Source organism: Plecotus auritus, assembly GCF_963455305.1.
Source record: "Plecotus auritus genome assembly, chromosome: 11".
Lineage (NCBI taxonomy): Eukaryota > Metazoa > Chordata > Mammalia > Chiroptera > Vespertilionidae > Plecotus > Plecotus auritus.
This window is the reverse complement of record NC_137777.1, coordinates 42,263,522-42,407,700: the sequence shown is the minus strand read 5'-3', so window position 1 is coordinate 42,407,700 and position 144,179 is coordinate 42,263,522. Positions and strand designations below refer to the sequence as shown.

The 144,179-nt window shown below is 44.8% G+C and overlaps 3 protein-coding genes and 1 pseudogene across 6 annotated transcripts in view; 2 read left to right on the top strand and 2 right to left on the bottom strand.

Moving 5' to 3' along the window:
* The first annotated feature begins 46,286 nt into the window (after positions 1-46,286).
* Positions 46,287-71,011, top strand: SBSPON (somatomedin B and thrombospondin type 1 domain containing). The gene is made up of 5 exons (XM_080646139.1): positions 46,287-46,556; positions 57,606-57,800; positions 65,734-65,824; positions 67,506-67,682; positions 69,301-71,011. The coding sequence occupies exons 1-5, from the start codon at positions 46,343-46,345 to the stop codon at positions 69,416-69,418; spliced, it is 795 nt and encodes a 264-aa protein (XP_080502265.1). The 5' UTR covers positions 46,287-46,342; the 3' UTR covers positions 69,419-71,011.
* Positions 71,012-76,865: 5,854 nt separating this feature from the next.
* TERF1 (telomeric repeat binding factor 1) lies at positions 76,866-105,020 on the bottom strand. Of its 2 annotated transcripts, XM_080646137.1 has the most exons (10): positions 104,684-105,020; positions 101,112-101,207; positions 98,767-98,888; positions 94,920-95,006; positions 92,084-92,233; positions 91,382-91,494; positions 86,654-86,713; positions 84,849-84,937; positions 82,193-82,299; positions 76,866-77,296 (listed from the first exon to the last, which is right to left on the bottom strand). In XM_080646137.1, exons 1-10 carry the CDS (start codon positions 104,988-104,990, stop codon positions 77,120-77,122), a joined length of 1,308 nt encoding a protein of 435 aa, XP_080502263.1. In that variant the 5' UTR covers positions 104,991-105,020; the 3' UTR covers positions 76,866-77,119. The 2 variants fall into 2 exon arrangements, with proteins under 2 accessions (XP_080502263.1, XP_080502264.1); XM_080646138.1 differs by lacking the exon at positions 94,920-95,006.
* Positions 96,941-97,846, top strand: LOC308236454 (glyceraldehyde-3-phosphate dehydrogenase-like; annotated as a pseudogene). Its single transcript has one exon. The product of its transcript is annotated as a glyceraldehyde-3-phosphate dehydrogenase-like (transcript).
* A 23,055-nt stretch (positions 105,021-128,075) lies between the features above and the next one.
* KCNB2 (potassium voltage-gated channel subfamily B member 2) overlaps positions 128,076-144,179 on the bottom strand; it is a 378,957-nt gene continuing 362,853 nt past the window's right edge. For both annotated transcript variants that reach the window (XM_080647135.1, XM_080647134.1), the window contains one exon: positions 128,076-130,703. In XM_080647135.1, coding sequence (XP_080503261.1) covers positions 128,547-130,703 — 2,157 coding nt within the window. In that variant the 3' untranslated portion in view covers positions 128,076-128,546. The remainder of the gene's footprint in view (positions 130,704-144,179) is intronic.

Genomic DNA, 144,179 nt, shown 5'->3' with positions numbered 1-144,179 from the left:
CCGGCTCTGCCCCCCTCAGCTATTTCTGAAACTATTTACAAGACCGAGCTTAGCTGTTCTCTCAAGCTTCCAGGATTCTAGCTCACATCAGTGCTTTGGAAAAAGAATAATTTGAGTTTGTCTGTAAACTGTATAGGGACGACATGCTCTGTTGCATCAGCCACTTGGAAAATGAGACAAGAAGGAACAAGACTGTTTCGGTGTCAAAGGTCTAAGCCAACAGTGAAGGCTGCTTTTGCTCCGAGTGGCCAGATTTGCAAAATGGGTAACTGGCTTGCGTGTGTGGCAGTATTAGACGACGCCACTCTGAGCTGTGTTTCTCATTTTAGGGTTTGCTCTTGGCACTCCTGTGGCATGAGTCACAGGACAGTGGGTCCCTGTCCCCATCACTAGGGACTGTGGTCCCAGACACGCCACCCAATGCTCAGAGTTACAGTTCCCTCTCTGGGACACGAGGCCGTAGAACAGACGGAGCGTCTTAGATGGCAGGCAGTTTGTGATTGAACGTCACATCTTCACCCCACGTGTGCTTTTTACAATAATATTTCCCTTCACATTAACTCCTTTTTAATTATATACATGTATTTAGAAGGTGGTTTTATATCTTACCGTACAGGGAAAGCTGCCCCGCTTACCACAAATGAAAAGTAAATGTGAAAGTAAGGACAATGAAAAGAAAACGACATTATTAAAACCTAGCGAGAGCTGCGCTTGCCAAAGTCAGCCTGAGGCTTGCTCTCTCTTTATTGAAAAGGGAGATTAGCAAGTGTGAGAAACGTGTTAAAGATATATTAGCCCCAAACCCATACTTTCTCTTTGACATCATCATGGGGCTTGAAAGAAACTTGAAAGACTGGCTTACTCTTTTGTAAGAAAAGTTTTTATTTGGAAATATAATTTCAAACTTACAGAGAAGGTGTGCCAATAGTTCAAAAGAACGCAGTTGCCTTTTATCCAGATTCACTAGTTTTGAACATGGACTTGGTCATTTTTTTCTATATATATATATATATTTACAACTTTTTTCTGAACCACTGAGTAGGTGGTTCACCCCATGCCCTGAGTACCCCAGAAAGTCTTTCCTAAGAATAAGGGGAGTCTCTTTTCTCACCACAGTGTAATGGTCACAGTCATGAAATTTAACATTGATGCAATACTTCTCACTGTAGGCTATAACTCAATTTTGTTAGCATCCTCCCCAGCCCCCACCCCCAGGACAGGAATCAGTTCAGCTGATGTATTGCATTTCCGCGGTCATGTCTCTAGTTTTATTTAATCTGGAACGTTTTTCAGCTTTTCTTTGTATTTCATGACTTTGGCATTTTTTGAAGAATGCAGGCTAGTTAGTGCACAGACTGACCTTCAGTTTCTGGAATGTGGAGTAGATGCTGGAAAGACTGACGGACTTCTGACTCAGTGTTACTTATTGCCACATCCATGTTCCTATGAAGTCCTCTCTTGTGTAACAGTGACAGCTGCCCACCCATGACGGACTCAGAGAGATTAACTCCCTGGTTCCTTTTAGCACCTTTTAGTTCTCAGTTCTGAAGAAATCCAGGCACCGGTATTAACCAGCCCACATGATCTGTAATCAGTCACATGGTTGGCAGTATTTAACGTCGTGGCTGGTGCCACCAGATACTGCATAGACAGCCTAGAAATGAAAGAGAAGCTTCCTTCTTACACCTCTCTGTCGCTGACAAGGGTTGATAACGCCTTTCACTAGTATCCGAGAGTCCAGCACGGCCAGACAGAGAGGGTGAAGAGGAAGAAGGATGCATGAGTGGTGCACAGAGTTGTAGCAGGAATTCCTCTCTCTGTGACCTCCATTAGGAACAGAAATGGCGGGTAAGCCACGGGAGAGAGATGACGGAGCCATCTGGGTCAGAATGGAAGTCTCCACAAGCAGTGACGGGGCAAGAAGTATGACTCAAGTCTACCTTTAACTGCGGTTTTTCTCCTGCTTTCTGAATTGGGGACCCCACACTTTGAATTTTCATTAGGTCCCACAAATTATGTAGCTGGTCCTGGTTTTAATGCCTATACTTTAGGTGCAAAGGAATCTGGGAAATGTAGTTTTGGGGTTCTACCCTGGGAAGAAGGGCTTCATAATGCAAGAAACCAGCTGGTCAGGAGTAACAGAATATCAGCAAGCCACCCACCTCGGCGGCTGCCAGGCCACCAACCCTAGTTATTTCTCTCTTGGATCAGGTGGGCCCAGCAGAGTCTGAAAGAGGATGAGATGCCCTAATCCCTTGGTTTTAAGGAAGACTCAGAGAATTCAAAAGGCGGGGAGGATACATCAAAGTGAAACCAGCTTCCCCAGCTCCGTGAGGGGTGACGTCCCTGACTGAGCATGCTCCTAGACTCCAGCTCAGCTCTCCAAGGCCTCTGGGCACCTGCCTGCGTCCCAGCAGCTGTCACTGTTCTTTGGTGCTTTCCAAGCTCTGTTTACGTCACAGAATGGATCAGACTGCAAACATCTACCTTTCTCAAAGTGAGGCCCAGGAAACTTCCTGGTTTGACAAGATTCGACATGTAATCCCATGCTATTTCTGTGCTCATTGAATGACTGTGAGTCACCCTAGGATTCTCCGCTGCACATGTCCTGAAAGGAGAGGAAGAAGAACCAGTTCTCCTGAATTGAGCAATGATGTAACCTGTCAATCAGAGAGCTCCCCTGCGAGACTTGGCAGAGATACCTGCGCCATCCGTGTCCAGGTCTTTCTTTTTTTATGCCCCAAAGAAAACCAGGGTCACGTGTGTGTGGATGGCCAGTTTCCTAGACTCCATCTCCTATGTCTCATTCCTGCCCGAAGGTAGACCAGCAAGCCCCCTGGGAAAGCGTGGGGCCACAAAAGGAATGACCAGTCTTGCATCACTGAAAAGGGCCCATCGAGACGTCATGTGTTCATGTTTGGGGATTGCTGAGACCAAGTCCTGCAGTTTAGAGATAAGAACCTGTGCCCAGGAGGCTGCCTTGTTGGCTGGAGGTAGAGTTGGGGTCCCTGAGTCCCGACCCAGGGCTCACCGGCTTCTCCTCCACTCTGCTCCACCACAGCCAAAACCAAAGAGACGGGAGTCCAAGAGCAGCCATCGAATGGGCTTAGAACGCCTTCCTCCCAGGACCTGGTGGCTTTGTGGCCTGGAGCTGTCAGAGCAGGGAACATTGGAAGAAAAAGACCAGACTGGTTAGATTTGCACCTGAAATGTTGGGATCAGGTGAAACAGAGGCAGGGGCCAGAAAATTGCTTCAGGCCAGGACTGGGAAGGTGAGTTGAGTTTTTACACCATTCTTGTGAAGAGAAGAAAAGAAAAGGCATCTGACTTTAGCATCCCAAGAAATCAGTATATGTGCGTGAGAGAGAGAGAGAGAGAGAGAGAGAGAGAGAGAGAGAGAGAGAGACAGTGCGAGCCACAGTTGTGCGATTACTAGCGTGCTGCTGGGCTCCAGTCCCAGCCTCACCCCTTAGAGGTGTACACTGTGGGCAAATGAAGTCCTGTCACATCTATAGGCCCATCGCTCAGTTATGAAGCAGGGAGAGTTTTAGTGGTAACTTCATTGTGGAGAGTCAGTGAGGTTTTCTATGCAAAGCACTTGGATCCGTGCCTGGCTGTTGGTAAGTGCCCGTTAATGTGTGTTGTTATCTCATCAGACAACATCTACAGCCCATGCTTTCCGGGCTGTTTTCCGGGACTCCTGCCCACCAGGTATGCTCCTCACCTGCTGTGCACAGAGCTAACACCCTCCCATCCAGATTGCATGCCAACACGATTGTGCTTAGAAGGGACAAGCTCACCTAACACACCCACTCCTCTGTGGGGAGTGCCCGGTCCCCTCGCCCGGTCCCCTCGCCCGGTCCCCTCACCCCCACCTCAAATCTGCCTCTGGCAGGGCATGGCTTGCTCAGAGGACTACCCACACAGCTTCTACCAGCCGTGGGCAAACTACGGCCCGCGGGCCGGATCCGGCTGTTCTATCTGGTTCTCTTGCTCTCCCCTCCGCTCCTTTACTTTGAATTTATATTAGTTCACACAAATACTCCATCCATGCTTTTGTTCCGGCCCTCTGGTCCAGTTTAAGAACCCATTGTGGCCCTCGAGTCATAAAGTTTGCCCACCGCTGATCTAGCCTCATCCCTAAATGAATACAGTCTCTTTCTCTCTGTAAGGACTCTCATGTCTGAATTTCCCTATGAAATGTGTACACACAGAACTAATTCCTCATAGTAGATTCTTTAAATAAAATGTACTCTTTCGAGTAAAACAAAATCACCGCATTGAACAGAAGATTTTTATTCATCCGCAGTTTAAGGAACCCAACCTTGCTCCTTGTTTCTGCATTGCAACGACCTCACAGGCCTCCCGGATTTCCTGGTGTTCACGCTTTGGTGAACTGTCTTTCTTCATCTAGGCTGTTCTGAACTGACTGGGACCCAGCGTCTGGCCCTTCGGAGGCTCCAGGGGAGGTAGAACCCCAGAGAGTCAGAGGACCTGGGGCGCTGGGGCTTCAGGAAAGATTCCAGCCCAAGGCAAGATTGAGCTGTCAGTAAACAAAAACCCCAGAGGGGGCAGAGGGCCACATTGAAGAATGGGAGAGGACTCCGTGGTCAGAGAAGCCGTTCTCTCATCAGGAGCCGAGCAGCAGGCCACCACCCAGGTGCGGTTCACAGTGAGGACCTGCGCCCACAGCCTCCGCCTGGACTGCGGCGATGGAGGCATCCAGTGGGGACCTACATTCAGGAATTTCCCGAGGGTCCACACGTCTGGTCCCAAAGGACTGTTAACTCCCGCTGACCATTGCTCTTGGCAGGGCAACCCTGCTGGGTGGACTGCATGCCCTCACTGAGCTCTGGGCTCAAGGTAAGTTTTCTAGGTCCAGATCAGTGGGTGGTGTAGGGTTTGAGGTAACCATGGTGGCTAGGGCTATCCTCTGAGGTGACTTGCCAGGTCCCAGACTAAGGAACCTTGACTAAAGTTGTGACATTTTGTAACATTGTCGCCAACTTCTTAGCATTTCACTCCTCTATTCACTCCCTGGCCTGCACACTCATTCCAACTCCTGGTGAACATCTACCAGGAACCAGGCCTATGCTTTTCAACACAGAGGTGGAGAGAGGCAGAGCCTCTGCCTTCAAACAGTTAGGCCTAGCCCAGCCAGTGTGGCGCAGTGGTTGAGCGTCGACCTATGAACCAGGAAGTCATGGTTCGATTCCCAGTCAGAGCACATACCTGGGTTGTGGGTTCAATCCCCAGTGACGGTTGTGCAGGAGGCAGATAATCAATGATTCTCTCTCATCATTAATGTTTCTGTCTCCCTCTCCTTCTTTCTTCCTCTCTGAAATCAACAAAAAATATATTTTTTAAAAATAAATTTTTATTGATTTCAGAGAGGAAAGAAGAGGGAGAGAGAGAGAGAAACACCAATGATGAGAGAGAATCATTGAACGGCTGCCTCCTGCACGCCCCCTACTGGGGATTGAGCCTGCAACCTGGGCATGTGCCCTTGACCAGAATCAAACCTGGGACCTTTCAGTCCACAGGCCAACACTTTATCCACCGAGCCAAACCAGCTAGGGCAATAAAAATATAGTTTTTAAAAAACAACAATTAAGTCTATTGGTAAGAAATCTTAAGTGTTTGGGGAATTGTGATGATTAATTTTATGTGTCAACTGGCTAGGCTACAGTATCCAAATATTGAGTAAACATTTTAGATGTTTCTTTGAAGGTATTTTTTAGATAAGATTAACATGTATATCAGTAGACTTTGAGTAAAGCAGATTAACCTTCATAATGTGGGTGGGCCTCATCCAATCTGTTGACAGCCTTAATAGAAAAGGGACTGACCTCTAAATAATTAGACAGAATTCTTCCAGTAAATTGCCATTGGACTCGAACTGGAATTGGGTCTCCAACTTGCTGGCTTACCCTACAGAGTTCAGATTTGCCTGCTTCAGTTGCCACATTTGCAGGGGGCAATTCCTTAAAACAATCTCTCATTCTCTCTCTCTCTCTCTCTCTCTCTCTCTCTCTCTCTCACACACACACACACACACACACACAGACACACACATACACACTTCTGTTTCTCTGGAGAACCCTTTCTAATAAAAGAATCCAGTCTCTGTTTTATTGCCCTCTTGATAACTTTGGCATTTTAGTAAACAATTTATTTTCCAGAATATCAAATACACACTGTGGAAAACAGAAAAAATAAACAAATAGTACCAAGATGGTCACTGTAAGCATTTGCTGAAAGCCCTACTTTTTCCTGTGCACATATTGGCATGTATACCCCACAGAACTGGAATCACGAGTCTTTATCCTGTGTTGTGTTTTGTTTTGTTTTTAATAAAAAAAAATAACATTAATTGTAAGAATTTTTAAAGTGTCATTAAAATATATGGGGAGAAGTTTGGGGCCTGCCCACTGGTCTGTTTTTGTTGGAAATTTCGGTTGTTTCCTACTTTCTGTTATTATAAATAGCTCTGCAAGGAAAGTTTTTGTACATAAATCTATGTCTGCCTCTGATTATTTCCTTAGGGAAGATTCCTGGAAGGGGAATTACGGAGAACTCCGGCCTCATAAATGAGAGAATTATGAAAAATGGAAGGGGAAAATGCAATAAATTAAATGAATTGGGTTGCTTGACTCGCTTTAACTGAGAAAATAAGAAACACCTGACCTCCTCCAGGGCCGACCTCGTGGTCACGGACGTTACTTCGGGAGGCCGGGAGGCCGGGAGGCCGGGAAGAATGAGCACGGGATTAGGAGCTGGAGCTTGGGTCTGGACCCAGTTCATTTCTCTTTCCAGCCAGCAGCTCCTGGGCCAGGCCCTGACACGTCCCCTCCCAGTTCTTCCTTAAAGTGGAGATTTAGTAAGTGCCCCACCTACTACACAAGAGGTCTTGGAGAGCCTTCGATGGTGTGTGTGTGTATGTGTGTGGCCTCCTCCCCCACCTGGCCTTCCTCCTCCTGTGAAGTCTGTGTTAACTCGCCAAGGACAAATCATAGCCTCCCCTCACTTTCTCCACGCACCTTTCTAGCACATCTAGTGCTGAACTGTAATGATTTGTGCACACTTCCGTTCTTTCCAGCTGGCCTGTGCGTCTCATCCATCTTTTCTCCCCACTGGTGCTAACCAGAGAGCAAGGCATGCAGAAGGTGCCCAATTAATGCTGGCTGATGAAACTGGAAAGTGCTAAATGAGCATGATACCTTCCACGAGCATCACTAAGCACCAAGGATATGTCTTTGAACTCAAGGCGCTCACACTACAGTAGAACCAGTATTAAAGAGATTCAAGGCAGCATTTGCTAAGTCCCTGATTGGTTGTACAGACGCAAAGCACCATGGGAGCTTGGAGCCGAGCAGGGAGCTTGGAGCCGAGCAGGGAGCCAGGGCTGAGGGCTGTGCTGGCCAGGGGAGCCTCCCGGGACCAGAGCTGGGCCTCTGAGACATGTTGGCCTTAGACAAGGGGAGAAGAAAGAGGTTACCCCAGAAAGGGGAACTGAGTCAGCAAAGTGATTGGGGTGTGACCGTATTCTCTGGTATCCAGCAGGGACATTTGCTGAGTGAGTGACAGGCCTGGATGGCTGAGCGGGCCTTCCCACAGGGACTGACGATGTTGTCAGTGCAGAAATACCACGTGACCCAATAAATGTTAATGCTGCGCTAATCAGCTCCTCATTTTGCAAATACAGGTGTGAACACAGTTCAGCGGGATTTCCGTGGTGCTGCGCTTCCAGTTACAGGCCTGTGCTCCACGCCTGCCTCCACGTGCCCACCCTAGACCTTCAGCAGACCCGTGATGGGGGATGTGGCTTTGCTCTGTTAGATCAGCTTCCACGAGCAAGTGACACCCAACTCGAAGGTGTCCTTCTGCTTAATTCACTGTCCCCTCTGATGTTTTAAAAGCCACTCTGTCCATTCTGATGTGGCGACACTTGTGCAGAAGTCACACTGTTGGCCAAAGACAGAATCAGGAGTTGAAGGGTTTATCCCAAAACCATCAGAAAACCGCCAAGCGATAATGTCAGACAATATATTTTGCCTCTCAGCCTCTTACTTTAGGTAAGAGATTCAAACTTGTCTTTGAAATTGATGGGTCATAGAATTAATTTTTAAAAAATATATTTTTATTGATTTCAGAGAGGAAGGGAGAGGGATAGAGAGAAACATCAATGATGAGAAAGAATCATCGATCTGCTGCCTCTTGCACGTCCCACACTGGGGATTGAGCCCACAACCCCAGGCATGTGCCCTGACTGGGAATGGAACCATGACCTCCTGGTTCATATGTCGGCACTCAACCACTGAGCCACGCCAGACGGGCTAGAATATTTTTCAGTTAAAACTAGATTCAGCTGTGAACGAAGAGCTGCATTTAAACAAGACAGTAGTGTGGTTCTTTGCCCACGTGAAAAGTCCGGAGCAATGTCGACCAGAGTTTGTAGGCTGACTCCATCGTCACCAGAGATACAAAGCCCTTCTCGTCTCACCCTCGTCCTTCCCTCCGGGAGGCCGGTTCCCGCTCCAGACACCGGCTGCAGCTTCAGCACGTGCCCGCCACCCCAGAGCCCCTGTGCTCTCCCACGGCTGCCTCTGCCTCGCAGGGGCTGCTGCAATCCCGCGGCATTTGGCTCAGGCAGAAAGAGGTGAGTGTGACTTTGTGAAAACTTATTGGTAAGTGAAACTGAATGGGAAGGAGTAGTAGTCGCTGTAGATATTTAAACATAAGCTACACTGAGAGCTTGGAGTAGATGCAGCATGAATTTACTTGAAATAAACAGTGTCTGCTAAGAGGAATGTGCCAAACCGCTCTCCTAGGTTTAAGATTTTACTATAAATGAAATAAAGGGAGGGAGAAAGGACACATCTTTGGCAACCCTTTCCCCTTGTCACTATTTTTGGTTCCCTGTCTAAAGAAAGTTTTAAAGATTTCCTTGTAAGGACAAGAGAAAAAAATCATGTCGCAGCCTCACGACCTCAGTGGAAGCAGCCATGGGTGACTATGCCTCGTCTCCAGCACTTGGAAAGAACTGGTAGCAGACTGTGAAATCTGCCCCCCTGCCCCCTGCAAATGGCGCACGCTGATGCAATCAGTTCAAAGAGTGGTCCCTGAGCATCATGAACCCCTGCGTTTCAGATAAGGAATGCCCCCCAGACTTGAATAGAGGGTGCCTCCCCCCCACCCCCCCAGGAGGCAGCCTTTTCTTCCTTAAGCAGGCATTGGAGCAGAGCCCTTAGGAGCTGTTTGGTGAGATGTATTTGATTCTCACAAACTCTTCTTTCGCGTCTGGAATTTCTCCTGGGTGGTGGAAAGGAGAAGCGATAGAGACTGTCTCGCCCCCATGTGTTTGGAGACGGTGATAACTGTGTAAACAAGTTGCTGAGCAATAAGGGATCAAGAATAATTTTTCTCTCGCAAAAAAATGTTGAGCTCACCCTGCTCATACGTGTATTAAACACACACTTAAATGATGTTTATTGCATGCCTTGTAGGGACTTTAGAAATACAAACTCTTTTAATACTCTTAACAACCGGCTGAGGGAGGTACTGTTTTACTAGTGAGGAAACTGAGGCACACGGGCTTAATGAACTGGCCCAAGGTCAAAGAGCTTGTCAGTGCATCCAGGGCCCATGCCTGAACCTCCACGCATGCTCCCACCTTCCTGAATCCCGAAGTCTGGGGAGAAGGTCTATTCGAAGAGCACAGGTTGTAATAGGGCATTTAATACACTGTAGGCAGCGGGAACCGCACCAGGTGTCTGGCTGGTGGGGTCGGACCAACCCTGGGTTGAGCAACCTCGGTACTTGGCTTCTCGCTTAGGAAAGAATTCAGTGTAAGACGCAAACTGTAAGAGAACATTTATTTGGTAAATTACAGAGACAGACGAAGTAATTCCTAGGAGAAATGGGCTTGGGAAACAAGCTATGGAGATAAAGGGCCAGCCCTTGGAGCTCGGGAGCGAGGAAGCTCAAGGTAACGTGGCTGGGGGTGGCGGAGGAAGGGAAGGGAAGGGAACGGCAGGGCAGGCGCGCTCCTGGGAGGGAGAGCACCCTGTGTCCTCCATCCTAAAGCTTTTAAGGGCGGAGATTTTAGGGGAGGTCCCAGGGCAAGATCTTACTTAAGAGAATAGCCAGCAGTTTTCCAGGTGTGTCCTTTCAGGGTTGTGGCCTGCACTGATGGGTTGGCCGGCACCAGGGTCATTATTCCATGCAGCTGGTCCTGATGTCAGCCTGGCTGGTTTGGTGCTTATCTGGGCCTGGAGCTGAAATACAGCCAAGGCCCAGATGTTATCTCTGGGGAGGAAAGGTCAGGGGGTCCAAACCTCGCGGCCAGCCATACGCTAGGGGACGAAAGGTCACCCTGGGGGCGAGGTCCCACCCCACCACTGGTTGTCCGTTGCTAGGCACCTGTGGCCTTCCACCCTGGTGACCTTCTGTACCTGGCCCTTCACCCTTGCTCTGCTCGGGTCTGTCTAACGGCCTGCAGCAATTCGATCCAGTGCCTCGTACCAACACTAAAAAGAAAATGCCATTTCCCTCTCTCCTACTGCTACTGCTTCTGACACCTAGCACGGGGTTTTCCCACACCAACCGCAGGGCAAGATATGGGGAAGCTCAGCGCTTCCCTGCCCGCTCTGGGCGCACCACCTGCCCAGCACCTCCGTTTGGTGCCTCCCTCCCCAAGCTCTCTGACCCTGCAGTTGGGGTCTTTAATGGAGGCTTTTGTTACGTAGACATGATTAAATCATCCGTCATTCCAGATTAATTCAAGCCCTGGGGTGGGGAGGGTGTGCTGGAAGTTCTAACCCTCTGATCACAAGTTTAATTCCCCGGCAAACAGTCCCCATCCTTCCGGCTTCCTAAAGTCATCTCATTAACATAAACTCAGGTGTGGTTGAAAGGGGCTTGTAATAAATAACAAAAGACACTCCTTTATTGCTCTGAAGCCATTTCAGGAGCCAGATATGAAGACAAAAATATGTATTTCTTTTAAACAAAATATTTTGATTGATTTCAGAGAGGAAGGGAGAGGGAGAGAGAGAAACATCAATGTTGACAGAGAATCATTGATTGGCTGCCTCCTACACTGGGAATGGAGCCCACAACCCGGGTATGTGCCCTGACCGGGAACCGAATCCTGACCTTCTGGTTCATAGGTCAACATAGGTCGATGCTCAACTGAGCCACACCAGTTGGGCTATATTTCTTATATGACAACTAGAGGCCTAGTGCTTGTGCACTGAGGTGGGGCGGGGGAGAGTGGAGGGGATGCTCGGGGTGGGCGGGTCCCTCAGCCTGGCCTGTGCCCTTTTGCAGTCCGGGAGCCCTCGGGGGATGTCCAACTGATGGCTTAGGCCCGCTCCCTGCTGGGAGTTGGACATCCTTAGCGCTCCCCGCACCACCACTGCACTCGCCAGCCACCAGCCTGGCTTCTGGCTGAGCAGCGCTCCCCTTGTGGGAATGCACTGATCACCAAGGGGCAGTTCCTGCATTGAGCGTCTGCCCCCTGGCGGTCAGTGAGTGTCATAGCGACTGGTCATTCGCTGTTCGGTCGATTTGCATATTACCCTTTTATTATATAGGACTAGAGGCCCATTGCACGAAGAGATTTGTGCAATAGGCCTCCCTTCCCCTGGCTGCCAGCACCGGTTTTCCTCCGGCACCCAGGACCCAGGCCTTCCCTCTGGCCGCCGCCTTCAGTCTTTGCTCGGGGCGGAGCACCGCTCCTGTAGCTCCCTCTGCCCCCGCCCTCCGCCCCTCCCCCTCCTAGTAGGTGTCCTGCTCCACCTGGCCACTCCGTGCGTGCTGCCCAGAGGCCCGGAGCAGCTGGGGGGCAGGGCTGCTGCCATCTTTGTTGGGTTAATTTGCATACCCACTCTTGATTGGCTGGTCGGCGTAGCGAAGTGATGGTCAATTTGCATGTTTTTCTTTTATTAGTGTAGATATCACAGTGGCAGAGTACTCAATGGTTTTCTGAAGGAAAGGATGTGGGAAGCAAGGAAAGAAGGAAGGAAAGGATGGGGGAGGGAGGGAAGGAGAAGGAGGGACGGTGTCAAGGTCATTCCACATCAGGAAGGAAATACTGGTTTGGCATTTTCTCAAAAGGAAAGTGCTGCTGAGGATGAGGCTCTGTTTGACCCTCAGTTTCCTCATCTTTCATGGGGATTTGTTGTTTATAAATACTGTATATATCAAATCAGATAATGTATGCTGACGTACTTTATAAAACAAACTGACGTGTACATGAAATACTTTTGTAATTGTTGTGAACAAGCCAACTCACTTGTTTCTGTTTTCAATTTTCCTTATTCAACCCTTCATTTAACTTTGGGGTGAAAAACAAGAAGGCTCAAAAAACTCTCATATTCTCCAGAAGTCATTAAAACCAGCTACTAATCTTTTTCCCTTTGGCAGGACATTCCAAATATTATACCGCTCCCCCAAATGCAAAACATTCATTATTATAATGACACCTTCATAAAGGAAACACTTTCTGAATGGCATTCATCCAAAATCCCCAAGTACACTAATCTTCAAGGCTTGACAATGTTTTATTGGCTTGCAAACCTTCAGACCTCCTGTTTATCACAGGAATAAGTGTGATACACCCTATGATTATCTATTATCTGTGGAGCTTTACTCACACGAAGCTTCATTCTGTTAGGCCCCTTCTGTACTACTCAGTTCTTACTTAATCACAGAGCAGGGACTCCTCCCCTTTGGGTGTCTACTGTGTCCTCTCTTCCTGGAAGTCTGAACTGTAGACTAGGCCTGGGGGAGGGTCTCCCTGGATCTAGGAAAGAACACAGGCTTTCTATGGAGCCTATGTACAAAGTCAAATGTAACTTTTGGGGGCTTATCTCTTTTTGTTTGTTTCACCCACATTTCTGCCCTGTTCCCTCAGCTTGGGTAATGAAGATGCAACCCCATTTTAAATCCCTCTCCATCCCTTCATTCCTCACCCTGTTCCACCCAAGATGCCACCCATCACTTCAATAAAACTGCTCTCAGTTGCCCAGGTCAATGGACACACTTCAGATTCTGGGAAAACAGAGACAAACAACCAGCGCCTGACCCTGAAGATCTCGTTGACCCCTGGGGGAGAGACCCAAGTACGTCAGCCTCACTGGTTTTGTTGTTTATCTGGGCCTGGAGCTGAAACACAACATAAGGCATGGATGTTATCTCCAGGGAGGAAAGGTCAGGGGGTCCAAACCTCAGGGCCAGCGATGTGCCTGGGGAAGGAAAGGTCACCCTGGGGGCGAGGTCCCACCCTAGAGCTGATTGTCCATTGCTAGGCACTTGGGGCTTTCCACCCTGGTGACCTTCTGCGCCTCCCGCATCGTCCTTGCTCTGCTCTTGTCTGTCTAACTGCCGACAGCAGAACCGCCCCAGAAAAAAACAAACGGAAAAACCCAAAACCATGAAGTGGGGTAAAAACCTCAGACCTTCACTGTTCCTGACTTATCAGTGACCTAATCCAGTTTGCCTTTTCAAAAGGTTTCGTGATAAGGAGACTGGGGTGATTTGCTCTAGGGGGGCTGGGCCAAGGCTCTCAGTTGGGCTTCCAACACTAGAGGGGTTTTCAACACTTTTCAGTGCGTCTCCCAGGAAACCATCCTCTACATTCTCCTCTGAATTCTCCAGGGCCGTTACCATGTAGTTTCTGGTTCTCGATCATCCCAGCAGCTTCGGAAGGAACCCTACGCTCAGAAGCTGATGCGAGAAACAGCCCAAGGGAAGAAACACAGAAATTCAGAATTTACCATAGACTTTGTGAAAAAATGAGATTTCAGAGAGGAAGGGAGAGGGAGAGAGAGAGAGAGAGAGAGAGAGAAAGAGAGGAAGGGAGAGGGAGAGAGAGAGAGAGAAACATCAATGATGAGAGAGAATCATTGATGGGCCACCTCTTGTATGCTTCATACTGGGGATCGAGCCCGAAACCTGGGCATGTGCCCTGACCAGGAATTGAACCATGGCCTCCTGGTTCATAGGTCAATGCTCAACCACTGAGCCACGCCAGCAGGGCTATTGTAGGATTCTTTTAAAAAAAGAGTTTGAAGCCTGATGGATTCCTATTTGAATCGTGTTCATTGATAAAAGACTTCCTGTAGAGAGGCCCTCAAATTTTGTGAAACAGCCTCTGAGATGCAGTGAGGTACCACCCCCCCAGCCCCCGTCCCAGCCTGTCCCGCGTGGGTGCCTCCAGCCCACGCATGTGCAGTGCTGTGGAGCCGCAGGCGGGCACTGTGCTCAGTGGGTGAGGGAGGCTGTGTCCCCTTGGTGCCACCTGGAGAGCTGTCACAAGGTAAGACTCTCAGAGGTCTTTTTGTTTCTTTGTTGAGACTGCGTATTGATCACAAAGCAAGTGACCCCCTTGGTTGAACTTAAAATTCCCAGTCCCCACTGAACATCTGCTTCCCAGTAAAAAAAAAAAAAAATACTGTCTGGATCCCAAATCAAATGCAGACCAAACAAAATCCGAAGTGAGGGAATCAGGTATTTTCTTTTGTCTTTTCTCTCTTTTTTTAAATATATTTTTATTGATTTCAGAGAAGTGGGGAGAGGAAGAGAGAGAGAGAAACATCAATGATGAAAGAGAATTATTGATTGTCTGCCTCCTGCACACCCCCAACTGGGGATGGAGCCCACAACCCAAGTATGTGCTCTGACTGAGAATTGAACCCGGGACCCTTCCTGCAGACAGACGCTCTATCCACTGAGCCAAACCGGTTAGGGCTGTCTTTCCTAATGTTCCCCTTTTCTCCTTCCTCGATCTTTAAAGTCTCCTGTAATCTCGGGGATTACGGTGACTATGTCCATGTTGGACTCACATTTTCAAAGGAATCTGTTGGTTCTAGATTGGCTCAGTATTCTGCTGCGGCTTCCGCCTCCCTCAGAACCGGGCCGACTCCTAAGAGCGCATCACTTCAATCCATTACAGTTTTCTCTGGGGGCTCTCACCTTCTGTATGAAACATCTTGCTAATCGCTGGATGAAAGGGCCTTGTTCCTATCACCGTAGAAGCAAAAATACTACCTTTTCCAAAACAAACACCTTTCTGCATCGACGTGCACTGTCAGTGGCTTCGAGCCTTTAGGAGAATTCTGCTCCCCTCTCGGCTCCTTACCTGGCTTCACGGCCCTCACTCTCTTTCCTTTTCAAACACCTGGTCTGGCTCCACTCCCATGATCCTCCTGGACAACCACCCCTGGAGTCGGAATGGGACTTCCAGGAGCCAGGTGTACCGCCCAGGTTCCCACCAGCTGGGCCGTCCAGTGCAGTTCCTATAGCCTCTGGCATAAGTTGGCACTGAAAGCCCACTGAGAAAAGCTGGGGGTCAGGAATGGGTTTAAACGCTTCCGGCTCAGCAGGCTTTGGGTGGGCTTGAGGATTTGCATTTCTCCCAAGTTCCCAGGCCTTGCTGATGCTGGACAGGGACTGTAGCGCCCCGTTCTGTGTAGTCTCCTGTCCTTTGTATCGTTAGCTTGAGAATTCTAGACATGAGAGAGGACTTGAATGGATGGGTGTAAGGAAGCAATGGGCACTTAAGCATGCCCAAAAGTAAAAGGCACTTTTATCCCCTGCCCCCCGAGTTTGGGCCAGACCCATGTCAGAGATCAGCGGGGTCCATTGGAGGATGTAACTAGAGATAAGGACACCCAACTGGTTATGCTTTTCAGGGGCTGGGCCGGGCCGGTGGCCCTCGCTCAGCGTGGCAGTGACCATTGGCATGGAGTGACATGGGACAGTGATTTCAGAGGACAACACTGATCTGGATCTTAAGCCCAGCTGGGGAATGAGTGTTCTGGATCTCTCTACATGTCTGGTATGGCACACATTCTTCAGGGGTTCCTGCTCTGAGTGGGACTTTTAAAACTCAGTAGAGTTCTATGTGCTGAATAGAGTCTTTGACCAACGCCAGGCACAACCACGGGTGACTGATGTTGGGCGTCCTTGGCCTGTCGCTGAGAGCGGAAGCTGGGGAAGAATGGAGTTGTACTCTGTTCTGTCAAAGCACATTCATGTCTTTCATCTCATCCTGTCGGTCACAGACAGGAACGGCAAAGCGGGGAAGACAGCTCAGGTTTCCTGAACCTTTCCCCACGCTCTGTCCTCCTCATGCTTTTATCTGCAAGACTTTTATCTCGGTCCCAGGTCTCTTCCACCCACAGGGGAGATGGGGCGAGGGAGCGGGAAAGAACAGGAGAGAGAAAGAACAGAAGAGAGAGGGAGGGGGAGAACAGGACACACAGAGAGACAGACAAAGAGAACAGGAGAGAGAGAGAACAGGAGATGGAGGAGGGGAAGGAAACAGAAAGCCGGGAAGGTTAAGGAAAGGAAGAAAAGAGAAAGCAGAGCCTGGCTGGTGTGGCTCAATGGTTGAGCGTCAACCTATGAACCAGGAGGTCACAGGGTTTGATTCCCAGGGCACTGCCCAGTTGTGGGCTTAATCCCTAGTAGGGGGCATGCAGGAGGCAGACGATCAATGATTCTCTCTTATCATTGACTAGAAGCCCAGTGCACAAAATTTGTGCACTGAGGGGGAGGTCCTTCAGCCTGGCCTGTGCCCTCTTGCAGTCCGGGAGCCTTCAGGAGATGTCCATCAGTCAGACATCCTTAGCCCTGCTACGGAGGCAGGAGAGACTCCCGCCACCACCACCAGTGTGCTCGCCAGCCCTGAGTCCGGCTTCTGGCTGAGTGGCGCTCCCCCTGTAGGAGCACACTGACCACCAGGGGGCAGCACCTGCATTGAGCGTCTGCCCCCTGATGGTCAGTGCACATCATAGTGGCCAGTCATTCTGCCGTTCAGTCAATTTGCATATTAACCTTTTATTATATAGGATGTTTCTATCTCTCTCTTCCTCTCTCTGAAATCAATTAAAATATCCTTATATATAAAAACCCTGGGTCCATGACATCCGCAATGACCGGACACTCAACCTTTCACTCAGGCTGCGTGCGCAGCAGTCTTGGTGGGTGGGGACTTGTGGCAGCGAAGACGGGGACGGGGGAGGTGGAGCTGGCAGTCACACTCACAACCGCACACATGCACAGACACACACAGTGCCCACCAGCTCACAGCCTTTTCTCCCTTTCTTTCCCTCTCTCCCAGCTTGCTCTCAGAGCCTCTCTCAGAATGAGGAAACAAAACAGACTGGGCCTGAAGAAGCCTGGCTGGGAGGATGGGTGGTTAGGGGCAATCAGGCAGGGAGGCAGGTGAGTGGTTAGGAGCCAGCAGACCCAGATTGTGAGAGGGATGTCCAACTGCTGATTTAGGCCCAATCCCACAGGGCGGTCAGACATCCCCCAAGGAGTCCCTGATTGGAGAGGGTGCAGGCTGGGCTGAGGGAACCCCCCCACCCCTGTGCACGAATTTCATGCACCAGGACACTAGTATTTTTTTAAAAAAGAAGAAGAAAGCAGAAAGGAAATAGCCCCTGTAGGACAGCTGGGAGCCATCACCTTCCATGTCAGGGAACAGGATTAATAGTCTTGTCCCCTGGAGACAATATCATATCTTCCCAGGCCTGAGAGAAGTGGGGCTGTCCCAGGTGGTCAGCATTGCGGAGCACGGTTGTCTTGTCCTTCCTCTTCTTTGAGTGACAGCAGTTGGAGTGTCTCCTGCCCCCTCTTTGTCTCCCTGGCTGACAGGGTCTGAGACAGCCATGTCTGCAGGTTCCCTTGTCGTGTTCACAGCCCATTCACATGGCTACACTGCGGGGGAGGAAAGTACACGGACACGCTGACCATCACCTGGCTCTCAGGAGTCCCACAAAGTCTGCAGAATTATTGTTGGTAAGACCAGGTGGAGACCCGAGAGACCAGAAACTGGGGAAGCAGCCCATCTTTTTCAGGGTCAGCTTAACTATTATAGGATTTAGACTATGACCCCTCTCTACAGGGAACGTGGCTCATGTAACACTACCTGAACGATGAAATGTGATTTTCGGGACATAAAATAAGACCAGTTATGTAAGAATTCTGTAACAACTGTTAGTGTGGGGAAGTGGGATACTGGTCACATGTTTTGTTTCCACTCTTAACACCCAGAATCATCTCACTTTGTCCAAGGATCTCTCAAACCTCTTCTGTACCCCTCCTGTCCTCTGTACCCACCAAGGTGTCTCTCAAGGTCATCGGCTCCTAGAGGGCAGCCAGCACACTGCAGGTGCCCGGCCAGTGAGTAGGGAATGCCTGGGACAGGGGGCTCTGGTCCTGGAAGCGCTGGGCAGAGGCTGCTTGGCCCTTTATTTGGTGGGACGTGGGAGCCGTGGAGAAGATGGATGGTTAGAGTGTCTGATTGGCCAACACCTATGCTGCACACCTGAAACTAATACGGAATCATACTGCATGTCAACTAGAACTGGGAAAAAAGATGGATGGTTAGACTCCATGACTTTAAGATGCCGTGGAACTCTGAAATTCTATCATTCTTACATATTTAGAAAACTTCAGAAATTATTAGACTTATAGTAAATTTGTTTGTCAGAGGCTTATACATAGCACTGTTATTTTTAGTTTTAATTTTCTTAGTTACTTAAGTTCTTTTTCAGTAACACCAATGAAAAGCATTATTTCTGATGACTCTTGCTATTGTCATAACTTATTTCACAAAATTGAAAAGGCACGTTTTTAGACTTCCAAAAGAAGTTAACTACCTAAAATGGAGCAAAAACAAAACAAAACAAAAAAAAACCCGCCGTAACCGGTGTGGCTCAGTGGATAGAGCGTCGTGTCGGCCTGCGGACTGAAGGGTCCCAGGTTCAATTCCGGTCAAGGGCATGTACCTTGGTTGCGGGCACATCCCCAGTAGGGGGTGTTCAGGAAGCAGCTAATCGATGTTTCTCTCTCATCCATGTTTCTAACTCTCTCTCCCTCTCCCTTCCTCTCTGTAAAAAATCAATAAAATATATTAGAAAAAAAAAACCTACTAAAAATACCAGCAAAATAGAAATTGTCTAGGCCTGAGGTGTGTAGTAAAAATAATCTAAACTGGGGCCCAGCCGGCATGGCTCAGTGGTTGAGTGTCGACTTATGAACCAGGAGGTCATGGTTCGATTCCCAGCCAGGGTTCAGTTCCTGGGCAGGGCTCATGGCCGGGTTGGGGGCTGGGTCCCCAGTGTGATTCTCTCTCATCATTGATGTGTCTATCTCTCTCTCTCCCTCTCCCTTCCTCTCTGAAATCAACAAAAATGTATTAAAAAAATAAAATAATCTAAACTCGGGCCTTTCCAATCTTTCTACAATATCATCTATGAATCTGTGCACCCCGGGAGCAGAGCTCACAGAATACATAGTTTCCCATAGTGATAATGATTAGCTGCTTACAAGGAAAAAAATAGGCTGAAGTTCTAAAGACAAGGGAAAGAGAAAGATGAAAAAGGGCAAATACCACAACTATGAAATAAAAAGGAAACCAGAAAAAGATTGGACTGCTGACAATGATCATTGCTTTTTGGAAAACAAAAACCAAACTTCCAGTGTCACCAATCTTTGCAAGATTTGCCAGGTTCTGTGATCTTGAGGAGGAGCACGAGGGGCCTGTGTGGCATGCCCCGGAGATTTAATTCTCACCAAAGCAAAAGCTCCCAGGCTCCTCTGGGCATTCCCATCTCTGTTGTAGTTCTTGGAGGGCTGGAGGCTGGAATTGGTGCAGAAATATTACATGTGTTTGGAAGGGAAGTTAACAGAAATGACATTCCACATGAGAAGTTACATCAAGTCAAGCAGAGGGAGCCTTGTTTGATAGTTGATAGCACTCTGTAGCAACCTGCGGACTGTTTGCTGATTATACGTGGGGAAGGGTATCTTTACGAGGAGGGATGACATTGTCACCACTGAACGCATTCATCAATTTGCATCTCACATGGTGCCTCCAATGTCATGTGCTATGAACGCATTGCATCATGACCAAGTATTCTTACCAAGAAGCATCAACCCAAATTCAGTCAAGCCCTTAGATCTCACTTCCAGTTCATAGGAATTACGAGGGAGAGACCAGAAGGAAGCCAGTGGGAAAATCCAGAATGTAGGACCTTCTACAGCAAACCTGATCCATCTTTTCAACAAGTCAACGGCATGGGAAAAAATGGTGTGTGTGTGTGTGTCCATGGGGAAGAAACTGTTGAAGATTATAAGAGACTAAATCAGGATGCAGAGCAAATAAATGCAGTGTGTAAGCCTTTTTTGGATCCTAATCAAACCAACCAATTGTAAATAAATATTGGGAGATGATTAGGGGAATTAGAATATTAATTGATATTAAGGAATTACTGTTACATTTTCCTAAGTGTGATATTCCCGTAGTTGTTATAGGAACCTGAGCTTACTTTTTAGGAAGATATGCTAAACCAGTGGTCGGCAAACTGCGGCTCGCGAGCCACATGCGGCTCTTTGGCCCCTTGAGTGTGGCTCTTCCACAAAATACCACGTGCGGGCACACACGTACAGTGCGATTGAAACTTCGTGGCCCATGCGTAGAAGTCAGTTTTCGGCTCTCCAAAGAAATTTCAATCGTTGTACTGTTGATATTTGGCTCTGTTGACTAATGAGTTTGCCGACCACTGTGCTAAACTATTTAGGGCTAGAATAGCCTTTACAATGATTGAACAGGCTTTCATGCGGACACAGTATCAATAAATTCCTTTTGCGAGGAAGGCAGTTTGAACTGAGCTTTCTTAGCGGTGTGCTGAGTGCTGACACTAGTTGGCTAGTGGGGAGGGAAAAGCAGATGGACCAGGAGAGAGAGGGGGGGCGGGGGGGGGTAGTTGCGGGCGCGCTGGCCCTGGGTAGGCAACAAGAGTTGTGCTTGCTGCTCAGTGAGTGACCCCTGACCCAACACCAGCCCAACAAGTGTTGGTTACAGATCCCTGCCAGGAGAAGTCCAGAAGGTGAGAGAACACGTTTTGAAACCTTAATAACAATTTGACCGAGTCATTTTATGCCCATTGAATCTAATGATTTAAATGAAGCTTATGAAAAATGTGAGTTTCTGGGGTTTTTTATTGTTTTATTTTTGTGTGTGTGGTGTGTTTTTTTCCTATTATTTTTAACAAGATTCCTAAGTGACACGGTATTCATTATTTCACCATCGCTGTTGCCAGGGCTTCTTAACTGGGGTCTGCAGACCCCTTGCCCAGTGCGCCCAGTGGAAGTGTACACGGGTATACAGACACACATGAACACATTCATACACATGTCATACATATACCACACGCATCTGTCAATAGCTTTCATCAGGTTTTTGGAGAGCTCTGTGACCCCACCAAATGTTGAAGAACCCCAGGCCCAGCGTAGCCTTGGAGTAATCCTCACCACTTTGCTTAGAGTTTGCTTAAATGCTAATTCCCAGCTCTCCATGTAGCCCCATCCCTGTAGTCATCTAAATACAAATGCCTTTGGTTGTTCTCATCATTCTGCCAAGAGGGAGGTCTTAAAACGAACAGGACAAGGAAACCACGCTGCCTCCAAGACAGACAGGCTCCCTGGCACCCAATGGGCTGAGGGGCAGGGTGTGGGGAGCCGTCTGAAGCCACGGTTCTTGCCCATCTCAGTTCCACCACGTTGGCAGCTCCATTTAACAATCCTTTTCGTCTTCAACACTCACCACACGATTAACTGTTTAAACACATTCCAGCGAGCACATCCATTATTACTAATGAATTCCAAACCAGGTCATCCAGAACTACAAAGCGCTGCCAGATGTTTTGCCAGGAGAAAAGGGGTGGGGCCAAGGGCGAGGGCGGATTCTTCCCCCACCGCCCTATTAGCTTGGTCTGAAAGCTCTAATCTATCAGGCAGCGACACAAAGAGGCATCGCGTACATTTAAAAGTTTTTCTTGGAGATTGTTCGCGCATCAATTTCATTGCGGAATATTATTTGCATTGACAGCATACCTAGCAAACCCTCTTTGGACCTCCTTTTCGCATAGATCTTATTTTACCCGAGTGTATCTGAGTGGGGAAGCAAACGTGACTGTTTCCCATTCTTCCAGGTGAGTAAATTAAGGCAAACTGGAACACATAGGGTTTTTTTGTGTGTTTTTTTTTTTAAAGAAAACTATGTTTAGTACCAGATGTTCTGAGATTATTGTTGGACACTCAGTGAGCTAATAGACTTTTTAAAATAAAAACTTTGCAAGAAATAAAGTCACCGGGGCCCATATGAAGGCCACGCGAGGTGTTTTTGTTGTTGTTGTTAATTTTCACCTGAGGATACTTTTCCTTTGATTTTTAGAGAGTGGAAGGAAGTGGGGGAGAGAGAAACACCGATGAGAGAGACACATCCATTGGTTGCCTCTCACACCAGCCCCGACCAGGGCTGGGGATCTAGCCTGCAACCAGGGCTGGGGATCTAGCCTGCAACCGAGGTACGTTTCCTTGACTGGAACCTAACTGGGACCCTTTAGTCCTTGGGTGATGCTCTATCCACTGACCCAAACCGGTTGGGGCCACACAAGGTGTTTTAAGGTGTCTGGATGAGATAAACCAGGGCAGGGAAATAAACCTGCAGCCGTGAGCCTAAGGGTCAAGGTGAAAATGTGGGTGGCCATGGGCAGTTGAAGGTCCCCTTGGATGGGGTCCCGGGTAGGGTACAAGGACCACAGGATCTTTAGGCATCAGGATGTTATCAGCAAAGACACGGGAAAGGTTTGCCATCATGTTTCTAGTGTCCGATCATCAGTGGGCATGTGCGGCAGAGCTGGCCCCTCTGAGCAGCTCGATTTCCCCTGGGAGCTGGTCCCTTTATCCTGCCACCTTAAGGATTCCCACTGTGAGATCACTTATATGTGGAATCTAAAAACAAAATAAATGAACAAAAAAAATTGAAACAGAGTTATAGATATGAAGAACAAACTGATGGAGGCCAGAGGGGAAGGGTGATGGGGGACTTGATGAAAAAGGTGAAGGTATTAAGAAGTACAAATTGGTAGTCATAAAATAGGCATGAGAATGTGCTGGGACTGACCAGCAGACCCTGAGCGACGGATGAATAGATTACTCTGACACACGTTTCTGTGAAAGAGAGGCTAAGGGGCTGGTTGGCAGGAGGCACCAAAATAGCCTTGATTTCCTGCCTCCTTAGGCTTTTATTATAACAACAGCTTGAACTCAAATTAACCTCTAGATACAATCAGCAGGGTAAGTATCCTTGAGAAAGCACATGCTTCTTCAAGGTCGTGTCTTTAAAGACTAAACATAGAGATTCCAGCAAAACACCCAGGGGCTCAGACTTGTTTGGAAAAGTCAAGGCAGGGCTGCCACCTTCGGCAAGGTCCCCCTAGAGGTCCCCGACCTTTCGGAGAATCCTCCTTACAGACATTCCAACCAAGTCCCGTGCTTCCCCACAAGAATGTAAAGCACAGCATAGGGAATAGAGTCAAAATACCTGTGTGTAGTGTCAGGTGGGTACTTGAATTATTGGGGGGACACTTTGTGACCTATATGAATGTCCATCCATGGTGCTGTACACCTGAAACCAATGCAAAATAGTGTTGAATGCGAGCTGTAATTAAAAAATAAAACAATTTTAAAAAAGATTCCCATTGGAGACTCATCTCTAAAACAAAATCCCTCTAAAGGGCTGAAGGATCAGTGTTATGTAAAATATGGACAACTTAAGAGGTGGTTAGTAGGCCTGGGAGAGAGAAAAAAGGGAATTGTGTCATGTGAGACCAGCAAGGGACCCAAGAAAACAGGGCTCACCTAGTTCATCTCTCAGGTGAGGGAACTGGGGCACAGAGAGGGCAAGCAGTTCCCCAAGGGTGAGCACACACTTTCTTTATGGATCTGGAGGTGATCCTATGTTGTTGTTGTTTTTAATTTAAATTCTTTATTGTTGAAAGTATTACATATGTCTCCTTTTCCCCCCATTGACCTCTCCCCGGCTGCTCCCTCCCCCAGCACATGCCCTCACCCCCCTATTGTCTGTGTCCATTGGTTATGCTTATATGCATGCATACAAGTCCTTTGGTTGATCTCTTAAACAATTCTCCCCCTCTTCCCTCTGAGGTTTGACGGTCTTTTCGATGCTTCTATGTCTCTAGATCTATTTATGTTGTTCGTTATATTCCACAAATGAGTGAGATAATGTGATATTTACTTTCTTCAACTGGCTTATTTCAATGATCCTATGTTAATGAATAGTGTTTTTCTGCTTATTCTTACATGTATGCTCATTTTAATTACTTGTATGTTTCCAATGGGCTTTAAATATTTAAAACTTGCAATGAATAAGAATTGTGTTGGTTTTTGTCTCTCCTGCTATATATTTGTTCAAATAACTGAATTTTCACCTGGCTAGTGCGGCTCAATGGTTGAGTGTTGTTTCATGCACCAGGAAGTCATGAGTTTGATTCCCAGTCAGGGCGCATGCTCAGGTTTCGAGCTCAATCCCCAGTAGGGGGTGTGCAGGAGGCAGCTGACCAAACATTGGGGGGAGCTGACCAATGTTTCTATCTCCCTCTCCCTTCCTGTCTCTCTAAAACCACTAAAAACATATTTTTTAAAAATAATCAATTTTTCTTTGTAGGTAGAGTTCTAATTTTTTTTAAAAAAGTAATCACACATTAAATATCTCAAAAAGGGTCCAACTTTAGAGCCTCATATACAGAAAAGTCTTAGTTTCTGCTGTGTAAGGACTGCTGAATAAGGCCGACTTTTTGTTGGAGTGCATTTCATCGTGCATTCCATCCCTACAATACATTTGATTTATAAACTCTAAAAATAAGACATACTTTAGACAGAGACGTGGGCTTGGTCAGAGTAAAAGTCATGGAATAAACAATCTCTTGCAATCACTAACATTCCAAATCATTTTTCAGGGTGATTATCTAGCCAAGAATTACAAAAACCACTTTCTGTACTTTGCACTGTATGAATCAATCCAGAGAGAGAGAGAGAGAGAGGGTGAGAGAGAGAGAGAGAGGCCGTACCTATGGACTCAAGGTTCAATGTTCCTTTAGAGATAATGAGGTGTCATATAGTTAGAATGACACCTTGCTTCTTTCTCTTCTCTTCTTTATTTAAATTAACTTTTATTTTAAAATTATAATACATAAACATGCACAAACATTACAATAAAATTCTAATACATGTAATGCACTTACAGAAACATTAAAAAAGTTAAGTTGTTGACCTTTAGGTTATTATTTTGAACTTTAAGAATTAAAAAAAAATAGAAGCATGTCAATATGCAGAGAAAACTGCATCTCCATCCATTTCTCTTCTGACAAATGCCATGACTCTCTTCATCTGTGTTGGCACCAGTGGCAAGTCCCATGCATGAAATAACCAAAACCTGGTGTTTCTGTAGAGTCACGGCATGGAAGGATTGTGCCAACACTCTTAAGAAACAAAGCGTTGCGTGAAACCAACCACGCCTCCTGAATCATCCAAACCTTGTGTTCGAGGCCTACTTTCCCGCAAACCATTAGTGAGTGTCAGCCCTGCTCCAGGAACTGGATGTCAAAGATGAGAAAGACACAGTCCCCGCCTTACATGAGGCCCCTGACCCGCACAGGAGGAAGATGAGTGAACAGTGTACTCTCACACTCACGCGCTGGACAGAATCACGGCTAACGTTTGTGAGATGCTTGCCGAGGGCATGGCATTGGGCCAATAATGTCCCTGGTGCTAAGAGGGCATAGAGAAGGGCCCTGGGTACCTAGGAAGAGAGGACACCTTGCTAGATATTAAGCAGAAGCGAAAGGGCGATCTGTGACAGAAGAAACGGTGTGTGTGGTACCAGAGAGAGCCAGCCTGGATGGTGTGGCTCAATGGTTGAGCATCGACCAATGAACCAGAGGGTCACGATTTGATTCCCAGTTAGGGCCAGTAGGGGGCGTGCAGGAGGCAGCCCCTCAATGATTCTCTCTCGTCATTGATGTTTCTATCTCTCCTTCTCTGAAATCAATGAAAATTTTATTTTTGAAAAATAGAGAGAGCCAAAGTCAGATGGACTTAATACTACTTTTTTTTTGTTACCTCATCAAACCTAGCACGACAGGTATTTCTCAGCCTCTGGAACAGACCAAAATGCCAGTGAAACAACACAGCTGGGAGTTTAAGGCCTTTTTCTCCACAGCAAAATGTTCCAGATTGTAATGACTCTGGTGCCGCCATGGACGTGGAAGCAGGCCATCCAACAAACATGGCTTTAGGGTCTGTGGAATGGGGGTCTAAACCCTGGCTGGGCCTCCCAAGGGGCCGGCAGTGTGACCCGGATACATTTTCTAATTGAGTCTCAGTTTCTTCCTTTGTGAACCGGAGCTGAGAAGACCTCACTAGCGGGGCTGCTGTAGGGATGCAATGAGAGGCGGACGCACTCGCCTGGGTGCTGTGGCATGGGCAGCTGTAATTCAGTCACTCTCTAGCCTCCAGGTGATAGCTCAACACCTTGACACCTGGACCCAGACCCGGGTACGTGAATTCACTGTGTGGGCGCCTGCATGTGTGCACAGGGGATCCGTCCACAGAGTGTGGTCAGCGGATCCCTGTCCTCTCCCCATTGGGTGCCAGTAGCAGCATCCTTAGCCTGAAATTGTTCCCAGACATGGCCACAGGGCCCTGGGAATGGGGGTAAAATCACCCCAGGTGGAACCCTGCTCTGTGGAGGGTCTTTCATTCCTGTTGTCATGAGTCAGCCCGGGGGAAGGCAGGCACTTAGCCTGTGTAGACCCACTTTGTACTACACTGTCCTAACCACAGGCTTCCAACACCTGCTGAATCCCAACAGAAACCTGCCGCAAAGGAGGACCTTGCCAGTGTGGTCTGCAAGCTTCCACTCCACTCTTCGTACCACAATGCTCTTGGGTTTTTGAGGCCAAAATGCTGCTTCCGGAACAATCTCACTCTCCGGGCTTTCTGACCCGGCCACAACTCCCTTTCCTCCCCACCCGCTCCGCTCTCTGCATCTGTGCACAGTGACAGTCACCTCCTTGGGCTCCTTTTCTCATTTGTCCCAAGCAGGCGCTCTTGACCTCTTCTCATTCCCCAGGATGTGTCTGTTGTCCGCCCCCACCCCAGCTGAGAGAGCCTCCCACATCCTTCCTGCCCGATCGCCCGGCCTGTCTCTTCCTTACAGATCCTTTTCCAAACCCTGCTCCGCAGGGACACCGCTCCCAACTCCCTGTCTAGCGATCTCTCGGCAGCTTTCCCAGGGTCATTATCTGTCCGGCCCTGGAGGAAATGGATTCATTGAAAAGAGCATCATTGGATAACATGCCTACTGGAGTCACACACGATGTTATCCAAGGCAGCAAACTCGCTGCCCTCGGTCCTGTCCTCTGAGCTGCATTTACACAGCTGTTGTGGAGGACTTCATAGCTATCACTAATAGTTATCGTGGTCAAACATCCGCTTGTTCCAGGCTGACCGATATTTCAGAAATTCATGTCTAGGCATTAGATGAGGGGGTCTCCACAACGCCCATTTCACAACCAGACAGGAGCCACAGAATCACGCCCTTTGGCAGCTTGCTCTCAGACTGGTCTTCTCCACTTTTGCTCTCTGCTTTGGTCCAGATGAATTTTGTTTCCCAAAGTCCTCCCTTTTTTCCTGGTATGTAGCTCTTTAGTTTATAACATTTTCCTATAGACCTCTATTCTTGCTATAAAGTCATAAGTACTGTTTTGTTTTGTTTTTTAATGAGAGAAAAGGGCGTAAAAGAAAGGGATAGGAAGTAAAGGGGTGGCAGTGGGTGGGAGAGGAAGGCTTTGAGGGACTGGGGTGCAGCTCATGTTCATGACTCAGGTTAAAACATATTCATGTTTTTAGGTTTATTAATGCATTTCACTGAGGCAATAACATCTTCAAAGCCTTCTGAGCATACTTTCAGGAAGACGTTTGGGCACATCCTGTGCTTAACGAGTCCACTTACAGAATAGCCTGACTCAGCGTAATTAGCCTGGCCGTTTCTTCTGTGTTAAACATAGAACAGAACGCTGAGGTTTTGTTTTTTTTTAATTCCCTGGTGAACCAATTTTGGTCTCCTGGTTTTCATTAAGGTTACACCTGATGATGTGTCTTATGAGCCACCCAGCAGGTCCAACCCATTTTCCTGATGTCAGTGAAGGGAATGGACAGCCAGGGCTCACTTCATTGACTTCTTGGTCTTGGCACTTTGAAGCTGAACTCTCATCCCTCCTGTCCTCCATCATGGATCCTATTTGTTAGTGGAAATTCATACTGGTTTTCAGGGAGATTTGCCCATTTTAACGCTAGGGAGTGCTTATCTTTTGTCAATGCCTTTCTACTTGCATAGGTCAATTCTTAAGACTCTCAGCATGCTCCCTACTCTCCAGAGAACATTCTAGTTCTGCACAGAGCAGCTCATTTTCCTGTGCTAATAGCTCACTAGAGCTCTGGAGTATAAACTGACCTGAGAACCACCTTTTAGACCAGCCGTGGGCAAACTACAGCCCGCGGGCCGGATCCGGCTGTTCTATCCGGTTCTCTTGCTCTCCCCTCCACTCCTTTACTTTGAATTTATATTAGTTCACACAAACACTCCATCCATGCTTTTGTTCCAGCCCATCAGTCCAGTTTTTAAGAACCCATTGTGGCCCTCGAGTCAAAAAGTTTGCCCACCCCTGTTTTAGACACTAGTAACAGGGCAAAGAATTGGGCTGAGGACTACCGCACGCTAATCTCGTCTCACCTCTACTGACGTCCACCTGGTTGGGTTTAACTGCCAGCTCCACCATTGTCTAGCTGTGATTTGGAGCAAGCTGCTTCCTGCCCTTGTGCCTCCATGAAACCTATTTCACAGGATTTCCGTACCTAAATTAGAGACGACCTGTATTGTTTCATTGAAAGTTTTTCTCTCCCACCAAGTATTTGGTTAAGATGAGCAACTTTCCCTGCCCCCCACCCCACCCTTGGGTGAGACTAACAGGTGCTCTAATTCAGTGGTTTTCAAAACATTTGTATGTCCCTCCAAACAATGTTGAAAAACCTTGTAACCCTCGTGCTTAAAAAAATTTAACCTCTAAAATATTTTGCCCGTGGTATAATTTTTTTTAAAGATATATTTTATTGATTTTTTACAGAGAGGAAGGGAGAGGGATAGAGAGTTAGAAACATCGATGAGAGAGAAACATCGATCAGCTGCCTCCTGCACACCTACTGGGGATGTGCCCGCAACCAAGGTACATGCCCCTGACCGGAATCGAACCTGGGACCTTCCAGTCCGCAGGCCGACACTCTATCCACTGAGCCAAACCAGTTAGGGCCCGTGGTATAATTTGATGCAAAGATTGCAGCTTTGCCCTAGTTGGTTTTGTTCACTGGCTAGAGCATCGGCCTGCGGACTGAAGGGTCCTGGGTTCAATTCCAGTCGAGGGCATGTACCTTGATTGCAGGCTCCTCCCCAGCCTGGTCCTGGTCAGGGTGCGTGCAGGAGGCAACCAATCGATGTGTTTCTCTCACATTCACATTTCTCTCTGTCTTTCCCTCTCTCTCCTACACTCTCTAAAAATCAATGGAAAATATCCTTGGGTGAGGATTTAAAAAAACCACACACACTCAAAAAACAAAACAAACAAACAAAAAAACCCCACAAAGAATGCAGCTTCAATTGTATAAATATTGGTACTTGAAAATAATATTATCCTATGACGTTTTTACATATGTTCACTACAAATACCACAGTTATTTTATAACCACTGCCATCCACCTGTAATACATGGAAACACTTTTTTCTAATGGTGGGAAAGTTTACAAGGTTCCTTTGTTTTCTTGAACTTGTATTTCCATCTCACTTCTCCCATGGAATTCTATCCTATTGTCTTACTATGCTTGACAGTTTTATAACCACCGTATCATCATGTTTTCCAACAAAAATATGCATATAAATTTAAATGTTTAAATGTCTTAGGTCTTTGAGACTGCAAATGTTGCAAATTTATTCTGGAGTGAGTGATCAAATATTAGGGTTCACTTGCTCAAAACAACATATGCATAAGAAAATTTAAAAAAATAATTCTTGAACATAAAACACACTATTTTATGGGGAAGGTATTTCAAAGGGCCTCCAACTTCTCCCGGAGCACATCCTAACCCGGCAGCTGATGGGCAGCCAAGATAGTTCCGGAAGGGGCATCTTCTCTTTGGGATGGAGCTGAGTGGCAGTGGGCGGGGAAGAGTGTGGACTGCACCTCGGTCCTGCCCGCAGGCCACTTCACTTCCCTTCATCTCTGCTTCCCGGGAGCCTTTCCAAACTGGAGATAATACAACACGTGCCCGTTTCCTGCCCAGAGTAGCAGAGAGGTTCCCCTAAGATCATGTAAAAATGCTTTGTGTGCATTGAAATCAGAACACAATCGTCAATTATTGTTATTCGTTAAGGAGGGGAATGCAGGTGGGAAACATTGGCCTCTGAGACCTGGCATTTAACCTGCAGTTTGATCATGACAATGCTTGTTTAGGCTGACCTGCCTGGGGTTATTGGTATCCAACCTATTAAAAGAAATATATTTTCCTAAAGAGAGAGATAAGGGTCCTGTAGGGATCCTTGAGATAATCTTAACAATAAAATGGGAAGGATCCCTGTAAGCCTAAGTCAGTGGTCAGCAAACCGCGGCTCACGAGCCACATGCGGCTCTTTGGCCCCTTGAGTGTGGCTCTTCCACAAAATACCACGTGCGGGCGCGCACATACAGTGCGATTGAAACTTCGTGGCCCGTGCGCAGAAGTCGGTTTTCGGCTCTCAAAAGAAATTTCCATCGTTGTACTGTTGATAATTGGCTCTGTTGACTAATGAGTTTGCCGACCACTGGCCTAAGTGATTTAATGTTTCCTCTCGTGGGGAGTTTGCTCTCGAGGCGCCCCCAGCGAGGGCCTGGAACCCCGGGAGGGCAACTCACCCACTTGTCACCGGGGAATGGACTTGTGAGTCACAGAATCACAGCCTGTGTGCACACAGCTGAACAGCTTCTGGTTTAGGGACTTCCATCCTCAGATCCTGGATAAAAAGAGGGGGAATCCAGAGCGTGATCTCTGAGGAGTAAGTAAGGAAACGAGCAGGTGGGGGAAGAGGAAAAGAAGAAGACAGCAGCGCAGCCCGTTTGAAGTCTGCCCATCTTGACTCCATCAGCGGAGTCCCCGGAGGACGCGCAGAGTGCGCTGGGCGGCTCCGCATCCCGTCCCACCGGCGGGGAGGGTCTGGCGAGGAGGTGGAGGTGAGGAGGGGCGTGCTCTGCACCGCGGATCCCACGGATCCACGTCTCAGCCAGGCTTTGAAGTTGACCTGCCGGGGCCTTTCATCGAGCTCTCTATGTCGCTGCGGCTATAATTTAAACTTGAAACAGGAACAAAGTGTTTTTGCTATTGAGTAAATCCTCTGTTTAGAAGAACAGATTCTCCCCGTGCAGATGGCTTCTCTCTTTTCTTCTGGGCTTGGTGGCGCATGTAGCCACCACCTTTCACGCTCAAGGTTTGGAAAACCATCACTCCGTACAGCACGTCCACAAAACACCCCCGGCACTGACCGTGGGGTCTCAGCAATCATAGCATTTCTGAAGTTGCCCTTCCTCCCCCTCTCCCTCCCTCCCTTCCTCCCTCCCTTCTTCCCTTCCTCCCCCGCTTTCTTCCCTTCCCTTCTTGTTTCTTTTCTTTTTTAAAATATATTTTTATCGATTTCAGAGAGGAAGGGAGAGGGAGAAAGAGATAGAAACATCAATGGTGAGAGACAATCATTGATCGGCTGCCTCCTGCATGCCCCCTACTGGGGATCAAGCCTGCAACCCGGGCATGTGCCCTTGACCGGAATTGAACCTGGGACGCTTCAGTCCACAGGCTGACCCTCTATCCACTGAGCCACACCGGTTAGGGCAGTTTCTTTTTTTTTTAATTAAATGTATTGGGGTGACATCGGTTAATAAGATTATATAGGTTTCAGATGCACATTTCTCTGATACGTGGTTTTATATTGCATTGTGTGTCCACCACCCAAAGTCTCATCATCTTCCATCAGCATATATTTGACTCCCCTCTACCCTTTACTACCCCCTTTATTCACAGATATATGCATCCTTATGTTCATTGCAGCTTCTTTTTTTTATTTTAGAAAAATTATGTTTCATGCTTTGGTTTTCTTACAGTACTAATGCAATAGTATTGCAAATGTAATGCTCATTACAAAACATTAAGAAAAATACAGATAAGCAAACACAAACATCAAAATAAAAATGTATGGATCACTTCTTCCAAAACTAATCTCAGTTAACATTCTGGTGGAAATTCTTCCAGATTACCCATCCACCTGACTCTCTCTCACTTAGCGTGATGCTTGGATCAAAACTGGGTGTCCTATTTCCCTCAATTTGACCCAGTTCTGAATAGAATCTTCTACTTGTCTACTTTAGTTTTATTGACAAGGAGCTAACTCTTAGACTAAGTAAGTCAATGAGATTTTTCAGGTCAGAGTTATCTGTGAAAATCAGTTTTAAAGTTCGTGTTCGTGAGTGTGATTGGGGGTTAAAATTCAAAGGGTCTGAGTAAATGCTGAAACCAGAGCTTTCTGAGCAGACTTGTCCAATCTTGACCCACATGGTGTGATTGAAAGTGTGAACATGTCATCCCCAACATGTCCATCATGAGTAGCCTCTGCCCCAGCTCTCTCTGTCCCTACACTTTCCATGACCCATTCATTCTTCTTTGTGCTACAAGAATTCAGGCGAGATTCTCCAATGGAAATGTGCCTGCTTATAGATATCACACTACTGTTATCACGCATTTAATAACTCCCCAGCTTGTAATAGGTCATCAATTTCTAGTAGGGGAGGAAGGCCTTGATAAGGGTATGGGCTGAGGTGAAGGAAATTAGGGAGAATAGAGAGTTGTGGGCAAGGAAAGTTAGGAAAGATTTTGAGGATAGGGATTACGTCCCACACATTTGATGTTTCAATAGTAAGAACTAGAAACCCACTGAACACACACACACACACACACACACACACACACACACACACACACACACACGGGAGGGGCGGAGGAAGGAATATTGTAAAGACCCAATATCCTTAGACTTATGAGGACATGAGATGAAGTATACCAGGTCTTGGGCAGTTGGAAATTCAGGAACGGGGTCCCTCTCTTCCTTCTCTGCCTCTCTTGTTCCTCTACCCCTCAAGCAACATCTTTTAATCACTCACTTGGCATTTGGCCCCAAATGGTCTCAGGCCCTAACATCACAGCAGTTCTGGTCCAGTATTCACACAGTATTCTGTGTCTCTTAATTCACATTCCTTAGAGTATCGGCTCCCAAATCAGGCTGGTGGTTGAAATCGCCTTGGGGTTTTATAAAACATGCAGACTCCTAGGGTCCCATCCCAGGCGGCTCAATGAGAGTCTCTGGATAGAGAGTCGTAGACTCATCTGTCTCTATTTGGGCAGCCTGCGTCAAAGCTGCTGATTGGTTGCCCAGGAGAAAGGACACTGAGCTGTGGCCAGGGTATGTGGCTTCAAGAGGCACATGGGGTCACCTCAGGTTGTGATGGTGGGAAACACCATGAAACATTTATCACAGGGCTCTTTCCAATTCATTCTCTACTTGCCTTGAGGGAGTTTTATACATATATTATATATACACATATATACACACATATATATATATATAAAATCAGGTCATGCTCACTCCAGTTTAAAATCCTTTCACTGATCTTTTTAGTTAAAGATCAAAATGTTTAGCATGGAGAGAGAGGTGAGGGCTGAAACAGATTTTTGAAATATGGGAAACACTAATAGTAAAACTGAGTATCCGGGAACCTGGTTTCTGGTTTGGGTTCTGCATAATCTTGTCAGTCTTGTAACTTCTCTGGCATTCAGTTACCTCACTGTACAACTATGTGGTTGGAATATGATCTCTAACTCTCTGAGCTGTAACCTTCAGAGGTTTCTTAGGCCTGCACCACTAGTTTGGGGACAAGAAATCATTCCAGGGTCTGGGGTAAGATTTGTGTGGAGCAACTTGGGTCATGAATACATTCACCTCATATTAATAGATGAGAATTAAGGTGAGAAATCAGTGGTCATAAAGGACCTCTGTGGCAAGACCTTGGCCAAATCTCAGTGCCACAGACAGCAGATACAACAAATGTGATCCTTCTGGTTTATGTTGACACAGTTGGATCATCCTAGCGACTGCTCTTTCCAAAGAACAATTCTAAAGCCTGCCCAGGTGTTAGCTCGGTGAGTGTGTGGCCAGTGCTGAAATTATTCAGTCCCAAACAAACGTGAGGACTGGTCCAAGTGGAAGTGATGCAAAACGAAGTACCATGAGAAAATCACACGTTTCCACGGGTGACTGGTCACACCGCAGCTCATGAGAGTCCTCTGTGGGGAGATGAAACAGTGTGTCAACAATTCACTGGTTGGATGATTATTATGGCTCTTGTAAGTGCATGAAGAGGCTTGAATTGCCATTTTAAAATCAAATTTAGCAATGCGTCATTCATTTCCACTGGGCCATGTGGTGTCGCTGAGGTCAAAGGTGGCCTCCATCCCTTGAACATAACTGAGCCTTTATCAAATTCAAGCTAATCCGTAGCCGTAGATGGAGGCCAGTGGCTGGATGGAAGACTGCTCAAAGGCTCTTCCATCTGATATCCCGCTCAAAACTTCCCTCTGCGTCCCAGTTTGCCCACAATGTAACAGAATGCCCTTCTCTTCCGGAGGCCAGCCTTTCTCTCCCATCACTCAACCGGCTCAGAAAACGTACCTTTACCAGGAATGCTATCCTTTCTTCCTCCTGGATGAATAGTGGCTGAGGACTTCTGATTCCTAAGGCTTCAGTAATCACCCCATCTTCTGTGCAGCCACACCATCTTGTAAACACCGCTCTTACAGGACTAGAGTGTTAGTGATGTCTGTCTGCCCCCTCGATTGTATGTTTCTTCTTAGCGAACATCGTGACTCACTTGTGTTTGTATCTTGCATCCACCACAGCACCAGCACACAACTGTTACTTGATAAATACTTAGAGAACAAAAACAGAAAGAAAGAAAGAAAGAAAGAAAGAAAGAAAGAAAGAAAGAAAGAAAGAGAAAGAAAGAAAGAAAGAGAGAGGGGGGGGGGAGGGAGGGAGGGAGGGAAGGAAGGAAGGAAGGAAGGAAGGAAGGAAGGAAGGAAGGAAGGAAGGAAGGAAGGAAGGAAGGGATCACATCGATGACTGAGGTGGGGGTTGGTTATCATCTCATAAGGGCTTTTACTCCAATTTATTTCATAGCAGTTAAAATACTCCATATTGACAATGAAAATATAGCAGTACACAGCATGGTTTGAATATTAGTAATTGAAACAAAAGAGTGCCATGTAGGAAATATTTATTTTGAATGAAGGTGCTTAAGGAAAGGCCAACAAACTAGTTTAAATAAAGGAGGATGAGGAAGTGAGGACCTTCTGAAGAGAGATCCCGAGTGATTTTAGGGGTTGCTCACATCTCTATCCCAATCAGGGTACACATCAAAGCACGTGGCCTTCTTTTCCCTACGCGTGTCCATTCTTATGTGTTTCCATCATACGCGGGGTAAGTCACAGGCTGGCAGGGCTGGGAGGAGGAGGGGCAGGGGTGGGAGAGACAATGAGGATGAAGGATTGCCTGGAGGAATCTGAGCAACTAGGAAGGAGTTGCTATGGGTCGAATTGTGTCTTCCCCAATGTTCATGTCGAAGTCCTAATCCCAGAACCTCAGAACGTGCCCTTATTCGGAAATAAGTTAAGTATGGGGCCTGATCCTCATAAAAAAGGGAAACTTGGACTGAGAGACACGCATGCAGGAAGCACACCGTGAACTTGAAGCCAGCCATCTATAAGCCAAGGAGAGCCGCCTGGGACAGGTCCTTCCCCCACAGTCCTCAGAAGGAAGTAACCCACTGACATATTTTTTTAAAAAACATGTTTTTATTGATTTTAGAGAGAAAGGAAGGGAGAGGGAGAGAGAGGGAGACAATTGATGGGTTGCCTCCTGCACGCCCCCTACTGGGGATCCAGCCTGCAACCTGGACATGTGCCCTGACCAGGAATCCAAGCGGCGACCTCCTGGTGCACAGGCTGATGCTCAGCCACCAGCCCGGGCACCCTCTGACATCTTGATTTCAGAATTTTGGCCTCCAGAACCGTGAGACAAAAAATTTCTGTTGTTTAAGTCACCTGCTTTGTGGTACTTTGTTACGGCACCCTAGCAAATTAATTGAGGGATGAAAGAGAATGTGTGTGTCTACATACTAGTATACAATAATGATTTGCTCAGTCGGAATGAGCTGAAATGAGAGCTGTGAGCTATCAGGGATGAGAACCGCTGGTGGAAGGCAGTTCCCGGACCCAGCCAGCAGATGGCGTCGTTGATTGGAGCCGCTTCCTGGGCGGGAGGAGGAACAAGGCGGGGCGGGAGGGGGCGTTCCTGCAATCTGCCAGATTCTTGCAAGTGGAGCGGCCGGGACCTGGCAATTGCTGGACTTGAACACGACTGCTAACTGTGTCCAGCATCCTCTATGGTTCGTGGTCTGCAAGCATGGGCTTGTGGGAAATATTTTTGTCTGTTATAACTTAGGCAGGTGTGCAGTGTGGTACGTGGGCATGGGATTTAAACTTCTGCTATATCTGATTAAAATGCAAACTCTTAGAGAGTTTGTGACTGTGGCTGCGCCTTTCTCTTTGCATAGCATCCTACACAAAGTTAGAAAATAGTTGTTCTCTGTGATAACAATTTTATCCTTTTAAGCTTACTAAAAAGACTTCTTTTCCTTAAAATTACATTTTTTAAATCAATGGTATATACAAAGCCTGTGTTTACACCTACTTAAATCTTTCAGACATGCTCTTGTTTACTTCTTAGAATATTAACACACACACACACACACACACACACACACACACACGACCAACAGTGACCAAGAAATAATGTGTTTACAAAGCACTTTTGTACCAGAGGCCTGTGGTGTAATCAAGGTAGATCTTACTGTCCCTGTCATATAGATGAGGAAAACAGACTCACAGAGTTTAAACACAAGTAGGGAGTAGCAAAACAAAAAACAACCCTTCCCCCAAAACACCAAGAAAACCTAAAACCCAGTTCTTCTACCCCCAATTCAATATTCTCTATCATTAATTTCATGTTTAAGAATTGAAGGAACTGTTTGAAATGCAAATCAAAACCACAATGAGCCCTGGCCGGTGGGGCTCAGTTGATTGAGTGTCACCCTGTGCACCAAGAGGTCATTGGTTCCATTCCTGGTCAGAGCACAGGCCCGAGTTTCGGGCTTGATCCCTGGTAGGGGGCGTGCAGGAGGCACCTGGTGGATGTTCTACTGCCTCGTCAATGTTTCTCTCTCTCTCCCTTCTTTTCTCTAAAAAAAAATCAATAAAAACATAATTTAAACACACACACACACACACACAATGAGATATCACCTGGCAGAATGGCTATAATCAAAAAGACAAGAAATTGCAAGCACTGGCGAGGATGTGGAGAAAAGCGAACCCTCGTGAACCCTTGGCGGGAAGATACATTTGTGCAGCCACTATGGACATCATAATGGAAGTGCCTCAGGAAATTAAAAATAGAATGACCATCTAATCCAGCAACTTCACATCTTGGTCTTTATCCAAAGGAAACAAAAAAACACTAACACGGAAAGATATATGTACTCCCATGTTCATTGTACCATTATGTAGTCAAGACATGGAAACAACCTAAGTGTCCGTCAGTGGATGAATGGATAAAGAAAATGTGATGTATACACAATGGGCTATTATTCAGCCATAAAAAAGGAGGAAATCTTCCCATTTGTAACGATATGGATGGACTGAGGAACTGTGCTAAGGGAAATAAATCAGCAGAGAAAGACAAATACTGCATGGTCTCGCTTACATGTAGAATCTAAAAACAAAACCAAAACAATGATGTCAGATGGGCACTAGACTTATTGGGGTGATTGTTTCATAAAGTACATGAATGCCCAATTAATGTGTGACATACACTTGTATGCCAACTGTAATTGAAAAATAAAAATCTAATAGATGGATGAGGACACATATGTAATACTTTAATCAATAAAGAATTTAAAAAAATAAAAATAATAAAAACTGAGTTCATAGATACAAAAAACAGATTGAAGGAAGGTGAATGCAATGGGTAAATGGTCAAAATTTCCAACTTCCAGTTATAAAATAAATTATGTAAATAAGGAACTGAACATACACCATAGTGATTAGGGTTAATAGTAATGTGTTGTATATTTTAAAGTTGCTAATAAAATAAATCTTTAACGTTATCACCATAAAAAAAATTGTAACTAAAAAAAAGAATTTAAGGAACTGATACCAGAACATGATCACACATGGTTTAATGTCTTTGTTTTTTAATGGTCTAACTCTGCTATTTGTCAAGATATTTATCATAAAGAGCCTATAAAGTTTTAATAGAAATCCGGTTGTTGATTATATACTTAGTTCTCTGAGTAGAAAAAAATTATAGACACTTGAAATGGCACAGAATGGGTTTGAATATCTCTAGTTTGGGCAAGTTATTTAATGTCATCACGCTTCAATTTCCTTAACAGTCAAGAATAAATAGTCCTACTTGTCTCATAACCTACAACAAAATAAGATACAACATATTTAATATAGTTCCTGAGCCCTAGCAGGTTTGGCTCAATGGATAGAGTGTTGGCCCAGGGACTGAGGGGCCCCAGGTTTGATTCCAGTCAAGGGCATGTACCTGGGTTGCAGGCTCCATTCCCAGACCCAGTCATGGCAGGAGTGGGAGGCAACCAATCGATGTGTCTCTCTCACATCCATGTTTCTCTCTCTGTCTCCCCCGTCCCTTCCACTCTGTCCAAAAACCCTCGGGTGAGGATTAACAAACAAACAAACTTTGTTTAATGTGTATTAACAAACAATATAGTTCCTGGTATCAAATAGGCCTCAGACATGGTAGCTCCATTATGTTCTGTAAGTAAGCGAGTATCTGGAGGCTTAGCGTGCAAAGAGCGTGTTTTCTCTCCAGCAAATGTCTGAGATCAAGGTCAAAGTCATAATATGCAGCCGTGGACGGCCTTCCCACCCACACAGGCTGCCAGGCACGTCAGCGGGCGCCCTCCTTCCCACTTACTGCTTGGAACTAAATGCGGCAGGAACATTCCTGGGCCTCGGAGCGGCTCCTGTCTCCCCGGCTTGCTGTGTGGCAGGCGCTTCCGAGGGCTTTGTGCTCTCCGCGGATTTAGTGGGAGTTTGCGTGTAGGAAGAAAGAACAATTTGCTATAAAGATCCCTGCTGTGGAGCAGAGAAGGTTATTTTACCGTAAAAGGAGCAAATTACGCGACTCCTTTAATGTCATCCAGATGATTTTCTCCCCTTCGCTTTTTAAGCTCTGCTTCCAGTCCCGCAGTCTTTCCTGGCGGCGGAGGCTGAACTGGACACGAGCCACAGCTCCCACCGTCACACACACGGTTTGCAGCGCCTGGGTGTGCGGGCTGTGCCTTCTTTAACTTCAGAATTCCACGTGACATGAGCCCCTTCCAGGCGGGTGAATGCTATGCCGTTTACAAAGTGTTTAATGTGTATTAGTTCATACAGCATTAGGGCTGGGTGCATCGACCAGGGCTCAGCCAGGCATTTCCTATGAAGGGCCAGGTAGTAAATATCTTGGGCTTTGCAGGCTGTATAGTTTTTATCTGTTGCAAGTACTCAGCTCCGTGCTTGTAGAGTGAAAACAGCCAATGGGCATGGCTGTGTCCCAGTGAACCTTGATTTAGGGACACTGAAGTGCGAAAATCATTTAATTTCCACATGATACAAAATAATCTTTAAAAAAAATTCCCCCTTAGCTCACAGGCTGTACAAAAATACGTGTAGCCTGGCCGGGGTGGCTCAGTGGTTGAGTATTGACCTATGAACCAAGAGGTCACGGTTTGTTCGATTCCCCATCAGGGCACATGCCCAGGTTGTGGGCTCGATCCCCAGTAGCGGGTGTGCAGGAGGCAGCCGATCAATGATTCTCTCTCACTAATGTTTCTATCACTCTCTCCCTCTCCCTTCCCCTCTGAAATCAACAAAAATATATTTTTAGCCCTGGCTGGTTTGGCTCTGTGGCTAGCATCGGCCTGGGGACTGAAGGGTCCCAGTTTCGATTCAGGTCAAGGGCACGTGCCCGGGTGGAGGGCTCAATCCCCAGTAGGGGGCGTGCAGGAGGCAGCCAATCAATGATTCTCATCACTGATGTTTCTCTCTCTCTCTCCCTTCCTCTCTGAAATCAATAAAAATATATTTAATATATGTATATTTTAAAAATAGGCATAGCCCTAACCGGTTTGGCTCAGTGGATAGAGCGTCGGCCTGCGGACTGAAGGGTCCCAGGTTCGATTCCGGTCAAAGGCATGTACCTGGGTTGTGAGCACATCCCCAGTAGGGGGCGTGCAGGAGGCAGCTGATCAATGTCTCTCATCGATGTTTCTAACTCTCTATCCCTCTCTCTTCCTCTCTGTAAAAAAAATCAATAAAATATATTTTTAAAAAATTAAAAATAAAAATAGGCATAATTTTTCTATCATCTATCCCTGAACTAGAAGGTTATGAGCAATGTGTTGAATCTGCTTCTCAAGGCTCTCCACTTTATAGCTGAGATTCTGGAGCACAGCGAGATTGAAGTAAGTTCCTCCAACTCATACAGCTCGTGAGTTATAGAGACCAAACCTTATTCCTGTCTCCGGACTCCGAAATCAGGTTTTTTAAAAACATGTCATTCTTCAACCATCACCATGATCGATACACGTCCATGCAGACATTAGGATGAGCTTGTAATCGATCTGCGGACACAAATGTCTGTCTCCGACTTGGCTCTTCTGGTCTCAACTTGGAGGGACCTGGACTCGGCAAAATGACTCTCTCCCCTGGACCCTTCCAGGAGCCATTGGGGCCAAAAAAAGCATGCGGCCTCCCTCCTGACTCCTGCTGACCACAGTATTAAGCTATTTGGGCTAAAAGGGTCCGTAGAGATTTTTCTTGGCTCACACCTTCAAATTACGCGGGAGAAACTGAGGTTCGGAGCGTCTAAATGAACTGCCCAAGATCAACCTTTGGCAGCATCTAGAAGCCAGATCTCTAGAGCCCCAGCCCAGAGCTGTTTTAATTGTACCACGAAGCCTGGCCCCACAGTTCACGAGAAGGAATTCTATTAGTCAAAAGTAAAGCGTGCTTTTGTGTAACGTCCAGGGAACATACGCTAATTACCATCAATTACCAAGTCATTCTTCTATATCAGGAACTATACTGGACACCCTAACATTAGTTAATCCTTTCTTTTTTATCTCCATTTTACAGATCAGGAAACTGGCTGGGAGAGTTTACAATAAGTATTTTATGTTTCATAGCTGGTAAGTAATAGAGCCACAGTTCAAAACGACTTACCTCTTTAAACCAGAGCGCTCCCCTTCCCAGGTCGCCTCTGTTGGGTGCTCTTGTTTTAAGCCACAGAAACTGCCACAAACTGGTGCAAATTACAAGCATTTATTGGGGCAGGGGGTTGAAGGGGGGCAGTGTGACTTCAAGTGTCAGCCCCACTCGGCCTTCCCTGGCTTGTTGGAAAGACCTCAGGCTGGCTTCAGCCCCCGAGTCACATCCGCCCTCCCTGCTATTTGTTATAGCAGCCAGATCGCACTACGACAGTCCTGCGATGGTTTATCTTCGTATTTCGTATTTCAGTCACATCCAGGGAGGGCGGATGTGAAACGGAATCACCTGTCCAACAACATCCGGATCCCGGGCTCTCCTTGGACCAGTCTCTGCACTGGCCTCTGGGCTGAAGGCGGAGTTAATCCTCAGAACCCACCACTGGAGCTGGGAGTGAGGTTAAGGCACTCAAAATGAATGCTTGTCACATAAAGGAGAGAAGGGTGCTCCCTCTGGAAAGGAAAACCGGAGGGGAGAGGGTGGTGGGGGGAAGCTGTTAGAAAAAGAGCGGAAGAACGACTATTTTGCAGGCAATCAATGCACGTGCTTGACCGCCTCTGTATCCACTTTACGTTGACCGTCCTAACGGATAGGGTGAGAGATGTGCGAGGGCAGCATACACCTCGGTGGTGGTGTCGCTGACTGCTTGCTCTAAGGTTGTAGGGGAAGGATTGCTCAAGGTCCATCATGCACAGCAGCCTTAAGCAAGCACCTCTGGGTTCTTGCCTGCACGCTAGGCATTCCTAAGTGAGTAGGGAGCAGCCGATCAAGGCAGGACCTTCCCAAAAGGCATGCCAGCTGTTCCTTGGGGGCAAAACTGCACTTCCCAGGGAAAAGGGCAAGGGACTAATGGTGACCCAGTCCTAGTCTTTCTAACCCACACTCAGTCCTCTCTTGTTGTCCCAGCCGGTGTCTGACTGTCAGACTCCCCACCGCCCATCACAGCACTCCGGTGGCTGTTCCATGTCTGCCATCTCCATGCGACCTCCGTCTCCGTAGGGAAGGGCTGTTTTCTACCCGCTTTGGTCCTCAGCCTGGACAGGGCGGGGCTCAAGCCCTTGGAATACTTCAGCGGTCACTGAGCTCCTCTGAGCCTCCCCTTCCATCAAATGAGATCCTTTCTTGTTTGTGTTGCAACCCCCACCCCCAAATTCGTTTGTGGAAACCTAATGCCCAAGATGATGGGATTTTGGCGGGGGGGGGGGGGGGGCCTTTAAGGGGCCGTCTTAGGTCAGGGGACTGGAGGCCCCGTGAACACTCTTATAAAAGGAACCCAGGGCACGCCCAGGCCTTCGCCACAGGAAGTGACAGTTAGAAGGCACCGTCTATGAGCCAGGAGCCAGGCCTTCTCCATGCACCCAATCTGCCGGCACCTTGATCTTGGACTTGCCAGCCCCAGACCTGTGAGGAAAACTTTCCCGTTGTTTATGAACCACCGGTTTACGGTAATTTGTTATAGCAGCCTGATCGCACTACGACAGTCCTGCGATGGTTTATCTTCGTATTTCGTAAAATAACGGTGAAGCTTACCATCAAAGGTGTCTGATAGTCAAAAAATAGGATGTCATCAATATCCAGGCAGTACCCTGCCTTTGACAAATGCCCGAAAAACCTGCCTAAGAACCACCTATCCCATTTGTCAGCCTCAAGAGATTCCCTTTACATTCCCGACAGCATCCTGGATGACTTCTGTCACTCCCCATCCCTCTTATACTTTAAATGTAGCCAACGGGCTCTCAAAATTATTGTTATTTTCATTTCCATGTACACTAGTTCCAGTATTCCATGCAGTGCCCAATCTGACTTGTCTCTGCTTCCCATTACCAGCTCACACCACCACCGAGCGTGAAGTCATGGGAAGAACTCTGCACTGTTTTGGAAAGAATAATTTTCATTCTAGCCCGGTTTTGCCACTAATTAGCTACGTGTCTAATCTGTCGTCATCTACAAAATGGGGCGTGGGGGGGGGTGATGTGCGAGGTCCAATGAGATCATACTGCGGACATCCTCCACAATCACCTCATTCTGGAGTCGGGAGGACGAAAGGCCCTCGCTCCCCGCGGTAACGCGCCCCGTCCTGGGCAGCTTCCCACGGCAGCACTGGGGAAGAAAGGGGTGTCTATGCAAGTGCGATGATGATTTCCTCTAGGCACCCACACCACCACTGGGATGCTTTCTGTTCTGGAAACAGCTACGAGACGTGCGAAACAAAGTGGCTAATTGTTTCATGTGACGGCACCCAGTTTCCAGTAGGAATGTGAACTCGGTTGCTTTAAATGTCAGTGTCCCCCCGACTGCGGGGTTCGGGCAGGAACTGCTAGCTTTGCAAGGGCCACCAGGGGCGCCTTATCTTGAGGTTTCCAAGGCAGAGCGAGCCTGGACTTGAGACTGTTTCTTTCAGTGTGACTTTCCAGGGACAAGCTCCCTTCTATGTTTGGCATTAAAGTAGTAATATTTATTGGGGGGTGTTTTTTTCCCCCTCTTTTTAACTCTCGGCTTCCCCCTGCTTTGCACACTGTTTAAAACTCAGCTTGTCTTGTACTTGGCTGTGGGCTTAGGTTATGGAGTGGGAGCCTGGGGTGGGGGGGGAGCGGGACATTAGGGCACTAGTAGTTACTTAGCGTCCGTCTGGGCTCGGTTCACACACATGGCCTCCCTTCCCTGGCACCTCACAGTGACCCGAAAAGGCTGAGTGTCTTGAGTCCTAGATGAAGACACGGAGGCGATTTGTCAGAAGTCATGACATCTGAACTGACCTCAAACCTCCTGAACATGGAACCGCCAACCTTTTGTTTTTTGTTTCTGATGTTTGGTTTTGGTTTTGTCCGGGGATAAGAAAGAGGAAGTGAAGTCCTGGCTGGTGTTGCTCAGTGGTTGGAGTGTCAGCCCCCTGGAACTGAAGAGTCTCGGGTTTGATTCCTGGTCAAGGGCAGGAAACTGGGTTGCAGGTTCTATCCCTCCCCCATGCCCTCCCCCCCCACCCCCACCCCCCCCCACCCCCCTGTTGGGGCAGGTTCAGGAGGCAACCAATCCATGTGTCTCTCTCATATCAATGTTCCTCTCTCTCTCCTCCTCTCTCCCTCCCTCCTTTCCACTCTCTCTAAAACTCAATGGAAAAAAATATCCTCAGGTGAGGATTAATAAAAGCAACAACAAAAAGTGAAAAAAATAATATTTGAGGAAGCATTTGGCACTCTATGGTCAATTCTCTTCAACTGGAGATCATCTTCCACTCTCTGTACGTCTTTCTTTCATGTTTTATTCCTGAAAATGAACTTGTGAGTGAGTCATTTTCCTTTTTACTTTTTTTCCGGAACAATCCCAGATTCTTACGGTGTTACAGAATAAGTGGAGCTCAAGGCATTCTATACAGCAGGCAGCCTTAGGGAAGCAGTGAAGGATGAATTACGGGAATGAGTTAGTACAAACTGCTAATAAAACCTACAATACAGGTGAAAGGCAGAGGGTACAATTTGCTGACAAAGCTGTTTAGTACCAACTACCAAGAACTAGAAATATAGAAGATACAGAAGTATAAAATATTTATTTAAACTGCAAAAAGTAACAGAGGCTTAACGTAAAGAGGAAAACAGGAATGAATTTCCAGCCCCAACATTTACTTATGTAAATAGTCACAAAGAAAGAATTTCTTTTTTTTTTTTTTTGATGTAGGACTGCATTTTCCTTAGACAAATAGAAAAAAAACAACAACATTTTACTTTGGTCAAACTTGATCTGTGACTGGAGTTCCTAAAACACAATTCTTATAATGTATTAAATCTTTTCCATTTCACAACTTTTTTGCTTGTTTTTAATGTTTGATTAATGTTAAATGTTTAATGTTTGATTACTGTATTGTGTTACTACTTTTGTAGTAAAGTTTGTTTCCTACGTGTGTTACTTTTCTCTCTAAAGACAAAAAAAAAATTCCTCTCTGAGAAGTCTTTGTATAAGAAAGGAAAAAAATAGTCTGTAAACCCATCAGATTTCTTAGATTCATAGATACAATTTCATGGTTTCTCACAAAAACCTTCATAGTCTAAATGATTTAGGAACATAAATCGAAATGAAACTTGTAGGATAATTTTTGGTTAACCAGAAAAGATGCAGAAAATATATTTGGAAGGAAAGGTGGGAGAAAACGTGTATGTAAGGCCAGGCCGGCGCTGTGTGACCGTGGCGTTGTTTGTGAGGTCATTAACAGGGTTCTGGGGAAATCTGCTTGAACAGAGAGCAGAGCACCGTTCGGATTTGGCTTCTCCTTCCCAGCACATTCATGCGTCGCCTCCTCGGTGAAGCCAAGTGGCATTTTCCTGGCAGGAAAACATGATCACATGCTGCAGCAAGAAAGGATGCTCCTCTGGTCATATCTCGATCTGGAGGGCCTCTGAGGCCGCAGGGGCCAGTGTCCCGGAATGAGTACAGCGAGGGCGTCCCTGGGCCAAGTCAGGGTGACCCGCGCGCGCTGCCGAGACCCACTCGCTGCACACGGAGCGCACTGCGTCCCCTGCCCGGACAGGGACAGTGCCGCGCGCTACCGTGTCCCCACGTCTGGAAGCCGAGTTTGGGGCCAGGAGAGGTGGGCCGGGCTGCTGGGCGCTGGGATCCCAAGCACCTGCTTCTCCGCGCGCTCCCAGGCGCTCCCCGCGGGCTGGGGCCGGCGCTGCGAGTCCATCGCGGGGCACTCGGGAGTACACGCCGCACCTGGGCCCGGAGGCCGCGGCCCCCGCCCCGCGGGGAGGGGCGGTGCGGGGGGCGGGGGCCGCGCGGGGCAGGGCCGGGCGGGTGCGCGTCGCCCGCCGCTCGCGCTGCTTGGGGCCGCCGCGCTCGGAGGCCGGCACTTGCTCCGAGGTCCGCGCGCCGCGGAGCGCTGGCCATGAGGTCCCTGTGGCTGGCGCTGTGCGCGCTGGCGCGGCTGTGGCCCGGGGCCCTGGCCGGCTGCGCCGAGGCGGGGCGCTGCTGCCCCGGCCGGGACCCTGCCTGCTTCGCCCGCGGCTGGAGGCTCGACCGGGTCTACGGAACTTGCTTCTGCGACCAAGCCTGCCGCCTCACCGGGGACTGCTGCTTCGACTACGACAGGGCGTGCCCAGGTGGGTGGCGGGGCCGCGGTGGGGCGCCGGCCACTCGCCCGCAGCCCAGGGGCACGGGGTCCCATAGCAAGGACCGCAGCCCCCAGCCCCTTCCATCCAGGCGGGTCCAGTCCCTCTACCCCGGCCAGCCCAGGCCCTCTCCATCCACGTGCGCCCAGCTCCTTCCACCCCGCTCCACCAGCTCCACCCTGGAGTCCTCCACCCGGCCCCTGCATCCGAGCACACCCAGCTCCATCCGTCCAGGGCGCACAGCCCTCCATCTGTGTGCACCCCGGGTCCCTCCAGCTCCGGGCATCTCATACCGCCCCCAACACCCCTCCCGCCAGATCTGGATGGAAGGTGCGGGCGCCCTCTACTCTTGAAGGGGCAGGGCCACCTCCCGCCCGGAGAGATGGCACTGGCAGGTCGGGGGGCGGGGCGGGGGGTGCCCCTGGGCCCGGGTTCCTCCGCTTTCATTCTGAGACGCCTCCGGGACCGGAGGGGCGGGTGAGGGTGGTGAGGGAAGGAATGTGGAATGGTCCCACTGGCCAAGGGCTGGCGCTGGGAACGAGTTCTTGGCGGAGCACAGCTGTGCTCACTGGGTGTCGCCTACAGGCCTCTCGCAGGAGGGGCCCCATCCGCTCCCTGAACGCCCTGTCACCTAGGTAGCTCGATAAAGAGTCCTCGGGGTTCCCATTTTGTTTCCATCTTGCTGGTTTTCCTTCGGGGCCAGTCTTGTTCATCCTTACATTCCCCACAGCAGCGCAGCCCCGGGTGGGCTCCGTGCGTGTTGAAGTAATGAAATGCAGAGGTAAAGGGGGGCTGGGGGTGCGGTCCTGGAGAACAAGGCGCACCTGAGAGCAGCGGCTCTGGGAAGGAAAGGAGCCCTGCCCCGCTGAGCACACCACCCAGCAGCCACACAGACCGTAGGGTTTGCCTCCGGGACCGGTGTTGTGGGGTCCTCGCACCGCCCTGGGGAAGGAGCTGCAGGGCGGTGGTTCCCTGGAGAGCCGGCCTGGTGGGGTCGCACCCTCTGCCCCTCTCCGCAGGGAGAGCAGCAGCCACGCGGATGGTCACCCACGCCGCTGCGGAAAGAACACAGTTGAAAAACATTAAGATTGTTTGACCCTGATGGGAAGCTAATGATTTACCGACCAACGTCTATCTTTTTGATGAGCTTCTTTCCCTCTCCTGCTCCAAGGCCAGGCTATTTTACTAATGGAAGGAGAAGAGTGGGCTGTCCTGTCCCAGCCCCTCCTCGCAGCCCCACCCGCCCCAAGCCTGCTTCCTGGGTCCCCCGGTCTCCAGGGGGCCTGGCCCCTGCGCAGCCCCTCGCACCAAGCCTCTCCCTCAGCGGCTTTGCCTGCATTTCATTCTTGTTTTTTTGTTGTTTTTAATCCTCAGTCGAGGATATCCCCCCCCCCCCCCACACACACACACACTGAGTTTTAGAGTAGAAGGGAGAGGGGGAGACACAGAGAAACACCGATGTGAGAGAGACACATCGATTGATTGCCTCCTGAATGCCCCTGACCAGGGCCGGGAGCCTGCAACCCAGGTACATGCCTCTGACCAGAATCGAACCTGGGATCCTTTAGTCTCCAGGCCAACGGTCTGTCCACTTAGCCACACCAGCTAGGGCCTTTGCCTGCATTTTAAAGCTAAATACAGAACTCCTGTAATTCAGGTCATGTGACCCGGACTGCAGTAAGCCCGGGACACAAATATGATGAAGGCACAGGTTCTGCCCCCTAAACATTCAGAGTCAAGCAGGCAAACACACATGGAAAAGCGTGTGCAACATGCTTGGTGCCAGAATAAAGGACCTAGAGCAGTGGTTCTCAACCTTTCTAATGCCGCGACCCTTTAATACAGTTCCTCGTGTTGTAGTGACCCCCAACCATAAAATTATTTTTGTTGCTACTTCATAACTGTAATTTTGCTACAGTTATGAATTGTAATGTAAATATCTGTTTTCCGATGGTCTTAGCCAGCCGTGGGCAAACTACGGCTCGCCGGCCGGATCCGGCCCGCGGAGCCGAAAGAGCGGAGGGTTCTCTTGCTCTCCCCTCCGCTCCTTTACTTTGAATTTATATTAGTTCACACAAACACTCCATCCATGCTTTTGTTCCGGCCCTCCGGTCCAGTTTAAGAACCCATTGTGGCCCTCGAGTCAAAAAGTTTGCCCACCCCTGTCTTAGGCTCTACAGCAGCAGTTCTCAACCTGTGGGCCGCCTAAGACCATCGGAAAACACAGATATTTACATTACGATTCATTAACAGTAGCAAAATTACAGTTATGAAGTAGCAACGAAAATAATTTTATGGTTGGGGGTCACCACAACATGAGGAACTGTATTAAAGGGTCGCGGCATTAGGAAGGTTGAGAACCACTGACCTAGAGGCTAGTGAAGGAAAACTCGAAGGACCAGAGGAATTCAAGGAAGGCTTCCCAGAGGAAGTGGCAGGCAAGCCGAGTCCTGGAGGGTGAGCGAGAGGTTTCTACAGGGGAAAGGAATTCTGGGAGCATTCCAGCAGTTCCCTGTGGGTGTCGGCCTTTTGTGCCAGGCCCTGGCAAGGCCCTGCGGCCACCCTGGCAAACAGGACAGGCCCGGAGAACAGTTAGCTGTGGAGATTCGGGCACAGAGAGGGATGGAGAAAGACAAGGCCAGTGTCCTGAGGAGACCTGGCTTCCTGTGAGGACTAACACTGCTGTGAGCAGTTGCAGAATCCTCAGAGTCTTTATTTGGTCAAAAATAAATCCCTTGCTTTCAGTACAGCAAGTAAAAGTGTTTTTTACAAAGCCTGTCATTTTAGAGTGGGGACTTATGAGTCAGGAATACCAGGTGACCATTCCATCTCTGGAAAGACTCACAAAGCCATCCAGCCTAGTAGGAAAAGGCTGGGGACCAAAAAGACTCCTCGTTGGTAAATTCTCTGCACCTGCAGTTTTTTTGGGGAAGAGAGGAGAAAATAGAAACAATTGGAAGTTGGCCACTTGGCGAGACCGAGCCTGCTGACCCCTCAGAGCTGAGGGTGAGAGGAAGGGTACCACAGAGCTGACTGGGGGTCTGGAGAAGGTAGGGGGGCTGCATTCGGATTCACAAAGTCACAGACTGTAGGGGCCTCTCCGGTCACTGAGGTCCAGGAGGGGGTGGCGGAAGGAGAGCTGCACCCAGCCCGCCTGAGGTCAGGCTGCCACCAGCCGGGTGTGTGGGCCAGTGCATGGCGATGCTTCATTCCCAGACAAATCCAGGCTCAGCAGGGCAGAGCCCCCGCTTCTGTGCCCACGGGGGAGCCTTCTGCCTCTTAGAGTCTCTTCTTACTCGGTGCTGCGTGCAGGCGGAAGCCTCTTTGACTGACGGAATGGCGTTAAATGTGAACAGAACACGGGACTGTGTCAGAACCCAGCGTGCCTTCTGCTCCTTCTGACTTGTCCATTCTGATAAACACATTGTGGGGTGTGTGTTTTTGTTTTTTGTTTTGTTTTTGTTTTTTTGGTGTGGCTAAAAGATGAAATATTGGAATGTCTCTTTCTAAACAGAAATAAGTTATTGGATCTATAGAATTACTAAGCTGTGCCCTCCCCACCCCCCCAAAATACGTTCTGAAATGGTCTCAGAAATTCTCATGATGATGATGGCAAGGGTTTTAATACCAAGGATGTCTTTTCACCCCTCACTCCCCCCCCAAAGATAAGAAGTTCTCCTTTGGCTTGATCAGGGGTGGGGAGAGGAGGCAGGCGGAGGAGGGGGCAGATCTATGTTCCCTGTCTGGACAAACTCCTGGGAAGGCTTGCCTCTCAGGCTCAGCACAGCCAGTCTCTTCACCAGCTGGGTTGCTAGTGCCTCATCCTAAGATCATAGAAGCAGCGGCCGCATTCGATCTTGGATGCGCCACTTCAGGAAGGAGGAAGAATTAGCCCACGTGGAGGGGGACAAGAGCTGAGTAGCTCTCTGGCTGAGACTGTAGAGGATGCAGGAAATCAACTGGCCAGATCTGCTGACGTCGTATCTGGAGGAAGATGGGGCAACGTACTTGAAAATATGGGCTCTGGAACTCACCCCAAGGAGGGGTATCACAGTCCTGGGTGGTTTAGAAAGCTGAGGCTTTACCGGAGCCAGAGTGGCTGAGGGACCCAGTGCAGCTTTCCCTGCTTTGTCTCTGTGGGGCCTGGCACCGGTATTCAGCTTGCAGGACGTGGCTGCAGCCCTGGGAGTGCCCTCAGGAGGGCCAAGTTGTCGAGGCTTAGCCAGCATTTACTCTGTGCCAGGCCCTCTTGCGGGCACTGACTTAGGGCTCACACCGCCGAGGTTACAGGCATACCTCGGAGATATTGTGGGTTGGTTCCAGACCACTGCAATAAAGCGAGTCCTGATATTTTTGCTGGTGGATGGTCTTGCCTTCAGTTAAACAAACAAAGCCAACGGCTATGAAGCGCAATGAAGTGAAATGCAGTACAACAAGGTGTGCCCGTATTCCTCATGTTGGTCTCTTTCACGGGCAAGGTATTCAGGGAACCGGGAGGCCCGAGGGTAGGCAGTTTGTCCACAGTCACACCACTGGTAAGCCAAGGGGATCACACCCAGGGACTCTGGGTCCAGAGCCCGCTCCTTGAAGCATCATGTTTCTGGGCCTCAGAGAAATGAGGCTTCACGAGGAGCCGGCTGCTCGCAGTAGGCCCTGCAGGGGCTGGCGGGGGAGTGAGCCTCTCTCCGTCCACGTGGGTTCCTCCAGGGCACAGAGCGTGTCCTGCTCCTCCTGCAGCTCCCTGATGGCTATCTCGGGGCTTTGGTAACATTTGTCAAAACATGCGAGCCGCCATTCCACAGGTTTTGACGTAACCTGTGGCTTCCCAGGCACTGCCGGTGGGGGATCCACATGCCCTTTTAAAAACAACAGTTTTCTTCCTTGACTACAAAATATATGTTGCACAAAATTTGGAAAATATAGAAATGCGCCAAATAAGAAAACAACTCACCCAGAAACAGCATCGTTGTCTTTTTAATTGGCACCCCCCTTTTTTTTTCTGGGTTTACATGCTGCCTACAATCCCATCTTTCTAATGAGGTAGCCCATTTCATTGTCTTGCTAGCATTTCAGGCACTTGTCCGGTCAGTGTGTCGAAAGGAAAAACCCCAACCCTACAAGGGCTGGGGAACGTGGTTTCTGCAGGAGAAAGCCATATTGGTCGTTTTATTGGAGCTTTTTCGAGGGGTACATAGTCAGTTGGGCAGTGTGGTCTCATTTGACTGTCAGAGCAATTCTGATGAGGTTCCACAGAAAAGGATATACAAATGGAGAATGGAGACAGATAAAGGCAGATAACAACCATTTAAAGTTGTGTCACCCTGGGGCAGTGGTCGGCAAACTGCGGCTCGCGAGCCACATGCGGCTCTTTGGCCCCTTGAGTGTGGCTCTTCCACAAAATACCACGGCCTGGGCGAGTCTATTTTGAAGAAGTGGCGTTAGAAGAAGTTTAAGTTTAAAAAATTTGGCTCTCAAAAGAAATTTCAATCGTTGTACTGTTGATACTTGGCTCTGTTGACTAATGGGTTTGCCGACCACCGCCCTGGGGGTGTGTGTATCAAGGGGCTCTCATTTTCTTCCACAGAATGTCAGCAAGCAAAAGCCACGCTGTGGGCAAAGTGTAAAAAGAACACTTCCTTAGGAATGAGTGGGACTGTCTGCACTTAACAATACGAGGGAGAAGGCACTTGATCGTGGGTGGCCTTCAACTTCGAGGTTGGCAGAGAGCCATGCAGGCAGGGCCAGATTACAGAGGGGAATGTCTGAGTGTCGGTGACGGACCGCGGAGACACAGCTCCATGAGAATACAAGCAAGGCCTTCCATTAAAAACATAATCCAAATCCAAACGTATTTATGATATGAAGGGATGCTGACTGTCAGCTCAGGTTGTGTGTGTGTGTGTGTGTGTGTGTGTGTGTGTGTGTGTATTTGGCATCATCAAGAAAAGCATTAGAGCCGGGCTGGTGTAGCTCAGTGGTTGAGCGTCGACCTATGAATCAGGAGGTCACGGTTCAGTTCTCGGTCAGGGCACCTGCCAAGTTTGCAGGCTCGATCCCCAGTGTGGGGCGTGCAGGAGGCAGCCGATCCATGATTCTCTTTCATTGATGTTTCTATCTCTCTCTCCCTCTCCCTTCCTCTTTGAAATCAGAAAAGCATTAGAGAAAAAGATTTTTCAAATTACCCTTTGGGATCTAAAGACTGAGAATAGTGTCTAGTTTTGGCTGCCACACTCTGAGGCTGTGATGGACCTAGCGAAGGCCCAGTGGTCATTTTGAGGGTGCGAGTGTCTATAAAAGTTGGGTCCAAAAGCTGGAGTCATCAACCCGAAGGTCCGTGCTGGAGGGCAGGGGCCTCCCCAAACAGGAAGTCCACGAGGGCCACAGAGGAGATAGCATATTTTTTTTTCACCATATTCTGAAATTCTTGAGTGAGGGAAGTTTGGCTCAGATAAAAGGAAAAACCACTTCACACCACAGATAATAAAATTAAAGAAGCTTGTTACATTCAACATGTGGTCCTGGCAGGAGAAAGAAATGGATGAAAAAGGATTAAAAGAATGTGTGGCTGCCAGCGCAAGCCGGGACCTCCCTCACCTGAAGGCACAGAAAGCACCCGCCCCCCTCCCCCCCTCCCCTCCCGCCCCGCCTCCCCCCCCCCCCCCCGCCCCCCAGCCACCACTGCCAGGAGAGCGCCGACAGCTCTGGGCCAGGTTCAGAATCTGTGTTTCTGGCTCTGGAAGTTTCTCCTGTCCTTCCCACTCTGGGTCTGTCAGTGCTTTGACTTCTAACTAATGGTAGGAGCAGAGCAGAGTCTGTTTCAGGGGAGAACATCATTTAGGAAGGAGGAGGAACTTGTCCAGTGCCATGTCTTCCTTCCTTCCTTCCTTCCTTCCTTCCTTCCTTCCTTCCTTCCTTCCTTCCTTCCTTCCTCCCTCCCTCCCTCCCTCCCTCCCTCCCTCCCTCCCTCCCTCCCTCCCTCCTTCCCTTCCTTCCTCCCTTCCTCCCTTCCTCCCTCCTTCCCTCCCTCCCTTCCTTCCTTCCTTCCCTCAGCAAATATTTTTGAATACTTCCTAAGTGCCAAGCACTAGGCATGAGGAGAAAACTCAACAACAATGAACAACTGTAGCATATCCATCTGTAACTAGGAATCACGGAGATGCTGGAAAGCAAAGAACACAGATCTCTGAGAGGAAGGAATTCTGAGGGGTGTGTGCAGGGGGCTGGGAAGGACTTGGCTAAGCTGGCCCGAGAAGGACGCCCTGAAGAAGAAATAATTCATCTGGGGCCTAAAGGATGAGCCGAACCCAGCCGTGCCCAGTGTGGGAGGAACATTCCTGGCCGAGCGAAGGCCCCAGCGTGTGAAAGAGTCTGGTGTCTTCCAGGGGTCAGGAGGCTGGCGTGGCTGGAGCTTGGTACAGAGGCAGTGGGGGGTGGGCTGGGGGATCCAGGTGGGAGTGGAGGGGCAGGCACAGGCCGGTCACAGACCGCAAGGAGTTTGGCTCAGTGGATAGAGCGTCGGCCTGTGGACTGAAGGGTCCCAGGTTCGATTCCGGTCAAGGGCACGTAACTTGGTTGCGGGCACATCCCCAGTAGGAGGTGTGCAAGAGGCAGCTGATCGATGTTTCTCTCTCATTGATGTTTCTAACTCTCTATCCCTCTTCCTTCCTCTCTGTAGAAAATCAATAAAATATATTTAAAAAAAAAAAAAGGAGTTTGAATTTCATTTCAATTCAATGGCAAACCACTGAGGAAGTTTACAAAGCCATTCATTCATTCATTCATTCATTCGTGGAAGATGAGACCATCTTTAAGGTCACTGAACGTGGCCATGACTGGATACTCTGTTAGGACATATGAAATGTGCCCTTCTCGTGTGCACACATGTTTCTGAAATACATGACGTTTCTGTTCTGGGCCTTCCTCCCTGTGGCCGTGCAGGACATCTGATAACCGGAAAGCTCCTGAGGAGGGGACTGGCCGGTGCATCGGGAAGCATCCTCCCGCTCCGGACCTTTCCACCGTCTCCCTTCCCAGCACGCTGAGGGCCAGCGGTGCCCACTGGGCCTAATGCAGGAACTTGGGTGCCTGCCTCGCTGTCTCTGCCCTTCGTTCCTTTGTTATGCTTCCTGCGATCACCTCCCAAATAAATGACTGGCATTCACATCCACGTGTCCCATCTGCTTCTGGGGAACGCCACCTGAATAGTCCAGTGAGTTTAAACAAAGAACAAAAAAAGGGCTTGCCCAGCTTCCTGGCACCCATTAAATCTAGGCTTCTGTCCCCTAAAATGAGTGGCATGATGTCATATCCTAGCATGGAGACATCAGGAAGCTGTGATGGTCCCGAGTGCTCTCGGGGCAAGTCTGTTGGGCCCCAATAACCCCAATAACTGAGAAAGCCAGGTTTTTGTGCCGTGGCAGGGACATCTGACAACCGGAAAGCTTTCGAGGAGGGGGACTGGCTGGTGCACAGGAAGGCCTGGTAACGCCTCACACTCTGGAACTTTCCATTGTCTCACTCCCCAGTGACTTTGATCTGCTGTTTGTAGATGTAAATCAGATATGCCGAGAGGGAAGGGGACAAGGGCACTCAGGGGACAGTTCAGAAGGAAATGGTGTCACGCGGTCTAATATATGGCTCGTGGTACTAAATCTCAGAAGTTTCTGCACTTCCCCTGACCTTCCTGACCAGAGATCGCTTGTGTTCTATGACGCCTTCTGGTCCAAATCATCGAAAGTTCACAAGCTAATCAAGACTAGATTTGTGTGTGAAGAATAGGAATACGTACCTCAGATCAATCTTCCAACTCAAAATGTTCTGTGGAGCAGCCTTTGTGAACCCTGCCGTCCTATGGAAATTGGTTTCCTTTTGTCTTACCACCCAGCCACCGCGATGTGGTTGTTCTGGGCCCCAGAGTGTTCGGATTCTCTTTAGCGGAAAAACAGCCCATAGCATTTTGCCAAGGACTGATTCCGTCATTTTGTGCTTTGAGGATTTTCACTGCCGGTCAAACCGAATAAAATAATAGACATTGGGCATGAGACACAAATGTTGAAGAAACACTGAGAGACTAATTTCAGCCATACTACTCCCCAATGCCATCTTCTGCCACATGGATGGAGTGTTACCCAAGGCCATATTACTCACTTCTGTCATGTCCAAATGTTCATATTTGAAACAAGTGGCATATATATATATATATATATATATATATATATATATATATATGTGTGTGTGTGTGTGTGTATACTGCCTTGAACAGATAGATAGACAGATAGATAGATAGATAGATAGATAGATAGATAGATAGATTTCAGAGTAGAAGGGAGAGGGAGAGAGAGATAGACACATCAGTGATGAAAATCATTGATTGGCTGCCTCCTGCACACCCTCTACTACGGATGGAGCCTGCAACCCCGGCATGTGCCCTTGACCGAAATCGAACCCAGGACCCTTCAGTCCACAGGCTGACACTCTATCCACTGAGCCAACTGGCTAGGGCAACAAGTGTATTTTTTAAAAAGTGTAATAGTAAATGTTGTTCAAGTCTAAACATGAGGGCAGGATTAGCTAGACTCAGAGATGAAGAGATTTGTTTGGGCAGCAAGAGATTTATTGAAAAAATGAAGGACGGAAGAAGCCCTTTCCACGCAGCTCCTAGCTCGGCTGTCTCTTTAAATACCTTGTGGTTTTTGGGCCATTTTCATCCCGAGATCCTGAAGATAAAAAGGGAGGGGTCAACAAGAGAGGACAAGAGCAGGAACGATGTTTGCTGAGTTTCCAAAGATCGTGTGCGCGGTGGAGATCGGGAACGAGTTCTGACGTGGCTCATTCTTCTTTAGGTGGTTGGCCTATGAGTCATGTGATAGCTATGAGTTTTCAGATGATAAATAAAAAGATTTTAAACCAGTTTGGAATTTTTGAGTCACTACCAGGTGTTGATGTTGGGTGGGACCCTTTTCGAGTCAGGGGTAGCTATGTGCTTGCTGCCAAAAAACACGTCTTCCCAACGCCTTGAACCCGAAGCTCCAGTGTGCAAGTTGGGTTTTCAAGTACAAGCTGGCGGAAGTCCAAGCCAGGTTTCGGAGAAGAGGGTGCTTGCTTGGCGAGGTCTCTGCAGACTTGCGAGTATGAGGGGCAGGGGGAGAGTGAGCCACGTTTTGTGGGAGAGAGAGTGTTGGCATCTGGTGCCAGAGGTACGTAGATCTTCTAGCTTCTTGTCCTTGTCTTATATCTGATTTCAAGTCCTGAAATGATTTATTTCTAAACCTCATTACAGGCCTCTTATAGACTCATTAGGAGTTCAGTGGGAATGCTAACTGTGCGACCACCTGGATTTCACAGTCGTGGGCAGGAATTAACGCTCCAGCCAGATTCTGACCCTGACTCTGCCCCTTCCTGGTGACCATGATGCTTTGACCTCTGCGGGCCCTGGTGGCTCATCTCGAAGCTGGACACCTCTCATGGTTCATGAGTTCACGAACCGCGGAGGGTGAGGATGAGCAGCCTAACGTGAGGGGTCCCTTGGTGTGGCCCTAAGCTGTGTCTTCTGCAGACGCATTGGCTGATATTCCCGGGGCAGGTGATGGGCTCGTTGGTGGGTGATGTAAAACTTCTTGTTTATACTTTTGTTTTTCCCTCTACGATTACTATAATGAATATGTGTTACTGTTACAATAAAAAAGTACTGGCGAGGGGAGGAAAAAGTTAAAATCAAGAATAAAGTTAAGGCCCAAGCAAAGATCTGATCTAAGCCAGGGAGTATGAGGAAGTACCCGAAGGCCTCCTCTCTTTGCTCAGGTGTGTCCCTGGCTCAGACCCACCTTCCGGATCCCTGAACCTGCGCCTGCCCCTGCGAGGCCACGGTTATCAGTTAACCATCAGGGCAGGGAGTCAAGGTCAACTGGGCCCAGCTGAGACGGCTCCTCCCGATGCTGGCTCAGCCAAAGCGCATTGCCGTGGGGGGACGCCTCTCTGAGCTGGGTGGGAGCAGCTTGGCGGGCTGGGCTCCCCGGGTGACCGTGCCCCGATGTCTTGCAGCTCGCCCGTGCATCGTGGGGGAGTGGAGCCCCTGGAGCGGCTGCTCGGACCAGTGCAGGCCGGGGGCCCGCGTGCGGAGGCGCCTGGTGCAGCAGGAACCCCTGAACGGCGGCGCGCCCTGCCCGGCCCTGGAGGAGCGAGCCGGCTGCCTGGAGTACTCGACGCGGCGGGGCCAGGACTGCGGCCGCGCCTTCGGTAACGTCCTGGATGATTTCCATCGCTGGGTCCCCTGCAGGGCCAGGTGCCGGGCAGGGAAAGTTCCAGCGCTGCGGCGAGTGGGCTGGGCCGGGCCGGTCTGCAGGGAGCAGATATGATGAAGTTCAGGAAATGCCTGGTGGAGTTGCCGGTCAGCTGCATCCATGTTCCCAGCCCCGCCCTGCTGTTTCCTCGTGTGTTTATAACCCAGCGTGGCCCCTTCTCCTGGTGCTTGGACTCCGTGGTTTTTAGCAAACTCAGCCAAGCGGGTGGCCAAGGACTGAGGTGAGGTGAGGATATTTCACCCAGGGCAGTGAGTGTCCTGCAGGCGCAGGGGTCCTCAAACTACGGCCCGCGGGCCACATGTGGCCCGCCGAGGACATTTATCCGGCCCGCCGGGTGCCGCTGCCTGTCCTGCTTAGCAGCCGATGCGTCCTGGGCCCGCAGTGCGCAAAGGAATTTGTTCATAGTTTTTTGTTTTTTTTTTAAACTATAGTCCGGCCCTCCAACCGTCTGAGGGACAGTGAACTGGCCCCCTGTTTAAAAAGTTTGAGGACCCCTGCTTAGGGATAAGTCCATTTCACCTTCCACTCATTCCTGTTAATCTCCAGCAGGCACGGACACGCACGTGAAAGTAGTGGAAACCTGATACATTGCTAAAGGATGATAGCGTTACTAGTGTTCTCTTGGAAACACCTGCCTCTCCTCTTGGGCCAACTAGATTGGGGCTGATGTGATCAGATTTGTGGTTTGAAAAGAGCATTGTGGTTGTGGAGGGGCCAGGAGTCGGCCCCTTGGTGAGTCAGAGCCCCAGGAAGCTCACAAAGAAACAGGCAGAAAGGCCAGTGCCCATGTTTGGATCTGGATGGAACCTGCCGGAGCAAAGCACCGACTCTCAGGAGAGCGGAGACCGTATGTTTTTCATAGGAACTTGGAAAATTTCAGGTCAGCGTCCTCCTCGTTAAGCCATTGTGTCCCTCTTTCCACTCCGCACACAAACATTCCCCGAGAGTCTGCAGATGTGGGCACTGGCGGTGCCGGGGTTATGGTGGCGAGAAACGGTGACCAGAAGCCCACTGTCGTGTAGGTACATCACTGTCCAGTGGGAGGCGGAGGTGAGCACTGGCTCATCCATTTTCAGGAAATTGGTCTTTGAAAATCACAGCTGTAATTTGGTCCAGCTGGTAGGGATCGTGAGCATGAGAGGTGTGGGCCTACAGAGTGTGTGTTAAGCTGATTGCCCCTGGTCTTGGGGGTTAGGGGAGCCATGGAGGTGGGAAGGGAGGGGTGTCCCTGAGGATTGGGGGTGAGGCTGGGAGGCCAGAGTGGGGAACCAGAGAGCCAGGTAGAAGGGCTTGGAGAGGTCGGGCGATATAGGGAAAACGTGACCATTAGAGGCAGGACACACAAGCTTGGCCGGGGTCCTGGGGCAGGGCTGCGAGACAGGGAGGTATGCCCAGAGGCTGTGGTGTGGGGCCACCACCCTCCAAGGAAGGGGAGGGATCTGCCAGGGCTTGTGTCTAGTGATGTCATGGAGCAGAACTGCCAGAGACTCGGGGCCACAGAGCGGCCAAGGGCAAGGCCACGACAGCTTGGGGCCTTATAAGCACAGGTGTTAGCTTCTCAGTGGCCTGCAGGCGCAGCGAGTAGTTTCACAGGGCCTGCAAACCAGGCTGGGCCTAAGTGGCTAAAAATCTGCTTGTTTGGCTATTTTTAAAACAATTGGATGCATAAAATTTTGAGTTTGGTGCCAGTCAGCTTTGGAGCTATCAGGTTTCAGCCTGCCTTGGGGGAGTGAACCACCGAGGGCTCCTTTATGTCACACAGGGAAGTACAAGGGGCCCCGTTGTAAAAGCCAAAGGAAGGCCTGGGTGTGGGAGACAGAGGAGAACACCCCCCCGCCCCCCCGCTCCAATGCGGGGCCGCGGAACGCCCCGGTTAGGATTCTGGTCTTTACCGTAAAAGCCTTGGAAAACCACGAGGGTGTTTTCTCCAGGAGCCTGTGTGAGCAGGTCTTTATTTGCAGAGATCGCCCTGGTCATGGTGAAGAGGGGCCGTGGGGAGGGCTGCCATGGGCACAGCGTCCTCTGAGGCTCACAGGGAAATCGTTTGGTGCTCGCAGAAACCAAATAGGACCGAGCCACATCCCGCCCATTACTCTGCAGGAAAGGCTGAGGAGGAAGCTGTTCTCGGGCGTGAGCGGTTTAAAAACCTGTCAGGAAAGCAGCTGCTCCATTGCTTTACCTCTTGTGGAATGAAAATGCACTTAGCACAATAGAGAGGTTCTTTGGTAGAGAAAATGGTCTGATTTACCCCACATTTAGAATGTGGGATGTCTTGGAATTGATGATCCTGCCACAAGCTGGTCAGGGAGGACAGGTCACTTCCAATATTCCAATCTGGTGGTTCCTGAAGTGGTCCTGGACCTCGCCTCCCCTGGAAGTTGTTGGAAATGCGGTTCCTCGGCCCCTCCCTGACCCACAATCCCTGGGGCTGGCCCAGCCCTGTGTTGCAGTGAGGCCTCCAGGGGATGGCATAGCTCACCCAAGTTCAAGGACCACGGCTCCCTCAGGCCTCTGCCTCGAAGCTGGATGGGTAGATGACACTTTCCTGCAGGCAGGATTCCCCAAAGTGCAAAGAAGGGGCCTTGTCCGGGAAATGTGGGGTAAATCAGACCATTTTCTCTACCAAAGAACCTCTCTTTATTATGCTAAATGCATTTTCATCCCACAAGAGGGAGGTGATAAGGGATTTTTCCCCACCTTACTTGGTTAAATGACCCTTTTCCCCAAGGGGCATCTCACTAAGTCACAGGTGTTCTGGGGAAATCACGTTGGAAAATGATGGACTATCGGGGAACACAATAGGGAAATGAGATGATGGTGTGAAAAGCCAAGGGGGTGGAGTCTTCAACCTCCTCACCCCCAGGCCCAGTTTCACACCCACTCCGGCACCTTCATTTACGTTTTACTAGAGGCCCTGAGTGGAGGTGCAAACTTGAGTGACAACTACATCACAGGCAGTTAGAGCTCGGGTAGTGAGTGGCACAACCAGGGGACGTGCAGGTTGGTGAGGGAGCGTGGGGAGGGGCGCTCACCTCTACCTGCAGCTCAGCCCGGCTGCGTGGTCACCTGGGTGGGTGTCCTTCCCTCCCCTCCCAGACCTCGGGTTCGCAGGGCAGGAGCCCTTGTCACGTGGTGCAATGACCCCTCCCATTTGCGTGGCAAAGAGTGTTTGTAGCCAGTACTGATCCAGTCTCCAAAGCGGCCCTGTGAGAGGGAATGAGTGTTCTACCTCGGCTCAAACGGATTCCCACTAACGCAGCGGCTTACAGTAACGCACCTTTCTCTCTGCAGTGCGGTAATGGTCCAGCCAGGCTCCCTGGGCTCAACCGAGCGAGTCAGGAGCTGGGTTGCTTTCCGAGGCTGGGGGTGGGGGTGGGGGTATCGTTTCCTGGTGGAAAGGGGTCCTTGCCATTAGGGGCAGAAAGCTCAGTGGGACTGTGACCTGCAGTTATGTGGAAAGCACACTTGTAAGCAATGAACTTGGATACTTAGCTGAGGGGATCTGCAAGCAGAACGTAGAAGGTGGGGCTGGGTTCTTCTTGCCGAGAGAGAGAGAGAGAGAGAGAGAGAGAGAGAGAGAGAGAGAGAGAGAGAGAGAGAGAGAGAGAGAGATCCCACTGGGAACAGGACGTGGTGAACTGGGAACTTCTCAGCCTCACCGAATGGCAAGGCACTCGGAGGAGACCTTAGAGAAAACCACCCCCCGCAGGGTTGGATCACCTTTGTCAATGCATGCCCCAGAAAGTTAGAGACAAAAGTGCCACAAACTTAGTGACTTAAGCAGCAGAAATGCATCATCTTTGGTTACTGAAGTCAGAAGCCGGACAGGGCCTCACTGGGCTACACAAGGTGAGCCTTTCCCATCATCCACGTTCCTTTCCCCACAGCCCTCCTCCCATCTCCACAGCAACAGCGTGCCTCTCTACACCTCTCCTCTAGTGTCACATCCTCCTAGGACTCTCTTTGACTCTTTCTTCCACTTTTAAGGACCCTGTGATTACACGGGCCCACCTCCCTGGACAATTCAGGATCATTTCCCTAGTTAGGATCGACTGACAAGCACCTTATTCCTCATTGCGCTGGAGCCTGCTGTATGCACAGGTGCTGGGGACCAGGGCGGGGACATCTTTGGGGAGGCCACTGCCCTGCCTGTCATTATCCTTGGTTTGCACAGGACATGGGAGCTCAGAGAGGTGACAGCATCGGCGAAGGGCCCCAGAATTCAAACCTGGGTCTCGTGGCTCTAAATCCTGTGCTCCCCCATCCCCTCCACTTGGCATTGTTTTGCTGTTAACTGTTATCGTTAGAGTTAAAATTGCACCTACAGATTCTGGCCAGCACTAAGAAATATAAAGGCCCCGTGAGGCCAGTGAATATGTAATCGCTGACACGCTCTTATGATCAAGTAGCTATTGCATTTTTCCTGTTTCATTCAGTGCATATTTTGACTCTATGTTTATCATAAAAGCAAACCCAAAAGCCACACGATCGTGTCCGTTGCACACACCGACAGCTCCGCATGTGTGTTTTCCTCCTGCAGGGAGGTGAACGTGCATGTGAAACTGTGCTTCCGGGCCAGTGTCATTGGCCAAATTTCCTTTCTATTCTGTTTTTACCCAAAATCTACAGACCAGGGGTTCTGAGCCTGCTGCCATGATATCCCACTGTGTTTGAGGGCTTTATGAAATTCTCAGAGCAAATTTAATTTACTTTCATGTTCAAAGGGAGTATGTGCGGGGCCACGCTATTAGAAGTGGAAGTTGTTGTAAAAGCCAACAATGGCAGGCTGGGGGGATGCCAGGAACGTTGGCCAAAGAGCCTGGTCACAAAGAATCTATTACGTTCGAATGTTGTTGCCAGGAAGGCCAGAGGAGGAGGAGGAACTTGCGTTGAGTCTTTGTTCTGGGCACCCAGCAACGGACTTCCACACATAAGCAGAAGTGGGACTGGAGGCAAAGAGTATTTCTAAATTACTTACCACTCTGCAGTAATGACAGTTAGATTTGTGGGCAGATTATGGTGCTGGTTCAGAGACCTGTTCCGATTCTGCTTACCGAGGACTCCTGGGAGGGGAGGCACCCTGTTAGTTGGGCCGAGGGGGTAGAACACACAGGACACAGGGTCCAGCGTCCATCATGGGTCCTATCCACAGGGGCTTGGCACTGACCATGGTAGTGGGTCTTACAAAACCAGAAGCTGCCTTCTGTGCTGGGGCCCTTGCTCAGTCATTTACTATTTATTTTCCCTTTAACTTCTGTGAGCCTCATCTTTTTATTTTTTTAAATTTTTATTGACTTTTAGAGAGGGAGAGGGAAAAGAGAAACATGCCAGCTGCCTCCTGCACGCTCCCTGCTGGAGATCAAGAACCCCACCTGGGCATATGGCCTGACTGGGAATCGAACTGGCAGCCTCTTGGTGGGTGCATGGGATGGTGCCCAACAACTGAGCCCTACCAGCCAGGGCAGCCTCAGTTCTGTGCTGAGAAAACCCTCTAGAACACTCTTTACAAAGCCTCTGTGAAGATGGGTGACATGACACTAATGTGAGAGCTCTTCCTAAATGTGGAGGTTACGGACATCCAGATGTCATCCCACGACAGACGCTCATCGGTGCCCACCGTGAGCCACCCCCAGCTCCTAGGCCACAGCCCCCACCCCTCCCTGGCCCAAGGGGTCTCAGAGTGTAAGGGCTAAAATCTTCCCCGTTCCTCCCTTAGGTCACTTCCCATTACAGACAGTGATCAGGGACAGAAAGGGAAAATAAAGCAGAATGTAAATACTTCAGGGGAAATATGCTTTATAAGATAGTGAAACTTGTGATCTGCATTATAATAGAGACCGTGAAGATGAGGAGTGTGGTTTGGAATCAGGGCCTGGCACTGCCCTGTTTAAATATGAGCCTCAAACACATTTCTTACCTTCTCTGCACCACGATTTCACCTGTGAAATGGGGAACGACGAGGATCTATCTCAGAAGGTGCCGAGAATCAAATGAGTTAACGCAGGAAAAGTGCCTCGCGTTGAGCCCAGAAACTTAGCAGTGCGTCCTTGTCAGCTTTTATTTTTATCATGCTAAAACTGCTCTTGGGTTTTTATATCAGAAACTGGAGTCCTAGCCTCACTGATCCTGAGCTACGCATTAGTGCTTGTGCCTTTGGACTTTTGTGGTAATGTATGCAGCGCAAATTAGATCAAGTAGATGCTTTGAGTGAAGAAACACACCCTGAAACTGTTATAGTTTGCTTGGTAGGAAGCTACACGACCTTCACTTAGCAAATACACACACACATTCATCAGAACAGGCATGAAAACAGCCTGTGGGAAAATGAAAACCCTTCAGATGTCTGTGTTTCTGAGAATTAGGTCCAAGAGAAACAGAGAGGGATCCTGACATATGTGCATTCACTTCTTTTTGTCTGTGGATTTTGAAGTTTAAAAGCTAGTCACGTTTAGAACACGTGTTGCGTTCTCTTTGGAAAAAAATCGGAAGTGTTAGCGCAGCAAGCAGCGCCATGCAGCTGGGGCTCCGGGCTTGTGCAAGACGCAGGGGCCTTTCTGCTGGAGACCAAGCACCAACCACCGGAGGCAGGAGTAATACCTACAGCTCTTGGGGGCAAGTGGCTGCCAGGCGCAGGCCACTCTTCGTTCACATGCCCTAGTAACTTACGTGACTCAGCACCAAGAAAATCTAAAACAGAACAGGGCTGCCACCTTGTGGCCGTAAGGCGCCAGGTAAAATGAACATGTACGCTTGAAGCGTCAATTTTGCCCCCGGTATCCTCCAGCTGTTTTGCTCATGTTGATGATGACGTTGGTACCCAGTAGCCAACATTAGCCGGTGTCTGCTCTTCCTGGGTTGGTCCTGTTTCTGAAATGAAAGGGAGGAAGGACTGTTGGGCATTTTAGCTGCAAGCCTCAGTACAACAGAAAACCCTGGGGAAGGAGGACTCCTTGGTGGCAATTTGGTGACTTCATTCATCCTCTCGGCCCCTTGCACACACACTGATTGAGCTACGTGTAAGGGCCACAGTTTCCCTTGAGTTGACAGCAGAGTGAAATCGAAGGTTATCTGCAGGTGCTTCCTAGAGTGGCAGGTGCCTCCCTGGGCTTAGAGATGAAATAGGGAGGAGACACACAAATAAGCTAACATCACAGAAGGAACAGAGGTGGGAAGAATTCCTGGCTCATTTTCTCTTCTCCCACCCAGAGCGTCAGGGCTGGGGTAGGGTGGGGGGAGCAGGAAGGGGACCACTTAGAACTTCCCTTCCTCAGGTGGGCACGGGAGAAGGCTGCACTGGCTGGCACCTGGCAGCCACACCTGGGCTATGTGGTGGGCAGCAAAGCTTCCAGGCTGCGGTTACGATGTGGGAAGCACTCACACTTCCTTCCCTGGCTTCTTCTGTTTGTCCCCTTTCTCATTTCCTCTTTCTGGTTGTCCTTTCTTCCTCCTTCCACCCCTTTTCACTCTTTTGTCTTCTCGCTCCCTTCATTCTTTTACTTTATTCTTCTGATCTTCCCCATGTCTTCTCTATATTTCATCTGTAAAAACATTCTCTCCTGCATTACCTCACTTTTTCCTTGTTCTTTAATTTCCTCCAGGCTGTTCCTACTGGCCCTTCCCTTTCAGTGTTGTTCTGCAGACAAGCCTGCTTATCCAAGGTCTGCAGCCCCTTCCCTACTCATCTGTGTCCACCAATGTTTATCGAATGGGTCTGGGACACTGACCACGCTGCCCCACGCCACCCCGATGCTGTGCCACAGGCCTTCGGCTTGAGAAACGAGGGCTGTGGACCGGTTTGAGAACAGGTTTGGGAAGCGTCGGCCTGAGTACTGCAGGCCTCAGGTGTTCACCGTCATCCTCTTTTCCAGTCCCTGCCTTCATAACTACCTCTGCATTCAACAAGGAGAGAACAAGACAAGTGGCCTCCCCGCAGTGGTCTACAGATACACAGGATGCCGGGTAATGTGATTTTCTTTAAACTTGTTTTTTCACTTGTATGGTCATCAGCCCACAAAAGTCAGCGTGATGTGCTCGCGTTTCCTGTTACTTGTTCAGTGCCTTTGGGTAAAAAGGACTCTACCTCGGAGTTGGGAAAGCACTTGTCCCTCAGTTTTTGTTGGACTTTAAAGCTGCATCTGTCTCTGAGGTCTGACTCCCCAGAAATGCGCTATATAAAAATGGGGTGATATCACTGTCAGTCCCACGAAGGCTGCTCCTTAGTCTCTCTGGGACCATGGACTCCAGCACCTCCTCTTTGGGAAACTTGAAACTGGCCCAGGCCTGAACTCTGAGGGTTTCTAGGGACTCATGGCCCAGGCTGGGAGGAACCTGTGCTCACTCGGAGTCCACTCTCCTGCTGTCAGAGTAGGACCCCAGGTGGCTGCACATTCAAATCCCCACTGCTGCTTGCCGGCCACCCCAGCCTTTTCATGAAAGATGAGGCTGTCAATACCTACCACGTGGGGTTCTTACGAGAATTAGCGAATATCATTGAAGAGGTGGCGGGTTGAGCTGTCTGGAGTTGATGGGAGCTGCACCATACTTTCCTACCTCAGTACTTTAAGGTCCTAAATGAATGACACCTGCTGTTGTTAGATTATCTTTTAAATATATATATATTTCTATTGATTTCAGAGAGAGGAAGGGAGAGGGAAAGGGATAGAAACATCAATGACGAGAGAATCATTGATTGGCTGCCTCCTGCACGTCCCCCACTGGGGATCGAGCCCAAAAGCCAGGCATGTGTCCCGACCGGGAATCAAACTGTGACCTCCCAGTTCATGGGATGTTGTTCAAACACTGAGCCACGCCTGCCAGGCTAGAGATCATCTTTGAAGCAGACACTCCAAAACTTTCCATCTAACCGATTACAACTCAATTCTAGCCCATTTTAGCATAGTTAGAACCTAAAATGCAACATTCATGGTTTTCACTCTGCTTTATTTCCCCCGAAGAATTATAAAATTGTGTTGCTTTTGAGAACAAGACTCTGAAACATTCGCCCATGTCTGGTGCCCTCATTCTAGTCACAGTGAGTGAGAGTTTTCCAGGTGTGATGTCAGGTGACATAACCTCTGTCACTGACACGACTTGGCTTCCCATTTCCTTTCACCTGTGATGTCCAGTATAACTTTGATGTTTGACTTCAAGTCAAAACTCCAGTCATTACCCCAGACTGTGCAGGTGAGCTGGGTGGGGTGTAAGGAAGGTCCTAGGGGTATCTGGGGGACCAGTGCTTGCCTGGGCATCAAGGACAAGCCTTCCTGGGACTCACATGTTCTCAGGCTCAAGCAAGTTCTTGTTCAATGTCAGCAAAGTTATCAAGAGCGATTTTCCCACTGAAATGTGCTTTTATACACAGCTTAGTGGTCAGGCCAGACAGGATACAGAATATCTGGGTTTCTGCAGATCCATGGTGGCCAGGTAATCCAGTCATGGATGACGAGCCTAGGTTCAAGGCAGTTGTCACCGTCCAGCGAATGAGCACTGGCACCGGGCACTCTGACCAGTAGGGGACCTGTGCAGGTGCTCTGCCTGCACCAGGCAGTCAGGCGTCCTTGGGGACGACAGGCTTCCTAAGGCTCTCTATAGGGCTAAGCCACTTCCAGCGCGAGTGAAACGGTTCCTTCTTCTGCTCTAGGTACTGCATGGAGTTCAAGACTGAGTCACTGACTCACCACTGCGCCAGGGAAAACCGCCCTCTGACGCGATGGATGCAGTACCTGCGAGAGGGGTTCACGGTGTGTGTCAATTGTCAGCCTCCAGCCATGAACTCTGCAAGCCTGCGCTGTTCCGGAGACGGCCTGGACTCCGACGGGTAAGCGAGGGAAAGGGGTTGAAGGACTGGTCTTGTTACTCATTTGGAGAGATCTGTCGTCTGCGTGTCCTAAACACATGATCGGTACAGAGCACATCAGGCGTGAGTTGGAGAGTCAACACAGGGAGTGTGGAGACTCTCCTCCTGGCCACTTGAGAGTCCAGGGCCTAGTTCACACTGTGGGACTTAAGGGGCGAATTCGGATTCTGGGGCTCAGGCCCAGTTCCTAAGTGACTACCAAAGACCCAATTGATCCAAAGACCACTTAAATGACTCTTAGGGTGGTGACTTAAAATATGCAGATTTCTGAGCCCCACCCGAATCTGCACCTTTAGGGGCGGATTTTAACAATTTCCTAGGCCAGGGATCAGCGAGTATTTTCTGTAGGGGCCAGATGATGGGTATTTTTGGCTTGGCAGGCCACATGGTCTCTGTCACAAGTACTCAACTCTGCACCATAGCATAAAAGCAGCCAGACATACTATGTAAACTGATGAGCCTAGCTTTGTTCTAATATTACAGCGTTAGTGGGCACTGAAGTTTGAATTTCATATTTTTATTTTATCAACTCTTTTCAAAATGTCTACAGAAAAGTGTGGGGTGGACTGGATTTGGCCCATGGATTGTAGATCGCTGACCCCTGCCCAGATGGTTCATTCCTGCAGCAGGTTCAGAACCATCGCTTAGTGTAGTCATGAGATCATGATTGAGATAGGAGTGGGAGGCTCAGCTTTTCAGGGTCATAAACCTACAGAAATCTACAGATTGTCCTAAAGAATTGACCCTTGAAAACATTTCACCATCTTGAAAAGCTGTGCCAGACCTATAACTCATTTATCAGTTAAATCTGATAACGCTATTTGTAACTAAGAAGGGTAGACTTCGTGCTGGGCACGGATCACGGTTTTTAAGTATGTCAGATGGAACTGGTAAAAATACAGATTAGAAAGTAAAATATGGACCTTTCTAGTTACTCATTATTCCCAAAGTATGTTTTAAGGCTTAATAACTTGAATTTTCTTTTATTAGTCACTTGTGCCTAACAGCCTCTGTATTGAGTATACCATATGAACAATAAAGTGGGTAAGGAATTCATATGAAAGAGAAACTTAATATTTAGACTTATTACTTTTTCTGAATACCTCATCCATATTTTGACTTGAAATGAATTTATAATTTAATTTGTATCCATAAAGTACCTTAAACCCTGGCTGAGGTTCCAGTGGTTTTAAATATAATAATCTGGCTTTACTCTCTCTACTTCTCCCATTTTTTTTTTTTCATTATGGAATCAAAGAGTTGGAAAAGATTACAAGAGATTATTTGGTTCAGACCCCTCTAATTTAAATACACATGACACAAGAAGCCTTTCCTTTATGTGGCACTTTATATACTCAAGTCAAGTAACAAATACAGTGACCTCAAATGGGGATAATTGGTAACTTGTTCTGATAGAACCCAAAGGGAAACTCAGTTTGCAATCATTTAAAAAAATTTCAATTTACAATGTACTTCAAAACTCCATGTATAATGATTCTTTAAAAAACCCCATAGTTTTGTAAATTAGAATTTTTAGTTTGCTTTAGGTGTAAATAACATTTTCCAAATATTGTTTCAGAAATCAGATTCTCCACTGGCAAGCAATTGGCAACCCTCGATGTCAAGGAACTTGGAAAAAAGTCCGGCGAGTAGACCAATGTTCTTGCCCAGCTGTGCACAGTTTTATATTTATATAGACCGTGAGGTAAATATCTCAAAGTCTGTTTGTTAACAGGCTAAATACTATCAAGTCATGTTTAATGCTTCATAAACCTTAAAAATTGTGTGGCCGAGTTCCTGAGACACGTCATTGCCACACTCCGAAGGAGAAAGACAATTTAGGTGCTAATTTTCAAGAAACATGGCGCTCAGTTGAGGACTCACCCTGAAGTCTCCTGTGGTTTTGTGTCCTTGACCTCCCACATAGTCTTCTCATTCAACAGGTGGCCCATGCAACACAAAATACATCTGTTTGCACTAGAATTACTACAACACAGTCCATTTGTTGGTAAGTTGTCATATTAGGGTACCCATGCTTTGAATCTTGCATTTTTTTCTCCCTTTTCTGTAATCTTCAAAAATGTATACAGATATATATGTACACTCACATTTCTTATGTTATTCCACAAACTCTGAAATGACTAATTTCAAGCAAAATGTCACAAATAATTTTCCACAGGACAAGTTATTTAAGATATAGTAAGCATTTTGTAATAATCCAATAACTCTGCTAAAAATACTTATTTTGAAGAACTATTCTTTACTTAATTGAAAAGAGCAATGAGTTCCTTTAAATATACTTTTCACGATGAGAAACTTTGGCACGAATGACTGAAACAATTATGAAAATTCTACCATCATTAGAATCTAAGATTAATGCTAAAGCCTGAAACTGACCAAAATCATCTTTCAAATTTAATTGAACTCACTACTTATTTTCTACAGCATATCATATTCATTTTCTTATGTTTGGAGTGGAAGACAGAGGAATAGATTATTGAAGGCTGGGATTTTATTATAGATCCTTTGGCCTCACACATATAGAGTACTAGTCTTATTTTATTATTGGAAAATCAGTGAGACAAAGTGGCTTAAGCATCTGGGATGCCAAGTGATTCTGCAAGTCGGCCACAGAGCCAAATCCGGCTTTTCATACCGAACTTGGCTTTGAGGGGAAGCCGGACTATGCCAAAGACGGTGCTGTAAAAGTGCAGCCCTTTCCATTTTCTTTTTTAACAAATCTTAAATCCAAGATATTTTCTTTGGAAAACTGAATCTCAAGATTTAAACTGTATGAAATTCATTTGTATAAAATATTTTACACTAGCAAATGATTTACATATTTATATTTCTCTATACTTACCATGTAATGACAGAATGACAATAGCAAGCTTAATAGAGATGGAAAATATTTAATGCTGAGAGTATTCAATTTCCTGACTAAACTGCGTGATTTTTGTGGGAAATTCTTCAGAAATTATTAATGAATAATTTACGTCTCATCAAGGTTAAGAGTTCAACTGTAAGTTCAGTATTAACATTTTATGATCATTTCTAACATTTGTCAAGCAAGGTTTTTGAAAATATACCTGGGTAATTTTCAATGTTACTTAAAATTTTTATACCAGTAAATAAACTTTCTGTTCACATTTTAAAAAAGCTCTTTACTTGTTTGATTAGAATATACCCAAATTTTCTGGGCTGGTTAGAGAATGAACAAAAGTTCACCAAAACCACCTTTGGAATTGACAGTGTGATAACTAACAGCAATAAAGCTATGATGTATTTAAGACTCATTATGTCATAACATTTAGCATATTTGAATTGCATAAAATCAGATTACCTTATACATTTAGTTTTTAATGCAAAGCAATTACTTCCATCTTGTAGTATATTTTTGTAATTTCTATTCCTGAGAAAAATTTCATCAGCTAGACTTAACTATTAATAATAGTTTTGAAATGCTTGTTATTCTTGCAAAGCCCAAGAAATGAGGCCAGAACTGAAACATGTAGTCCAAGTGATTAATGAAGAAGCAAAATTTTTATTTTCAAAGTTAAAGATGAAAGTACTTAAGACCTCTTTGGTATCCATTTTTAATGAGTACCTTAGAGTTAGGGGCCTGTCCACAGGCACTCTGCAATGATATACTGTCCCTAGAGCTACTTAATATTAATGGACTGATTTTCAAAAGTGCAGGTGGAAAGTAATTTGAACAAAAATAAATACACCCACACTCGGGAAGGGGAAAAGAATTCCGGATCATTTAAAGAGAAAAGTTAGACTCATCAAGAAACAGAGAGAACCCAAATAAAATCAGAAACGAAAGCGGTAAAATAACCACCGACACCACAGAAATACAAAGAATTGTGAAAAAATTACTATGAACAACTATACGCCAACAAGCTGGACAATGTGGACAAATTCTTAAAAAAACACAATCTCCCAAAACTGAATCAGGAAGAACCAGAAAACCTGAATAGGCCAATAACAACTGATGAAATAGAAGCAGTAATAAAAAAACTCCCAGCAAACAAAAGCCCTGGTCCGGATGGCTTCACAGGGGAGTTTTACCAAACCTTCAAAGAACAACTAACACCTATTCTTCTCAAATTATTCCAAAAAGCCCAAGAGAAAGGAACACTTCCAAGCCTTTTTATGAGGCCAGCATTATCCTAATTCCAAAACCAGATAAAGACACTACAAAGAAAGAACTACAAGCCAATATCCCTGATGATCATAGATGCTAAAATCTTCAGCAAAATATTAGTAAATAGGAGCCAGCAATGTATTAAAAATATCATACACCATGACCTAGTGCAGTGGTCGGCAAACTGTGGCTCGCGAACCACATGCGGCTCTTTGGCCCCTTGAGTGTGGCTCCTTCACAAAATACCACGGCCTGGGCGAGTCTATTTTGAAGAAATGGCGTTAGAAGAAGTTTAAGTTTAAAAAATTTGGCTCTCAAAAGAAATTTCAATCGTTGTACTGTTGATATTTGGCTCTGTGGACTAATGAGTTTGCCGACCACTGACCTAGTGGGATTTATTCCAGGGATGCAAGGCTGGCACAATATTCACAAATCAATAAATGTGATACATCACATGAACAAATTGAAAGACAAAAATCACATGACCATATCAACATAGAAAAAGCATTTGGCAAAATCCAACACCCATTTTTTTAAAAAATGATTTTTTATTGATTTCAGAGAGAAAAAACATCAGTGATGAGAATCATTGATTGGCTGCCTTGTGCATGCCACCTACTGGGGATCGAGCCCGCACCCCAAGAAATAAATTGTTTAGTTCTATTCCGGCATGCAAATTTTAATCAGCCATCTTGTCTAGGTATGTGCAAACAATGCAAAATAAACCTGATTCTGCCCTCTGAAGATATTCTAGTGATGGTTCATACATGTACTGCAAGTTGATTTAGGAAGTGAAGACCTGGCCATTCTGAGGTGTAAGCAATGCTGAGAATATTCAATATGAAGAGCACAATGATACAGAAATGAAACTGCTAGGTCAAGGTGACAGCTGGACATACACATTTACCCTCTCCTCCCCCAAGTCTCACTGACATTACAAGACTTACGAAAGAGGGTTCATAACATAGATGAAAGAAGGAGGAAGGTGGTGTGAAAATCAGCCCAGAGATTTTGAAGACTGAAAACAAACAGGATTCCACTGATGAATAAGCCAGAACTGAGGGTATAGTCCCTTTAGAATATGTAGAAAAGAAAGCGGAATCAGAGGTGAGAGCCATTTCATTCTTCCTGGGATGGAGAGGTCCCACTGAGCACCAAATAAGGTGAATTTTTAAAAAACTGCTACCCTGAGAGCAAATGTATGAAATTTAAGGCCTAGAAATCAAAGGCAAGAGTCAGCAAACTTTAGGCTAAATCTTGCTGGCTATTTTTGTAAATACAGTTTTAGGGAACACAGTCATGTCCACTCACACATATTTATGTCTATGGCTAATTCCAAGCAGAGCTGACAGACAGAAGAGACCACAAAGCCTAAAATATTGTATCTGGCCCTTTACAGGAAAAGTTTGCCCACCCTATAGCTTACACCATTGGCATTTAATGTAACTATTTAAAAAAAATGTTTTTATTGACTCGAGAGGGAGAGGGAGAGAAACATCAATTGACTGCATCCTGCATGCCCCCTAGTGGGGATCAAGCCCACAACTGTGGCATGTGCCCTGACTGGGAATAGAACAGGCGACCTCTTGGTGTATGGGATGGTGCTCAACCAACTGAGCAACACTGGCCAGGGCTAATGTAACTATTGATGTGGTTAGATTCAGGTGTCAGATTCTTTTTTCTGTTTGTCCTTGTGATTTTGTTTTTGCCACCCCCCCGCCTTGCTCTTTTAGATTATTTGAATAATTTTTAATATTCCATTTTAATTTATCAATTGGGTATATATCTGTATTCTTTTAAATGGTTGCTCTGGGGTTTCAATATCATAGCTAACTTTTCAGTTTAAGAGTTAATATTCTTAATATCACACTGCATGTAAATCAGAAAGTCATCGCAGCAATAATTGATAACAACTCTGAGAGACTGAATATAAACAGACACTATTCAGACCTTCATATGACAACAAACTCTGACCCACAAACTCTGCAGCAACTAGTTGAGGATGCCAAAGCAAACCTGTACTGCAATCCACCGACAGGACTTTGTCAATGGCTGCCAACATCCCTATTTTTTTTTTAATATATTTTATTGATATTTTACAGAGAGGAAGGGAGAGGGATAGAGAGCTAGAAACATCGATGAGAGAGAAACATCGATCAGCTGCCTCCTGCACACCTCCCACTGGGGATGTGCCCACAACCAAGGTACATGCCCTTGACTGGAATTGAACCCGGGAGCCTTCAGTCCACAGGCCGATGCTCTATCCACTGAGCCAAACTGGTTTCGGCCATCCCTATTCTTTGTCCCCACTACCAACTCAGAACCAATCACAGAAAGCCAAGTTTGTTCTCCAAACAATTACACAAGATGCCACTGCTATTTGGCCAGCTCCCAGCTTTCTCATGCCAATGACCTCAGTCAGGGCAGCCTGCTCTCTCCTTTCCCTCTAAAGCTTTCCCACTATAAAACTCTGCCTGCCCAAGTCTCTGCCAAACACAAGTGATGGTGACTGACTCCCTTGCTATAGAAAGCTCTGAGTACCACGTGATACATTTGCACAAAGGAATACTATTGGGCCGTAAAAAAGGAAATCTTACCTTTTGTGACAGCATGGATGGACCTGGAGAGCATTATGCTGAATGAAATAAGCCAGTCAGAGAGAGACAAGTACCATATAACTTATGTGGAATCTAATGAACAAAATAAACTAACAAATTAGAAACATACTCATAGGAACAGAGAACAGACTGACAGCTGTCAGAGGGGAGTCGAGTGAAAAGATGAAGGGATTAAGAAAACAAACAAAACCCGAAACCCAAAACTAGACAGACAACAGTATGGTGATTACCAGAGGGAAAGGGGTGCTGGGGCGGTAGAAAGGAGTAGAGGGGGGGATAGATGATGATGCAAGACTTGACTTGGAGTGGTGAACACACATTACAATATACAGATGATGTATTATAGAATTATACACCTGAAACCTATATAATTTTATTAAGCAATGTCACCCCAATAAATTCAATTAAAAAAAAAAAAAGCTGAGTAAACAGCCTGTTTGCTCTCATTTTTGAGTGGTCTTTATTCCCACAACTCAAACACTCAACAGCATAATAGGTAAATAACTATGATATAATCATATGATGTATTACTGTACAGAAATGAAAATGAACAAGCTACAGCTACATATAAATACGTTGAATGAAAGAAAAAATAGCAAAGAATACATAGAATAATTAATTTCCTTAAATGCCTCAAGTCAGCAAGAAAAACAAGATATTCTGCCTTTGCAGATTGGCTCCAAGCTGGGGTGCTTCGCCAGGCTACTTACCATCTGTGCTGTAGCCTTCACCTCCAGCACATGAGAAGCCCAACGATACTTCACTGGTGGAGGCCTAGAAACCACTCAGGTGTTTTCTGAGACTGTCCAGTTCTGGGCATGTGCATGGCCTAGATTCTCTGGTTCACTCCAGTCCTTCAAAGCCCTCATCCCATGAATCTTCCTCTCAGCATTTCCAGCCTGTCTGCTGCCTGCCTCCTCTGCTGTCCCTAGCCCCAGGCAGCTGTAGGTAATGTTTTTAAGGCTGAGAATTCAGAAGAGGGCAAAACAAAGACAAATCTCTGAATTAAACCCCCGAACTGGTTAAAATACACCACCACAATTCTGAGTACAGGGTCTGCGCTGCCCTGTCAAGCTACACCGAGTAATATACTGTGGTTTTAGAAAAATTTATATTGGGATACTTTCAACAAAAACGATATAGAAAAAAATACTGGGGGAACCTGGAGCAAATGTACATGGGACCTCTCTGTATTATTTCTTACAACTGCATGTGAATCTACAATAACCTCAACAAAAATTTCAATTTAAAAAAGTAATTCAGAAGATTCAGATTTAAGATGACAAAATTTAAAAATACATTATCTTTTGCTCCCTCTTTTTATGTTTCCAAACGTTATATGATAAAAATGTTTTAATTAAATCTAACCTAGCTCTTTTAATAAGTAAAATAAAATTCTAAATAAGCAAGCACCACACTATAGTATAATTGATAGTAATCTTTTTTAAAAGATTACTTAGCAACTTAGATTTATTTACTGCATGTTTGAAATGAGAAAGTTGACTTACAGGTCCACGTTGGCTCATGCTGCCTGCTTTGGCACTTACCATTCAAAATGTCTGCAATAAACACAGTGACAGTACCCAGTCTAACAAAATAGACCAAGCCAGGAAACACAGAGTAATCACCCACATTTCTGTTCACTATCTGCGTAGGGTAACAAATTCAGGAACAATGGGAAAGTCATGTATAAGCAATAAGAAATGAAATACAGATTACAAAATACTATCATTTAACTTTTTATGCAAATACTTCAGTATTTTCACTCACTTGTTAAATAAATAAAGCACATGTAACTCAAAATGCTAAATAGCTATATTAGGTTTTTACTAAATTCTCTAAAGAATTAAATGTTGGTGAAAACTCAAAACTGTCTAGTAAAGTATATATGACCTTGTTTAGTATTTATCATACATGTGAAAATGATCATGGTTAACATCAATGTAAGCATTTACAGAACATTATTTAGGCACACTGTTGATATATTAAATAAAAATATCAGAGAAAGTATTTATGACACCAGGTTATAAATAAGCTTTACTTAAAACCATCTTTGTTAAAGTTTTAACATTGGAACAAAAGTCAAATATACCTAAATGAGACATGAAGCAAATCTTGGTAATAGTACAAATTTTGTCCTATGGTATTACTATTTAAGATTTTTCTTTTATATAAAACTACTGAAAGGAAAATTTAAGTATGTTAAAACCCAGACTACTTTGTATCAGTCTAAAAACAAATGTCTTAGTAGTTACTATATCAAGGCCATAAATCAAGTCAATACCTCTTATGTGAAAGGCCCATTATTATTCACTGATTTAGAAACTTCACCTTCATGTGTATGTTCTAGAGTTGAAGTCAGCATACAAACACAGAACAGGTTAACAGAAATATATTTTTTCTCTCACTAGGTTTTCATCTTTTTTACTGGTACAGGATTTGGGGGTGAGGTAGTGAAAGCATCAAGGTTTGACAAATTTACATTTTATCCAAGTAAAAAGGATCTTAAAGAAAAATACTAAATGCTTTAAACAAAAATGTTAACATAGATCAATGACCATCAAGTTTCAAACAAAACGTGATGATCAAAATATGTAATTGTCCTTTCATCATCAAGCTTTTTTACACATTCAGTCATCACTGTCTGAGCAAATCAGTTTTAGCTTCTTCATAGTCCTCCATCTGTCTTTTAACATAACACTTGTTCGATTGTTGAATTTATAATGTAATAGTATTTTAGACCAGTTTCCCTCTCCATATTTCCTCACGCCAGATATCAGATTCTTGTCTTCTTCCCAAAGCCATGCCTTTTGATAAAAAAGTAAAGTTATTCAGAGAAACAATACTTTATATTTTTTAATGAGGTAAATTGACAAATAATATATTAGTTTCAGGTGTACAACATGATTCGCTATTTGTATATATTGTGAAATAATCACCAGAATAAACCTAGTTAACATCATCAAAAGTAAAATATTTACAGAAACAAGTCTTTAAAGAAAATACCTACTATAAATGGAACTTTTTTTCTTAAAATATCAGTTTCTTAAAGATAGAAGAATTCCTGTATACATCTTAGAATTATGTAAGACCTCATCCCAATATATAAAAACCCTAGGTCCATCACGACCGGAGGCTTGACCAACCGGAAGTCAGTCCTGCAGTCAGCGCTGGGTTGCCATGGCGACCCAGCACTCACTGCTATGGCAGCAGGCGCGGTGATCCAGCACTGACTGCTGACGGGGCTGCGAATCAGGCCTGGAGAGAGGCCTGAAGACAGAAGCAGGGTCTGATCCATAGCCTCTGTGGCAGCTGTTGATCAGCTCGTGCCTCTTTCTCTCCTGGTCTGGCCAGCAGCTGCACCTCCATTTCTCTCCAGGCCTCCACCATTGATAGGCCCAGAGACGGTGACTGGCATAGAAACTGACTGATCAGAACCAAATCTGGGTCAACTGTGAGAAGCCAATGGCTGCCTAGGAGGCGGAGCTTTTAACGCTGACTGGCATAGAAACCAACCAATCAGAACCAAATTGGCCAGCAGAGGAGGGCAGCTGGGGGCCATCAGGCTGGCAGGGGAAGGCAGTTGGGGGGAGACCAGGCTTACAGGGGAAGGCAGTTGCGGGGAGACCAGGCTTGCAGGGGAGGGCAGTTGGGGGCGACCAGGCCGGCAAGGGAGGGCAGTTGGGGGCAATCGAGCCGGCAGGGGAGCAGTTAGGTGTTAATCAGGCCGGCAGGGGAGTGGTTAGGGGGTGATCAGGCTGGCAGGCAGAAGCGGTTAGGGGCAATCAGGCAGGCAGGCAGGCGAGCAGTTAGGAGCCAGCAGTCCCAGATTGTGAGAAGATGTCCAACTGGTGGTTTAGTCCCAATCCCACAGGCTGGGCTGAGGACACCCCTCCCCACCCCAGTGCACGAATTTCATGCACCGGGCCTCTAGTATTTATCATAAGATTTTTAAGGGCCCTTACTATTACTGTTCATTTTAATAAATGCTCAGATGCTTAAAATTGGAGAGCTACAGAACGACAGAGCTAAAAGTAAAAACAGACACTAGTGATATCAGATTTTTTTGGGGGGGTGGGGTGGGCATAGTAAACAATGACAGACAGTATCATCTATATGCTATTTTTAAAATTATGTAGTTGATATCCCATTTTGTTTTGACTACAAAGAAAGACAAACTGTTTTCTCAAATATATCCATAAATAACACCTATTCCATTTGAAATTGTTGCCTGAAGAACTACAGGGAAAGATTAAAAGTATAAGGCAGGGATTTCTAATTTTTGGATCAATATGCGAAGAACTTAAAAATTTTACTTTAGACCTCAGAACAAGAAGAAAAAAAAACTGAAGAAATGTAACAACTCTTCTTAGATCCATCAGAGAAGTAATGTTACTTGAGGTAAACTGAACACTAGAAAGACACAAAAGTGGATACAGAAAATCACAGCTGGCTAGGAGCAGCTCACAGCTGGAGCCAGTACTGGTACAAATTTTTAACTGTGATGGACAAATTGATAGAGGCTCACTATGGACAAACTTCAATTAAAAAACTCTAGGGTCCCGCTGTAGCCAGTTTGGCTCAGGGGACAGAACGCCGGCCTGCAGACCAAAGGGTCCCAGGTTCGATTCCAGTCCAGCTCATTTACCTCAGTTGCAGGCTCCTCCCCGGCCTGGACCCAGTTGTAGTGCGTGCAGGAGGCAACCAATCAGTGTTTCTCTCACATCAATATTTCTATGTCTTCCCCTCTCTCTTCCACTCTCACTAAAAATCAATGGAAAACTATCCTCGGGTGAGGATTAAAACAACAAAAAACTCTAGGGTCCCAATCTTAGTGGGGTCAACAAACTTCTATGAGTTTTACCCCCACCAGATTATCAGAGTGAAGAGGAGGGGAAAAGTAGTCATTTTGAAATACATTTAGAGCATTCCGTTCTCATTAACAAAAGCATGTCCTCAAGAGACACTAATTTTGCCAAGCCTAAATGACATGTAGACACACTCAATTCTAGTCCTCTCTAGTCTTCCATGTAGGGAAAGGAAAATATCCAACTTCAGCACCCTCTAGCCTTCCTATTTCACCCAAGAGGGGGAAATAAAAGCTGAGAAGCGCATATGAAGGTCTTAGCCTATGACACAGGATCACTAATGACAATCACAGAATTACAGAATGCTTCCTCTCCCCGCCCCCATCTTACCACCACATTATCTGATCTCCTGTATAATAACTGCCTCAGCTGAAAGAGCTGCCTTGGACTATCACTAAGAAGGAGTCTCTAGGAAAATCCAAATGCAACAAGGGAGATAAAAACAAGAAAACTTTAGCTCCTGACATTTACAGCTACAGCAAATAGTAAAGCCTAATTCTTCACCAGACAAACATAAAACCTCACAATAAAGGCCAATTTACCCCAGTTCCTTTGATACATCATGTCCAGTTATCAACAAAAAATGATAAGAAAAACTGAAAGGTGAAAAACACAGTCTGAAGGGATAAAGCATCAGGATCAGCTATAGCAATTATTTTGGCATTATCAGAGTGGGAATTTAAAATAGTTATGATCAATATGCCAAGGCTCCAGTGGACAATGTATGAACAGATGGATAAATGTAAGCAGAGGTATAAACCCTAAGGAAGACTTGAGAGGAAATGCTAAAATCAACAACCCAGTAACTTCTGACGGGCTATCAGCAGAACAGACATGGATTGAGAAAGAATCAGTGAGCTTGAAGATATGTTAACAGAAACTTCCCAAATTGACAAGTGAAAAACAGAAAGAAAAAAGAATAGGCAAGAACGCTGGGACAATTACAAAAAGTGTAACATACACATAATAGGACATTGAAAAAAGGGTGAAGGCACAGAATGAAGATTTAAAGTAATAATGGCTGAGAATTTCCCAAAATTAATGACAAGACACCAAAACAGGTCCAGGAAGATCAGAGAAAACAAAGTAGGAAAAAAAAAGTGTGTATATATAAAAACTACACTTTGGCACATCATATTCACAGTGCAAAAAATCAAAGACAAAAATATGTAAAACTATTGGTGGAGTCAGTTCAGCATATCCTTGTACACTGGGAAAGAAGGCAAGGCCAAAATAGCTTGAGTCATAGGAGATATTCCTATAGCCTGGAACTTGACCCTAGCTCTAACATCACAACATAAACCATTTGCAAAAAACTTACCAAGAAAAAAAAAAAATCATGTTTAACACAGCAAAATAAAAAAAGGTATAGGATCACTTTCCATTTCCAGCAATGATAGAGCAAGGACCAGATTTATTCACCTGCTGTAAACAACTAGAAAAGCAGACACAATTCAGGGAACAATGGTTTCAGACACTGGACAGATGGCACAGGACTATATATTCATTTAGAGGGGAAAAAGTGAAGTGAGTCTTAAAACTGACCAATCTTAACTTGCTGAATAGAAAAATTTCTTATCAAATAGTGTCTTTTTTTTGCACAGAAGCACCTTATTTAAATTGGACATTAGGAAAAGCCTATCTAATAAAGAGGGAATATGCTAATTGACCATCATGCCCTCACAAAGATGGTAGCGCCCACAGCCAATAAGGAGGGAATATGCTAATTGACTGCCACACCCTCAAAGATGGCAACACCCAGTCCCCTCAGCCCCGCCGGGGCGCCTGCCTCTGGAGTCCCCCAGTCCCCTCAACCCCCAGCCACCCAGGCTCCTAGGGCCGGCCCAAGACAAAGGCAAACCTCGGATGTTGGCTGCCCAGCAGCCCAGGGCTGCCTGAGGCTCGGGTAACCAGGGCTGGCCAAGGCTTGTGCTGCAGGCAGTGGCAGCAGCAGAGGTGTGATGGGGGCATCACCTTCCCCTGATTGCCGGGTCACCTCCCGCCCCTGAAGGCTCCTGGACTGTGAGAGTGTTCAGGCCCGGCCGAGGGACCCCCCTCTAGTGCATGAATTTTCATGCACCGGGCCTCTAGTATGAATATAAAAGTTTACATATGTAGATTTATGTCCCATCTTACATTTGATGAACTGACTCTATGATAGTATAACAATAAGGTTAAATAAATGTCATTATCAATACCCAACTTAAGACTATTTTTAAAATGTGGGTGAAGTATTTTCTTGGAACTTTAAATAGGCAGATTGGTCAATTATACTAAGACTAGAGGCCCAGTGCATGAAATTTGTGCATGGGGAGGGGGGTTTGGAGGGGGTGTCCCTCAGCCCGGCCTGCACCCTCTCCAATCTGCGATCCCTCTCACAATCTGGGACTGCTGGCTCCTAACTGCTCACCTGCCTGCCTGCCTGATTGCCCCTAACCGCTTCTGCCTGCCAGCCTGATCACCCCATAACCACTCCCCTGCCAGCCTGAACAATGCCTAACTGTTCCCCTGCTGGCCCGGTTGCCCCCAACTGCCCTCCCCTGCAGGCCTGGTTGCCCCTAACTGCCCTCCCCTGCTGACCTGATTGCCCACAACTGCCCTCTCCTGCTGGCCATCTTGTGACCACATGGGGGTGGCCATCTTGTGCGAGGGTGTGATGGTCAATTTGCATATTACATCCTTATTATATAGGATAGTAAAATTAGAGACAGCCCAAAAGAAACATTTATACTCACGATTATTTTTAGGGTTCAAAAGAAACAACATGAAATAATCACAATTATTCAAGTTATGACTTTACTGTCCATTAAGTATTATTTTAAAATAAACAAGTACCTGTTTTTTTCTAGATCGGTAATTTTTAGAAGTTTCTGGTTGATTGTTTAAAACATCCATTCCCTTTCTTTCAGTGGCGTGTCTATTTCCCTCTGTCTTTCTTCTACCTAAAAGTAGAAAAACTGCCATGAAAAATTGTTTTACATTAAAAGAAAATAAGGAATTGCATTTTAAAAGATTACAATGAAATTCTTATTTATTTTTTAGTGATTTTAAAGGGAAATAATTCTTTGTGCTTAATTTCTGCCCCTTTGAATCTTGAAACAGCATTGCACAGTGCAAGGATCAGTACTAGAAAATCAGAGGGGGTGTGTTTTGAATCTTGATTATTTTGCATGCCTTTAAACAAGTCATCTCACCTCCCAGAGCCTGCCTTTTCATCATCTGTTAAATTTTCTTAGGATAATATTTAAGAAGAATTTGATACAATGCAGTATGTATAACTCTTTCCTCATCCCTTCTTTCTTATTCAGTTTAGTAAAACAAGAAATATATATGTAACTGAAGAGACATAGAACTGTAATTATTTTAAGAAAATTTTAATACAGAAAACCTAAAAGAATCTAAAAATAGAACTAAAAAGGGTTTAGCAAGATGGGTAGATAATAAACTATTATTTAATAGCGCAATAAACAAAACTAAATAGAACTTCTGTACATTAACAGCAAACAGTTAAAATATTTAATTAAAACAACTGAAAGATAATATCTACAGTAACAAAAATGTATAATTCTTAGGGATAAACCTAGCAAAAGTGATCAAGACCTATATGTAGTAACTTATAAAGCATTACTATATATTGAGCATCCCTACAGTTCTTGCTGAATATACAAGGCTTATTTATTTATTTCCTGATACCAAGCAGTTTCTGTAAGTCAGACAGGCACCTAAGTAGGTCAAGGGAACCAAATTATTTTAGTTTAGAATTATAATTCCTAGGCATTTTATAGCAATAGATGTAGAAAAACAACTTTGAAACTTAACCAACATGAAGCAAACATTTCTTTGAATTTAACTTTACCGTCTTTAAAATGAGGATGATGATAATATCTATGGATGTAAATGATTTTGACCTGCAGTATACAGATATTAGCTAATAGTGACCATGAAAGCAGCCATCAACTATTAATATATTTATTAAATTAATATTTATTGTAGGCCTACTATGTACCTGGCATCAAATTGATACATCTATTATTTTTACATTGATTAGTATATTTAGGTTTGGATCAATAAGGTTTTTTTAAAAAAATCCTCATCCCTGGGGATATTTTTTCCATTGACTTTTAGAGAGGATAGGAGGGAGGGTGGAAAGAGAGAGAGAGAGGGGGAGAGGAAGAGGGCGGGGAGAGGGAGAAACATCGACATGAGAGAAACACATCAATTGCTTGCCTCCAGCAGACTCCCTGGTCAGGGCACAGGGATGAACCTGCAACTGAGGTACGTGCCCTTGACTGGGAATCAAACCCAGGACCCTTTGGTCCATGGGCCAATGCTCTAACCACTGAGCAACCAACCAGGGCCAATAAGGTTTTAAAATCCTTGCATTAGTACAGTATCTAGAACATAGTGTCAGTTCAATAAACATTGGTTAAATGCCTACACACTAAGAAGGAAGATACAATCAAATTATAATTAAAAATAACTATGGACCGTTTTTAAGATTTATTTTTTGGTTATTGTTACTTGTTTCTTAAATCAATACAGCCATGTCTTTAATAAGGATAATAAATTCTGAATGCAACGAGGATAGCTAGATTCTATATATAGTCAATTTTCGTATTTATGGATTCTGTATTTGAAAATCCACCTACTTATTAAAATTTGTAACTCAGTAAGTCAATACTCATAGTGCTTTCATGGTCACTGGTGGACATGTGCAGAAAATCTGAGTTACCTGAGGTGCACATTCCCAGCTGAAGTTAAAGAAGGTGAAGCTCTGCCTTCTTATTTTAGCTCTCAGGCTATAAATAACTGCCCTTTATGATAGTCTATTTAGTGCAACATTTTGTGATATCTGTTGGTAACTTCGTTGGTAATTTTAAAACGCCCAAATGTATGGTGGAAATGCTATCTAGTGTTCCTAAATGCAAGAAGTGCTCCCTACCGAGAGAATACAATAGATATGCTTCATTCAGGCATGAAGTTACAGTGCTGTTTGCCATGAGGTCAATGTTAATGAATATACAATATATATTAAATAAGTTGTCTTTAAACAGAAACACATAAAAAAAAGTTATGTATTGATTAGTTGACAAAAATGTGACCAGAGGCTTCAAGGAACCTATCCCACCTTCTCCTGTAGTTTCAGTATTCACTAATTCAGTGTTCATGAAGACTTTAAAGGACATAACTGTGAGTAACAAGAATCAACTGTATTTATGTTTCAGATAAGTAACTATTCCAAGTTGCTAAATAAAGTTACAGAACAAAAGCAGTGCACACATTAGCAAAAGTATGTAAACCCGGCAGTCAGAGTAGCTAACTTTCTAATTTAGCCACCACCTCTAATTGACTGTGAAGTCATGACATTCAATCTCTTTGTGCTTCAATGGTCTGAAGTGTGTGTGTGCGCTGTGGTGATGAGGTAAAGGGTTGGCTCGCTTTTGAGAACACATCAGTTTTCCACTTCTAAAACTGTAGTAAGAGTACTCACTTATAAGAGTTTCTGCTTTTTCCTTCTCATTAAAATCTTGTGATTGGCATCCGTATTGTGACTTAGATAAGAAGAGATTCTTGTGAGACCTAAATGAAACATCAAAGCTTGTGACTGGTTCCACAAAAAGTATTATTTTTTCTCGGTCATTTTTCTAGTTTGGCCAGTTCCCTTTAATGCTCTCCTTGCTTAGTGTCCCACCTTAACCTATGGCCTCTTAAGATTTTTTATTATCAGACTCGCCTTTCTCTCATCACTTATTTTCTCCATCTCATCTACTCAGAATGGAGATTCTTTTGGCCTTCAATTAGATAGATAGATCAAGAAAAAAAAATCCTCAGACCATAAAGCATTAACTTTCATTCTTTGCTATGGCTCATAAGTTCATTTCCCCAAAGAGAAATTCCAAAATTCCTTTACACATGATGGCAGGTATCACTTGACTGTCTTTATAGCTTCCAAAAAGGACTTTTCTGAAAGGTAAGCTGTTTGAAAATACAGGATATGGAAGAATTTTTTGACAACTCTGCAAAATTAGTATTATTCCAATTTTATAAAAAAGATGCAAACTATGGTGAAAAAAGTAGTTCACTTACCAAGCTTACGCAGCTATTTTATCACCACCTAAAACCTCTCCTTTCACCCCTGTAAGTGCTCTATGTAACTGGCTAATCCTTTCCCTCCCTCCCAAAACTTACTCCTGTGCTCACTGGAATGCCATTCCAGCCTCTTCACCCATTACCCCACCTCTTTGCCTTCTTTAACATGTAGCTCTCCCTTAGGGACAATTTTTCTCTCATTTGTGGACTTCTCAAGTAGAGACTTAATTTTCCGTCTTCCATGAACCTCGGGGTCCCAGAGGTGGATCTCTCTATTTTTCATTTCCTAATGAGTGCCCCTTTCAGGATCCTGCTTCCACAGAGACCCTAGCCGGTGAGGACTTGTGACATTGTGATGCACCACCACCCACCACCTACTATTCTTCAGTCAATCACTATCCTTCCAAGCCCTTCCCAACATTCAGATCTCTCTCTATCCCTAATTGCTGCTGTTATCATGAGTTATTTCAGTGTTCCTATAGGTAATGCATATAGCATCCTGGTCTCTCAATTTCTCATTCCCAATGAGCTCCTCCCCACCAGATCAGCCATTCCCAACACAATTTCAGTCAGCATCCCAACTTTTCTATCTCTGAAATTACTGATGCAAACTTTCTGCTCTCTGAACATGTGGCATTGTCTATCACAGCATTTCTAATAGGTTACATACAGTTTTTCAGGTAATTTCATAAAATCGGAATTTGAGTCCTGGCTGATGTGACTCAGTTGGTTGAGTGTTATCCTATGCACCAAAAGATGGCCAGTTTGATCCGTCTGGGTGCACACAGGAGGCAACCAATCGATGTTTCTCTCTGTCTTGCTCCCTCCCCTTCTAAAATCAATAAAAACATGCTTAAAAAAAAATCAGAATTTGGGAGTCATCAGAAATGTAACTTCCATCCCTCTCCTGCTGCAACATCATATTCTTATTTCTGTGGCAGAGGAAGAGTTTACTAAACACCTGCTTTCAGTTCAAGTACTCCCTATGCGTGCATTCCAATAATGGCCTTGTAGAAACAATGTGAAACCACCTGGGTCCCAGAGGCGGGTCTCTATAGTTTGGAATATCAGGGTATGTCAGGGTCTTGAATATCTGCTGACGTAAGTAGGAACAGGCAATATTTTTTAAATAATACCTGTCTCGGTTCTGCATGAATTCCTAAAAAGATTTCAAAAACAGAGAAGAAATATGTCTATTTACCTTACCTCATTAAAGATATTGTATCCCGTGAGGATTCAGTTACTGCAGATGGTTTGTTATTAACACTGAAAAGAAGAAAATAATTATAAGAATGCAATAAAAATAAACATTTCCCAAGAACAGTCCTTTCTACCCTGGCTAGGTAGCTCAGTTGGTTAGAGCATTGTCTCGATATGCCAAGGTTGTGGGTTCCATCCCTGGTCAGAGCACATATAAGAATCAACAAATGAATGCATAAATAAGTGGAATAACAAATTAGCATTTCTTTCTGTCTCTAAAAAAAACAAAAACAAGACAAAACAGAATAGTACTTTTCACGCAATTTATTAAAAATTTCAGCGCATAAAAACCTTTCTTTCTTTTTTGCGAAAGAAATCCTGGTAACACTGGTATATATATTTCGTTACAACATGGCTAATTTTTGCCACCAGTCTCTAACTGAACTTTATTTTATTTTCTGGTTAATCATCACCCAAGGATATTTTTTCATTGACTTTTATAGAGAGTGGAAGGGAGGAAGGGGGAGAGAGAGAAAAACATTGATGTGAGAGAGACACATCGCTTGGTTTCCTCCCACATGTGCCTTGACCAGGGTGGAGATCAACCCGGCAACCCAGGTACGTGCCCTTGATCAGGAATCGAACTCACCACACTTTGGTGTGCGGGCTGACACTCTAACCACTGTGAAACACTGGCCAGGGCGAACTGATGTTTTTTACAAATCCTTCCCCTTTGTGATAGTTAAAATTAGCCCCCACAACACAGCACCACCATTTACATCACCACGCTTCACAGCAACTATTCTCTCCTGAAAGGACACTTCCTCTTCCATCCACCTGTAAAAATCTTAACCACCCTCAAGGACCTGCTCAGTGCTCACACGTCCTTGAAGCTGCCCATGTAAAGTCTTTTAGCATGTAAGTCCATCTATACACTAACAACTTAGGTAATGTCTGTTTGTTTCACATCTATAATTCTGATGGCCTCAAATAGTTTAAAAGCTTTAGCAGAGCAAAATATTTCATCTAGTACTGATAACATAAGGGCTTCCTTTTTCCTAGCATTTGTATGACCTTGCAGTACAACTCTGATTCTATTTGCTTCCAGGATAGCTTTGTTAGTTGCTTGATTCTTGATCTCTACTTTGTGTCTAGTTTTGGTTTTGCTCCCTATGACTGCAAGTTCTAATGTATACCTGGTAATGAACTAGGTACCATGGATACAAAGCTAATTAAGAACTTCTAAAGAATTCTCAATCTAGTGATACAGACAGATAAACAAGTATGTTACTGCCCAAGGTAAGTCCCTTCACACAGGTGTGACTCAGTGCTATGGGAGCACAGAAGTGACAACTCTGATCAGAGAGCACAACGAGACTTCTTGTAGGTGATCTTTGAGCTAGACCTTGAGTGGCAAGTAAGAGCTTGCCTTGAAGAGAATAGAAAGAAGGAAATTCAAAACTGAAGAGCCCTGGCTGGTGTGGCTCAGTTGGAGCATCGTCCCATGCATGGAGAGGTTGCTGGTTTGATTTCTAGGGCATGGCACAAGTGTGGGTTGTGGGCTCAATCACCAGTAGGGGATGTGCAGGAGGCAGCCAACTGATGTTTCTCTCTCTCCCTAAAATGAGTAAAAACATACTTAAAATTTTTTTAAAAAACACAAAAACTGACCCTAGCCGGGGTTTGGCTCAATGGGTAGAGCATCGGCCTGTGGACCAAAGGGTCCCAGGTTCAATTCTGGTCAAGGGCACATGCCTGGGTTTCGAGCTCGACTCCAGTAATGGGGGGTGCAGGGGAAGCCAATCAATGATTCTCTCTCATCACTGATGTTTCAATCTCTCTCCCTCTCCCTTCTTCTCTCTGAAATCAATTAAAAAAACAAACAAAAAACATTCCTTGCCATTTGGCTCAGTGGATAGAGCGTCGGCCTGCAGACTGGTCCCGGGTTTGAGTCCAGTAAAGGGCACCTACCTTGTTTGCAGGCGCCTCTCCCTCCCAGGCCCTGGTCGGGGCTCCTGCAGGAGGCAACCAATCAATGTGTTTCTCTCACATGGATATTTCTTTCCCTTTCTCTTCCACTCAATGTAAAAATCAATGGAAAAATATCCTCAGGTGAGGATTAAAAAATACACACCCACAAAAACACAAAAACTGAAGCAAGGGTCAAGGCATGAATATTCCAAGATGAGGGAGAAGTCTGGCTGCTAGAAAGTACCATGTATGTGGACAGGGAGGGGACAATATTATCTATAAAAAAAAAAGACAAAAATAAAACCAGAAAGGGGCTATGTAAGGCCCTGTAAGCCATGCCAATAAATTATAACTCACCTAGTAAGAAGCAGAAAGCCAATAGAGGTTATTGTGAAGTCATTTAGACAGACTTGCTTTCATGGGAAGCTAACTTTGGAAGTCATGCCAAGGATGGATTTGTGTGGTACAAAGCTAAGTAATAATCTAGGATATCTATATATATAAAAGCCTAAGCGACCGTCCGACCGGTAGCTATGACATGCACTGACCACCAGGGGGCAGACGCTCAACACACAGGCATGGAAACATGGAACAGACTGATGAATCTCAGAGGGAAGGGGGGAAGGCGGGAAGAGATTAACCAAAGATCTTATATGCATACTAGAGGCCCAGTACATGAAATTCGTGCACTCAGGGGGGGGAGGGTCCCTCAGCCCAGCCTGTGCCCTCTCGCAGTCTAGGAGCCCTCGGGGGATGTCCAACTGACGGCCTAGGCCAGCTCCCCTCCCCCTCAGTCGGACATCCTTAGCGCTACTGCGGAGGTAGGAGAGGCTCCTGCCACTGCCGCTGCCCTTGTCAGCGGTGAGCCCGGCTTCTGGCTAAGTGGCGCTACCCCTGGGGGAGCGCACTGATCACTAGGGGGCAGCTCCTGCATTGAGCGTCTGCCCCTGGTGGTCAGTGTGCATCATGGCAATTGGTCGTTCCACTGTTGGGTTGATTTGCATATTAGCCTTTTATTATATAGGACTAGAGGCCTGGTGCAGGGTCCCTCAGCCTAGCCTGCAGGGATTGGGCTGAAACCGGCAGTCCGACATCCCCAAGGGGTCCCGAATTGCAAGAGGGTGCAGGCCAGGCTGAGGGACCCCACCAAATCTGTGCACCGAGCCTCTAATAAATTATAACAAAGGATGGGTTAGAGAGACATTTCTGAGATGGGATTCATAACACTTGGGGAGGTAATTGGATGTGTGAGGTGAAGGAGTTAGGTTACAGAGAGCAGATGAGAAGTCAACAATTCTGTTTTACACACTGATTTACTCTGTGTCTAGACATTTGAAACAAGTAGGTGGTACTATAAAAGGAAGGCACATAGGATAGGTGTTCATTATCTGCCAGAATCATGGTAAATCTTTATTTTAAAGCAGTATTACACTGGGCAGGAAGGCTGGGCCACAAGAATGTATTAGATATTAGTTATTACTAAATTTTAATTTCCTAAACAAAATACAGTAACTGAGCCAATAAAAATAAAATCTGGCCCTGGCCAGTGTGGCCCAGTGGATAGGATCAGCCCATGCACTGAAGGTTCTTGGGTTTGATTCCCTGTCTAGGGCACATATCTGGGTTGCAGGTTCATCCCTGATCCTGGCAGGGGTGTATGTAGGAGGCAAGCAATTGATGTGTCTCTTACTTTGATCTTTGTCTTTCTCTCTTCCCCCCACCCCCACACCAATGGAAAAAATATCCTCCGGTGAGAATTAACAAAACAAAACAAAACAAATAAAATGGTAAATTAAAAAAATTTTAAAAATAAAATCTTAAAAAAATAAAAATAAAATCTATACTTCTCAGAATGAGTCTTCGAAAAAAAAAAAAAGTCAATAAGAACTAAGACTTTAACAGAGTCTTTGCAGAGATGAGCCAGAGAGGAGCAGATCCTGTTCTGATAGCAGGGACAGGAGAGGTTAATTATAAGACGACTGAGTTCAGCCCTGATGTGTGACCAAAGCTATGTCCATCCAACTTGTTGGACACCAATCCTCACCTCTAAATAAGTAGTTAAGGAGACCACAGAATGACTATCTTCTAGGCTTGAATTAAGGGTGAAAGAATAGAGGGAATGGACCATAGATTCAATAGAAAAGAAGGTCATTATAATGGAAGGGTTTATATTATTGACAGGGTTAGCTTCTAAAACCAAAGCAAAGGTAAAATCAGTTGTGTAAGTCACCCTTGCAAACCCCTAAAGAAATAACTCTGGAGACTGAACTCTTGTCTTTCAATATGTACGACCAGTGTTTCCCTCAGCACTGGAGCAAATCACTGTTTCTTTAGTGGAGCAGCAGACGAAGCGGGCTAGCTTACCCTTAGAGAAGACGTATGAGCAATATCTTAAATAGCAGAATAACCCTCAGTGCAGTCAAATGATAGGGCAAGCGGGATCTGAGAACTAAGGGGCACAGATGATTCAGGTTTCCAACCTCAACACTGTTCCAGAGCACATGTCCCCTGAGAATGGTAAATGACATTACATTATTTAATCTGTGTATTTTCTCATTCTCTATTTTTGTTTGGCATAGATAACAGAATTTTGCATAAACCATGAAATAACTCTACATATGCCAAATCAACAAATGTTAATCGTCAGCAAGATAATATACCCACGGCTCAATAATTATTTTTATTTATAATGGCTCACTAGTATCACTTTTACATAAAAAGACTGCATCAGAAGACAAAAAATACGTAAATGGATTTACAAACCTTTTCCGTACTTCAAAATTAGCTTGAGTTTCCACATCATCATCATTACCATTAGGCTTATCTTGAGAAACTGTTGTTCTCGCTCTTTTACTTTCTACTACTTTTGCTGCTGCCTTAAAAAAAGGGTTGGGGAAAGAAAGGAATGCATTAAGCCATTTTAAACAAAGAGCATTAAATTAAAGCTTCTAATTCTTTGACAGTCATAACCAAAATATCTATTCACAGGCCAATCAAGGGCAACTGTGCTGTAGCTGTGACACCATGAGCAGCTACTTTAGCTATCTGCTTGGTTTATAAGCATTATGCAGGTCTTTCCTTGTAAATATGTTACACCTACAATGCTCTCTTGGAAATTTTAAGATAAAAAAGTTACTTTACTTTTTCCAAAAGTATGCAAAAACTTTCAGTAAAATTTAAATTGAAACCAAATATTTTTGCTTATTTCTTAACTTATTCTAAGTTTTCCCTCTCAACTTTTTATTTTGAAAAATTCCAACTCTTATTTTGAAAAGCTGTAAAAATACTACAAAAATCACCAAGAAACCCTTTACATTCACTAACTGTAACATTTTGCCACATTCCTTTACAAAAAAATCACTAAACAAAATTCTGATTTGCTTTTAAAGGATTTCTATTTCAAGTATTCTTCTTTATTATATCAATTTCTCCTCAGTCTACCAGTCTTTCTGAATATATGCATACCTTCATTAGAAATGTTGATGATTTTTCATCAAGCACATAATTCACAAAACTCTTAATTTTCTCCATCATATGGCTGTAGCTGAAGTGTTGGAAAAAAGAATGAAATGTATCTTTCTGAGAGATTACCATAAGCAATTTTCTTTGTAAAGACTAGAGAAAAGAGAAGAAACATTAACCCATAAATCAAATAAGATACTAGAAATTTTGTCATAAATTAAAAAGATCACTGTAAATATAAACTCAAAGCCCTACAATTAAAAGAGTTTAAAATTCTCATGTTTTAAATCGCCCACCAATTTATTTTTTTCTGAATTAAAAAAATACCTTATATTTCACACACATACAAAAGAACTTTAAAAAGATTACAAACCTGAATGTCCATTACCAAATTTAAGAACTAAGACATCATCTGTACAATCACAGCCCTTGTTTATAAGTAAGGGCAGGGAACCCAATAAATGTATCAGGCTTTCTGCTGCAATCTGGCGTGTTATACCCCAGGAACAGGAGCAAATTAGATATAGACTGAGCCATACTAAAACTATAACTGACCCTCAACTTGGCTTAGTCCCTCAATGGATTAAAGTGATCACCCCACAACTCTATATTTGTACCAGTAAATGAAAAGATGCTTACCTGCATTAGTCATCAGGGAAACAAATTAAAACTCAACATAGCCCTAGACAGTTTTGCTCAGTGAATATAGAGCGCTGGCCCACGGACTGAAGGGTCCTGGGTTCAATTCCAGTCAAGGGCATGTACCTTGGTTGCAGGCTTGATCCCTGACCCTGGTCGGGGTGTGTGTGGGAGGCAACCAATTAATTTGCCTCTCTTAAATCAGTGTTTCTCTCTGTATCTCCCCCTCCCTTCCACTTTCTCTCCCCCCCCCCTCGCCCCCGGCAGCACTAGAGAAACTGACATATTAATTTAACTATTTGGCAGCTTCTACCAAAACTGAATGACTATGTTCCTATCCTATAACCCATCAATTCTATTCCTAAGTACATACCAATAAAAACACATACAAGGGGTCCCAAAAAAATGTATATGCACTTTGAATGATTATAAAGTCAGTGTTTATTAACATACAGTTCATTTTCAAAATGTAAAAGAATCTGTAGAAATGAATATTGTTTTGTGCCCGTTTCCGAACTGATGACCGTTCTGGTTCAGGCACTGCTGATAATGCGAAGCAGTGGAATCGCAAACATCAAGAATCATTTCGCCTTAGCCAATTTGCTCAGTGGTTAGAGTGTTGGCCTGTGGACTCAAGGGTCTCAGGTTTGATTGCGGTCAAGGGCACATACCTCTACGGTTGCAGGCTCAATGTCCGGAGGCAACCAATTGATATGTCTCTCTCACATCATTGTTTCTCTCGCTGTCTTTCCCTCTTCCTTCCCCTCTAAAAATCAATGGGAAAAAAAATATCCTCAGATGAGGATTAACAAAAACAAGAAAAAAGAATCATTTCTTTCGGTATTTGTGTGCCTCCAATTCGTTGACTGTTGCCAGTTTTATCTTTTATGTATCCCCATAAAAAAGTCTAGTGGCACTTTAGGATAAATTTCCTTTATTCAAAGCTTAGTCTGGTTTCACCCATTATTTCAAATCAGTTAAACCTGAAAAAGAGTGAAAATTACGGTGAGTGAATTATCAGCTATTTAAGTGTGTAAATATTTCTTTGGGACACCCTGTATATGTACTACAAAAGACAAGTATAAAGGAATGTAATAGCCCCAAACTGAAAATGACTTCAAATGTCCATCCACAGTAGAATGTTGTAGTATATTCCTACAATCAAGCAATGAGAATGAACAAACTATTGTTATAAGCAACACCATGGATCAATATTAATATATAAACTTGCTATATGATTCTATTAAATAAGTTCAGAAACAAGTAAAATTGATCTTGGATGTTATAAGTCAGACCAGTGGTTGCCCCTGAGAAGGTGGGAAGGACAGTGACTGGAGGGTGGGGGTGCTGGTAATTTTCTCATTCATGGTCTAGGGGCTCATCACACAAATGTGCTCCTTTTGTGAAAACATACCTACTTACACATTTATGGTGCATGCACTATACTAGAAGTATGCTATTAATAAAAAGTTTATGATACATGCACTATACTAGAGGTATGGTATTAATAAAAAGTTTACAGAAAACACATAAAACTATCTTTTCTTTGAATAAGCTTAATTTACTCCAATAGCACTTTGCTTTTAATCTTTGACCTTAATGACTAATGAACACATAAAAAACTTCATAAAAATAAGCAAGTTATAATGCCTTCTTCCAAACTGCATTACCCAATATAGTAGCCACTAGCCACACATGGCTACTGAGCCCTTAAACTGTATGACCCCAGCCCAGCCGGTGTGGCTCACTGGGTGAGTGTTGACCTATGAATCAGGAGGTTGAGGTTCGATTTCAGGTCAGGGTATGTGCTTGGGCTGCAGGTTCCATCCCCAGTAGGGGGAGTGTGTAGGCAACCAATCAATTATTCTCTCTCATCATTGATGTTTCTCTCTCTCTCCCTCTCCCTTCCTCTCTTAAGTAAAATATTTCATCAATACATTCTTATATTGATTAAATGTTAAAAACGTTTTTTAAATATACTGAATTAAATAAAATGTTATTAAAATTAGCTTCACTTGTTTCTTTTAACTTTTTTTATGTGGCTACTAGAAAATGTAAAATCACATATTGGACTTGCACTGTATTTCTACTGGACAGCACTGTTCTATACTGTTAATCATTCCTTTCTCCTTCCATGTTCTTCCCATTCCCCTCATGCCATATAAACTTCTACAATTCTGATTCTAATTTAAACAATTACCGTATCAGAATCTGAGTCACCAAATATTCTTCCAAAGACTTCTTCTGCTTCCTTAAAATTGCCACTTTCCATACAAACAGCTATAGCCTAAAAGACAGACAAATTCATACCTTAAAATTGTTTTGTAAAATAATGAATTGTTGTTTAATATTGAAATAACACAGAGAAGTCTGAACTACTTCATTTAAAATATTTTTCTGTAGTTTAATATTATTTTTTTTATTTTAATAATTTTGATTTAATAAATTACCAGTATAGAAAATAGTTTTTCAAAGATAAAATAACTGTGGTTTGAAAAGACATGAAAAAACTTCATATCCTATATAATAAAAGCCTAAGATGCTAAGTGTCTGATCGACTGGTTGGCCGTTCAACCAATCAAAGTGTAATATGCTAATGATATGCTAAGGCCGCTCAACCACTTGTTATGACATGCACTGACCACCAGGGGGCAGGCGCTCTGACTCGTAGGTTAGCTTGCTGCGAGGGTCCGGCTGATCAGGACTGAGCAAGACAGGCCAGACACACCCTGGAACCCTCCTACAGTCCCTCCCTGGCTGGCCAACCTCCCGCATCCTTTCCTGCCCTGATCATGCACCAGTGGGGTCCTTCGGCCTGGCCTGCGCCCTCTCGCAATCCAGGACCCCTCAGGGGATGTTGGAGAGCTGGTTTCAGCCCAGTTCTGCAGGCCAGGCCGAGGGACCCCACTGGTGCACAAATTCGTGCATTGGGCCTCTAGTATACTAATAAACGCACAACATTCTATCACTTTTGAATTTAGGCCAAATTAAAGGCAGGTATTAGTAACTTAGAAGTTATGTTACGTACATTTAGAACACAAACATTTTGAACAAAAAATGAGAGGAAGCAGTGGCATTTATGATGATTAGTCAATATAAAATTTGCTAGAGAGGATGCCTGCAAAATCTCTAATAGAAACCTAGGAAGCTAGATACTTTTAATAATCATTTTATAAATTGGCCTTTTTTGATACCATATGTGGTAAGATATGGGACCACCATTACTATTTAAGTAGCTTCATAAACTTGGGCAAATTATTTAACCTCTTGGTGCTGCTTCATTTTCCTTATATGTAAAAGTGTAGAAAAAAACAGTACCTACTTCATAGAATTGTTGTAAGGTTACAGAGTTATATATGAAAGTACTTAGAATAGCACACCTGGCAAATATAAGCAATATATTACATGTTTGCTACATATTTTATGGTAACCCAGTCAACTTTACTAGTACCAGTGTATTAACAAAGGCTGTTTCCTCTAGAGCACCCCCAAATCTTGGAAAGCATGACAAATCTCTTTGCCCTGGGTTGAAATTCTTAAAAGAAGCAGTCCTTTTTTTGCCCATTCTCATCAAGTCTTAATTCTACTTGACAGTCACTATACTATCAATAATTAATTCCTGGGAAGGTGGGATTTTTCTCTCCTACCCAATAGTAAAACATTTTAAATGTGGAAAAGTTTATTCATCTAACAAAATTCCTCTTAGCAAAACACAATTTCCCTTCTCTTATATCTTTGAGTGACTTTTTTGGCTTATCACTCTTTAATAGGCTACTCCTAAAATTCTTTCTACATAGTTAAAACTTCATGTTTTCTTCATCACAAAAATCCATTGATTTTTAAAAAAACGAAATATTCTAATTTTTTCACATTTATAATCTTTAAATAAAAATTGAGAGGGCACCAGCCGGTGTGGCTCAGTGGTTGAGTGTCGACCTATGAACCAGGAGGTCATGGTTCAATTGCCGTTTGGGGCATATGCCTGGGCTGTGGGCTTGATCCCCGGTGTGGGACATGCAGGAGGCAGTCAATCAGTGATTCTCTCTCATCATTAATTCTTCTCTCTCTCTCTCTCCCTGTCCCTTCCTCTCTGAAATCAATAAAAAAAATATATATTTTTAAAAATTGTTCCTTGAACTATCCATTGACACTTTCTTAAAAAAAAAAAAAAAAAATATATATATATATATATATATATATATATATATATATCCTATCAATGACCCCTTCATTGACCTCAACTACATGGTCTACATGTTCCAGTATGATTCTACTCATGGCAAGTTCAAAGGTACAGTCAAGGCTGAGAATAGGAAGCTTATCACCAAAGGAAAGTCCATCTCCATCTTCCAGGAGCGAGATCCCGCCAACATCAAATGGGTGGTGCTGGTGCTGAGTATGTTGTGGAGTCCACCGGTGTCTTCACTACCATGGAGAAGGCTGGGGCTCACTTGAAGGGCGGAGCCAAGAGGGTCATCATCTCTGCCCCTTCTGCGGATGCCCCCATGTTTGTGATGGGTGTGAACCATGACAAGTATGACAACTCCCTCAAGATTGTCAGCAATGCCTCCTGCACCACCAACTGCTTGGCCCCCCCTGGCCAAGGTCATCCATGACAACTTTGGCATCATGGAGGGACTCAGGACTACAGTCCATGCCATCTCCGCCACCCAGAAGACCGTGGATGGCCCCTCTGGGAAGTTGTGGCGTGATGGCCGAGGGGCTGCCCAGAACATTATCCCTGCTTCTACTGGCGCTGCCAAGGCTGTGGGCAAGGTCATCCCTGAGCTGAATGGGAAGCTCACTGGCATGGCCTTCCGTGTCCCCACCCGCAATGTGTCGGTTGTGGATCTGACCTGCCGCCTGGAGAAAGATGCCAAATACGATGATATCAAGAAGGTAGTGAAGCAGGCATCAGAGGGCCCCCTCAAGGGCATCCTGGGCTATACTGAGGACCAGGTTGTCTCCTGCGACTTTAACAGTGATACCCACTCCTCCACCTTTGATGCTGGGGCTGGCATTGCCCTCAATGACCACTTTGTCAAGCTCGTTTCCTGATATGACAATGAATTTGGCTACAGCAACAGGGTGGTGGACCTCATGGTCCACATGGCCTCCAAGGAGTAAGAGCCCCCTGGACCACCAGCCCCAGCAAGAGGAAGAGAGGCCCTCTGCTGCTGGGGAGTCCTTGCCCCAGATCAGTCCTCCACACTGAGAATCTCCTGGCCACCGTTTCCATCCCAGACCCCCTGAAGAAGGGGAGGGGCATAGGGAGCACTACTTTGTCGTGCACCATCAATAAAGTTCACTGTACCCAGCCAAAAAAAAAAAAATAATAATAAATAAATAAATAAATTGTTCCTTGAACTATCCATTGACACTTTCTTAAAATATATATATATATATATATATATCCTATCTAATAAATAGGGAATATGCTAATTGACCCTCATGCTGTTGCAAAGATGGCAGCAGCCACAGCCACAAGATGGCGGCACCCAGTCCTCTCAGCCCTGCTGGGGTGGCAGGCATGCACTCTGTGCGCCTGCATCCAGAGTCCCCCGTCCCCTCAGCCCCCAGCCACCCAGGGCCAGCCCGAGGCACAGGCAAGCCTCGGATGGTGGCTGCCCAATCGCCCAGGGTTGCCTGAGGCTCAGGTAACCAGGGCCGGCCGAGGCTTGCGCTGCCAGCAGTGGCAGCAGCAGAGGTGTGATGGGGCATCACCTTCTCTGATCACTGGGTTGCCTCCCGCCCTGAGGGCTCCTGGACTGTGAGAGGGGGCAGGCCAGGCTGAGGGACCCCCCTCCAGTGCATGAATTTTCATTTTCCAAAGTGTGGCAATTAACATGTATGTTGCAGACTCTAAGTCCCAGCTCATAGAGCTCATGTCCAGACTATAAACCAAAGGTCAAATTTCTAAAGAAAATGATTACATTAAATTTTACTCTGGGTTTACTGCCCAACTTCTATTAGAATGACTCTTAATTTCTTTAGATATATTTTTATTTCCTAGAAAAATAATTATAAACAGAAAGTAACACTCATACCTGAATTTTAATTAAATTCTGTATTTCTTCATGAAGTTTGTCATGTTCCTTTTCAATTGAATCCCAAATCATCAGGGCTGATTCCAAGGGTGTAATTCGTTCATCAGTTTCAAACTGTGCATCTTTTAAAACCAGAACAAAAATAAGTTAGAAAGCTAAGTAGAACCTTACTGCATCAATTTAAAAATTCATTTGTTTAAATATTTACCAAGTGTATACTACCTCTTAGACACTGCTTTTATATATATATACACCAGTTTAGGGAAGTGATCTGACTTTTCAAGTTAATTTCCTTATTAAAATCAACTTTAACAATGGAAAAAGCTAAATTAGTTTACCAAACATTTAAAGCTTTTCTTTACTAAAATATTGATTTTAAGAGCTAAAATAAACTATCCTATATAATAAAAGGCTAATATGCAAACCGATCGAACAGAACGACCTGGTTGCTATTACGCACACTGACCACCAGGGGGCAGACGCTCAATGCAGGAGCTGCCCCCTAGTGGTCAGAGTGCCAGAAGCCGGGCTCACGGCTGGCAAGCACAGCAGCAGTGGCGCCACCGAGGCAGCACTAAGGATGTCTGACTGCTGGCTTAGGCCTGCTCCCTGCAACATCAGTCGAGCATCCCCCAAGGGCTCCTGGACTGTGAGAGGGCACAGACCAGGCTGAGGGGACCCCTCCCGCCGAGTGCACGAATTTCGTGCACCGGGCCTCTAGTACATTACATAAGGTATCACAGTAACAGAATTCTTAAATGATTCATAAGTCTGACTGTATTATAACAAACCTCTAGAGCAGCCATGGGCAAACTACGGCCCGCGGGCCAGATCCGGCTGTTCTATCCGGTTCTCTTGCTCTCCCCTCCACTCCTTTACTTTGAATTTATATTAGTTCACACAAATACTCCATCCATGCTTTTGTTCCGGCCCTCCGGTCCAGTTTAAGAATCCATTGTGGCCCTCGAGTCAAAAAGTTTGCCCACCCCTGCTCTAGATCATGAAATTAGTTTATTTTGTATTTAATTTTACCATATACTACTTGAAATCCTTGTTATATATTTTGTGGATGTTTGAAATAGGATCTTTTAAAAAGTTATTTCTCTACCAACATTTTTCCAATCACCAAGACTTAAAATCTAAGGAGTCACCATTTTATTCCTTTTTCTAATTACCATATCCAATCTGTTGCAAAACACTGTATAGTGGTTAAAAAACTTGACTTTGGAGTTTATTCCAGACCCTGTTATTACCTGTACTAGTAGCTCTGCGCACGAATGCATGCGCCAGTAGCTTGCTGCTGCCCTCCAGTAGCTCTCTGCCTGCTGCCCCACTCCCCGCATAGCTTGCTGCCCTGCCCCCTCCTGTAGCTCTCTGCCACCTCATTTGTAGCTTGCTGCCCCACCCTCCCGCTGATCCGTGATCTGGTCGTTACTCGGTCGGTCGATATGCTTCACGGGGTAATGACCATTTGTATATTACATACATCTTTATTATATAGGATAGTGTTGAAAACGTTATTTCACCTAAGCCTCCTTTTTCTCACCTACAAATGGTCAACATAAATACTACCTCATAGGATTTATGTGAATATTTAATGAGATAGTATTTTTACTACTGTTAAACTTTCTTAGGTTTTTTTGATCAAAGACTCACAGTGGCTGGTAACTACTTAGCAAATTATATACAAACATCTCAATGTGACATTCAGAACCTTCACTATAATCAAAAGGCCCTTTTAATGACCATGATAAACTGAATCAGGCATGCCCATTCCAATCTAAAATGAACTCTGGGGACAAGCAAGAGATATTATAGTTAAAAATCTGCTTATATAAATAAGTGCTGAAATTAAATTCAAGTAAGAGGCTTCAAATATCATAGTTGCTGGTAAAAAAAAAACAGTGTGCATGACAGGAAAAGTCACCACCAAAGTTACCATACAAATTTAAATTAAAATCTCCAAGGTAGAGTCTGTGAAGTGTGGGACCACAACAGCACCATCAGAATCACCTGGGAACTTACAGGAAACATAACTCCAGGGCCCCTCACCCATCCTACTGAATCAGAAACTCATGGAGGGGAAGGGGATTCAGCATTCTTTCTTTTTTTTAAAACAAGTTCTCTCATATTGGTGAAGCAGGATGAAGTTTGAGAGATACTGCTCTAAGAGGATGGGGATATCTCTTTTACTTGCTTTAGATAAGCTTGTGTGTAGATGTACATGACAAATACATGTGGGCAAACTCTCAAAAACAAATGATGGCTCACCATCTGTTTCTCATTGTCTTACCTTTAGACATAGATTGAAATATTTCCAATATAAGATAAAAATACATATTTACCGAGGGCTTTTCCTGATGCAATTCGTGTCAAAAACTGGCATATGTATACAGTTCTCAATTGATGAGATGTGAGACTAGATAACCCATGAATAACAGCTGAAAAAGGAAAAAAGTGAATTTTATTAAAACATTAAAAAAACAACTCTGACCCAGAAGTGCCTATGTGGTTTGTTGAGAAAAAAAGTTATAAACATCACACAAAAATTACCATAAATTTAGAGCTATATGCTTTTATTTATAGGCTATTTTTTAAAACTATAGGTATATTTTTATTTTAGAGAGGGAGAGAGATAGAAACATCAATGATGAGAGAGAATCACATCCCTCACTAGGAATCGAGCCCGCAACCCAGGCATGTGCCTTTGACCAGAATTGAACCTGGGACCCTTCAGTCTGCAGGCCGATGCTCTATCCACTGAGCCAAACCAGCCAGGGCTATTTATAGGCAATTTTTAAAATATCAGAACAAAATTACAACAATAAACACATGTAAAATAAAACAAATATTTCACATGTAGAATAATAAATATTTAAAACTATTTTCACATGTAGCACTCCAATGAATAGGGAGATTTAGACTCAAATTATAAAATGTGTCTAGTCATTATCTGGAAACTTATTTTATATTTAAGAACTCCTAATGTTATACTCCTAATGTTATAGGAAATATTTTGTATTACTTCTGTCAAGGTTTCAGTTAAGTGTTGGTTATAGGTGTGGAAAAAGCAGGTAGCCAGGTTCAATCCAATAGGTTTTCCTTGTTCAGAAGGGCACTGGTGTGCAGGATATGTGCAGTGACTGCACAGGTGACTAAACTGAATATGGAGGGAAGTGAAAACAGAGGGGGTCTGATTTTCTTCTCTACAGATTAGGTTTTTCTGTTACTTTGCTCTTATACTTTACTTACCCACTATGGGACTCATTAAGATTTTAATTATGTCACTTGCATAACTTTTTAATTTGTGCCTAAAACCATCGTGAGAGGCAAGGACCAGTTGGCTATCTCCTCATTCAGTCATTAGTCCCTAACATTGGCTAGAAGTACATGTTCAGTAAATATTGAATGAATTTGGTTTAAATTTTAGTGTAATATTAGGCATTTTAGAATTGAGGAAACGTATTTGTCTTATCTGCTTAGTGTCAGCTGGACTGCTTTTTGAGTTTTATATATACCAGGTAAGCGCTAGGTGAAGTATAATGGCTCTTTTAGGTCTTAATGCATCTTCGTTTTTTGCTTCCATAGCATTCTATACTCATCTTTTTCGGTTTCCTCCACATTTTTACTTTAGTTGTTCAGTGATTTGTCTTTCACTGCTATATGGTAATGAACTCACTGAGGTCCAGGATTATGATTTACTCACCACTGTATATACTCACTGTCTAGCATAATACCTGGGTGGGCATTCAGATATTTGAGATTAGTACAAATAAATGCCCTGACTGGAAATTGAACCGTGACCTCCCGGTTCATATGTGGACACTCAACCACTGAGCCATGCCCAATAGGCTCTTTTTTTTTTTTTTTTAACATATTTTATTGATTTTTTACAGAGAGGAAGGGAGAGGGATAGAGAGTTAGAAACATCGATGAGAGAGAAACATCGATCAGCTGCCTCCTGCACACCTCCCACTGGAGATGTGCCCGCAACCAAGGTACATGCCCTTGACCTGAATCGAACCCAGGACCCTTCAGTCCGCAGGCTGACGCTCTATCCACTGAGCCAAACCGGTTTCGGATCTTTTTTTTTTTTTTAAATCCTTACCCAAGGAGTGAGGATATTTTTTCCACTGATTTTTTAGGGAGAGAGAGGGGAAGGAGGAGGGGGAGCGGGGAGGAGGAGTGGGGAGTGGGAGAGGGAGATCATTGTGAAAGAGACACATTGATTGGTTGCTTCCCACACTGGCCAATGAGAGGTGGGGATCCAACCTGCAACCCAGATGGATGCCCTTGACTGGGAATCGAACCCACAAGACAAGAAGGTTCTGGTCTGTATCAAATAATCTTAGGAACAAAGCACTGACCACAGAGAGTTTCAATCAAACCAGAGATAACAGGCCTCAGCTGTGTTTCAGCTCCAGGCCCATAAAAGCAGTGAAACCACACCAATCCAAGCCATGGCCCACATCAGGACTGGATATGGATACACTGACCAACCACCCCTACCCTAGGGTCAGCCAGTCAAATAGAGACCAGGACCCTAACTCCTTTAGTCACCATGATGAATGGTTCCCCCCCTATAGAACCCATCCCCTAGAAGCCATCAGGGAGCCAGGTCTTTGAGCATTAAATTAGCTCATCTGTCTCTGGGCTCGCGCCACCTTCTAAAACGAAACCCTTGCTTTCTTTGGGGCAAGCTCCTGTTCCTGTCTCACAGGGCTTTGATGAACTCAGGCTAACCGACCCCTTTAGTCTGTAACACATCTTTCTGTTAGCATTCAAGAAAGCCACGCTCGTCTTCTCAATGGATGTGTCTTGGTTCAGCATTCAAAGGCTGTGTATGCATGTCCAGGCAGCACATTTCATGGGCAGTTACTTTTATTCTGAACCTATGAGCAAGAGGCCCAAGGAGGCTTAGGCAGCTCACAAGTTAGCAGAAAACACCGAGGCCCAGGTCACTTGGAGGCTACAGTGACTGGGGACTGACCGCCACTACAGGAATCCCTGGACGGAAAGAAAAATACAAGCACCAACAAAGACAAAAGACATTGGACACTGGGCTGCGATTTTGTACATTTTGTGCACGAAAAGGGGCAACACACAAAACCTGACAAGCCCAGGGAGGCCTGTGTGGCGGCCTTACACACTCAAGAGACCTAAAGTAATTACAAAAGATGGTCTGAAATGGAAAACTTAACGAAAAGCAGTCTTGTCCTAGGCTACAATCTTCCCTGACAAAAGTCAATCTTTACTTTAATCGAGCCCATTGTCTCCTTGCCTCTAAGACAACATACCTTTGGAATGACAGGGTACCTTTCCTTTTTTCCAGACCCCTCAGGGCACAACCTAGGCACCAGGGCGGACCACAAATCCTCGCAGGGTTGTAGTTACTGAGTTAACTAAGTGAAAGAAGCATGTGTCTATCACTTTACTTTTCGGCCAATCCCAGAAATTTCCCCGCTTTGCTTTCTCCCGCCTCCCTAATCTGTCACTAATGGATTTCACGTAAACCCATTACGTCTTTCCCTTTGCTTCTAATGTATAATCACCTAAGGTGCAGAACTGCCATTTTCCAGAGCATTTTTCTCAATTCCTTCAGATTTTGCTTCCCAGCTATTGTCGTCAGTTTGGCTCAAATAACGTCATAAAAATCCTCTACAGAATTGAGTGTTTCTCATGTTGACAATTTTATCACATTTTATCCTGTATCAACTTTAAAGGCTCCCCCGCCCCCCATTTTTGTCAGAAAAACTCAGAATCAGAGAAAAACTGGGGAGCTGATAGCAGGCGGATGCGAGACGCCCGCCAACGTCCAGAGCCTGGGTCCCTCCGCTCCCCCGCCCATTCGCCAGGGTGACCGGGCACAGCGCTGCAGACCAGGCCTCGGCCGCCGCCGGCCGCGCCCGACACTCACCCTCGGCGCTGTCCCGGGTCCGGTGGAAGTCCTCCGAGCGGCCGTCGCGGAAGGCCCGACAGAGAGAGAGGCAGAGGAAATCCAGCATCCAGCCAGCAGCTACCGCCTCGGCCTCCGCCACCAGGCCCGCGTCCTTCTCTTTTTCGGGGGCCCCCACCTCAACCTGGTACTCGGGCAGTTTCTGGCACCCTAACCGCTCCTGATCATCTCTCGCCATTTCCCACAGCCCCGTCTCCGAGGGCCCGGCATCCGCCCCGTCCGCACGCCCCCGGGAGTCGCGGGACCCTCCGGCACTGTGGCCCGCCATGTTCAATCACTGGCGCGGTTTTGCTCCTTCGAGCGCCGGGCGACGATTGGTTGGCGCTGGAAGGCGGAGGCGGAGCCACGGCGGGCTCTTCCGCCGGGAATCCACCAGTCACACGGCCGGAATGGGCGAGCGGCTCGAGCCTGACTTCTGATGGGCTCAGCCCTCTCGCCTCGGGACGTTTAATTCCCCGTCACTCGCGCGCAGGGCTTTGTGGTAAACCAGCTGACTCCACATGGGGAGGGGGGAGAGACTTAAAAAAGATACAGGACTTTTATAGGTGATTAAGACTTGACCCCAGTATTCACTAACACAATTACAACGTGATCACGAAGCCGATCTGTTACAACTGACGGACAGCCGTGATTCTCCAACCTTACTGTGCATCGGAATCAGCTGGGGCTTGCTCAGCACTGGGTGCCTGGCTTCCCCCCCGCGTCAGTTCGGTAGGGCTGGCATGGGGTCCTTCCATTGACAAATCGAACGGGTTCCCAGGTGATGCCGAGACTGCCTGTCTGGGGACTACGCTTGGAAAATCGCTGCTCTCGAAGAGTACATTATTATGGAAATGCCTTTCAATCAGCGTCGGAAATAGACTATAGAATGCAGCTTATGTTGAACTTTGAAACTTACCTTACAGTTTGGTGATGGTGGGATCAGGTTATATTGTGTTTCTCTATGTGGGTGATAGTTACACCCGTGTAATAGGCCAATGCAAACAGCAGAAAAGTGTAAAATTTCAGAAAAAGTATAAAGTTCAGAAAAGTAGATGGATATGTGTATGTTTGTAATTCCATTTATACCAATATTTAAAACTTGCGGCACAGTACCTTTTATTCATATGGAGGAGAACTATGAAAATATTCATAAAAAGATGAACACCAAAGTGCCCCTTGAGAGGGGAGGGGGGACTGTTTTCAAATATATATGTCTTAGTAAAAAAGATCCGAGGTAGAGGTGGCAAAATGTTAAGTTTTGATAAGGTTGGGTGGCAGATATATGTTTATTCTATTGTTCCCTCTACTTCATAAGTTTGAAATATTTCATAAAATATATTTTTTAAATAAAAATATAGAGAGTACATTTGGGCTGTAACAACTCTACATAACAGATTTGACCAGCATCGCCTTTCCAAATTAACCAATGCCTTGACTAGTGTAAAATGGCTTATTTTGTCAGCCCTTGTGATATACTTATTCTTCCCAGTAGAGGTCACTATGAAATGAAATATTTAGTTAAACAATAGAATACATAGCATACTTCCCCCATGCAAAGATTTTCAACCTTTTAAAAAAAAATCTATGAAAACCGTTTTTACTAACTCAACTTGCAAGTCCAACATGCAAAAGAGCCAAAAACAAGGTGTAATGGGCACCAGAGATCCTAACAATTACATGTATGTACTGTTTCCTCTCTAGGTTGATCTGAGTGAGGCTAGTAAGTAGAGATAAATGAGGACACTTGACTGGAGCAGAAAGTGTGAGGAAAAAGAGAAAGTCAGTCCTTTTCAGGCATAAATTGGACTCTATTATCAGATTATACATTATAAATTTACCTAGAAAATGAGGACACTTTAAAATCTTAGTTGGATTAATTTTGCTGCCAGAGAAGATCTATCTATCTATATATCTATCTAATCACCTACTTACCTACCTAGTACCTATCATCCATCCAACCATCCATCCATCCATCCATCCATCTGATATCATGAGTTGTAGAGATTAGCACCATTGATTGTATTATGTGTTTAATAAAACATTTCTGTAGTTTATTCTCAAATGCCTTATTATTTGGTAAGAGATGGGGGGGGGGGAGAGAGAGAGAGAGAGGAAATGCCTTATTATCTGGTAAGAGAGGCCCAGCAGAGAGAGAGACAGAGGAAATCCAGAGAGGGAGGGAGGGAGAGAGAGAGAGAGAGAGAGAGAGAGAGAGAGAGAGGTCTTTGGGTGGCAATGGGTCCTTCCAGGAGACTCTTCCTTTAATTACAATGTATGAGTGGCCACCTACAAAGCTACTGATGAATCTGACTTGAAGAACTTCTGCAGTAAACGCAAGCTGCCTGGCTTCACCCCACGTCAGTCCTGTAGGGCTGGAATGGGGTCCTTTAACTGACAAATCTAACAAGTTCCCAGGTGATGCCGAGGCTGCTTGTCTGAGGACTCCGCTTTGTTAAGCCAGTAACAATAACAGTACATAAAAATTGGAATGCTAAGATTGTATAGCAAGAACATAAAAAAGCACAATTATTGACCTTTTATAAGACTTCTGAAATAAATGGTAAGTTTGAATATATTCAGCAGAGTAATAATTTTATTTTTAAAGAATCAATACATAGTCCTGGCTGGGTAATTCAGTTGGTTAGAGAGTTGTCCCAATACACCAAGGTTGTGGGTTCAATCCTCAGTCAGAACACATACAAGAATCAACCAATAAATGCATAAATAAGTGGAACAACCAATCAGTGTTTCTCTCTCAAGTCAATAAAACCAAAAAGAATCAATACATATATTATATAGCTATAATGGTTACTAGTAATTTTTTTTCCTAGTAATTGGAGTAGAAAATTGCTCCAGGGGCACATTATTGGAAGACATTTAGATACTAGCTTTTATTTCTACTCAGAAATTTTATAATACAATATATCAAAAATTTTATCAAGAAACTTTCACCAGCATTGATATACTAAATAAAATAATGATGGCAAGTGGAATGTTGGTAAGATGATGTTTTTTCTATTGTTATGTAATAAACCATCTCCAAATTTAGTGAATTAAAAAATAAGCGATTTGTTTATCTCATGAATCTGCAATTTTAACTTAAAAGGACAGAGCTTGCTTCCTCTTTCTCTCTTTCCACCATATGGAACATAAACAGGAAGAGGGCTATATCACATTGCAAGGGTCATAGACCCTTGTTTATGTTCCATATGGTAGAAAGAGAGAGAGAGGAAGCAAGCTCTGTCCTTTTAAGTTAAAATTGCAGATTCATTGCAGGGTAGCATGATTTTTTCAGGGCCATTATTATAGTCGTCATCACAGTATTTCTGGATCAGCCCCAAACTTAGGGGCTTACAACAATAACCACTTTATTACTCACAGATCTGTAGGTCAGGAACTCAGGCACATCTTGATGGGGTAGCTTTTCTCTGCTCTACGTGGTGCAGACACGGGCAGCCAGCCTGGCCTGGAGGACCCAACAGAGCCTCTGTCACATGTCTGGTACCTTCTGAGGGATGGCTCAAAAGCCTGGGGTCTGGTGGGCTGGCTGGGCCTCTCTTTTTTCTTGGTGTCAGCTGACATACACATACATCTGGGTCGTTGGTTTTCTTCATGTGGCCTCTTTTTTCCATGTGGTGTCTCCTCCACGGCCTGTCTTCACAGCCTCTCTCTGGTGTGGGATATGTTGGACTTCTCTCCATGCGGGTAGACTCCCAAAGAGCAAAAGTAGACACTCACAAGACTTAGAAGGCTCAGGCCCAGAACAGCACAATGTCAAAGCAAGCCATAAGGCCATTCCAGATTCAACGATGGACAAGTAGACTTCACCTCTTCATAGGAGGAGAAACGTGTGTGCAGGGATGAGAACTGTTAAGGGCAATCTCTGTGAACAATGTACCAAAGTGCTGGACTGAATGTGGAAAAATGAGAAACTGGGGTCAAAAGGTTAGTCTGGGTTGGTGGCTATGCAAATAGGTTGTACCTAATAGCCAAAATGATTCTACATAAGAGAAGGCAGCTATATAGGGGGGAAATTCAAGTTTCTATCAAGCAGCAAATCAATAGGAGACAACATATGGACAGTGGTTTAGAGAGTAGGTAGAATCTGTTCTGCATATGACATTTTCATGCTAGCTGGCAGTGAGATGGTCGAACAGAAAACCCCACAACCTCTGCGGCCAGTGGAAGTGTTTAGCTGTGACACAGGAAGCACCATGAGGGGTCCATGTGTCTTCCCAAAAGACATTGTGCTGTGATGAGACTAATGTGGAATTTATCCTCCCACTAAAAGGATGAGATCATAAAATACCTCTTCCCTCACCACTTGGGTAGAACCCAGGAGCAGATGGCCAGACAATATGGAGGCTCTAATTAGGGAGAGAAAGCTGTAGGGCCACCAAAATAGGGGACATCTTCCCTTGGTAGTAACTAAACAGTTGCAGGCGACTTGCAGGAAAATAAAGGTTTATTTTTGTCTGGTGTGCTATATAAGGTCCAGGTGCAACTCGACTGCTCCAAGTGCCTTGTTTCTTTTCTTTTATAAACCATCCATTCCACATGGAAGCATTTTTGGTTTCAATTTTGAAAGACTTTGACTTCTGATATTCCTGACCCTGGCAGAACTGAAGATGATAAATGCTTTTAATTTTATGCATTTAATATTCTGTGATCCATGAAGACTCTCTTTTCAATCTCAAGGGCCTGGTATTATTGGTATTAATATGACAACAGCAACAACAACAATAATAATAAACAACTGATATTTGAGAGAAATATTTCCTTTTTTCAAAGCACATTCCCATTTGTTATTCCCATCTTGTCTCACAGGTGAATTTGCATTTCCTGTGGCTCACAGAACTCTAGACAGACTGGGAAGAATCAGAAGTGCTGGCCACAGTGGCTCAGTGGTTGGGCATCGACCTATGAACCAGGAGGTCATGGTTTGATTCCCAGTCAGGATGTTTTTATCTCTCTCTCCTTCTCTGAAATCAATTTTATATATTCAGAAGCTGTGAAAGGCAAAATGGCGCCACTCCCGTTAATTTCCTTTTAATGATTTGGGAATTTTATTTTTTCCTTCTCTAGTTTAAAAGTTCACTACTTTGAGTGAAAAGCAAAAACATCCTACTTGAAGCCAAAACTTAATTAGAACCCATAAATGCTAATTCTGTTCTTCCGCTCACGAGACCCATTGCTTGTACGTGTCCCCATTAAAGCACAAAATGAAAAGTGGTGGTGGTATCTGTTTAATTAGGCTTAACATTTAAATTTGCATGTTCAAAGTTTATTAAGGTTTGTTGAAAGCTAATGAGTACGGTGGTAGGTTGTCTCATAGGGAAAGGGAGAATGGATTGGGTTTGCCCCTTCTAACTCTCCACCTACATTTTCATCAGCATCTAAAAGCTACATCTGACTCAAAAAAGATAAAAAATAACCCCACTGCCACCCACCTTTAATACAACTAGAGAATTGCTGCTGATCTTTTTCTATGATTATGACTATAATCCTATATTGCTTTCATCTTTTGCAAAATTGGCAGCTGATCCCAGCCAGTGTGGCTCAGTGGTTGAGCATCAACCTATGAACCAGGAGGTCACAGTTTCATTCGCCATCAGGGCACATGCCCAGATTGTGGGCTTGGTCCCCAGTGTGGGGCGTGCAGGAGGAGCCGATCAATGATTCTCTCTCATCACTGATGTTTCTTTCTCTCTCCCTCTCCCTTCCTCTCTGAAATCACTAAAAATATCTGTAATAAATAAATAAATAAAATAACAAATGTTAAATCAGCCCAATCCTTGTTGATGATTAAGCTACTAATCACACTCTGGGTTTGGGAATTGCTCAGCCCATTTTAAAATATCGCAGCCTCATAGGCAGTGAAGACAATTTCTCGGAGCGAAATGAACTGTCCTCTTGGCCAGACACCCTCATTTCCTGGTCTGCTGCTTCCATTTTGATGGCCGTGTGGCCCTTCTGATGGCGGCTCATTTATAACACAGCCGCATGCACGAAATCTCCAGAATGGGCTTCGGTGCTCACGAAGAGGAAATGGCTTTTTGGAGAATAATGGTTGATGGCTTGTTCAGTCAGAGCCAAGTTTTCCATTTCCACAAGGAATTTTTAGGATGTTTACAAAATGTATTTCCCGGCCTCAATGTCTGGGCACTTCCCAGGGTCTCTTCAAATCAGCCTAAGGGAAATTCCAAGGTCCCCAAAATGCTAACAGGCGGTGCCTGTAGAGGCTCATCTGGAGCAGAAAGCTCTCAGCAGGCAGCCAGCAGGGAGGAGGAAGGGCCAGGATTCTGCACAGCCAGCCACTCAGGGTCAGCATGGCACGAATCGGCCCCCTTAACTCCCCTGCTCATTTCCCTTCTTATTTTGTGAATATTTCCCCTGAGCCTTGTTCTCCATGCCTGAACAGCCATAAGTAGCGGGGCGGATTGTGATCACATTAAAGAAAAGGAAGTGAAGATGAGCCCAGATGCTGCCCTCCCACCTCCGTTCTGTGCATTTCTCAGATTAGATTACCCTTAATACCTTGTGCTCCAGCTGCGGCCTCTCCCACTGTGCAGAAAAAATCCAAACAGTGCAAAAAATTGACAGCAAGAAATCTTCTCCTCCCCAATCCAGCCCTCATCCCCCTTCCTCTTTCCCAGAGGCAGCTACAGATACCATTTTGTTTGTTCAGTTATGTCAATGTAAGAAATGTCCAAAACCTGTAGGGAATTTTTATGAAGTGTATTTGAGCCAAAACTGACGATAATGGCCAGGAAGCAAGATCTCAGATGCTCCGAGAAGCGCAGTTTTGCAGCTGCTTTTATGCATTTGGAATCAGGGAGGGAAGGTCAGGAAGGTTACACGGAGGTGGGAGACAGCAAGGCAGGGACTGGATCACAGGACAGTTAAAAAGATTACGTGCCCTCTTAGGGTGGTTATGACTTTGAGGGGTATTACTTCTGGCATTTCAAAGGCGTGTTAACCTAAATGCATAGGAACAATGGCCAGGGCTTGCTTAGAAACCTTCATTAAAAAGTTATGCCCTGGCAGGTATGGCTCAGTTGGTTGAGCAACGTCCCATGCACAGAAAGGTCATTGGTTCCATCTCAGTAAGGGCATGCCTGAGTTGCGGCTCGATCCCCAGTAGGGGGCGTGCAGGAGGCAGCTGATCAGTGTTTCTCACATCAATGTTTCTGTCTCTCCTCCCTTCCTCTCTCTCTAAAGTCAATAAAAAACATTTTTTTAAAAAAGGAACTTATACACCTGTGGTATGACTCCCCACCATGACCTGCCCAGGCAGGAATTTATGATCAGGTCACCTATGAGGTCACTTTCCCTGAAACCCCTTTCTCGTCCACACTAGGCTGTGGTGAACATCCTTGTACACATATCCTTTGGCTCATATGGGAACATTTCTTTAAGATAAATTCCTAAAAGGTGCATTCATCTTTTAAAAGATATTGAAAAACTTTCCTCCAAAAAAGGTATACCAATGTGCACTTCCACATGTAGGAGAATGCCAGTTTCCTATACAATGGCCAAATGCTCTGTGTTGTTGTTTAAAACAAATCTTTGCTCCCGATAGGAGAACACAATGATATTTAATTTCTGTTTTAATTTGCATTCTTTTTGAATGAGGGTAGTACTTTCCAGGCTTTTGGAATGTTTGTTGTTGTTGCTAACTACTTTTTCCACTTTTCTCTTGGGTTGTCCTTTTTCTTACCGATTTGGAAGAACTCTTTAAAAATTAAGTAAGTTAGTAATAATCTGAACAAAAAAGATTTATTAGTAAAAAAAAAATAAATAAAGATTAAGTAAGTTAGCCTGTTGATATTGGGATGCCATTACTTAAAGATGAGAGATAGAAAGGGATTTTTCTATTTAAACCTCTGGCTTCTTCAGGAAACGACTTGATAGTAAGCATTACAAGGCAATTTCTTGCTAAAATGGGGTGTAACATAAATGATATTTTCCTGAATTATAGTTAGAAAAAAATTGAATTTTTAAAATAGAAAAAATGTCATGTTAGTCATTGTTATTTTTTAAAATATTTTTTTATTGATTCAGAGAGGAAGGGAGAGGGAGAGAGAGATAGAAACATCAGTGATGAGAGAGAATCATTGATCGGCTGCCTCCTGCACGCCCCATACTGGGGATCAAGCACACGACCTGAGCATGGGCCCCGACCGGGAATGGAACCTGACCTCCTGGTTCTTAGGCTGACGTTCAACCACGGAGTCACTGCACCAGGCTCATTGTTTTGTTTTGTTTTATTTTGTTTTGTTTTGTAAAATCACTGGTATTTCAGAATCAGTTTATTTCTACAATAAATCAATGTTCATGAAATTACATCCATCCTAAATCGAGCATTTCAGCACAAATTAATTGATTCACACAAGTTACAGTGATTTGTTTGCGGAGTTCCCAGGACTTTACCTTTGCATCATGTCTAACGCTTGCTTTCAGATATTTCTGAGAGTAATTCTGTAAACAATATTTGTGTCTCAGTACAAAACGTAGGTATGTGATAAATAGAAGCTTAAAAATGTATTTTTACTAATTGCTTGCTTCCCCCCCTTTATTAATTTGTCGTTGTGCTAAGTGGATTTGGAGGCAAAATTTAATGGACACAACTTACCACAGAGTTGAGCAAAATAATACATTTGATTCTGGAGCTCCACAAATGATAGGATCTCGGAAATGAAAAGGACACTGAAAGGTCATCTGGTTTGTCCTCCTTCATTTGGACAGGTTTATTACACTCTCATTACCACGGGGCGCAACTCTCTCCCGATTCTAAAGACTTCCTAGAAGGATGCCTCTCACCAGCTCTCTCGTTATGGCTAATGTGAGGCATCCATCACTACTGGAAAATTCGTCTGAAGGACATCTCATGTCCTCAGACCGGAGTTTTTCCCATTTCCTTTCAATGAGTCTTCAGTGATGAGCACATAAAATTGCTGCTAACGAACCACTTCAGAGAACAGGATTGAAGGAGCTGGTAGATATCCAGTCCTAGAACAGGGGCTGGCACAAAATAGGCTCCCCAATACGATAGCTGCCACAATCATTATTATCATGATTACACGGTATCCGACAGACATCATCAGACAGACATCATCCGACAGACATCATGGCCTTTGTCCGCCTGGTGCTAAAGGAACACCAAGTGATTTGGGGACTGGCAGCGCTCACTGCCTGGTGGTGGTGGATTTGGGTGTTGTTTGCTGAGGCTGTCTCTGTGCTCAGGGGAGGGGTGGATGGTTGCCATGGGTGAGGACAGGGGCATGGGAGGAGCAGTCACACTTGTCCTAGCTGTTTACTATCCCAGGGGCGATAACTGCAAGCTTTTTAGGGGTAGAGACCCCCATCTTATTAGTCTTGGGTCCCTAGTACTTAGCACAGTGCTCAGCGCAGAGAGATAAAATATGTAGCAAATACTTAAATTTGACCGTTGACTCATATAAAAATCACTCAGTAAAATATTTATGTTATCAAAAGAATGCTATTCCTGTCTTCCAATATGGCATTATAATTTTTAAAAATTTGTCCATGAACATATTGCTGTTTCTCAGGCCAGCCCTCTCTTTTGCATCTGTCCCACTGTCTTTTATTTGGCCAGAGAGGACACTGTGACTCTTCTCTGAAGATGCTTGACGTTCATCCAGGCTGTTTGTGAGTTACAGAGGCCAGAATTAAACCCAGTGTCTTGTTGAAACCTTGAGCACTGTGATGGGTTCTGATATTTCACGCTGGATGCTGATATTTCTGGCCATCACGCTGGCTTTGTATGTATATGAGCAATGATAGAGTTCAAAGTCATGGGAGGGTCGCAGTGTCCCAGCCAGTGGAAGCAAAGCCTTCTGCACAAAACTTTGCCCCATCAGGACCGCTTTGCAAATCAAGCTCGTAAGTTCTTGCTACAGGGACTTGATAATCTTTAGCTCTTAGAAGACTGTCAGAGGAGTCATGAGGGTTGAGAAATGAAAACTCTGGGGCTGGAGTAAGGATGTGCTCAGTTTTGGCTCCAAAACTGTCTCTGCTATTCTGTAGCAGCCTGGGTCACACTGTTAAACCCATCTGTTGACATGTGGTTGAATATGGGAAAAGGGGAAGGGAGGAGAAAAAGACTTTTTTAGTTAAGAGAAGATGCTATGCTATTAGCCCCTCTCACCTCCATCTTTCTTGTGGCTCCAGTTGTGTACTGTAGGATCTAAGGGTGGAGGGTGAGTAGAGTGGGCTAGAGGAGGTAGAGGGGACCATACCGAAGGGGTGAGGATTTTAAATTCAACCCCATCGCCTGGCCTGTGTGGCTCAGTGGTTGAGCGTTGACCCATGAACCAAGAGGTCACAGTTCCATTCCCAGTCAGGGCACATGTCCGGGTTGCGTGCTCGATCCCCAGTGTGGTGCGTGCAGGAGGCAGCCAATCAATGATTCTCTCTCATCATTGATGTTTCTATCTCTCTCTCCCTCTCCCTTCTTCTCTGAAATCAATAAAAATATATTTAACCCGGTCAACAAGGGGAAGGAGATGAAGGCTGCTTTTATTCCATTTCTCTTGGATTAGATGGAATTCTAGGAATGGGCGACTTCTCCAAATTATAGGAAAGGAGGGTTTGGGAAATGGAGTGTGGTGGATGGACTGGAGAAGCTTGTGTGGGAGATTTATGTTCCCTTTTGTGGCTAGATCACTCTTACCCCAAGGGCTGCCGACCTTCCCACCCTCTGGGATGACGGGAGAATCCTATGGACCCACGAATGGCTGCTCCTGGAGCTACAGTTAGTCTGGAGGGCCTGGGTGCAGCAGGCTTTAGGCGATCCTCCTTCATCTACCTATGGCTTTCAACCTTGAGCATTAGCCTTGAGCAGAAGGGCTCTTGTGACTAAATGGGTAGTGAGCAGGTTGCTTATGTCCATAAAAATGCATCTTTTATGTGCTTATTCCTCTTTTAAGTGGGGATGGGGCCCTCTTGCTTTAGGAAGGTGCCTGGTGCTCTCTGAGCTAAGAAGGCAGAGATTAGTGACTGGAGGAAAGTGTCACCGAGTCCAAGGACAGCCCCTTGTCCCTGTCACATCTTCCCCCTCTGTCATCAGTGCAGGGGTTGGGTATAGAGAGACCAGGCACTCTGTAATCATAGTTGTGTTGGGCTGAAATACACTGATATTTTACTTAATATTTATAGCCATCTCTTATCAGTGTAACTCAGGCAAGTGTCCTTGGCCTGAAGAGAAGGGGCATGCTGATGAGAGTTGCAATTTCTCCAAAGATATCATCCTTGAAACTTTTCAACGATTAAGCAAAGTCTTTAAGATAAAGACTGTAATGCACATCCCCAGCACTTTATTAACAACAACAACAAAAAAGAGAAAACGATTTTTTTCATGGAAAGGCAGCACAGCAAAGCAAGAGCCAGCATGGACCTAAATGGTTAGGTGTTCAAACTCTGTAGCCAGGTTGCCTAGGTTCAAATCCTGGCTTTACTAGCTGTGTGACCTTGGGCACGCTGCTTAACTTCTCTGTGCCTTCATTTCCTCTTCTGTAAAATGGGGGTGATAATAATACCGGTGTTATGAAGATTAAATGAGCAAATATAGGTGTAGGACTTGGTGCATGGTAAGTGCTATGTACTGGTAAGAATTTGCAAAATAAATAAGCCTCTCTCCTCACTAATTGCTTACCTCCTGCCTTGGAGAGCCAGACTCAATTGGCAGTCTCCTTTTTGAATTAAAAAGCAAATACACCAAGTGACATACATCTGCAAGCTGGCTAAAAGGGTTAATTTGAAAAGGAGAGTACTTTGAATGGCAATGAATCCAATTTTCAGTTTTTCCAGACTTCCAAGTTTTATCCTACGCTTCCTCCACGAGCTCCCTGCTCAACAACCAGTAATGTGGTGTCAGGCAACCGTGATTGCTGGGTGGCGGGCACGTGTGCCATGCTTCATGTGAGAGGCTTCATGCAGAGAACCGAAATGACACACGTGATTCATTTACACATTTATTTTCTATCTCGCTTATTCTACCAGACTGGGCTGGAGAACAATGCCAGCAATTTTATAGACACTTTGACATAAAGTAAACAAGTATTTTGATGTTGAACAATTATACAGACTACCACATGCATTTAAGTATGCTGACTGGTGCAGAAATATTGAGTTGATCAGCAAAACTACGAATACAAAAACCACATTTTCTTTTTATGGCATTCAAATGCAGCAGATATGGGGACATTGATACAAACACCATTAAATGGGAGGGAAAGGCATTGTATTAATGGTGCAGGATGGACAGCTGAACAAACATGAGTAGGCTAAATCGTATCCTCTTTACGGAACTGAAATCAAAACACTTCGTTTGCAAATATGATGAGATAAATAAAGCATGTTCAGGCAGATGAATGAGACAAGACTTAGCACTTATGAATAAGCTGTAGCTTCTATTGAGGATTTGTATTGAAAGGATTTCAACACAGTGCAAGATGAAACACTAATGCTGTTGTGTGTGTAGTCAGGACAGGACAACTCAACTGAGAAATCTTAAAAAGTAAAATATTTATTGTGCTTCTTTTCCCTGCAGCATTCAGAGCATACATAGAGTTGTAGGAACACCCTCTCAAACATGAATAAAAGGGAAGGATGCTTTGTGCAACTGTACCTATACATCTAATAGCATGTGTAACTTAGAAATATGAAATTGCATTACTTAACATGGATAGCAATTTTAAGAACTATTAATTTAACTTTGAATTTCTGAGACTCTATATTCCCTAGGTTTTAAAAATAAGCTTACATGTTTTTAATCTGGAAGAGGTGAGGGACTTAGAAACTATTGAAATCTCTACAACTTGAGAAAAAAAAATAGGTTGTAGATCAACCTGTTTTATAGAGAAATCACCCATGATTATTCCCCGCGAGGCTTTTTATGTGCATTAATTACTCATAGTTGTATAGCTTCACCGTAAGATTACTTTGTGAATCTTCACAGAGTTGTCCTGAGTTTAACAATAAGATGATAATTCTAACATTAAACATTGAATTAATGAGTTTTGGGAGTTAGGCGTACTTGTTTTTAATAATATATGACTCTAGCTAACCAAAGAGCGGATGGTTCAGGCTTCTCCTCTTGATCCCAAGCACACGTCCGCATGCGCACTCATCAACGCGCGCTTCCCAATGCCAGTTAACTTAAAAAATACGTTATAAACTGCAGGTCCCCCATTGAACTCACTTGGAGATTTGCCTTTCTCTATGAGCTTTTCTTCCTTTCTTTTTTTTTTTTTTTTTTCTTTTCTCCTCTCCCTCTATTTCCCGAAACTCCCCCCCTCCCCACCCCTCCATACACCTCCCTGTCCTGGCCTTTAAAAGTCGATATATGTTAATTTTATAACCAAGTTCAGTTTCCAGAGACCAGAATGAAAGTAATCTATACGCTTGACAACTGGACATCACCAGACGGGTCACTCTGAGCGACGTAAATCCTTTGGTGCAAAAAGCTCATGCCGGGCAGGTGAGCATTCACCAGGGTGCCTCCTTGTAGGAAGCAGCGTCGTGGTGAACGGAGCCCGGAAGGCGGGGCCACACGGGCGGTGGGAAACCACCGCAGCCATTGCCTGGGAAAACCAGTCGCTACTCCCATGCACTTTGCTATGAGGAAACGCTTTTTAAACTGAGTTACTTGACATGTTTAGGCTGTGGATGCGATGTAGAGCTTTGTATTACAAGCCTGAAAAAACAGTTAAAAGTACTGCGTCAGTGCTTGTGGTAAAGAATGCACAGACCGGAATGAGGCAGACAATGAGCCATTGGAACTGAAGGCGTGGCTGCGCTGCCTCTGGCCTCTCTGGGGCTGGAGGCAAGCGGTTCGCAGTCACTTGAGTACCGTTGTGTGACACTGTGTGTACGTGATGAGACAGACACGCTGGCAGCTTTTCAATGCAGCAGACAAGGCCCGTCAACATTGAGTTTCCACGTAAGCTACGTAGAAACAGGTAATAAATAAATGTAGCGAGCTGGGTGGGCAGCATAATGCTTCATCGGAATACTATTTACTAAGCTAGGAACTTCATCTTTCAAGAAACCGGGGAGGAATACAGTATTTGTTAGGCTATAACTAAATGGCAATAAGATCTAAACTGTATGCAATTGCTTTAGAACATGAGTTGTTTTTTAAAGCATAGAAATTGATTGGAACCCCAAATGTTGTACGAAAGTTTTCATAAAGTTCCTAAGCAAAAACAACAACAAAACTCAAAACCTCCCAAACCCTTTTTAAAATCAAAATCTCATTTTCAGTTTACCAATGACAGACCCTGGATATTCTGAAGGGGAGTTTAGCATATCTAGGTAACTCCTTTGCAGAGGCAATGGAAGATCTTCCCAAAGCCAGTCTGTCCTTACTACCAGAGTTCCTTGCATCCCCTGGCTCCACAGTGAGCCCTGATTGGCTGGAGCAGTTGCCCTTAGTCAGCATAAGGAACCTACATGAGCTGCATTATAGACAGTCCTGGGTCTTCACCCAGCCCCGATGCTTCCCTAGGAAATAAGGGCTCTATCTAAATGTGTGTGACCCGGCATTTTACACAAATTGAAGTAGAAAATGAGCCTCCTCCTAGTCTTGGTCAATAAGATTTTAACAGCCGAAACCGGTTTGGCTCAGTGGATAGAGCGTCGGCCTGCGGACTGAAAGGTCCCAGGTTCGATTTCGGTCAAGGGCATGTACCTTGGTTGCGGGCACATCCCCAGTGGGAGGTGTGCAGGAGGCAGCTGATCGATGTTTCTCTCTCATCGATGTTTCTAGCTCTCTATCCCTCTCCCTTCCTCTCTGTAAAACAGCAATAAAATATATTAAAAAAAAATAAGATTTTAACATTACAAACAAGTAAAACAAAAAATCTCTGCTGAAGCCTGATGCTAATCTACATTTTAGATGATATAAAAACAACATCTGATGAGGAGAGTGTGTGTGTGTGTGTTTTGTTTTGTTTTTTTAACACTGAAAGCTTTTATCCTCATTTTATAGATTATTCTGGCAAATAGCCAATTACGGGAACTGTGGAATAAATTTTGGTTATGAATTACTATATGAGATATATCCTTAGGTTTACAGATATTTAAAGCATAAAGATGGGACATTATGGGGAATAGTCACACAATGACTGAGTATGTTTAATTTTGTGGTAATAAAGATGGTGTAAAAGACTCTTCAGATAATATATCTAAAGTCTTAGTAAGTCTAGGAAGCTGATTTTTCTCTAGAAGATATTGACAATTGTCTATTAAACATTAAAAATATAAGGCAGTTAGGTAAAAAAACAACAACCCTGCATTACCTAATTTTCATAGCATGTTGTCTAAATAATATGAAACTCTCTTTAAAGCCACATGAGGTGAAAATACATCCATATGTAATTTAGAAATAAAATGCTTTCTATTGTAAGGTAACAGTGAGTGAAAACTTACATTTATAGTCACACACAAGTTTAAAATTTTCACTGTTTAAGAAGCCACAGAAAAATTACAGAAGACTAAGTAATTAACACACAAATGTGAGTCAAATGATTTCTTTTGGAATACTTATAAAAAGAAAAGATACCTCCTATTTTTCAGGTATTATGCTATGTGCTTTACTATATACCATCTCACTTAATTTAGCATAGTCTTTAAAAAGCTTATATTTCTAGCGAATTATAAATATTAATTTTAAATGACCACTTAAAGATATTTTTTTATGTGAAAGAACTTAAAAGTATTCTAATCCAAATATGAATTATTTCCAATTGGATGTACAGCAAAGTACAATTTTTCAATATGTCTTCTGTCCATCCCTAATATCTTTTGCTCACGTTTTGTTTAAATTGGTATGACAGCTTTGGTCATGAACCATACAAAAAACTTCCAGGTAATATTTGTCTCCCCCGACTGAAATGTTTGTTACTATTGAACCATTGCTAATGGCTCGTTTGGTCCTGCCCTTGACTTGACACCTGAAGCACTGTCATCAGACAGACCCTAGGGGAGGATGGCTGGTGGATAATGCATGAGCAGGATCTGAGGTTTAATTATAGAGAATCTGTTTCCGGACCAGGACAGTGACACTCGGAAAGAAGGCGGAAGGAAGTGAGAAGAGCAGGTCACCTCCGCATATGGTTTCCATGGTAGCCCAGGGCACAATAGGTAGTGTTAGTAAGTTGTCCAATAGCTGTGCTCTCTAAACACATTCACCCACTTATCCTCACTTCTTCAAACAAAACAAAGCAAGCAAGCAGACCCACAGCAATGATATAAAACAGAAAAGCTTCCGGATTGAAAGTAAGGTGCGAGGAGCAGGCACAGTCATTACGCAGTTAAATGCAAGTTTATTAAAAATGGGTCAGTGTGCTAATGGAACCTTATATTTGCTTAATAAACCTTTCTTATACATTGTGTTGAATTTTTAATGGTTTAATATCATACCTCTTTAAAATTGCATAAGTTTGAAACTTGGCTATTATTTGACAAACCTAGCATTTTATAAGTTTCAGGTTCCTCCCTCTCTTTGGCTTGGAACTAAATACAAAGATCTTGCCAATTCTTTAGCGAGATTTTCATAGTAGACATATTTGTTAATTCTGGCCATAGCATTTTGTTGGAGAAGCAGTTAAGGTAATATTAGTGCATATTATGTTCTGGGTATCTGCTTTCCTTACAAAAATCCTCCTAATTTCAGTGAAACATTGACGTGGTTATAATCTGCAGGTTAAAAATCATAGCCTAACCCAGATGCTGCAAATAAGAATGTGAGCAGCACCTTGGTTTAAAGATGGCAGAAATCCGGCTGTAACAGAATTTCTGGCCAGCACCCTCAGGTGTCTCTTGGAGTTTAGGAGCATCTGTTTCTTCTCAGGGTCAACTCAGGGGCATTTCAGGCTCTCCTTGTATCTTCAGGTAGAATGGAGACTGTGGGTTTTGTACTTAACCAGCCAGTAGCTTTGTTTCAACAGGTCCGTGATTCTTTTTTAAAAAAATCACTATTTTGAGTTCTCTTTGAGGTCCCCAGTAATGGTAGAAGGGTCAGAGTAGCATCTATTGCATATTTAGAGAACAGAATAGGGCACTGTTCAATATTTAGCTAACCTCGTGATTTTGTTTTGATGGAGGCAGCAGGTAGCAGTATTCTGAAAGTGCTGTGTGGAAGGTAGCAACAGTTTTATTGGATATTTTGGAATAGAAAAAGGAAACTGGGAAATGATCACTGAGGAAAAATATCTGGGGTGTACATGTGATTTTGGCTGCATGCAGACATAATGGAAGGTGGAATGTGGTAGAGAACTTTCAAGCTCTTGTTACTGCATCCTTTCTCAGCAAATAGGGAATTCCACCATCCCTCGGACTGACCACTAGAGGGCACTCAACATGGATCATAAGTGGGATGGCGGGATCTTGATATTCTTGCTGAAATCTTTTCTCTTGCCACTATTCCGTGTCTGTGTTCCCTGAGTCTTGGTTTTGAAAGCCTATTTTTATTATCTTGTATGCTATCTCCAATCCTTTTTGGTTTGAAACAGAGCAAAACTATAACTAAAAGAAACACTAATCAGCCATCTCGTTTGCCAACATTGCCCACAGTGGATGTGGGAAAAACTGTATGGTTCAAGTTGGCATTAAGCTTTCATCAACAGCAGACTATCATGGCTTATCACAGCACACAGGCTAGGATTTAAAAAAAAATAAAACAAAGCAGTTATGGGAGTATAAAAACAATTATTTTCAACATCATTTTTGTTTAGAATCTTATTTCCTTTGGCTGAAATGGGCCGAAGGAAATAAGTCTACACTGATATAAATTGTCACTAGATTTCAGACAGCTACCATAATGTTAAGCATGGATATTTAGAAAGCTTACGTAGTGGACATTCAAATTCTGGGTTAAGGAATTAAAATAAATCACTTGAGTCTGATGGGGGTAAACATGGTTTATAGAAATTCTCAGACAACAAACTCAAACATATTGTCATATGATTTCCAGTTCACCCTATGGAATTGGATTTTAGTTTGGAATATAATCTCTCTAAACAGGAAACCTCTGCTAGACTGTAAAACTGAGAGAATGAACTGTACATAAATTAATCTCTGGAACTTGGTAGACAATAAATGTTTGCTGAAGGAAATATTTTATCACAGCAATCTGGAAGTATCTGTTAGATGATAGAAAATAATTTCTTCAGGAGAGAAATTAAATTTGGAATCATGGTCTCAATTATAAATTTCATGTCAATAATAAATATCTAGTCTAAATTTCATACAAGCATATTCATATGCCTAACACAAATTTCTCTGCTTAACAATATGTTAAGTTTACTTACATATTTTTTAGTCTTTCTTCCTTTCTTTTATACTTATATTTTTGGGTGGCCCTGGGCTGTCTTATTATTAAAAAGATCCACCCTCCACATTCTTCCTTTATTTATAAGTATATTTACAGGTTAAACTTTTTTATACTTTAGCAAGGAAGAGATTATGCATTGATGGCAATGGTAAATACAGATTTAGGCAATTAAGTCAGACTGTTTTCAAAAGGCAAGTAGAAAAATAGTTACTAAACCCACGAAAGGATAGCATTCTACTACACTAAGCACTAAGTTAAACCATACAGAATGTTTACCAAGATTCTGGAGTCGGAACCTTCCCTCTTTCTTCTTTTTTCTTCATTTCCTCTTTCTTGTTGGGGATAAGAATGTTTCCAGTTCTTAAACTTGGGTTTTGTAGCCTTTCTTCCTTCCTCCCTGAGTGAGGACAGTACAGTGGAAAACAACCCAATATATTTTCAAAATCACATGGACCTAGAAAATAAATCCCTTGAGTCAAGCTAAATTATTTTTGGTTACTGAATTTTAAATACCTTCCATTTAAAATTTAGAGGATTAAATAGAAAATAGTGGTGCATTTCTAAAACGTTGCCTAATGTCAATAGGAAGAAAAACCACTCAACTGCTTTGTTTTTAATCACATAACCATCAACACACTATTAAAATATAAAGTTTGTTATAGATTTTCACTGGCATTACATTTTGCTTTAGCTATTATAGACTATTACTAGCAACTTGACAAATACCATATTGAACTAAAATTATTTTTCAACTTATCAGATAATAAGGAAAGATGACATATAACCTCATTGAACCAGACTAACAAATTTTTTTTCTCAAGTGTAAATCTAAATTGTGATTAAAAAATAATTGTGGGTTAGAGAACTCATGGACATGGACAATAGTGGTGATTTTGGTGGGGGAGTAGATGGGTGGGTGGAGGTGGAAGAGGGAACAGAGGGATAAAGGGTAATGGAAAAATTACACTAAATTAAAATTTAAAAAATAGAAAAAATAATTATGGATCAGACTTCCATTAATACCACCCATCATTTTCTTAGGAAAAGTTTGTTAGAAAAGCATTTCACTTACTCCTGTCATATGCTTTCCTGGTTTGATAACTGAGTGATTTTTCCATACCCAGAAGAGACATTTTTCAGTAAGCCAAGTGATCCTTAGGCGGGTTTTAAGTGGGCCAGGCAGGAAGCTCCATGAGTCTGGGGTTGCACCCTGGCACCAAGCATGGTGCCTTCTATAGATATGGGGCACTCACCTAGTGTTAATAATATAGGGATACCCACCTAATATCTTCGGAATGAATGGACAGGGAAGTCACAAATTTGATTATTTTTGAAATTAGACTAGAAGCAGTTCTAAAGTGTACCTGTTTTTGTTTCAGAAAATCTAGTGGCTTCCTTCAGCCCTTTGCCTCTTGTGCATGCCATGTTTCATCATGAGCTATGAATTCTCTCCTTTAATAGAGATGTGTACCTTATGAGCAGTATTCTAAAGTGGCAAACATATGTGCTAAAGATGCATTTATTCTCAGTCGTCACCATCTGGTCTGAGCCACTGTTGCTTTAAACGAACTGCTTGACTATAAATGCACCTCTGGTTTTATTTACATAATTTCAGCTATTAATAGAAAAGAAAGTCCTAATCAAACTTTAGTATATTGGAATGTTGGGCAGATGATGTGGTTCTGCCCAGTGACCTGTGTGAACTTGAGCAAAATACATAATAACCTCTCTGGTCCTTCACTGATAAATAAATAAATAAATAAATAAATATTTCAGGAGGCTGTTATAAGAAGAGCAACAAGAAACTGTAAAGTACTTTACCCACATAAGGCTTTTTGTTTGCTATTCCAATTCCAAGAGATAATAGCTGAGTTGTTAACTTTCCTCAGCCTGTGTCTCCATGTGAGACGGTTTTGACAAGAAATTAATGGGAATAGACACTTGGCCCATATTCTGCTTGTTACTAAACCTAGTCCCATCAGGATAATGCTTGATCTAAATGCTTGTGCAGAGTGGAGAAATTTCTCGTGAAAATGTTTAGAGACTTATGAGGTCAACTCCAGGGACTCACTCCGTAGGTTACTCTTGTAGCTGTGATCCACCGAAGACATTTATCTGTGCACCCATTTCTATCCTTTTATGATTGATCTCAGTCTTTGATCTAAAATAATCTTGTGGCAATTTGCACTGCTTGTTGAAACAGCCCCAAGAACCAAAGGAACCATTCATAGTGCATTCAAATGGTGTTTACTCGTTGACATTTGTCCTGGTCACTGATCTAGGGACCGATGAGTACATTTTCCCAGCAGCAGGCACCTTCAGCTTCTCAGGGAACCAATCTATGTTTCCCCCATCCAGGCAGTGCTTCTCAAACTGGGGATACGATACCTTTTCCCAGGGATACAAAAGAGGTATTTGAAGTTATGAGTACCAATTTTCCTAGTTGATAAATAGTATAAAACATCATTTCTTCTATATGGAAACATATGATATGGGGCAAAATGCAGCATTTCCATTAATTTTTAATGTAAAACATAAGACTTTAAAAGAACTCTGTGCTCGGTACATTCCCAGACTGATCAGGACATTCATGTGCATCTTGTGTGTCAGGTGCAGTTCATTGACAAGGTTTAGGAAGCGCTGCCCAAGTGCATCCTGGGAGCCCTCAGTTCCCGCATTGTCTCCCTGTAAAACACCAAAGTTGAAGTGTTTTTAGAGGAGCATTTTATTTTTTTCATAGCTGAGACCTTTGGTTTGGAAGTGCTTGGAACCGAAGGTTAAGCTTTCAATAGGATGTTCCTGAAAATTCTTTAAAACTTAAAAAAAATTAAAGGGGAAGTTTTTAGGAAGAAATGCTCCCAGAGGGGATTGGCTAGGATTCCTAATCCAGGCAAGGTCTCTAATATGAAGCATTCTGGGGCAGGGTTCTCAGGAGAAGGCCTAATGGGCAGATGAAAGATGGACATCAGTGAATTGTCAGGGAGATAAGACAAGTCCACTTGTGCCAACAGATACATTTTAAAAAATTGAGATTCAACAATATGGCATTAGAAGATAATTGCTTCATGAGATTTGATATAAAGACAATTATTTGCATAACTTATTTGCTATTCATCTAACAGCAGATATACCTGTTTGACTTGAAAAACTATCGATAGGGAATTCAAACACTCTAGATTTACAAAAACTGACCAACGCTTAGTTTTAGACACTAAAATAGGTATGAGTAATGGAAATATCGATGACTAAGGACCATAAACTCTTAAAGGTTATGTTCTGAAACAAACATGAAAACCATTAAGAAATTCTAAGAACAGTGAAAAAGAAATGTTTACAATTCTTTTTAGCAGTAGAGCGCTTGGATTTCAACTAGGATCGACTTGTTTTATTATCTGAGACATAATGACCAGATTCTGTTAATAAAGGAAAGTTATTCCTTAAGTTAGATTCTAAATATTTGGGTTGTCTTTTTCCAATGATTTTTACATTTTAAAAATAGAAAACAATTTAGAATATTTTCTTTCTTTAAACAAAAAGTTGTGCTTTAAATTTGGCCCAGAATTTTCCTATTTCCCTGCGCGTGAGCGCATACACACACATACACACACACACACACACAGAGACTGACAAAGACATTATGCGGAGGCAAAGCTTGGACATTCCTGAGACCAATGAATCATCTTAATGTGAAGGTTTAAGGAATAATTTTGTGTAGGTTTTTATGGGGGCAAAACTGAGACCAAGGGGAGGTTTTTGAGGCTCATCCAGAATCACACTTCCGGTAGCCGCATATCTGGGCCAGAGCCTTGGTTTCCTGGGAAGTAAACTGGATTCAAATGACCTGGGTTCCAGCATGGACTTTACCAGCAGGGCAACCAAAGCAAGTGCTTAATTCCTCTGGACTGCACTGTCCTCAGTGGAAAATCCTGGGAGCGGTTCCCACCAGGGTAAGCTTGACCACCCCCTGGAGACGTTGGGAACATGGCGGTGGGTGTTTCCACTTCCTGCAGTTACTGGAGGGTGCTGCTGGCACCTGTGGCCCTCCCAAAGTGCCAGTGTGTCCTTCTCCCCAATGGGAAATACTGGTGACCCATTACCAGCTCAGGAGGCTTTCTCTGGTAACTTTTTAAAAAATATATTTCTTTATTGATTTCAGAGAGGAAGGGAGAGGGAGAGGGGGATAGAAACAGCAATGATGAGAGAATCATTGATTGGCTGCCTCCTGCACGCCCCACACTGGGGATGGAGCCTGCAACCCAGGCATGTGCCCTTGGCTGGAATCGAACCCGGACCCTTCAGTTCGTAGGCCGACGCTCTATCCACTGAGTAAACTGGCTAGGGCTCTGGTAACTCTTTTTTGAATCCAACTTTATGGCGGGGGGGGGGGGTGGCATTCTCACTTAAATAGCTCTGCTGTTTGTTAAAAGTCACTCTTTGGAATTCCCATTTGGCATATCTGCATTCTATCTTTAGATCTTTAGATAGGAAGAATTATGTTGGGTACAAGTAGAAATACAGGCATCTCTAGAGGGCCAACATACAATTAAAAAACAACAACACACCCAAAACTGATGTCCAAATGTGGAGTGCCATTAAAAAAATGTTTAGCTGTATGATATAACCTTTTCCTTATTTTCAGGTGTTTAAAAAATGCATTTCTGTAATTTTGCTGTGGCATGACATATAATTGATGGCAACATTTCAAGCTTAAATTCCAACTGTTTTGATATCTGGTCATTAAATCTTGCCTATGTTCATAATAGATAAATAAAACCACAAATGCCATAACGAAGCAGGGGCAAAAAAGAAAAAAATGCACCCGAGGAATGATATCACAAGGAAATAAAGATACTGTATTCCTCTAAACAGATGTACTTAAGAGAGTTTTATAACCCAAAGCAAGATATGGGAGATGTTTAAGAAGAGGTTGCAATATTGCAACAAGAAGTCTGTACGCTTCCCCCAGGCAGGAGCCCGAAGGAAGGACCTGTGCCTCAGCAACTTGTTCCCACAGGTTCTGGGTGCTTTTGCACCCCGGGCCCCACTATTCACAAAGTTAGGCATTTTGCAAGCTCAGAGCACACCTTGCTCCTCCTCCTTATGAACACATGCAATGACATTTCATCCTTTCATGTGCAAATTCTAAAATTCCTTGTAACAGAAAAGCTGCACGTTGAAAATCTGTCTACAATTTGAAATGAAAGGATCAAAAATGTCAGACATTGCAGAATATCGGTTCCTAGCAGAGCTCTCTTTATTTGGTCACCGATCCGCAGTCATTTTTGTTTGTTTGTTACAAAAAGCAGTCTTGACTCTTTATTTAAACAGTACTTAAACTAAACTGCTCATGCCATGCAAAAATAACATTTTATGCACTTTTTTGGGGGAGGAGGCGAGCGTCCCATGTGTTAGTTCACAGGCATTATTAACCGTAATTTTAAGAACCAAGTTTTTTTTCTTTTTTATTGCTTTTGTAACTAGTCACATGCTGGTTTCACGTGTGGGACAGTAACCTGTGTCTCCTGGGTTGGAATGTGTTTCTGGGGCAAACAAGTGGTTTTCCATTTTGCACCCTTCTTGACTACTGTCCTTTTTAATGTCAGCCACAGCGTGGTAAATGTCTTGCCTACAGTTGTGACTTGTGTCCTGGGGGGAGGAAGAGCCGGCACAGGCCTCTTCCCTTAAAGGGTCTCTCCCATCACTAGGCTTATCGGCAAAGCAGTTAGGGCTGGAGTCGGCCTGCACGTCCTGCCGGGGCCCTTGCAGCTCGAGGAAGTCATCGTCTTCCCCAGTGTCCACCTCTGTGAAGCTCCTCCTCTCTCTTGATGGGAAAGGAAAGAGTTTCTGCTTGGGAAACCGGGGGCTCGGCCCTCGGGTAGGTCCCTGACAATGTGCCGAAACCTCAGTCCCCAGCAAGGGCCTGTCTCCCTGTGGGGGGTTTTCTTCTAGAAGGATGGTGCTGATGAGCTGCGGGGTGGTGATGGGAAAGTCAGCCACCGTGACCGGCAGAGGCCTGGCTGTGCTGGGCGGGGTCTGCGGGGCACTGCCTCTGTTTTCCTTGAAATTCACTTTGAAAGACCTGGATTTCAGGGGGTGGCTGCCTCTCAGTGAGCTCCTAGGGCTCTCGGGGGCACTGTCAGATGGCCCAGGGCCTTGGAGCCGGCTTTGGGAACCGCTGGCATCTAGGTGCCCAGTTATATTGACCGGGACATATTCTAGGGAGGCATCCCGGGCCGCAGGGCCTTTCTCTCTGGCGAGTGTCAGGAAAGGGGGGCCCCTGGCTCTTTGGGGCTCCTCGGTGCCCGGGAGGTCGGGCAGGAACCTCATCTGCAGGTGAGAAGCGGAGGGCGGCGGCAGGGGTGACCTGTCGGTCTCGGTGAAGTCGGTGGCGCAGCTGGTGAAGCTGTCGATGCTGGAGGTGCTCTTCATGTCCATGACGACCTCGGTGGGCGCCACGGCCAGCTGCTCCTGCGGGCACACCACCTCCTCCATCTCGATCTCCTCTTCGTAGGCTGACGGCCGCTCGGGCTGCTCCTGGCCGTCGGCGCTGGGGTGACAGTGGGGCTGTGTCTTGGTGATCTCGTTGTACAGCATCTCCAGCTTCTGCGCACTCAGATGCTGGGGGCTGGAGGCGGAAGTGTTGTTCAGCTGCTCGTGGGAGTCTTTTTGGCTAACCTCCTGGTACTTGTTCTCATAAGACTTGTTGGAGCTGGTTTCCGACAGAGCTTTCCTGGCCCACTTCCACCGGCTGGGAGACAGGTGATTGTCGTCGGTGGGGTCCTTTGTCTTGGCCGGCTCTCCTGTCTTCTCCACAGCCACATCGATCAGCTCCATACTTCGAGCGAAGGCATCTTTTAAGTTCATAGAGACGATGCTTCCATTCCTTTTGGCCCGCTCGAGAGCCTCTCTCCTTTTCACTGCCTTCTCCTGGCGTTTCTGCTCCTTGTAAAACTCAGAAAAATTGTTCACAATGATTGGGATGGGAAGGGCAATCACCAGAACCCCAGCAATACAGCAGAGGCCGCCCACGATTTTCCCCAGTAATGTTTTTGGGTAGATGTCACCATAGCCTACAGTGGTCATGGTGATGGTGGCCCACCAGAAGGATGCCGGGATACTGGTGAACTTCGTTGCGTCTTCATCCTTCTCTGCAAAAAACACCAGGCTGGAAAATATCATGATCCCCATGGCCAGAAACAATATCAACAAGCCCAACTCATTGTAACTCCGTCTGAGGGTGAAACCCAGAGACTGCAGGCCTGTTGAATGCCTGGCGAGTTTCAGGATCCTGAGGATCCGCATGATGCGGAAGATCTGGACCACGCGCCGCACGTTCTGGAACTGCAGCACGCTCTTGTTGGACTCTGTGAGGAAGATGGTGACATAATAGGGCAAGATGGCCAGCAAGTCAATGACGTTGAGTGGGCCTTTAAAGAACTTCCACTTGTTTGGTGAGGAGAGGAAGCGTAAAAGGTACTCCATGGTAAACCAAGCAATGCACACTGCCTCCACATGTGCCAACTGGGGGTTGTCACTGGCCTGTCCGAATTCATCCGTCTCCTGAAGCTCCGGGAGGGTGTTGAGAGACAGAGCAATGGTGGAGAGTACGATGAACAGGATAGACACAATGGCCAAGATCTGGAAAAGAGAAGAAAGGCCAAGTGAGCGAATCCTCTTGGTTGCTTAGGCAGCTAGGACACATGGGTTCACCATTCTTTAAAGGATATGGATTGCTCAAAGATATGCCAAGAAGGTAACTTTGCAACCTGAAATTCCCGAACTAATACAAATATAGTCACTTTTTATGAGTTCATTGCACTTAGAAGCCTAATGTAGTATATATATTTAAATTCTAGGGCCTAAGTGATTTGAAAAACATCCATTCTTTCCTTCATTGCCCATTGTTTTTAGGCACATTTGTGGGAATAACCACCCCTTGGAATAGTTTTGGGGGAGTAATCATCTCTCCTCTTAGTTATTGGTAATTTTTTTCTCTTAATTCCCCGGTGTTTTCTTAAGTGAATTGCCATACGCTAGGAGGGTTTCATGATTTCTAGAAGTTTTATTCTACAACTAAAATCACAAATGCAGACCTACACTTGCAGAGATAATATGGCACTGAAGACAAGTGATTCTCTTACAATGAATCCTACTTATGTGGTTAGCACTGGTGACAGAATTGCGTCAGGCAAGCCTTCGTCCTGGGGTGTGTGGACCTCTAGGCAGCCTCATGTGGGGAAGGAAGAAGATGAGCCAATTTCATTCAGTCCAGGAAGGTTTCAAAAGAGGAGCTTGAAGTCTGTTCATGATGATCTGGGTGCAGGGCAGACATAGGCAGAGGAGTAGCAGCCTGAAGTCAGATTGGGAAGGCTCAATAACATAGAAGACAAGGGTCAACTGAGTGGACTTTAGAGTCAGACATCCTGGGCTTGGACACCGTCTTTATTGTTTACTGTGTTATTTAGCCTTTCTGAGCAAGTTATTTAACCTCTCTGTGTTTCAGTTTACAAAGCTGTGGAATGAAGCTAACAAGCTCAGTCATTTCATGGTTGTTGTGAAATTTACATGGCACACAGACATTGCTAAATAAATGAAAGTTCCTTCTATTACTAGAGGCCGAAATGAACAGGACTTCGGTCTTGAAAGATAAAGGCCAAGAACAGGTAAGTGGGGGATCTGTAAAACCACATAAGATATAGGCAGCCCAAGTGGACTTCCTAACCTGAACCCAGTGTTCCAAGTTGATAAGGCAAAGCATGGAGATCAAGGTTTGAGGGCAGTGGAAGGAGGCACTTACTTGCTAAGTAAAGATTGTGTACCTAGAGCACTCAATTCTTGGAGGAGGAAGAAACCGGAAACCTCCCTTACCTAGGTAGGTCTGGCCTGGTTTCATCCACCTTTGTCAATGACCTTGGGAGGTGTCACTGGTCTTAGTTATTATTTGTACTTCTGACAGTGACAGCTTAGAGATTCAGCATCTAGTATACATTTCAAAAGACAATGATTAAACATCTTGAGGCCATACAGCTCAGTCAACATCAGACTGTGAAAAAACTAGTTTATCTCTAACTGACATCAGGACTTCCAAACTTCTTTTCTCTTGTTCTTCTTTCTCCCCCTTCTCTTTATCCTCCCAGGCTCTCTACTTCTAGGTCATTCTTCTTAGCTTCCCCCCTTATGCCTCCTTTGTACCTTTCATTGTTTTCTCTTCCAGCTCCTAACTTTCTTCTTGCTATAAGTAAAACTATGATATATTTCAGAATGTGTTGCAGTTGTTACCAGGTGAACAGGTTAATAATGCGGATTTTTTTCAATAGATGGAGTTACACATATGTTGATATATATGCAATTTGGTATGTATGCTATTTTGTTGCATTGACAGCAAGCTTCAAAACTTCATATGTCAAATTTTCTAAAGGTGTTAACATAGATATTTTTATGCTTAGAAATGTTGAATTTCGTGCCAAAAAAAGAGCATTTGCGGAAAGTCTTAATTCATTACTTTATTTTGAAGGAAAGTGCTGCTGAAAGTTATTGTATACTTCGGGTATACATGCTCCATCTCAAGATACTTGTGAACGCTGGTTTAAACGCTTTAAAAGTGATGATTTCGATGTGAAAGACAAAGAACGTCCAGGTCAACTGAGAAAGTTTGAAGACCAAAAATTACAAGCATTATTGGATGAAGATGCACGTCAAACTCAAAAACAACTTGCAGAAAGATTAAATGTTGCTCAGCAAACAATTTCCAATGATTTACAAGCAATGGGAAATATTTTAAAGGAAGGAAAATGGGTGCCACATCAACTGAACGAAAGACAAATGGAAAACTGAAAAGTCATCAGTAAAACGTTGCTTCAACAGCACGAAAGAAAGACTTTTTTGCATTGAATTGTGACTGGTGATGAAAAGTGAATTTATTTTGAGAACCCCAAATGCACAAAATCATGGGTTGATCCAGGTCCACCATTAACATCAACTGCAATGCCAAATCGCTTCGGAAAGAAGACAATGCTCTGCGTTTGGTGGGATCAGGAAGGTGTGGTGTATTATGAGCTTCTAAACCCAGGTGAAACCGTTAATACTGATCGCTACCGAGAACAAACAATCAATTTGAACCACGGTTTGATCATAAAATGACCAGAATGGGCCAGAAGACACGGCAAAGTAACTGCTTCATGATAACACACCATCACACACTTCAAAACCAGTTAAAGACACATTAATAGATCTTGCCTGGGAAGTATTAACCCACCCACTGTATTCACCAGAACTTGCTCCTTCAGATTACCACTTGTTCCGATAGATGGCACACGCACTTTCTGAGCAGCACTTCAAAACGTATGAAGAAATGGAAAACTGGGTCTCTGAATGGTTTGCCTCAAAACAAGAAAAGTTCTATTGGGACGCGAAAGATGGGGAAATGTGTAGCTAGCTATAAACATTACTTTGAATAAAGCCTTTTGATGTTTCTCTCAAAATTATCGTGTTTTTCTTTGATTACAAAATCCACATTATTAACCGGTACACCTGGTAATTAAAGATTTATGGTTCCCTTTAGTTTAAAGAACAGTATTTAATTATTAGTTCTTTTATATTTTTTCTCAAACAAAACGAAGTCCTTTTTACTTGAGTACACTTCAGATTTTCCTTTAAAAATACAGATCAATGAATTACAGTAAAGGTTCTCCTCACCTACTCTGGGAGAGTCTGAAGGCTCAAGTTAGAAATCCCCTCTCAGGGGGTTTATTAAAGGCAAGTTGGGAATGCTCACCTCGAATGTCTACCCTCAGAGGCCAATGGCAAAGTGACATTTACTATATTTGGTCACTAAAATACTCCTTAGGAAGCATTGGTCAGAGATGCCATCCACTCTTAGGCTCTTCCCATAAGGAACTAGGTTTCTTTGTATTTTCTAGGAAGTCACACTGTTGCTAATATATCTTAATATTGGGATGGCTGCCAGCATTCTTGTACTGATCATCCATATTCTAGATTTTCCATATCTTAGCTGTTCACCTGTCCATTTTGGATGTATTTTACTGATGTTTATCACTTCAAAGAGCAAGGAGAAAATAGAAATATAAATGAAAGCATTCTGTTATCTTCCAACCTTTTGGACAAAGAACAAAGTGCAAGGTCCAAAGAGGACCTTCAAAATTCCTTGACTTCACAATCAGAGTGAGATTGGAGGTAATTTTACTTTGGTAGATAATTCGGGGAAATACTAAAACATTGTATTACTAATGCAGTCTGTGGTCCAGTTGATGGCAATTTAACAAATATGGCTACCTTCAAACTTGAAAATTTAGCATGTGCACAACCTGATTTGGAGTACATTCTTGAAGAAAAATAATTACTAAAGAAAAACAACAACAACAGGTTCTCTGCCCCTCCTGTTTCTCAGACAGCCTCTCCTCCTGCGCAGTGCCAGCCACAACCCTGAGACACGATGGTGAAGGTCAGAGTGAATGGATTTGGCCACATTGGGTGCCAAGTCACCAGGGCTGCTTTTAATTCTGGCAAAGTGGATATTGTTGTCATCAATGCCCACTTCATTGACCTCAACTACATGGTCTACATGTTCCAGTATGAACCCCCTGGCAAGTTCAAAGGCACAGTCAAAGCTGAGAATAGGAAGCTTGTCATCAATGGAAAGTCCATCTCCATCTTCCAGGAGCGAGATCCCGCCAACATCAAATGGGTGGTGCTGGTGCTGAGTATGTTGAGGAGTCCACCGGTGTCTTCACTACCATGGAGAAGGCTGGGGCTCACTTGAAGGGCGGAGTCAAGAGGGTCATCATCTCTGCCCCTTCTGCGGATGCCCCCATGTTTGTGATGGGTGTGAACCATGACAAGTATGACAACTCCCTCAAGATTGTCAGCAATGCCTCCTGCACCACCAACTGCTTGGTCCCCCCTGGCCAAGGTCATCCATGGACAACTTTGGCATTGTGGAGGGACTCATGACCACAGTCCATGCCATCACCACCACCCAGAACACCATGGATGGCCCCTCTGGGAAGTTGTGGCGTGATGGCTGAGGGGCTGCCCGGAACATCTTCCCTGCTTCTACTGGCGCTGCCAAGGCTGTGGGCAAGGTCATCCCTGAGCTGAATGGGAAGCTCACTGATATGGCCTTCTGTGTGCCCACCCCCAATGTGTCAGTTGTGGTCTAACCCGCCACCTGGAGAAAGCTGCCAAATATGATGATATCAAGAAGGTAGTGAAGAGGGCCCCTTTAAGGGCATCCTGGGCTACACTGAAGACTAGGTTGTCTCCTGTGACAACAGGGTGGTGGACCTCATGGTCCACATGGCCTCCAAGGAGTAAGAGCCCCCTGGACCACCAGCCCCAGCAAGAGGAAGAGATGCCCTTAACTGCTGGGGAGTCCTTGCCCCAGATCGACCCCCCGACAAACTGAGAATCGCCTGACCATGGTTTCCATCCTAGACGCCCTGAAAAAGGGGAGGGGCTTAGGGAGCTCAATCTTGTCATGCACCATCAATGAAGTTCACTGTACCCAGGGAACTTGAGTAGGGGGGGCCCTAAGGGTTTGAATGTTCGTTTGTTTTTCTTTTCTTTTTTTGAGGGAACCCCTCCAAAAAAAGAAAAGAAAAGAAAAACAAACAAACATTCAAACCCTTAGGGCCCCCCCTACTCATGTTAAAGAAACCATAAGATATTGACGTGCATTATTCATGTTCAAATTCAATCTGCCAACTGTAAAGAAATGGCTTATTTTTAAATATCGTGTGAAACTTGGAGTTCTTCCAGAAAGACAACACCCTAGGCAGATTTTCAATATATACCGAGGATGATGTGTGATGCAATAAGCCAAATGTAAGCTTATTGTCTTATTGCAGAGTTTCTTTTAGCACGATAAATATAACAAATGTGAGTTTTTGCTCTAAGCTATTGGTATATACTTCCCAACATGGAGATTTACTTTAGTACAGCAAACCCTTAATGGCTTTTAGCTATTGCTTCATTTATCATAACTATGCAGGAGTAGGGCTTTCAGTTCTGTCACCTCCAACAACTGGCCTCCAGGGCTCCGGCAAACAGACCCGTGTTTGTACAGGGCAAAGGAGATGCAAATTATAAACAGTTATCTGTGTGATACTACTGGTCGACCCCCTGGGTGATCTGGATTAGATCAACTCTAAGGTTCCTTTCACCTATAACACTTGGTGATTCTCTTTCTCAATGAAAAAAATGTGCTAATTCCAGTCATGTCTGAAAACCAAACCCAGGACAAGTCACACCTGGTCCTTTCACTTAGGTTGAATTGCTAACATCCAATTTTGTTGCTTAGGAAACTCAAATGGGAAGGCTTTGAAAAATATCACGCTGTGCATGTTCCAAGCATTGAGTTAGTGGGAACAGACATTATTTCTGGATGAAACTTCATCCCTTTTGAATCGCCTGGATAATAGTTTTAGTTCTTCACTTACATTCCTGGGTCACATGGAGTTAAGAATAGGGCCCCTAGCACTTGCATTAAGAGGTACCAAAAGATGGTTGCATTGATTTCTCTGTCTGATAGGAAGTCAAGCAGTTGGAGACTTGCCTCAATTTGCCAACTTGTTGATTTTATGTCCTTGAAAAATAATGGGAGTTTTTTGGTGGAAAGAATGCAGGACAAGGAACTAAAACCCATGGCTCTACACCCGCTGGCTGCTGGGACCACTCAGTTCCCACTTCCAGCCTCAGTTACCACATCCTCAAAATGAGGTGCCTCCCACTTGCCTCCCTGTCTTCGAGGTTGTTAGGAATCCAACCAGATCCTGCACACGAGGCCTCCTATTATATGGAAGTTGGGGTGAGTGTAAGAATGGCTGGGGATGTGCCTGGAATAGCCTTTGGCCAGAACTGAGAGGAAATAAAAAACACAAACTGTTTCTCCCCCATTGAAATACAATTGCAGACCTCTTTAATGCTCATATTTTCAACACTTTCCAACACATCCTCTCACCCAAGCAGTGGTTTCCATGCCAAACCCAGATGACTATAGTTTATTTGCCTTAGTTCAGAACCATCTAGCTTGCCAACAGTATTTAAGAGTTGGACTGAGGTCGTGTGTGTGTGTGTGTGTGTGTGTGTGTGTGTGTGTGTGTGTGTGTGATATGAGTGAAGGGGGTCAGAGGGTACAAACCTCCAGTTATAAAATACATAAGTCCTTGGATGTGACATACAGCATGGTGACTAGAGTTAACAACACTGTGTTATATATTTGAAAATTGCTGAGAGAGTAGACCTTAAAAGTTCTCATCACAAGAAAAAAATTGTAACTATGTGAGGTGATGGATGCTAACTAACCTTATTGTGGTGATTATTTCACAATACGTACTAGTATGTGTATGAAATAATTTGTTGGGCACCTGAAACTAATACAATGTTATACATCAGTTATATCTCAAAGAGGATTTGGACTGAGGTTGCATTGGGTGAACTTGATCTGCCTTGTGCCTTAAAACATGTAGAAAATGTTCTAGCTTGGGCCTCCTATGTGATAATCTGCTTTATAGTCACTGACATTCAGCACTCCACAGAAACACACAGAAACTTCTGTGCCTTGCACTGAAATTAGCACAGGTACTTTCTCCCACCCCTTTTCACGAACCAACCGCCCTTCCTCCCCACTTCCTCCCTCCCTTCTCAAATACATGCTGAGAGGTAAAAATGAGTGAGTTATACAGCAATTCCTGGTTTATCTTCTTGGGATATAATATAATTTTAAAAAGCTTGATCAGCAATAGAAAACAACCTGGGGAAACACAATGACTGGAATTTTCAGGAGAAAAGAACTTGTTTAAGCTGATAGGAAGGAAAAGGCCTGCGATAAGCATCATTAGAAACATAACGAATTGTCTCCTTTCAGGAAAAGGACAAAGCACAGTGGCATTTCTGAGCCTACAAACCAAAGGCCGAACTATTTGTTGAAGGAAGAAGTGGGGAGTTGGTAAGAATCTCATGCGTTTCATCCACGCATCTTCTATTTCCAGCTATTTCCGAGATGACTTCTGGATATAGAAAACCAGAAAGTATATGCTTTGATTTGCACCAGAGGAAGAACAGTCTCTGACGGAAATTCTAGCATCTGGGCTCTTTGAACACATGGGCTCTCCTCTAAGGCGGGTGGCCCTGGGTTTGCCACTAGTCCTTTCTTCTCTCAGATGTTCCCTTGGCCCTCCCAGGACGAAAGAGAGTCCATGTTCAAGAAGTCTCAGCTCATTTGCATAACAGAACACATGCAAAGAAGGAGTCACTAAAAGGTTTCGTTGACTTTTACTTATTCTGGCCCTATGGGTACCAGGAACCCAGAAGTTCAGTTCTCTCCCTCCACATCTGTGGGCTGTTGGATGAGGAGTTTGCAAAGACTTAGTCATCTACCACATGTTGATGTCAGTCCTAAGCTTGCATAATGCCTTTCATTTTGGTTGGGGGGTGGGAGGGAGGGAGGAGGCAGGGAGATGAGAGAAGCAACTAGGTATACATATTTACCAAATTCTTCTTTTGGCTTTTTCTTTCTCACATACAAAAACAATTCTTTGAGAGGAGACGTTCTGGTTCTCTTCTGACTAAAGATAGTGTTTTGGTATTTTCTCGGTATCTCCTGAAATAAACTTTGTTTCGCTCCCCGTGATGTATTTCTGTGTTTGAAAGGATTCGATTTTAGGAAGCAAACCATTTGGCAGAAGGCTGGTGAAGGGAACTTTAATATTATTCGTAGCAACTCTGCCAAGAAAGGAACAACAGAGAGAAGGAGAGACCTTTCATCTTACACCCACTCCAATGATCAGGCAACCTCTTTCTAGGTAATTTGTTCTTACAGAAGTCTCCAGGAGCCAGAGAGCAGAGAAACAGAGACTGGGTCACCCTGGAGGAACATGAACTTCCTGTCTCTGCCAGCTCCTGAGGGGCAGGGACTGTGGCTCTCCTCTCTGGAGTCTGCTTAGCCCCCCTTCCCAAGAAAGCACAACTCAGAGCTCAGACTCCCCTCTTTAGTGCGTGAATGATAGACCTGGGGGGAAGGACACGAGTGGAGTGCATCCTTTGAACAGAATTTCATTTAACTTGATACCAAGACTGTAAAAAATTCATAGAGCACTCAAATCAGACGGTATATTTGAAATACTCCATTTTTCACTTTATAAAGAAATAAAGATTCAGGGAGTCTACTAAGTGCCTGGTGAGGGGAGGTGGCTGTAATATGGGACTTAGCTTTTCTGGGACTCAGTAGTCCCATCTAGATAATGTGGAAAACAAATACTAGATAGGCAGCATTGTACTGAGGACTGTGTCAGCTTGTCCAGGCTGTGGTGCCCAGTTGCTTGATCATACTCCAGTCTAGAAGTTGTGAAAGTACTTTTTAGATGTGATTAATGTTTAAATCAGTAGACGTTGAGTAAAGCAGATTTTCCTCCATAAAACGAGTGAGCCTCACAGAATAGCTGACGGTCTTAAGAATGATGACAGGTTTTCTAAAGAAGAAGCATTTCTGCCTCAAGACTGCAACACAGAAACCCTCCCTGAGTTTGCAGTCTGCGTGGCCTCTCTGTGGACTTTGGACTAAAGATTACAACAATGCTTACCCGAATTTCCAGCCTGCTGTCTTGCCCTGTGGATTTCAGACCTGTCAGTCCTTAAGGAATTGCATGGCCAATTTCTTAATGTCTGTCTGTCTCTCTCTGTACACACACACACACACACACACGTATCATTCTATTTATCTATTTTATGTAAGTATACATGTGTATATATGTATATATATTTTATTGATTCTGTTTCTCTAGATATCTCCAATACAAGAATAAGAGAAAATATATGATAGTACTTTGCAAGCTATGAAGTGCTAAAATTGTTAATTATTAACTTATTTGAGAACTTCCCAAATCATACATCTATTCCTGTTGGGCCTTACGAAGAATCCAGTTCCTTATTCTGTGTGTGACCCCCATGCCTAGAGGAGTTTGTCTTAACATCCTACAAAGACCACAATCACGTGCATGGCATCATTGGGAGGCCACGAGGGCAGATGGTGCGAATGAACTGAGAATTCCCTAAGTTGGACTTTTCTTAACAGCTGCCAATCTTCTAAGATGCTGCCTCTTCCACTTAGCTGAGCTGAAGTGAACCCAGGATGGTGAGCAAAAGGAAAATATAGATGAACACATATTACTTTCCAAAACCACAGATATAAGTGGTTATGTTAATTATACGCTATTTGGATCCATCCCCAGTGAAGTTTGCTTGATTCTCACTTTGAGACCCTTGTAAAAACTGTTTTACTTCCATGTGTTTTTTAGCGAGTTTTCATCCTTCTATTCCTTGTCAGTCACTCTTGGTGGTTGAATTGGCTTGAATTTCCCCGACCTCATTCCCCTTCATCCCACCAGTCACTACCTTCTCACCCCCACTGTCCTCATGGGCCCACATCCTGCCACTTCCCCTGCAGCCCTCCCTGGGGCTCCAGATCCCGTGGTGGCCCGCCTCCTCTGGATGCTTGTAGTCTTTATTCCCTGGGTTGACCACATAAATGGATGGAAGGTGTCACTGACACTTCTTGCAGGTACTCAGACTCACATGGTCTTCCTCTGCGTTCTTGCCTGCACTCTGCAGGATTGCCAGAGTTAGGAAACAAAAATACAGATGCCCAGTTATATTTGAATCAATTTCTTTTATGGGACAAACCTATACTAAGAAAGTATTTGCTGTGCATATGAAATTCACTAGGCATTCTGTATTTGATCTGGCAGCCTTACCTCCGTGGCCCAGAGTCTCCTCCTCCCAGATAGCTGAAGTTTGAACTCAGAGACCTGGAGATTTGGAGTTGCTGGGATGGGGTCACATTAACAGCAGCGCTCCAGGAGGAGGGGGGACAAACTGGCATTGCAGGGAGTCTCAGCTTCTGCCTAACAGCATCTCCCAATCCATTGTCTCTCCCCTCCCTCCGTTCAGCTTAAGTTGGCCAGAGTTTTGATCAGGTTCTGTTCCTCCCATAAAACCTTACAACCTTCTTAAATAATAATTTGATAATTTCATAGGAGATAGTTTCATCTCTCAAACACGATTCTATAATTATGGGGGGCAATGACTATAGTCTCACACAGAGCAGGCACCACATGAATCTGTCTCAAATAAATAAACAAAAAAGAAGGGAGAAGTGCAAGGAACTGGAGAAAATGAGAATGATGTTCAATGTAAATTGGACATTGAAGAATCCAAATATTTTTTAATCTCCCCAAAATAAGAGGACTGGTTTGGTAGCCATTTTCTGCTGCTTCCACATGGCCCAAATCAGCCTGAAAGTTTTAACCACCAACAGATTTTTTAACAATAAAATTCATATTAAAAATTGCCCATTTTTTGATAACAGACCAGTGACATTTTTTCAAGTCCACTGACATCACCTTTTCCAAGGTTTAAGCGCTTACTTTTTTTCTTAATTCTTTCTTTTTTACATTACACTAGCAAATTGCTTTTTTTTTCTTCTCTTTTTACCGTATTCTTTGAGAAGCCTGCTTTTGACTGCATAATAGCTTAGCCTTCACCTTCACAGAAGAATCCACTTTCTTAAAGAAAAGTGCTGTATTCATTCTAAATCACATTTTTTTTTTTTTTTCTGAGTGTGATTGGAACCTGCAGTGAATCCAGCCAGTGAAGGAAGTGATTGTTCCATGTATAGATCTGGGTAGTGTCAGGTTTGTGCAATAAAATGTGAAGCCCCTGAAGAGAATGAATAATGCAGACTATCCATTAAAAATTACTTGCATGGCCCTAACTGGTTTGGCTCAGTGGATAGAGCATCGGCCTGCGGACTGAGGGGTCCCGGGTTCGATTCCGGTCAGGGGCATGTACCTTGGTTGCAGGCACATCCCCAGTGGGGCATGTGCAGGAGGCAGCTGATCGATGTTTCTCTCCCATCGATGTTTCTAACTCTCTATCCCTCTCCCTTCCTCTCTGTAAAAAATCAATAAAATATAAAAAAAAATTACTTGCATGCATGTGCACACAAACATACGCAATAATACATACAAATACACACACATCATTGTTCTATGTAGCTGAAAGGAAAGCATCACAAGAAAATAATAGAAAACTCCATCCTATCTAATAAAAGAGTAATATGCAAATCGATGGTACCTCTTCTACACCCACAAGCCACGCCCACCAGCCAATCAGGAGCGACTATGCAAATTAACCCAACCAAGATGGCTGCGGCCACGGAGAGAGCAGGAGGCTTGGGTTTCCCCAGCAATGGAGGAAGCCAAGCTTTCCGCCTGCCCTGGCCTGCCTTGGCCTCCGCTTAAGGCTACAAAGTTTCAATTATAGAAGATAGATAAATCCCAACAAAAATGGCAGCAGCCACAGAGCTGGAGAGAGCAGGAGGCTTGAGTTGCCCCGGCGATGAAGGAAGCCAAGTTTCCACAGCCCTGGACTGCTTTGGCCTCCACTTAAGGCTACAAAGTTTCAATTATAGAAGATACATAAATCCCAACAAAAATGGCTGTGGCCACGGATTGAGCAGGAGGCTTGGCTCTGCTCCAGGCTACAGTTTCAATTATAGAAGATAAATAAATCCCAGATACCAGGGCCTCCGCTTGGGTCGCTGGGGGGCGTGGCCAGCCTGCAAACCACCACAGGCCCCTCGCCCAGGCCGCCCCATGCCCCAAGGGAACCCCCAACCTGATATGGGACACCCTTCAGGGCAAACCAGCTGGCCCCCACCCGTGCACCAGGCCTCTATCCTATCTAATCCTATCTAATAAAAGAATAATATGCAAATTGACTGTCACTCCCAACACACAAGATGGTGCCCCCATGTGGTCAAATATGACTGCCCCCATGTGGACATAAGATGGCCTCCACAGGATGGCCAGCAGGGGAGGGCAGTTGGGAGGGACCAGGTCTGCAAGGGAGGGCAGTTGTGGGTGATCAGGCCAGCAGGGGGAGCAGTTGGGAGGGACCAGGCCTGCAAGGGAGGGCAGTTGGGGGTGATCAAGCCTGCAGGGGAGGGCAGTTAGGGGTGACCAGGCCGGCAGAGGAGGGGAGTTGTGGGCGACCAGGCCTGCAGGGGAGGGCAGTTGGGGGGGGGACTCAGGCCTGCGGGGGAGAGCAGTTGGGGGGGACCAGGCCTGCAGGGGATGGCAGATAGGGGTGAACAGGCCTGCAGAGGAGGGCAGTTAGGAGTGACCAGGCCTGCAGGGGAGGGTAGTTAGGGGCAAACAAACTGGCAGGGGAGCAGTTAGGCATCAATCAGGCTGGCAGGGGAATGGTTAGGGGGTGAGCAGGTTGGCAGGCAGAAGCAGTTAGGGGCAATCAGAAAGGCAGGCAGGCAAGCAGTTGGGAGCCAGCAGTCCTGGATTGTGAGAGGGATGTCTAACTGCCCGTTTAGGCCCATACCAGGATCGGGCCTAAACAGGCAGTCAGACATCCCTCGAGGGGTCCCAGATTGGAGAGGGTGCAGCCTGGGCTGAGGGACACACACCCTGTGCACTAATTTCATGCACCAGGTCTCTAGTTAAAGTATAAACTTAAGAACGTTGCATATTCCGTTTAATGCTTATTTATAAGCATAATTTGTTAAAACAACTTGTCCATGTAAATACACACCTTAAATTTGTGCAGACCTAGGTCAAAATAAGCGTCTCTCCCTTTTCTTCTTCATATAAATTTTCTAGTTCTTAAAAAAGATAATTTATATCAAGCAATAAATTCCTTTTTTTCTTAAAAAAAATAAAAAGGTAATTCAGCCTGGCTAGTGTGGCTCAGTGGTTAAGTGTCAATCTATGAACCAGGAGGGCACGATTCGATTCTAGGTCAGGGTACATGCCCGGGTGTGGGCTCAATTCTCAGTGGGGAGTGTGCAGGAGGCAGCCGATCAGTGATTCTCTCTCATCATTGCTGTTTCTCTCTCTCTCTCTCCCTCTTCCTTTCTCTCTGAAATCAATAAAAATATATTTAAAAAAAGATAACTTATGAAAACCTGAGGGAGAAAACACAGATTTTGAACACTTAACATGTTTTGAACACTAGAGTATTTACAGCTCTATCCAGAGTCTGTAACAGTCTTCCTTTTCCTGTTGGAAAAATGTTTCCTTGGCTCTA

Coding starts and splice junctions, on each gene's coding strand:
- SBSPON (XM_080646139.1), top strand. CDS start 46,343: ATGAGGTCCCTGTGGCTGGCGCTGTGCGCGCTGGCGCGGCTGTGGCCC. Junction 46,557..57,605: donor CTACGACAGGGCGTGCCCAG/GTGGGTGGCGGG, acceptor GATGTCTTGCAG/CTCGCCCGTGCATCGTGGGG. Junction 57,801..65,733: donor GGACTGCGGCCGCGCCTTCG/GTAACGTCCTGG, acceptor CCTCTTTTCCAG/TCCCTGCCTTCATAACTACC.
- TERF1 (XM_080646137.1), bottom strand. CDS start 104,990: ATGGCGGGCCACAGTGCCGGAGGGTCCCGCGACTCCCGGGGGCGTGCG. Junction 84,938..86,653: donor GATACAATATCTTTAATGAG/GTAAGGTAAATA, acceptor TGTTTCATTTAG/GTCTCACAAGAATCTCTTCT. Junction 82,300..84,848: donor AAAAGCAGAAACTCTTATAA/GTGAGTACTCTT, acceptor TTCTACTTTTAG/GTAGAAGAAAGACAGAGGGA.